The following is a 132,940-nucleotide window of genomic DNA, read 5'->3' on the forward strand; positions in this document are numbered from 1 at the left end:
TTTTATCTGGTGCTCTCCTCCTTTGGTTGCTCCCCAAATAACATTGGGTTGTTGCCCATTTAGCAGTGGAAGCAGCTGATAGTGATTGAATAATTTTGCAGTTGGATATGTAAGACAGCACTTGCTGTGTTGTTTCGTGCCCAATTGGATTAGTATGGCTCTTTACATAGCTGATTGACGCAAACTTGATTTTCTCTCTGAGCTTTTACTGTTCTCATTTTGAACAAACGCTCCTGTAAGAAAACAGGTTTTCTGGATTGTTCAGATGAAACGAAAGCACATCTGGGTTTGAGTTGGTTAGTTCCTTGACCCAAAACCAAACCAAGACAAAAAGAAACAAACAGAATAGACTTTGAGGACAGTTTCTCATCTAGAGTTGATTTTTTTTTTTATCATCATCATAGGGAATTGCTCCTTAAAAACCACTCAGCAACTTCATCAGCTGAATACGTGGTGTTGAGAGTCATCTTGGGTGCTTCGTTGAATTTTGGTATCTCATTTCTCCTCTGAAGCATTTGTCTTTTGCAGTAGCTGTGGTCATGCCTTTTTATAGCAAAAGTTTCTCTCAAAGCCTACCCACTTCAGCTTTGCAACAGATAAGGCATATCAGCTAATGAAATAAATAGTTCAAGCAGCTAATGTTCAGCATTGAGGTGCTCTCAGCCAGCTGAGTATTTGGGGAGTAGGAGGACTGGTGAGAGCAGGGTGGGGTACAGTGATTAGATGTAGGCGTTTGTACTGAGCATTGTGTGTGAGGTGCTGCACTTCAGTGTGTGGCCTGTTGACATGTAGAGTCCTTAAAAAAACAACAACAAAAAACAAACCCACAGAGCAATGTGTCATCTATCTACGGCACTTTGCACTGCCTTCTTTTTCTCCCTTGTCCTGTTATCAGAAACATCTTGTTCCAGAGTCAGTTTAAGACTCCTCCAATAGTTTTCTGGACCCATTGAGGACTTGAATTGCAATGACCAGCCATGCAAATTGACAGCAGGTAGGGAAGACCCACGTGGGCTACAGAAAGCTCAGGGCTTCTTGGCTCTTCTTGGGTGATGTTTTAAGACCAATCCGTCAAACACAAGTGGTACAGTAGTCGCAAGCAGAGTTAGCATCCCACCGATGTGTGCAATGGCTTTCCTGCTGGGGATCTGAAATGGGCACAGATTGTTATTTCCAGCACCAAGAGACAGCTCGGGACACACTATAGCATCCCTGTCACCCACCACGTCATTCCAGTGGCAATGTGGAAAGTATTTGCTTTTTACCGTTTTCTTGCTAGTATCTACACTTTCTTCGATTGCCACAAACCAAAACATTTGAAAGGCAGAAGCAAGACAAAGATGAAAGAGCATGTGTCTCAAACTCCATGCATTCAACTACCAAACAGGTGTTAGTTCATCACTGAAGACAACATGAAGGCATTTCTATAGCCAGTTCTCCCTCATCAGTGATGCGTTAAAAGTCATATTAGAATAACTCCCCAATTGCTTACACTATATGGCCATAAGAACAAGATAATAGTTATCAGTACCAGGGGATCAGTTCTCTCTAAGTGATTCTTCAGACCTGAAGCAAATGTCATCAGTATCAATAATTTGGATATGGGCAAATCTGTGTCTGCTTTCCACATGTGCCACCATTGACATTAATGCAAACAACTGCGATGGGAACACAAAGAGAAAGAGGTCTTAGCCCATAAAAATGGCATTTCTTTAACACAACGAGTACAAATCTCTGCTGCCTAAGTGGTTTGGGGGAAGATAATGGCATTATTTATGCTGCTGTGTGTACCTTTAACAGGAGCAGTCTTGGCTCATATGAGCAGGATTTGGGTCTCTTTTGTGAATTTGTGGGTTGTCGTGAGGCATTTCATATCAGAGACAGTCATGTTTACAAGCTTGTTTCCTGAAAATATACTGTTGTTTGGTGTCCAGTCTTAGAGCACCTATTAATGTTTGGCTCTTAATATTTTTTATGTTCTTTCATTTATAAATTTAGTCTGAGACACTCACATAAAAGCACATTGCATGGACAGGCTGCCTTGGTACTTACCTTTTCTTGCACTGGCCAATCAATGTAAATATTATGAGGCTACTGGACAAACTCAGAATGACTGGAATGAGGATAAATAGCTGCTTGTCCTCTTTTCTGGGCACTGCAAAGACAAATGACAGCAGGTAAGAAAACACTAGGTTGCAGAATGGGTCATATTACCTCTTACAAAGCTTGGGCTCAGATGCAAACTCGGCATGTCCTGGTTTGTTACCCTACATTAACCTATATTTATTTATCTATTTATTTATTTCAGACACATGCCAGGTGTATGTTACTAGATATCGTAACATACTTATTCAGGATGAGATATACCCTGCAAATACACGTAGCCGCTGCTATGTGCTTCTTTCCTTCCTTCTATATCTCACAGCAGAGCAGTGCACACAGGGACTGCCCTATAAAGCCTACAGGGTGCAAAGGAGCTGATCTGTGGTACCATGAGGATGTCTTGCAGAGAGCCTCTGAGTACCACGTGCCCTCTCTTGCAAAAAGATCGCTCCTCCATCTTAGCCGTGCAGAAATGTTAATATTTTGGGGCTTGCCAGCTAAGTGCACTGGAGGTGAAAATCCGTAGGAATGGCAGGGTGGTATAATAGGTTGAGGGTGTAACTAAACCAAGATTCCACTTCCAGTACTGGACACCGCAGATGCTCGTGGCAGCCATCAGCACTTGGTCCCAAACAGGCTTTATAAAAGATGTGAAAGAAACATTGGCTATTTCGAGTTCCATACCAGAGAAACACTCCTGTGTCCATTCACTCCAAAAGCCCTGGTCAGCACAGAAAATATTTGTTCTCCCTCTGACTCGAACACATGAAATGCGGCTTTGATTTGCTCTGGATATTGTTAAAGTGGTCTCCATTTGGGTTGATACAGACTGAGAAACAAAACAGAGAGAACAAATGTCAAGGAATTAATTACATGCCACCACCAGTAGCTCTCTGGCATGTCTGGATGTTTCTGAACATGCTTTCCAGGTTCTGCAAACCCTTGGATCATATTCTAGCAGTTTTGAGTGATTTCATAGTAGTTTTGAACCAGGTAATGCAATAAGATGATTATGGAGATGAATCTACTGAAAATACATACATTGGAGGGGGGTAGGGGAACATCATATTTGTTGCTATTTATGCCTGCTAATTTATGGAATCTTCCATTAAATTAGCTAAGAAGACTCGTTGTGATTAAAGACGAAAACATCCTTCTGATGTCCCCTATGATTAAGTAGTTCTTGCCATTTTTGCTATCAAAACTGTACATGGATAATGCAAAAGGAAAAAAGCACCATGAATAAAAGACATGTTGTATCATAAAAATCATAGAATCATTTTGATTGGAAGAGACCCTCAAGATCATCCAGTCATTCTGTGTCCCAGGCCAGTTCTTTGGACAGATTAGAATTACAGTGTCATTAGGCCAAGTTGTGCCACCCTATTCAGGAAGGCAATCCACAGGAGACCTGACAGCCTGCTGAGATGACAGGCAGGAGGCCTGAGAAAGTGATCCCTCACACTGGGATCTGATGCTGCTAAAGCAAATGCTGTGCAGTAGGAACATGTGCAACGGAGCAGCAGGTCAGTGTTTTCCAGCAGTGGTATCAGCTAAAGTCTCCACATGCTCTGTGCACAGGGTTGCTAACGTGCTCTCCACAACTCGGTGCAAACCTCAGTTTTACAGCATGCCTCCTGGCTGCTGGCCATCAGGCAGAGCACCCCCACCATACCCCCTCCCTGTGGCATGGTATGTGTTGTCCCTACCACCCAGGCAGCCTTGGTCTCCCCCTGATCTTCTGCCAGTTGAACCTCATACTCCAGACACTGGGGCGGCGTTTCACTGCCCGGTGGGCTCCATGCCATGTGAAGTTCCTCAGATGCAGACATGGAAACCATCAGCTGCTCCGGGGGTGAGGGCTTTGCTGGGCAAGGGAATAAAAAGAGAGAAGGTCAAGAGGTGCAATGAAACAACTCCTGGTGGGAAAGGCTTCAGTTAATCTGAACCTCTGCCCCTTTTCCCTGTTGGTGGGATTACTGAGCTCCCATTGAGCCTTCCAGGTGAGCAATGAGTGGTGTTGGTCACTTGCAAACACTGCTGGAAACTAAAGTCCTATGTGGCACACGCCACAGCCACTTCTCCAGGAGGACAATTTACCCGACCACATTACAGGTGCTCATTTACAAGAACACAGATTTGTTTCAGCCCCTTCATGCAAGACCTGAGCCTTGGGCGTGTGGTGGCTGCGTGGGTCCCCAGAGCCCTGCTGCTCTCCTGATGTTGTTACCTAGGTTATGAAGGCGAAGGGTGACGTACAACGGCCGTAGCAGTGTGGCTGTTGCTGAACCATTGACACAAATGATCAGGTCCTTGTATTCTGCCTGGCTCATATTTTGCAACATGCAGCCAACATTTACACCGTGATCCTGAATATAGTCATCACACTGCGCTGCACGGTCCAGCCCCTCGTACCTAGCGATGTATTAGGAAAACAGAAAGAAACGAAATAATAGGCAAAGCATTGGCAGTTAATACTTGGGTGAGGTTTGTTTGTTTGTTTTTTTCCAAGATTGGACCTGAGCCTTAAGTATTGCCATTATCCTGCCCACCCTTTGTTTTTCACAAGTGATCCAAAGCACAGTGTTATGAAGCCATCACTTGGACTCCTACTATTGGAAAAGTGTGGGGAGGAGACAAAAACAAATTAACATGCACAAATGGTTTCCCAGGTTGGTTTGTAGGTTGTGTCCACTTCTCCCCAGACCAAATGTACAAACACAACCCTGTCCTCTAAAACTACCTCCTGTCTTTGGGGCCACTACCCAAAGCTTAATCCCTGGCCCCATCCTGGAAATATTAAGTGGTTTTTCATATTGCAGTTTATGACTCCTGCTGGGTTAGTGCCCTTGAGGAAGAACTGAATCCAGCCTCTGTACTCTATGCCTAGTGTCCTTCACAGCACATTATGTTTTGGGGAAAAGACTTCATCTGGTAGTACTATAAAAATCAGCTCACAGGGATCAAAGGATGCCATGGCAGTGTTCCCACCTACTCTTGTTATACAATGGGACCCAGATCCAAACACCTGGTTTTGTTACAGGCAATTAAATAAGGATGGGTTTGGTGGGGTTTTATTTGTGGGGTGTTTTTGTTAGGGAAAAGACGTGAATTTCCATGTTTTCCTTCAAGTAGACCTTTGTAGCCAGTAAAATGATTTTAAATCAGTGTTTCTGCTTTGAAGACTATTTCCAAGAGCTACAAGGAAACTATTTTTAAAAAGCAGCTATGGTTTCCTACACATAGTCCCAAGACATGAAACTGAATGATTTCACAACTAGTCATCCTTACCATAATTTCATAGGAATTGAAGCACAAACACAGCATTTGTCCAAAACCACTGTCTAGCTTTGTTTTTCTTGCAGAACAGATTTGTTAGGCAGCAGTATAAAAGAAACAACCGAGAAACATGTATTATTACTGGCTTTTGGCAGTATGGTTGCTTGTATGAGATGTGCTAAGGCTATGGAAATATATTCAAAGAGTAAAACCATTAGTTAACAAGAAGCCCAGCTCTTTGTATAGGGCTCACTGAGCTTTGTAACCTCCTGCTGAATCCTGTCCTATAGAGATATACACACTGTGGTCAAGGGAAATGTGCGGCTAGAATGATCCATCTATGTTCAGGGAAGGGAAAGCACAATGCTTTGTGAAAGACAACATGCAGAAAGCACTCCATGGGGGATGAATAAAAGGGAAAGAAGGAAGGGAGAAGGCACTCCCTGTAGAAGGTCAGCACAAGCCTGATTTTAAGGAAGGAAGTAGGGATTTCCTTGCCAGAAGGCACATGTTGCTTGGAGCATTATTTCTGCTCATTCTGAGTGGATCGTGTAATAGCATTACCAGCCACAAAATCATATTCAACACAGCATTTTAGTATCCTGAGAGGTTCATTTGATTACTGCCTGGCTGATTTTCTATTTTGCTGAGACATACCAATAATATAGTCCATAATGTACGCCACGAGGAGTGAGATGACCTGGTTTCCAAGTGCACTTGAGGTACTTCCAGTCATGATAGATGCAGTGGAAATTCTGAACCTCTGATTCCAGTTTTCCTGTCAAATGAGAAGGAAACAACCACCATTTAGAAATGTAATGGTCAGGCCCAGCAGAAACATCATTTTACGTTTTTAAACAACTGTGTGCTGCAATTGAAGGACAAAAAAGGGAAGAAACAGCCAGTCACCATTACTAGATAGCTTTTCTGCCAAGTTTCATATGAAAGCCAGTTCACTGTACTTAGAGCAGAAAGATGCATAACTGACCTTGCCATTTAGCAGTGGAGCTCATGCAGCAACCCAGCCAAGTCAGGTTGCAGGCAGAGGGAAATGAACCCCAAGTATCCAGTAGCCAGAGCCACAGCCAGTGGAAGCCGAGAGATGCTCTGGTGTCTCACACCTCAACAGGCCCTGCATGGGCTCATGCATCCAGCAACCCTCAGGCAAGCAGCGGTTCATGCAATAGGCTCATGCAAAGAACAAAACTACACCAGGTACCGCAGGCTGCTCCTAACCTTGCAATGGGACCTGAAAGGTGGCAAAAATCCAGTCACTTCGCACCTCCATATCATTGGTACACTGTCCTTCAAGCAGTGTCTGTATCTTCACTTCAGCAGTCCTGCTGAGGTCAAATCCAACTCTGAATTTTAGCTTTTTGGTAAAAATAACCTGGTTGAAAGACATATTTTGTAAGTTCCTCTATTGTCACTACGTGTGCTGCAGAATTAGCTACCATTGCTCCTGCGCTGGCTGCAGGTAGGCTCAGTCATGTGCTTTAATGTTTCTTTAAATTTCTGCCATGCTTCTCCTGCCTAGGGCTTCTCCAGCACTCTTGTATCACCTGCTCTGCCCAGCCTCGCTGGTTTTGGGTCCCCCACCTTGCAGGCCACGAGCAATGACAAGATAGAGCAGACTATGATTCAAGGGATCCTCACTAGAGACACTGCAGGGGGGAGTCTAACAAGGATACTGCTGTAAATCCCCATAAAATACACTTGTTCTTGACATGAGATAATCAGACACAGAAGGAACAATGAGTCTTGTAACTGATGGTTCCTACGGAAAGCACAACCCTGCAATGACTGAGTAGCAGCCAGGCAGCATAGTACAGGCTCATTGCCTGCTGCTGGGCTTAGTCCTTTGCAGGACTTTTTGAGCACCCCTGCTGAAGGTTAGTTTTTCTTTCTTTGTTCGTTTGAGCTTTTTTCACCAGACTTACTCCCCCTTACTTTACAGAAGAGAAAAATCAGTTGGCAAGAGTTAAAATAAATGACAGGAGAGATAATGTGTCACATTAGCTCAAGCAGGACAGACATAACACGCCATAAAATGCTCGTGAGTGCTGCAGCGGGACCTGCCCTGGCCCAGCCCACAGTCAGGCTTTTTGTCAGCAGTCCCAAGGTGGAAGAGGCATGTTGAGCCAGGAGTTTCTAACAGACGTTGATGACTCTTGCTTCTGCTGGTGTCCCATGGGTTTTTTTCAGACTGAGTCTTCTTCATGACCTTATCTGGTGTCAAGGTTTTGGCAAAGTACCAGAGACTATATTTTTTTTCAACTTTTTAAATCTGCCTTATGTATAAGACACTTTTCTAAGTTGTGATTTAGGGAATTCTGATGTGTTTTTAGAAACTGTTGTGGGTTTTTTTGTGTGTGCGCGTTTGTTTTTTTTTTTTCCCTTTGTGGCTTTTAAATGCCAGGCAAATTGTCATACAAGAATCTACACAGCTGCATGGTTGGGAGTGTGCCATGCCTCACAACCGATGTTAGGTCAAAGAGCCCCTTTCCATGTCCTTACAATTGCAATCCATAGCTGAAACAAGGTGGGAGTTAGCACGCTTTTCCACCTCTGCAGGCTCCCATGGGATGGTTGGACCAAAACCCATTTGTGTAGTGGCTGAGTGCAGCCTGGCAGCCTTGGCTTTGCTGCCTCAGGCAGATGGAGTAGATGACCATCTCACAAAGGACATGGGGAAACCATTCACAGAAAGAGGCTGGTTCCACAGCACTGCTAACCCAATGTGACTGCTTCTTCTCTTTCTACCCGGTCTCTTGAGCTGGCAAGCTCTTTAGAAATTCTGCTTTAAGATTATTAAAAAAACAACAACAACAACAACAACAACAACAAAATCTCTCTTTCCTTCAGGACACCAATCTGTATTTTGTGTTGTTGAGGGACATCCTCAGCATATTTTCTCATGTGTCCCTCAGTATCTTGCGCCAACCATACAGTCTGAGGTTCTCCTCTCCCCTGCTCCATTTACCTTCCTAAGCCTGCAGCAGCTTTCATATTCTAAGTACTCCCAAAATATATTCCTACAACTCTTCCTGTACTTTACTCACCACTTTGCATCCCACTGAGTTTCTGTTCAAGCCCTGTAAAGGATTTCTAAAAAGTGTAGTGCCTTTTACAATGAGGAATGCTACTAGATAGTATTGGATTATTTTTGCCAGCAAACACCACACCCTTTCACAGAAATAGCCCCTTCTCTGACATTGCTGTTCTTATATTTCAAAACACATTCCCATCTAGCAAAAGTTTCAAAACCCTGGTACAGAGCAACTTTTCATGGAAAGCTGGAACTGCTTGACAACCACTTCTTGAAATCCAAACATAAACCTATGCAGGAACTAAAGGCAGAACAATAGCCCAGATTTACAAGGAATAAACTGTGCTTTGTCTTACCTTCCAGTCTCTGTCACCAGTGTTGCGGTATTCAAACTTGTATTTCACTGTGCATTCATTGAAGGTTTGTACATTGGGTGGAGGCTTCCACTCGATATCGAGAGAACCTAAGAGTCCAGGATCAGTGATCTGAAGGTCTTGTGGGGGAGCAACTAAATTGAAAAGAAAGCAGGGTGGGGAGGAGGGAAAGAGTGTCATTGTAAAGAAAAACAACAATAAAAAATCAGCGAATTTGCTGAGGGGACCAATGCAGTTGCTGGAGGTGAAGGGAAGCACAGCTGGTCCAGGTCCAGCCCTGGCTATTTAATAGCCTGTTCACAACCACCATGACCAAGTTCTACTCCTGCCCATCCCCCAAAAACCCGGTTTTGCTGATGCTCAGAGAAAGCACTCAAGAACCACTGAAAAGGCACAAAGAATGCCACATCTTTGCCACTATTTTTCAAGCTGTCTTAAGCAAAACTGCTGTCCTGGGATGACCTTTCAAGTCCTATATTTGCTTATATTTAACTTGTGATAGTTACTGAGTGTCATGACAAGTATCCTTGTGAACACTGTGTTCAGCACATACACCAGCACAGGCTGACAGCTCACGGCGTGCTGTCAGGGAAATTTATATTCCTTAACTCTAACAGACACAAACCACCCCTGTTTCTTTAAATATTCCTTTCAAGTATGTTAAAGAGTAATGAAAAACCAAGACAAAACCATACAGAAGCAGAAAAGCAAAGAGTTAAAAATCCTTCTTATTTTTGACATCTATCAGCTATACAAAAAAGTGCTTTTATAGTCAACCTGGGTTTTATTAGATTCGTGTAAGGTGCTGCCATATGTTAATAAATCAGCATATATTCTGGATGAATTCCATACTCAGATATGCTTCCTAAATGTCCAGCTCTGTATGGAGCTGTCATTCACATGACAAAAGCTGTCTAGGCTATTTAGTGTTATCAGCTCAAACAGAGTCAATTTTTGTAACATCTAAAGTAATTTTTCTCCACTGTCTAAAGGTGAGGTTATCCATTTGGGTTTCAACATATTCACAGCATGATACACTTATTTTTGTGGTGATTTGGAGCCCATCTCCTGGCAGTGTCAGTCCAGCATTGCCACCACTTCTCTGTTTAAGTCTGGCTTTCAGGTTCCTGGCTTCCCTGCCACCTTTTTCATGTCTTCATCAGGATTTACAACATTTATTCCTTTTTTTTTGAAAAAAAAAATCCATGGTGAAAGCAGATCCTGAGAATATCTTTCAGTGGAAGACACTGATATAAATCAAACTTCAATGTGCTTCTTGGAAAGCTTTCAGGGAACATCACTGGAGGATTAATTTCTTCTAAGGAAACACTCCCAAATGAAACATGCCACAGGCAGCAATCTTAAGATCCCACATTTCCCAGAGTGTAAAGCTCCACAGGAGATTTGCTGTTACATTAGATGGCAAAGTAGGATATCATGGCAATGTGTTCAGGGAGGTGCTGGTGCAGGGAACAATAGACTATAATAATTTGGAGAAAAAATAGATTTTACGTATTTTTCAGTGTAACAAGTAAAGTGCTCTCCTTCCCACCAGCTGTGAGCCCCATGAATGCAGTCGGGGTACAGAGGGTGGTGGTGGGCTCGCTCTAGCTCCAGGGGCAATGGGGCACAGCCCTGCATGTGCAATATCTGGTATTCAGCAGCCCCGTGTTCTTGCAGTAGGCAAGGGTGTAGTATCACTATGACAGGCACAGATTTCCCTGCACAGGGAGCTCGGTGTTTAAGCTGGGCTCTTGTGAGCATCAGAGGTGGGAGCCGGGGAGAAGTGAGGGCATCTCACCCAACTCCTGGGTCTTTGCAAACATACAAAGGCTCCAGCAAGCAGCTGCAGGAGGGACAGCAAGTTTGCGGGACTGGCACTTGAAGAACTGTAGATGCTAAAAAATGAATGAGTGGTTCATCCAGAACGACAATTTATAGCCACACTGAGGAAGGAGAGGGGAGAAGGTGAAGGGGTGTTTCTCCCACTGGTCAGTCCATGAGGGTCTGCGTGAGGAAGGGTTTCCACATCACCAGACATTGTGTCCTGGAGCTGACCACTGTTGTGGTGGCTGACGTGTAATTTCCTTAAGAGGCTGGCCCAGGAGATCTACTGGAAGGGCTGTAAGCTGGATTCTCCTGTGCTTGGGGAAATCCTCCTTACTAGCTTAATGCTGAGCCTCACAACTGTGCTAACAATGAAGTAAAAAGCTGCTAGCCTTTATCATGAACTTGGTGATAAGCTGTCAAGAGAAGACTAGATTCGTCAAAAACAATTAATAGCTAGAAACTATAACACTCTGAAATTTGTTTCCAAACAAAACTGTTTGTTTCCAAACAAAACTGCAATATTTTTTCAAAATGATTGCAACTGTAAGCAACAATTCTTGCAATATAAATTTTGACCAGATTTCAGAGGGAATGGAAAAGCTTTTTTTTTGGATGTTTCTTGTGTTCTTGGATTTGATTATTTTTTAAATGTCAGCACTGCCTCTTGCAGTTCCTAGTTTTCACAATATTGCATGACAAACCATACGGAACACAGGACTAGAAATATTCTATTTCATTATCCATTATCTTGAAGGAATGCTGCTCCTCAATGTGTTCTGGCGGGGTGCGGAAAGAAGAAGAAAGAAGAAAGAAAGAAGAAGAAGAAGAAGAAGAAGAAAAAAAAAGAAGAAAAGAAGAAGAAGAAAAGAAGAAGAAGAAAAGAAGAAGAAGAAGAAAAGAAGAAGAAGAAAAGAAGAAGAAGAAAAGAAGAAGAAAAGAAGAAGAAGAAAAGAAGAAGAAGAAAAGAATGAAGAAGAAAAAAAGAAAAAATAAGAAGAAAAAAATAAGAAAAGGCAAAAGAAAAGAGAAGTTAAAACAAAGCAAACGCAACAAACAAACACACACACACAAACTTCTCTACGTGATTTGCATGGCAATGAGTGGGGTAGTGATGTGCTGGCTGCAGCCCTCAGGTCCACTCACTCCTGCCGTGCACACTCACTCAAACATCACAGCTTTGATGACGAACCACCTGCTCACTCCCAGCTGCCTCCCTCTGCCTTGCCCCACATCCAGTGCCTCAGGCTGTGCAAGCAGCAGCAGGAGGCTTTGCACTTTTCAGCGTATTTTGCAGCTTGCCAGGTGCCCTCCATGTGTGCATCTCTCCATGCTGGACAGGCAATTTTGGTGTTTCGAGGAGCCCATTTTTAAAGCTGAAGCTGCTTTTTTTGGTGCAGAAGAGATGCGTTTGCTGGCAAATTACCATGATGCTGGCTGGCAGGACAGGGAGCCTCTCAGTGCCCTCCTGGCCATGTTTTCACCTCTCCACCAGGCACCAGCTGCAGCAGGGAGGGCCAGACCTGCTCGCTGTCCATCAGAAGGAAAGCTTCTGGGTGCAAAGTCCCAGCTACCAAAGGCCAAAATTGCTGGGGCTGGCAGGTGTGGTACAGCAAATAGGTGCTTGAGGTCTTGAAGCAAAGGGTGCTGGAGGTGCCATTGCCATGGACGATAGCTTGCAGAGCAATATTTTTTTAGAATAAAATATTATTCTCCAATTATGAATAAGCCTTGTATTTCTTATACCTTGCAAAGTTTGTCCATCTGGGACCATGCTCAAGAGTATTTATATATCCAAGTGGTATTTATATTTAATAACTCTATATCAAATAACATATTCACTATGCACCAAAGGCGCTTTCTGCTCCTTTTGCAGCTACTCAGAAAAATACCCACTAAACACACAATATATTCACACAATCGATTGCAGATTTATACTAATAAATCATCATCTCGCTGTAACACACAAGAAAAGCTCCAGCTGAAGGACTAACTTCATAAAGGGCCTGAGTAAATGTGAAGTACACGTTAAACAGCAACACGAGGAGCATGCTGAGCTTTACCTGAGGTGTGGTAGAAGGAGGAGGAGACCATGGAGCCCCACATCAGCATCATGGAGAGAGCATAAAGCCACCGGAGAGCCATTCAGAGGTAGGATGGCAGAGGAAGGACTTCAGAAGTTCTTGCTGGAAGGTGTGAGGTGTCAGAAAAGCTGTCCTGCAGCACGTGTGGAAGGAGGCTGGAGAAATAAAGCAGAATTGAAAAGCTTCAGCACATTGGTGAGGCCCTGGCATTCCCTCTGCAGGGTGAGCACTGACAACAATTGCCTTTTAACTTGTTTACCAAGTCTGATTAATCATTTCCCAGAGGACTTTTATTTGCAATTTTTGGGGATGGCAACATGTGAATGACTTTGGCTACATTTGAAATAGTTTCTGGCTAACTAAGCACATTCTCTGCAGGCACGTCAGCATGTTCTTCAGTCACTGAGCTGTCCGCCGTGCGTTTTCTGTGGAAAGAGTGATGCAGCTGAGAGACTGACCCGCCTGCTGTAGAAGGGCCTCAGACCAATGACATTTTCATTAAAAAGAAACTCAAACCAGAATGCCTGAGCCTTGCCTTATCCCATAAACAGGCACACCTTATAAAACTGTCCAACAGGAGCTGGACTTGATGATCCATGTGGATCCAACTCCGGACATTCGATGATTTTATGAACTGTCACCAGTGTTTTTGGCTTTCCTGTTTCAGGATTTGGTGAGTAACAAGAAAAAAAAAAGCAGAGAGATAATTTCCTTTCTAATTCACCCTCCAACAAAAAACCAAATGGCAGGAATGTTTGTGAGAAGTCTTCTTGGCTGTCATAATAATTTTTGAAGGGGATAAATTTCTCTTCCTGAGCAGGTCTGCTGGAGAGAAGATGGGGACTGGGAGGGAGAGAGGAACAGAGTTTCCAGGAGGAGCTTCTCCTTCCCTCATATTTCATACTGAAAGTGGATAGAAATTGCTGCCTATAGACACACCAGCCCAGCTTGCTTCTCTGTGGCAGAAAGCGCATGGATTATGGGTAAAAAAAATAAATAAAAAAAAATTAAACATACAGATATGGTATAGATAGAGTTAGATAGATATCATATAGATTAGAGATATAGATATCAATCTTTCTGAAGGGTAGAGGCCACTGCTTGAGCTTTGATTGTGTACGAACATGGTGACATTTACATGAACTTGCTTTACACTGTCCACGCAGCCTTGGCTACAAAATATGGACTCACAGGTCATATTCTGGCATGGCCACTTACTCCACAGCACCCACAGCTATGGTGTGACAGTACAAAATTGGGCGTCTGCTAAATGATAGAGGTTCAAGTCAGAGGGAACTTGTGAAAACTGAGGGTTGGGGCCAACAAAAACCCCATCATTTGAAGCAGAAGTGGCTCAGGGGAGCTGGAGGAGACAGGTTGAGCTGGGAAGGAGGTCAGGGAGTTTCAATTAACCAGAAATTCTAACTGACAACACACAGTGGCAATTAAAAATATATAGCAATTTTAACAGTTAATTTTCAATTTCAATTAATATCAAGTCCCCCCACGTCCACAGAGGAGTTCCAGACAGAAGAAATGGCTGGAATTACTTCTTGACATATCAAACAAGAAATAAAACTTGTGTTGGTGCAAACCTGTCTGTATGCATAAGTCTCTGCCTCAGAAAGGTCTCATAATTCAGTACAAGGTTGTGATGATGAGGAGAGATGACTTACAGAGCTGGGAAAGCAGCAGCTATAACTCACAGCTGGTGAGCAACAGCATCCAAGGACTGTGCATGAACGTTAGTGGGAGGAAGCTTTTTCCATTTCCAGTACAGTTAATTTTAGCATATTCACAAGATTTCGCAAGGCGAGTAAAAATAAACAAAGTCTCACACAGAGAGATTTGAAACCAGCAAAGTGCTCTTACCTGGATGTCTAAGTGCATGGGAGCCTGTCTGCCTCTGGAGTGATGAGCTTCTCAGCAGCCTCTGCTCAAAACTTTGCATTTTGTAGAAATTTGGAGGTTTTTCAAAGAGGCCAATCTGTTCTCTTCAGGGATCAGATGCCACAGCACAATGTTATGGCACTTGCCACACAATCAAAGGCTTTAGTAAGCCAGCACTAGAGCAGACCTCATTTCCAGGATTTATGAGGTGTTGGCATTAATTGTTCTTATATCTTTGTTCAAGTAGGTCAAAACATTGAAATGTTTAAATGATTCATTAAAATGAAAACCAAACGGCATCATCAGTTTAGGTTGCCTGCCAGAGGCTGCACAAGCCCCTGCAGCAGCACATGGGTGTCTCCAGCCCCACGTGGTGCCTCGACCCACACAGCTCTGGCCGGGGTCCCTGGAACAGTCCCAGTCTGACCCACCACAGCATCTCTCCCTGAGCTTGCTGGCTCCAGAGCCAATCCAGCTGCTCCTGCCTCTTGGAGCTCTGCAGGAAATATATAAAATTATCCATCCCCTCACTCCTCTCTTGTGGGCTAGGAGCATCAGCACACCTGGCCAACATGACCCTTGTGTAGCCTTGCCTGGTATCATTTACTTTGTCTCTCCTTCCCTGAAACACCCTGAGGGCTCCCTTGGCCCCAAGCCTGGAGCGCCCTTTGCAAGGAGCAGGTGCTCCAACCACACCTGGTTCATCCCAGGTAAGAGCTCTGGTACTGAACGCACCTCACTGAAAACACATCTCGCAATTCCTGGTGCTGTGTTACAGGATCATCCAGGGTCATAACCAGTAATACAGGGATGGGTCATCTCCATGTTGCCTTGTGTGAGTCGAGGGGAGTTGGTTGCAGCAAATCCTCTCCACGAGGGAGAACAAAGGCTGTTTTGGAATGAGTGGAGTCATGTTGTGTGTACCCCAACAAGCACTGGGTGTGGCTGAGGTTGGATCTTCCCATGGCCCAATTTAGGCATACTGAGAAACAGTTCAGACTTAATAAGAACGTTAGAAACTACACCAGGAACTGAAGGAATACATCTTGTTAAGATGAAGACTTCCCCAGAAGCACCTGTACAATACTTACTGTATTGCTGTTTGAACTGATGCCCGAATGAATGAGTCATTGCTTCCCAGTGGATCCAACGGGAGTGTTTTGGAGCAGCAGAGGCAGGATCAGACCATTTTCTGTCTGCCAGTTATTCTCTGCATTTCACTGGGTGCGTGCAGGTAGACATGCGCTCAGGTAGGGCAGAGCTGCATTGGCCATGCAGACCCAGGAGAGGCACCATCACTTCTCTGGTGATGCCATTCCCTTCGCATCAGAGCCATTTGGTTCTGGCACCATTAAGATGCTCTGAAGGTAGAAGCCAATGGAAAGAGCATGACCATCCTTGAGACATTTGAACTTTTTGAACTTTCAAGACATCTACAAGCAAAATTTCAGAACCTTTTTACCTTTTACTATGCCAAAGATAAAAAGTGATCCCATATGTCTGGTTGTAGTAACTGCCTCCCAGAACAGACACCAACTGCTATGTGCTGCATGAGACTACAGTTTTGAAAATAGACATGAGAGCAAGGAAGAGCACTCATACTATGAAGACCAGTTAGTCCTGTTGGGTTCCAAGTGGACCTCTGAAGTGGGGAACCAGGAGGACCGTGACCCACCACTCTCCTGATCTGCAGCCCCAGAAGGTCATGTGGGCTTTGGCTGTTGTTGGAGACCACTGAACAGGTGGACATCACCTTGCTTTTCATCTTTCCAAAGAAAAAAGCAGCAGAAATGCGTAGTACAAACCCTGTTAGCTGGAGTACCCTGTGAATTTTGGGGATGGCAGGTTATGGATGAGTTCTCCCTTCACTGTAGTTGCATAGTGCTGGCTGCTTCTTTCTTTCTTTCTGCAAAGAACAGAGGAAAAAAGTCCCTTGCTGCTGGTAAATGTATGGCCCTACTTTCAGAGTTATGCAAGATTAAGATTTAATGTTCATGTATTTTCATTGTGTAAGCTATTTAAGCAGAAAAGGTCACACTGGATAGATCATTTAAAACAGATGAGAAACATTTGCCAGTAGGGTGAATGCCAGTTCCCCAGTGCTAGAACTGGGTCAATTCCTGAGAAAAATTAGGCTGGGGAAAAAAAAAGAAAAACAAACCACCATAGTTGGGATTTGCAACAATGAGGCTCCACAATGCAGCCAGCAGCATGGAACAGCCAGGGAAGAGCAGAGAGTGCAACTCCATGACGAAAGACTCCTGCTTTTGATACACTCATCCAAGTTGTGCTAAATTGGTTCTATCAGGCAATCCGTTGCCTTCCTATATTGAAATATTGTGATCTGATAGTTCAGGGTAAAAGCTTTCAACTTTGCAAGTCAGCCCTGTGTTTAGAAGTAGCTTTCTATTCAATAAAATAAAAAAATAGAAGACTCCAGCTATGAACAGAACATTTCATATTGAACAGCATGTTTCATTTGATCCAAAGGGATGGTTTTGGAATTGCCCATGGTGCAAAAAATCAATCACTTGTAAAAGCCTCTGAACAGCTGCATATTTCGGGGAAGCCAGTGTCTTTTATACAATTTGCATTAAACAAGCTCTTTCCAAGACACCGGAATAAGACACTCAGCAATTTCAAACAAATCTGTGACTTCCAGCACAGTGTTACAAATTGCACCGAAAAGGGGATGTCACCATGTGGAGACATGCTAGGAAGAGAAACACGGAGTAGTGGCAATAGGCTGATTGTTGCAAGAAAAATCCCTTCTTTGCCTTGATAAATTAAGCACTTAAGGCTTACATGAGAGTTCAGGAAATGATGGAAGGAATCCAGACTCTCTAGGAATGTCCAGCGTCAATATTTATTATTGTGGTAAGTGGAAGCCTTGGTTTTCCCTATTCCTTTGCTGATGGCCACTACTGGAGACTAATCCTGGTTCATATGGCATCTCAAGGAAGGGACAGCAGCTGTTTGGATGTGCCTGTGTTCTGTAAGCCAACAAGACAGCAGCTGTGGAGCTGGCACCATTGAAATCTCTGTGTTCTGTAACCAATTCTGTTCCTAGAAAGGTTAATTCAGCTGAAAGCCAAACATCAAGCACTCACTCTACCTTTCAGCTTACTCCGCCACAGGTCCCCTGCTGAATGAGGCACTCCTTACTCATCCCAGTCTTCTCGTTTTCCTGTAATTGCCAATGAGATGCGTCTGTACGGAGAACGTCTCCTGCATTGGGCTTACACCCTGACTAAAGTGTTCACAACCTGCTGGCTCCTGTCTTCACATTGCAGTGAGTCATCTTCTTCTGCTCCCAGAGCAATTTCTTCCACAACCTACACGTGTCCTATGCCCCCATGTGAATTTGCTCTGACTCTCCCTCCAATGCAGTTGGCCTTGGGCTTTAGCAGAGTTCATAAGAATAATGTCAGTCTTCCTGTGGCACAGCAGCAGCTTTTAATGAACAGCTTGGTGACTGGGTTCTACCCTGGCACACTGGTGCAAATAAAATATTTGTAGAAAAATAATAGACAACAGGCTGAGGACTTAGACAGCACTGACCAACATGTGTAGCTGCATCTGGGAATCAGCCTATGGTGAAGATGGGCTCTGGGGGCTGGGGATGCACAGGGAGGTCCGTGGGGATGCTGGGACTGGCAAGCTGGAAGGGGATAGGAAGCACAGCCTGCAATGCCAGAGCGCAAATTCTGCTGCTAAATGCACCGTGACATTACAGGCAGAACCAAAGTGGAGACACAAACCTGGCAGAGTAACAGCTGCTAATAAACAGGCCACAAATACATCCAGACAGAAACGCAAAAGAAGCTGAAAATTATGATCTCTAGCACAGGACAGCTCTGACATAGCTCCCAGCAGGAGCTGGTGGAACAAAGAGCTGCCTTACGCATACGTGCAGACAGAGCTCTGCACTTGGCCAACCTGACTGGTCCCAGCACCATGAGCACTGGATGTAACCGGGTCCTGTGGCTTCGTCAGGCTCTGCTAGGGGATGCAGAGTTTACAAGGGAGATCTGTACACCCCTGGTCCCCAGGAAGGTGCCATTTCCCCTGTTCCCCCTGTCTGCAGGCTCAGACCTCTGCTGCCCAGAGGCTGTGAAAGCTGCTGGCCCCATGGTTGGAAGCCCAGGGCTGCTGCAAGAACATTTTCTGCTCCTCAGGCAAGCACAGACAGAAATAACACCTCACACCCATCAGACTGAGCTGGAAGCCTGTCTGGAGCAGAGAACCTGAAAACGTCCAAAGACAAATTGTTCCCATTCACACTGTCCTCCCCTGCTTGTCCCCCAGATCAGGCAGGAGACAACTGCAGCCTCCTGGGGACCAGGCTGTGACCATGTAGTTGCTCATTCAGAGTTACAAAACAACATCCATTTGCTTCCTCCCACCAAACCCATAAGCTCCCACAGGTGGATACACGGGTCCCCCAGCCAGATCAGAGGGTGTCTTAGAAAAGCCCAAAGTCTTCTCACCGTGTAGCTTTGAGCCCAGCTGCAAAAATTAGTTTACCTGGAATGGCAGAGGTTCTAAATCTTTGTGCAGCCCTGACTCTAACTCGAGCTGCAGTCACTGGAGTGAACAGAGCAAACCCCCAGGCCGGTTGCCGATGTGATGTGGAAAACTTGTGTGTGCAGCACCAGCCCCACACCGAGAACCTGGTGCATTGCCATAACAGCAGCTTTGTTACCAGAGAGACATGATGGATGGCAGCCAGGCTTTCAATAGCTACTTCAGTATTAAATACTAGGCAGGGTGGGAAAAAAATAAAAATCTTATCCATCCACATCCTTGCGGCTCTCCTGCTGGGATGGCTGAGCCCTGCTGGGGCCACCACGCTCAGCCTTTCATCTGTGACAAATGGCCAGTTGTCAGCCCAGTCTCCCTGTCACAGGTTGCTGCTGGCATCGCACCAGCATCCCACTCCCCACTGGCCACCTGCCCTGCCTCGTGCCAGTTTTTTTTCCAGCAGCATTTACCCCCAAAAGTAGATCAGTGTTCTAACTGTTGGTTTTAATCTTCCTAATTTAACATGCCAGGTTTCACAGGACAGTCATAATTACTTCCAATCTTGTTTTCAAGTTGCTCTGGAATTAAATAGACAAATAAAAAAAGAAGTCTAGAGCTTTGTTATGAAAGCAGAAACATTTTACATAAATTGCTCTCACAGTAAAACAGACCTGGTAGTGTGCAGAAAGAACACTGCAGACTGGCCCCAAGAGCACGGATGGGGAAGGAGATGCGCTGGGCACAGCAGCATGTCCGACATGCAGAGATCAGCCACCTCTGCCAGCACCAGCACTGACAGCTAAAGAGCCAGTGCTCCATCCCAGCTCTCAGACTGTCTTAAAACAAGAATAGCATCATGCATCATTTTTTAAAACTGAATTTTCCTCCTCAAGCTTCCAAGCCCTGGGGACAAGCAAAATAAGTTTCCCTTCTCCTTTAAACTCCATCCAGTGTCTTGTACTGGAGACTTTGCAGAGATGTTGGCAGAGATCCTTCTGGTACGATCACTGTGCAGTGGGAGTAATAAGTGTAAAAGACAAATATTCTGTACAGCTGAATGGCCCAACCAGGGCTGCCAGAGAATCTGGCAATTCCCGCTCCATTTTTGCCCCCCACCTTTGCCTCCAGTGGGTATGCAAAGCTGCAGCACTGCCCCAGGCAGGGGCTGTCAGGGGCTGTGCAGCCATCACCCCAGTCACTGCTGGGTCCCCAGAACACACACGGTGCAGGGATGTCCCGCAGGGAGCCCAGGACAGGCAAACAGCCTCGGGGGGCTGGCAGGGAGAAGTGGTCCTTCCCCCTAACAATGTGGTTGTTGAGTCTTGGAGGCATTTCACAGTCAGAGCCTGGTCCTGCTTCTGCTGCCATGAGCAGGATTTGGCAGCCAGATCCCAAGGGATGAGCATAGGATCAGCTGGCAAATGCAGGAGAAAGGGCAAGGTCCAGATCATTGTCACCAGCTGGTCCTTGAACCCTGAGCTGCTATGCCGAGAGATGCAAAAGTGAATTTGCCCTGGGGGTAGGTAGTTTTCCTGGAGCTCGGGGTGCCTGTGGAGGGGACAGCAGTGCTGGCCTGCTCCCCTGTGCCTTTTGCCTTGTGTACGGTGGCCAGAGATCACCAACACAAACAGCGGCTCAAGCCCTTACATTTCCTGTAAAGATCCTACTGGTGTTGAAATGTGCTTTATTAAATGTTTTATTAAAGGTACAAAGTTTGGCCTCGTGGTGAACAGAAAATTAAAAAAAGAAAAAAGACAAGCCAAAAATACTGAATGGATTTGTCCTTTTCAGATGTGAATCATTTTACACCTTCCCAAAAAAGCAAGGATTAACCCAGAATATCTGCCTGGCCAGGAACAGACAACCCCTCAATGATATCTGCTGACAGCTGTTATCCACAAGCCAAGGCTGATTTAGGACAAGCCTAAATACTGTTAATTATATTGAAAGCTATTTAAATCTTCCCATAAAAGGAAAAATATGAGAAGACACTTCAGTTAGGGAAAGGATTTCAGAACAGCCAAAATGTGATTTGCAAGGGATGGAACACATATTGGTTTAAGAAATGGTGATGTAAACACACACACAAAGTATAAATACTCCTGCCCGAAAATCTGCAATTCAAGCACCACCTTAAACTCTGAGCAGATGCAACCAAAGTTATTTTAAGAACACAAACATTAGTACCACTGAAAAAGAAAGAAGTGCTGGAAAACTTCCACATTTATATGGAAATGCTGGTAAGCATAAAACTTATTCTGCCTTACACCTGAACAGCTATGCTGAGTTTCAAGAAAACACAAAATAAAATTGTAATATAAAGCAGACAAATTCTCCCACCCCCATTTGACTAAATGCAACAGAGAGCGAGTTACTGAGATTCAACGCAGATCACATAGTTACAGCTTACCATAACACGTCAGGATTTTCCTTTCAGCCAGGTAATGTGCAAGACAAAAATATTTACTAGAGCTAAAAAAAAAGAAAACTGGAACAGGAAAATGGAAGGAAAACTCCTGCCTGTGTTCCTGTTTCTAGAGAGCAAGTTTCAAGCAGCTGCATCTAAACATCCAGCCTGAAAGTGTTTTGCGTATAGGATGCACATGAAGAAATAGGGAAGACAAGCTCTGCTCACTGCCCACGGCAGGCGCCTGGCTCAACATCCCCTCCCAGACAGCAAAGTAAGCACATTGCACACATGGGATATAGTAAACAGTCCCACATCAGCCTTTGAGGAATTTTCCTTCCACAAGATGCAATTTGATCAGAAAACCCTGATTAAAGTGAACTGTTTTGTGGAAATACACGGGTTCCAGCTAACTTTGGACAGCCTCCTGCTTGGTTGCCGGCCAAGTCACAGGGAGGTTGCTGGTAAGGCAGCGATGCCGGCATGGGGACAGCATCACAGGCAGATCCCCAGCAAATGGGCAGCAAGCGGCTCACTGTGGGCTCTGGTGTCTAAGGTCTGTGCTAGGGGCTCTGCCACGAGCAGACAGGAAAACCTTGAAAATCCAGACGGGTCTTGAAGGCTGCAGACCTCCCAGGTCCCATTACCTACAACACAGTGACTGCTGCAGCTCTGCATGTTCTGAACTAGTCTGCAGTATCCCAGCTGTGGGCTGGTGAGTCTCCACAGGCAGATGACAGCTGGACTGTTTCATTTGTGGGAAAAAGAAAAGAAAAATACTGTATTAAAGGAAAACACTTGAACCTTTTATCCAAAGGGAAATTTTGGTCTTTGCTTCCCCTGAGTCCTTCCAAACTGCATGAGGCTCCTTGTCATCAAAGAATAGCTTCACTCCATTGTTATTTCCCATGAAATACATTTTGAACAAATGACTGCTGCTTTCAGACAGGAATTCAGCAGACAGAAAAAGCTGTCCCAAGCAGTTATGGGCAGAAGTGACACTGGTGGGATGGAGCCAATTCACTGAGAGATCAGACCTCATGCCCTGAGAGAAGATGCGGGTAGTTCAACTAGAAATTACAGTCCGGGAGGAGGAACTGCTGGCAAGGATGCTTTCCAAGGAGGTGCACGTACAACTGGTTGGTCTTCCCAAGCAACAGCTGGGAATCTTGTTGTCAGCCACTGAAATCAGGAAGAGGTTAGCTTTCACCACTATAATTTGGCTTGTGGATGCTCTTACATAGGTTTGTTCTGCAACAGGAAATCTGATGAGGGAAAAAGTGTAGACAAGCCTCTTTTGGCAGTGTTGAAATCCCTGTGCCTCAGAGCACGTATGCTTTAGGTAATGGTGAAAGATAAGCAGAGGAAGAGTAATCCAGGGGAGACCAAGGAGCTGCTTTGCAGGTCTGCTCTCCGTGAAGCATTCCTGTGCAAGACGCCCTCCTCCAGCAGCTGCTGCAGGAGTTGGTCTGTTCAGGAGGGCAAGAACAGGACACACAGACCCTCTTGGCAAGGTGATCTGGCTAATCCAGCTCAGCTGTGCTTGGAAAGGCAGAGCCCTCCTTAGAGAACTGTCCCCTGACACCCTGGCAGTGGCAGAGGCTCATTCTGGCCAGAGATGTCCCTGGGATGTTTGGGACAGAAGTTTTTGCCCAAGATAATCAACAGTTTGTAACACTGATGAAGAAGTAGGTCCATGTGACCACACCTGAAGGCAACACAAAAGTGCAGCGGATTTTCAAAGCCTGAGCCCTGGGTGGGCCATTCCCAGACAAGTCTCCTCATGATTGTTTTCAAGAGGAGCTGTGTTGGGTTTGCCCTTTGGAGAAGCTCACAGAGCAGCAGTTGCACCAACCACAGCCTTTTACCTTGGGGTAAAAATCTAAGGCAACATGCCTTTGTCATTAATCAAAGATGAGTCAAGGCACTAGTGGAGAGCTATAAGACAATGATTTATTTGTTCAGTCCTCAAAAAGACACTACTGCAAAACCCTATGAGCAAGCAAACACCTGGGTTCCCACTCAGGAACTACTGAGCATGCAGAGCTCACAACACTCAACAAGCCACCTCTTCCAAAGATTCCTGCAACTTAAAGTCAAGTCTGTCCCAATGTCCATGATTTCTACAAATAACAGCCCTGTTCTCAGAATGGCTGGATGTAGATTTGGGTCCTCAAGCACAGTTGTCAGGTATCAGTCCCTGAACTTGCTGGTGTGTAATTCCAGGTTATAGGGATGCTGCAAGCCAAGGTTTTGGAAAGCGCTCCCCATTCCAGCTCTCAGCAGGAGACCAGAGCACAGCACCTCACCATGAGAAGCTGTTCTCACCCTGCCAGGGTTTTGCAACAAATTCACTGTTTACCCTCACTGAGGTAAATTATCACATTTGCTGTGATAAAGTTTATATCCAACATGCAAGATGAGGAAAAACAGGAGAGCGCGTGATTCTTAATTAAAACAATTCAGTTCTCCTATTGCATTTCTCAGGATAAGACACTGTTAGAGGCAGTGCAACCTCCCAAAATAAACCCCATCTGGCATAGCTTAATAGGAGATCAGTTACTGGTAGGAAAGAACTAGCATTTGCCACAGTTTCACCTTGCAGGCAGTACTCAACATGTTTAAAAACTGCTTGGGCATGTTGCATAGAAAAACATTGGCTAATACCTAACATGTTAAGTCTAACTTGAGAAACAGAGAACTCCTAAGGGTAGAGGCACTTCTGGGTGTGTAGGATTAAGCCCAAAGATCATCATGTTATTTCCTACTTGTTCCATTCTCTGACTTTCACTGGTGCTTTGCTCAATAATGTAGGGCAAGCCCTAACAACACAAAGTTTACTTAGTACATTTGAGTAATACTATAAAGATGTACATCAAGAAAAGAATATTTCAACAGGCTCTAAGAAACATGCTAATAAATCTTTCAATCAACATGTTAACTGCCACTTATAAGATGGATTTCAGCTGGCAGAGGAAGATTCAATAGAGGAAACAAAAATAATTATTTTAATAGAAATATCTCAGTAGTATGTCTGCTTTTGTAAGAGACATTCCTCAAACTTAGTGCAGCAATCCACACTCTTCTGAAAATGAGTTACATGTTCCTCAATTCCTCACAAGCTGACTGAATAGTGACATTACAACATGCTTTTAATCCAGTTATAACCCTGAATCTTGAAGAGCTGGCTTCTTCTGAAGCATCTCCCTGTCTTACACCAACTGCCTCTGCAAAAGGCCCCTGGGAACACGGGAACAGAGACACTCTCTGATGTTTCCTCAGTGAAGTCATACCTCCCACTTGGTCCCTCAGGACATGAAGTGCCTTGATCCATGTGCTGTCTCAGCCCAAACCATGATATGGCTCATTATAAACCAAACTATATTTAAATAAATAGGGTTTGAAGAAAACCTGTGTATTGTCAGAAACAGGATAAGCAGGACAACTATTGACATGGTCACTGCTCCAGGAGGTTGCCTTTAACAACACAGGCTGGGATTGCAGGTAGCAATGGGCAGAGGTTCTCTCCGTCTCTGCTGGGCCAAAAGCTGCTGGTTCAGCCTGGTGCCCACCACACCTTGGGCAGAGGGGCCACTGTGGGCAAGGGGAGAGCACTGGGGACACTGGAATGGTTGTGTGTGCACTGGTGGAGAGGAGAAGGGGATGGAGGGAGAAGAGAGAGGGCTGCCCAGCGCAACAGGGAGGTTGCTCCAGAGGAAGCAAACAAGCCACAGCTCCCAAGGGAAACTGCCTTGGCTTATCTTCCAGCCCACAGCATCTGTCCCTCCAGTTTGAGAATACCAAGTATAAAATGAATTTTCCCATACTTTCAGGTTTTCAGCTTGTGAATGTCTGGCACAAAAAACGTTCATCAGAATTCAGAAATTCCTCCCACTGGGAAGGACCACTCACCAGAATACAACTGTTTCCTTCCCACTGCGGGGAAGAACAAAAGGAAAAAAAAAAAAAGGCAAGCATATTTCTCCCCACCCTTAATCACTTTTGACAGCCTCATTTCAAATGCCATATTTTGGTTCAAAATTTGTCTCATACATTGTTTAAAAAATGTCTGGCTTGCAGCAGCACTTTTTGCGTGTACTTTTCATGGCACCACAACACATGAACTGTCCCCTCAAAACTGTGAGCTTAACAGTGTGATGAGGGGCAGGGCAAAAGTGCCTTTGGATTCCTTTGGTCCATCAAAATTACAGCATGCCTGGCAAATTAAACAGCAATAGAGATACATTTTCATATAAATCCAGCTGTTCATTTTGGAAACGTCAGAGCATAGTTACTTGCAAAGAAACATCTCACCCTCTGTTCTGCCAGCTGACAGGAGCACCTGTGTTGTCTCCATCCATGTCCCTAAAAAAAAAAGGTCACTGGATTTGGCACAAACCATCCTCCAACAGCTGTCTAAAGTCTGCTGGCTGGCCAGCTGTTCCCAAGGCCCTGTCCTTGGGAGCCCCTGAGCCAGTAAGCAGGGCACACACTCAGATCTCACAGAGCAGAGAGATGCTCACAGCTGATGCCTGCCAGCCAGAGCAGAACAGCTGGAATGGATCTCAGGAGATTGTCTAAGTCCAACCTCCTGGGCAGAGGTGGGTCAAACACACTAATAGTCAGGCAACTGGTTTTTAAATTGTAGCCCTAGAGCAAGCCCTAGACTTCGCTGAGGTCAGGATTGTAGAGGAGGCAGGTATGGAGCTCACCCAGTTTGGAGAGGAGGTGAAGGGATGCTGAGACTGTAGCGAAACTTGGCAACACTGCTGGAAGCTGATGGAGAACTGAAAATCTTCAGGTGGCCCTGACCCCTACCCAGATGCATTATTTAACTGCATGTCAGTTCCACTTCTTTTGCTTGTTTTTCATGTTTATAAGCTTGCAAGGGTAGCAGCTTCGGTGGCATCAAGCAAAGGCATTTTGTATAAACAAGATGACAAATTGACAAATGGCAGGATGCTGTGTACTCCAGGAGATCAGAGTGCAGAACAGTCCTCTACTACCGCAATAAAGGGGGTTCAATGTCCGTAGGCAGAACACGACCTGCGCTCGGGAGTGATCACAGGAGAATTCAAGCCACACCATTATCAAACAAATGTGGTCCATCAGAAAGTTAAAAATACCTGCATGTTTTTACCAATTTGATATTGGGTCCATCCAGACATGAATTTGTTGCTGCTTAAAACCCCAAACCATACAAAAACAACGAACAAAAACCCCAACAAAATAAATCTCGGTTTAAAAAAATTCCTAGATGAATTAAATTTAACCTTCCATGCATAAAGTTTTCTTGCTTTATGTAAAAGTCCAAGTGAGAAAAAACAGATGGAGAAAGCCTGCTTTCTTTATCTGTACCTGCAGGAACAGAACTGATAAGATCTGTTGGTTTTTATAGCTGCCTTCAAAGCACATTATGGCAACTCTGAGTTTGCTTTTAGTTAAAACAGAATTTCATGTTGTTTGTTGATATCTGAAAGGCCAAACAATTTAACTGTATGAAGTGAAGTTATCTCTCCATCTTGGGACACATAAATCCTGAAAGAATCAGGTACTTTTTCCTAACTACAACAAAGTTTGACATTTCAATTTATGCATCAAACAAATCTTAAATTTGCAATGAAAGAACTTCGAACAAAACATTAATGCAACTTATTGAAAACAGCACGTCTCAAAAGGAGCCTGCATGAAAATAATGGATCAACATGCAAGCATGGGACTACTCACAGAGGGGCAAGAATATTGGGTAATAAATAATGCTTGATTCAGTGTGGGAGGGTCCAAGAATAATAATTCTATCTACAACCTCTCCTGTTTTGCAATCCTTCGTTAGCAAAGACAGGAGGAAGGAAACTGATAATTCCCCCATCATTTCACCAGAAACAACATAATCACAATTTAACTGATATTCCTGGGAAACAGAATTTACGTTGCTTGAGCCAAAAATCACAAAGTTATCACGGTTGGCAGCAGTACCTCAAACTTACTGGAGAAAGCACAGACTGAACTTATCAGTTCAGTACACAGTGGAATGTGCAAGCTCAATACATCCCTCGATGATGAGTGGAGAATAGCTCCAACAAGCATTATCTGTGACTGAATTCAATACTACTGACCCATTTCTAAATGATTTCACTGAAGATTTTCAGAGGTAACCCTCTCTTCTTTTGCTAGAGTTTCTTAGGGACTGGAGAACACAAGCAGTGTGGGATGGTTTGTCTTATCAATTATTTTTTTGGTAGTTCATGCACTTGAAGCTTGCGCTCGGAAGTGTAGTGTTTGCTGGTGCTTTACTTTTCTTCTTCTTCTGATTATAGGAGAAAAAGAGATTCTGGAGATTGAAAACAAGTGGCTGAAATGAACAATTTCTGATCAACTCATGAATTCATACCTGTCTATCTGGAATGTCATATTCTTATTAACATAAATTAGCATTTACAATTAAGATATCAGTATTTCTCACTGAAGCTGCAGAAGGATTTTAAAAAACAGTAACCCTGGAGCAGAAAAATATCTGTAAATGCATTAAGAGAAAAAGCAACGAGCCTTTCTGTAATGCTGAAGAGCAGGAAATGTAGCTCTGACAGTTTCATCAAAGATAAAATAGCAATATGCCACTTAGCAAAAAAACTGACCACTGGCACTGGGGCCACCTCCTGTGAAAGGACGAGTGGAAGGGAGAAGATGGTCCCCTGGAAGGTTCACACCTTAAACTCATTGGAGCAACGAGCTCCAAGACCTTCGACAACCACCTTCAATAGACTTTCCTATATAGAGAGGAAAACGATGCCACGAGCAAGTAGGATGGAAAGATATCACAACAAAGATGCAAAAAGTGGTGGCCCCTGCAGTCCCTGTGCTGATATGAACTTTCTGTGTGCTAAGGTGGTAGCAACAATATACAGTCCCACAAGTGCATTCTTAGACACAAAATTAGTTTATCTTCCTCCTACAGACATAGTAGTAGAGGTGATTCTTTATCACAGATGTTGCAAGAGAACCAGGTCTGTAAGCAGAGGTGCCACAGGATCAGCTTAACACAGAACACATGGTTTTCCCTGGGTAACCAGCTGATCATTTCTCCAACTTGTGATTATTGATCTAGAGATCACAGAGACACACTGTATCTCTATGTATAAATGAAAAGCATCATGAGAATTATTTCATTCTGGTAATGAAATAATTATAATAAAGCCACAATTATAGTACTCCAAAGATAGATGTTTATTGAGTTGCTGAAAAATACAAGTGTTCCAGTAAGTTGGCCACATTTAAATGTTAGCTAAAAAGAGCCTACAGAAGTTTCACATACAGCCTAGTTGGTCCACTTCCCCACTATAATGAAAACGATGTTAAGATGATACCAAGTGAAACCTCCAACAATCACCTGTGAATTTCAGAAAAGTTAACATTGTATTCTTCTTATATTGCACTTACTAGTAGCTACGAGCTATTGTGCTGACCTATGCATCGTTCATTTCTGAATGATATGTGTTATAGCTGTGAAAATCAGATACTCATATTATAATCTGCTCTTTGGCTACATAATCAGAATATTATTAGCATGAGATTTCCATTATTAATGAGGCCTAACTAATTAAACCCACAAATAATTATATTCACATTTTGCAAATAGGTTTAATCTGCTGAAATCATTGCAACATTACTTCAAACTTTGAAAAAAATATTCTTGGAAGGGTTCTAACAGCCATTGGAATGATATTTGTAGCCAGAGTACCCGATGAATGTGCTTCAACACAGAACTAGAAACAGGAGAATTCTGTCAAACCATGGATGAGGACTCTCTTTTTTCAAAACTCCCACAGTTTCCACAAACTGAGAGTATCAGAACCGCAATGCTAGCCTGGGGCACTGCAGTTCTATCCATCACTGGTGTAGACATATCTTAATCCGAGAGGAAAGTTAAAAGGCAACAGTCATAACAATGAACCTTAAGCAATGCAAGATGTCTGACTAGGCTGTCAGCAGGACACTGAGGAGAGACTAGAAAAGCAAACACAGCACAAGAACATATATCGCAGGCACCTGACAGACTACGGAGGGAGATGCAGATTTCAAACTTGAACAGAAAATAAAATAGATCTATTTCACAGTAATTCACTGTCTTTAAGAAATAGATGCTGCATGAGCTCAGTGTGACAGTTGCCACAGTCAGCAAGGCGTATATGGACCTAAGAACTGCTGGCTGGGGGAAGCCCTGCAATAAAGATCTAATCAAACGTATTCAGTGCCATGAGTTCTCAAATCCACCTTTACCAAGGCAGGTGGTGTAAACCATCTATGTTCTGTTTATAGCTGGAGCCTGCGCTTTACAAAACTTGGAACACCTCATGACTCGGTGAAAATGTCCATGTCTGAGCCACGTTATCCACAGATGATACTCTAAAGAAACATGTTTGTTTGTGGTACTCCTATCAAACGTACCAAGCGCTACTAAAAAGCTTCATGAATTTTACATTTCTCTCCATATATGTCACGTGGAAACTGCAGATTTTTGTTTTCTGCTTACACCACTTTCCTTATTCAGCAGGGACCTGCCCCATGAAGAGGATCAGGGACAGACGGGAATCTCCCAGTTCATGGAGCCCAGCCTGGAACAGAGGCAGCATGTGGCACCACTCCCCTTGCAGACCTGAAAGGCCTTTTCATAACAAGAAAGTTTTCTTTATAGATGGAAACTGAACAACAGACTCCCAGAACATTTCAACCACAAACCCTCATCCATAACTGCAAAAAAACCCCCAAAGAGTCTCAACCATTTTGATGTCTTTGTCAAGGGCTGGTGTTCCCTTTCTTTGTAATGCTGTTCCTCAATTACTGCTTTACATTAATGTGTAGGAAACAAAGAGCAGTTGGGTGTGTGCAGGTGCAGAAAGAAAAGTCGCACAGGGAAAAACATCTCTCAAAAGAGACTATTTACTTTCAATCTTCAGTTTTAATAATTGTCCCTCTCTTTAAATAAATGGAAGGAAATTAAGGTAAAGTCAATTTCATCATATAAAATTCTATTTTAACCTAATTTGAATGACCTAACTTAACTACAGCTCCAAAACCTGGCAGTTCTGTTTCCCCCGTGCTGGATCTAGCAACCAGTGACTGCGAACCACCCAACGGTGACCTGGGCCATTGCCAGACCCAACCTAGGGAATGGGGTGAAGCAGATCCACTCTGACAGAAGGATTTTCCTTACTGGATTGACCTTATTTTCAGCAAGATTCAAAAACCTATGTATGTTGTTCCAAATATATATGCTACAAGATACTGGGTGTTTTTCACGTGGTGTAAGACAGGAAAGTGCGTACATGTATAAAGACCCTGCTACAAGTGAAGGCATCTTTATCTTCACGTATTCTCACCACTGAAGTCTCTGTTGGTCAAAACCCAAGTTCTAACATACTTTGTATGTAAAGGTATCCCATATTTCCCTGGAAGAAGAGCTAACATTTCTTTTGTTTGTCACTATAAAACAACGTGTTTCCTGACACGTAATGAGGCAGGTCACTTATCAAAATGGCAACACAGATGTTTGAAAGTACATACAACAAATTCTCATTCTTTACTACAAGTATATAAAAACTGAAGTGAAATCAAATTGAATAACTTGACTACATTAAAGTTATGAAATAGTTTGTATTTTATACACAGAGTATGTACACTGTTTTTGGAAGTGTGGGTTTTATCCATGCAAATTTAATACAAAAAAACTATTTACAAAAAAATAACAGTAGGAACATTTTTCAAAAGAAACATATGTTGGAAGCTCCAGCAATAATGGAAGTCCTGAAAAAAGACTTAATACAGTATTGTACAAGTAGACAATCTTCAGAAGTGCGGAAGATGCACTTTACAAGAACATGAAATGCAAAATGAATTAAAATGCACTATCAAAGATGTTGCAAGTATATACACAATTTAAACATCTATTTTTAAATGATCACTCTCCAACTGTGCCTCAGAACTACTTCTGTCACATCCTGCACACATTTACACATTGATCATTTGGTTACATTCCATTTTCTGAGTTTTATAATCACCAGTTACGAAATAAAATAACTGAATACCAACTGAATGATAACCGTAAAGCAATCACAGTTTTCTTGTTCTACACGTTACCTAGTAGCAAAAAGTATTCACATTATTCCCAACGTAATCCACCAAAACCCCCTTTTGCAACGCCTGTGTGTGTCCCCTCACAGGAATCCAAGCCTTGCAGTATCTGCTGGTGCAAGAGAGACCAGCAGCTGGGGATTCCCCCACTTGCACCAATGCTTACTTAACACATCAACTCCGTAAACACAACCCTATGACCGTTTGCATGGCAAGAGCACCATCTTGCACATGCTCCAGAAATCATTTAATACTGAACAACAGGAGTTCCCATGCCAGGAACAGCACCATCAAATCCTAAACAAACATAGCAATTCCAGAAAGATTTCACTGATTCACTCGTATTTAAAAATGAAACAAAACATGTCCTTGTGATTATTTCCCAAGAAACGCTATTTCACAATCAGCCTTCATAAAACTATTGTGAAAAGAAGTGTCGCATTTACCTTATTTCACACAATTTGAAAAAAGTGAGGAAATCCTCATTGGCTTTGTGTTGTAGTTCAGTTACAAAACTATTGAAGGAAATTCTTGTTTGACTGAAGTCATAAAATCATTTTGGTTGGAAAAGACATTTAAGGTCATCAAGTCCAACTGTAAATCTAACACTGCCAAAATGGAAAGTCTCCCAAAACTATAAAATTTGAGCTATTATTTTTCTTCTTCAATGTTTGCTAAGATACTAACATAGTCCTGGAAAGATCTTTTGGGTTTGTTTAAGATTAGGATTCTAAAATGGGCTTGAAAATAAACGAACAAACCAACCCAAAAAACAACAAACAAAACCACATTAAAAAGTCTTCCTTGAAAATGTAGTAGGCTATAAAATGATGGATGTCATTTTTATAAAAACTTGTATTCCTTCCATAGAAATTAAACAGGTAGCTTATAGCGTTTTTGCCTCCCAAGTTATAAGATAAAAAAACCAGTCAAAACCAATCAGGGAACAAATACTGCATATAACCACAATTTTAACATAATATGTTGTCAGAATTGTAATATGTGAAATACTTGAAGACATATAAAGCAAAGTGGCATTTTCTTAAGAAACACAGGAACCAGAACGGGTCCTGTGCAGCAGCAAGCCTAAACTAAAACTCAGTTAATCACATATGTTCTATTTTAACAGTCAAGATAAGCAGAAATTTTCTTCACAGGAAGAACTTTTAACCTTCATATTTAATTTACTAAAATGACCTGCGCTGTAGATTTCCCTATTAAAGATACAGTTCACCTTTCCCTCCATTTGTAAATGATTTACATATATCCCAGTGTGTTGCATATAGAACAAGAAATAGCATCACTCCTTTGGTTCACTCACATGAGAGGACAAGTGACACACTAACCTGTTAAAAGCCCTAGTGCAATTTTCAATCAGTGAAGTTCTGTAGCTCCTAGAACAATCTTCCTCTTCCATTCTTCACCAATGGAAGTTAAATATTGGTAAATATCTACTTATCTATTACTCTCAAGTAAACTTATACTTTCCTTAGCATTTTTACTTAGATTGCAAATATCTACTCAGAAGAATTCCACAGGCTGCGCAGAAGGAGGCAGCAGCATGGAGCAAGGCAGTGTTTCCTTCACCAGTTGCACCACACAGACCAGTGTCATCATCACAAAGCCAGAGGACAATGCCAATAGCATCAGTTAGTGCCAATGGCACCAGTTAGACAGTGCCAATGGTACCAGTTAGTAGCAATGGCACCAGCTTGGTGCCCTGCTCAGGGCTTGGAAAAGGCCAGGTTTGCTGCACAATCAACATCCACAGCACTGGGATAGAGCTACCCAAAATATAGAGTCTTTGGGAAAACAAAGATGCCCAATTTCTTGTTATTGTAACCTCAACGGAAAACTCTATGTACTTAAGGATCCACCTCCCTCAGCAGGAGTAGCTACAAAACATCTGTCTCTAGTAAATCTAGAGGCTTTTCACTGGGAAGTGATTCAACATGAAATCAACTTGGAGCACCCTCTCCTTGGACAACTATACTCTGCCTTTCCCATTTCTGCTTTTACTTTTAAATTCCAAAAAGTCACCTGTAAAGAGGAAATATTTCAGCTGGTTTGTGAGTGGGGGTGATGTTTTATTTATTTGCTTTTGTTTTTCAAGTAGAGGTCACTGTTTAATACAATGTACCTCTTGTAAAGAACACATACATTAGCCATCCTCAGTGAGGAGAGAAATTTGATTTACCACTACAGCATTATCTATGTGCAGAAAGTGCTAAACACTCCCATAAGTTGCTTTCGGTTGAATTATTAATGTGCTTTAGCTCTCCATTGGTATATAGACCCATTCAGAGACAAACCAACAGAGTGCAGTTGTGTTACACACAACAGGTACCTTTCCTATAGGCTTTCAAAAAGCAACAGAAGGAAGAAGTGCCAGACTTTCATCCTTCAATACTGAGGAGACACATGGGAATTCATTTTTAGTGAAAACAGTTGCTTTTTCATTTTTTGTTTGAATTTGGCTACAGATTTCTGTCAATATCTGCAGAAGACTGCTGCTGAACATTAAGATACCTGAAATAAAGTTTTTAGTGCAGTAAGTGATGCCAGTGCTCACCTGCAACTTTACTGAGGTGACATCCCTTCCCCCAGTATGAGACCTGTGCTTCAAAGTCATTTTTTCCTACCATCTTAATTCTGCATATCAGAAGATTCATATTAAATCAATGTGTAATATTTTACAGTTTCCTTTGACTTACCAGAGATCACTATTTTTAGTCAAGAATTTGACACTAAAGCTTTGTTAACATCAACCAAGTTTAAGTCAGCTTTGCTATCGTCTCCACCTCAGGTGTTCCATGAATGAAAAGGTCAAATCTTCACTGAAGTCAAGAGCAAAACTTGCATTGTCTTCAGTGAAGCTAGGATTTTACCCAGAAATTCTTCTGACTCATGTCACAGCTCTTTATTGTTTCAAAGGTATTCCTCCATATTTTACAACAGTTTTAGTTCTTGGTTCTTCTTTTGGAAGGCCTCCAGAGACATGGGTACAGAGTGTTTTCTGCATTCCCAGCAGTGCCCCAGCCAGCACACTGGATTAGCGTTATTATCTAACAGATGTGAAGTGTTTGTGAGATGCTGTGGGGGAAGTCGCCACACTTTAAAATAATTATTTTAATGTCACTGTTTTCAAGTTTCAGAGTATCTGGGACATTCTTAAGTGTATTAGGAAAACTTAACGCAGTTTCCTAAACTTTTAATGTTGACCTCATGTCCAAAGTAAAAACTGAGTGACTACAACAGGAATGGGGCAGGCCTCTGTTTTTAAGCATCATAACAGCTATACCAAATACTAAGTAATGACATTACATCCACAAAATAGGAAATGGATATCTCAAACATTCTAAATGTTGGGAGCAGGGTTCTGGAGTCACAGTAGTTCATCAATGCCCCTGGAGTCATTTCTTAAAAAATAAAGAGGAAGGAGGAAAGTGGCATGCAGTAATGAGCAATGTGAACTCACTGCATTTGAGAACAAAAATAACTAAGAAGATGCTGGGAATCAAATGGAAAGGGAAAAAGGGGAGAGAAGGCAAATTCTTGTTCAGGGAAGACAGCAACAATTCCCAGAGGGTGCTTTAAAATTAAATTGTTTTGCAGTTGCTCCTTAAAAAATAATCACAATGGGAATAGCCTTTTTTATTATTATTTGTAAAAGCAGCTAAAGAAAAATGAGAAACGATTAATCCAGACACAGTGGACCTTTCCTCAGATTGCTCCTAAGGATGACTGAAGGTCGTAGTCTTTGCAATGCTAGAAAGGAAGCCCTGGAAGAATCATGATTACCCTTTCCACTACCTTGACAAAGGTCAGAATAATGTCCAGTGAATAGCAAAGCAAGCCTCTTTCTAGCAAGTTTGTGGGAAGAACTCCAGAGTACTAAAGTTATTTTAGTAGTTTTCAACTTCAGAGACACAGTTTATAATGAGTACATTAATTTCATATCCAGTTCTCAAGTTACTTAGAAAAAAGCTACACTTAAAAATATCTGGTAAGCATCTGGCATGCTACATCATTGGAATTCTCTATGTTTACACTGTGATACAAGTTTATAAATTTAGCTATAGTAGGGAAAAAATAAAGATCAGAAAACATATTTAAACATGATATAGTGGTGTAGATCAGTTTAAGCCAAATAACTGGAAGTGACAATTTACAGTCAGCAATTCTGTGGCTAATATACTGAAATAGAACTTCACTGTTGTTGCCAAGCACTATATCAAGGAATTTAAAAACAATGACTTCTTTTTGAGTGGTTGCGTTTTTCAGACAAAAAGCATTTTGCTTAATGAATTATATTACTTTTTCATTTTAGTCTTAGCATGACTTCTCAGATACTGCATTTAATGAAAGATAGAGACTGAAGTTGTTAAAATAAGTATTCTGGGAATAATCTAAAAAACAATTAGAGATATTTGAAATACCATATTTCAAAGGTCAAAGCAATCCAGCTTCCTTTAACAAGCATTTATGTAACCCAAGATTTACATCTAGGACTCTGCGAATTAAGTTGTACAGCAGACTCGTTATGAGCTGTATTTTAAGAAACACTACATAATTAACAGTGGTTTTTAACTATTACACATGAATCAGCTTGTTTCAATAGAACTAAAAATCTTTTGGAAGAAACAAAAACCAAACTGTCATCAGAAAAAGGTTATTTTCGCTCTCAGCTACTGAATTTAACAACTATAGTAAATGAAGTAAGGCGTAAATAAAACCTTTCCCCCATTCTTTTATGAATTATATTACACATCAATTGGAAAGAACAGAATCAATTCTTATTACATGCTTGGCAAACATATTCCTCAATTGAAATTAAATTAGCCTGAAATTGAAAACCTGTGACAGCACTTTTTTTAATTGAGTTACCTACTTATGAAGAACAAACTAATGCAAACAGATTTATTACTAAAATAATTCAATGATTTGCAACTAGTTTGGAGAAGAGCTCAGCTGTGTATGGTTTCAGAATGTTCTCAAAACACAGAATTGCTGCTGAAGCAAACAAATACGAACTCAGAAGTTTCAAAAAACCCCAACAGTGAAAATCTTTCCTTTTTGACATTTATCCAGAAAAGGCTGACTCAGCACAGTGACATCTGTCCAAACCGATTTGTGTGCTATGACACACTTGTGGAAATTACACAACACATGCTGTAAACACTAAAAAGATAAACACTGATATTTCTTAACTAAGTCATGGATACACTTGTTCTAAAAATGTCATGAAATCGGGAGCAATGTTACACAATATCCTGAAAGTCACAGCGTAAACCTGAGATTTTGGCAGTTTTATCAAAATGTCCTAAATTACTCTGTATGTATCACTAGTCCTCATGTCTTACTCTGTATATCTGTTTGTCCCAAAAAAAGAAAAGTAGACAGATTTTGTCCAACAATACATTAAACCGAAAGTGATTAGGTATATCAAATTAAATATCATAAATAAGAAGTATTTACAGTATTTTCTAGTTATTAGACAACAAAATAACCAATTAAATTGTGCAAACTTAAAACACCCAACATCAAAAATGTGAAGTATTACTTAAATCTTCACATACCGATTTTACAAAAAACTATTAAAATATTTAAAAATTTCCATTTTATCTATTTTAAACAAAGAAATTTCAAAAATGTTTAAGACTATTAAGAGTTATCAATTACACAGGCACTTCACATGTAAACAATCTACAGTACAACTGAAAAAATATTTGGCACCAACCTAGAAGACTGGAAAAAACTCAATAAAATGTGTCCTTTTCCCATTGTATATTGTTTTGTGTAACCACCATACACTAAATACTGGCAATGTTAGAAGTGTGTAAGTTACAATGAGGAGTGCAAAAAATAAAGAATGCAAATATTAAGCTTTCTGAGAGGGTGGAAGTGGATTACAAGTGATCAGTCGCTCGCATTTTTACCATCATACCATAGTTATATTTTTGTCTTACCTTTAAATCAAATGATTGACTTGAAAGATTAAAGTGAGGGGGGCATGCTTTGTACTTGTAAAATAATTCAAACAACATTTACAATGTAGGAAAATAAATCCAGTATTTAACTGTAACACTGAGATGTTAAATGGCAGCTTTTAAATTAACTGGAAAGAGAATCTGATGCTACCACCATCTATTTGTGCACCCAATTAAAAAAAAAAAGGGATAATTATGTTCTTTTAACTGTCAGCTGACTCCAAGGTTTTCACATACAATTCCAAAGTAAGGCTCTCTACAGCACTTGGACAGATACTAGTTTTTGATGGCTTGGATGTTCCCATGTAGGAAGCTGAACTGCCTCAGAGCAACGCAAATCAGCAGATCGAATCCTAAGTTGTCCGGCTTCCAGGAAGTCATGTCACACGGAGGAAAGCTGAGATACTTTCAACGCCGGCAATTCAAGCAGTGCTTGAACAGTGAGGCCAACCTTCACCAGGCCCCGTTCTTCCAGAATGTGATGAGGCAAGCAAAGTCTCTCCTGCAAAACAAAGAGGTACATGTATTAAGCTTCATTCACTTTTCCTCAAAGTGGGTAACAAACACACTAGAAGGAACTCGGGTAGAAAATTACTTTGGCCTTAAATTTCACTTGCCATTCTCTACAGGAACAGAATAGTCACAAACTAACTATATCTAAGATCTGCATAAAGTGTTACACTATGATGACACCAGAAGATACATAAAAGACTGCTAATTTTATAAAGCCAAATACTTTGTTTCTTTTCATAAGCAGAACAAGACAAACAAGCTGACAGTGGAAAAACTTGGAAGTGCTGATAGACCGGGTCCCCAGTAACAAGCCATTCCCCAAGAAAGTCACCTTTCAGCTTCAAAATTCAGCACAAGCTGGACAATTTTCCCAACCACAACCTGGCATTACATCTAATTCAGGTTTCACATCTCTTAACTTCTGACAGAAGTCAGAAGCTGTGGCAGAGCAGTAACCCAGCCTTCTAAACCCACTAGCTAGTTTTCTTCTTCCACTAAAGACTTGAGGGAGTTTTTTGTCTCTTGTAATATACAGGAAATGATTTGATCTTTAGTTTTCTTCCCCTCATACAGGGAAGTAAGAGGATGAACTTGGGTAGAAGCACAAATAATAGGCTACAACTACAGTCATGCTAAAAAAGAGACAGCTAATCAATCACGCTACATAGTTCTGTAATTGCAGGATTTTTTCCTAGGTAGACCCTGAAATTCATGCCAAAGTGGGTTGCTAAACTCAAGACTTTCAAATATTACAACATCATCCTCTCTCACGCATTCTTTTGTCTAGATAATTTATTTTACAAGGAAGTCAGTATTATGCTTACTGTAAATAACTGACTACAAACCCATAAAATAGCTCCCTCAAGTTCAGGCAATATGCTAGAAATAGGACTTCTTTTCGTATCCTCATCTTCCCTGGTCAGTGTTATAATCACTATTGTTCCTTGAATTAAGCCCCCAAAATCCCAACTTCAGTATTTGCTGACATTTTCTACGGTTATTAATAATTAGTTAATAAAGTATACCTGTGGAACGCCCAATTTTTTACAAGCATCAAGGAAGTTTTCAACATTTCTTCGGCACTTTGCCATACTGAGTTTAGGCTGTAAAGACAGAATGTTAGATCTTCACCATACATTCGTGAAGGATTGTACATTTCTGATGCAAACTCAGCAACACTTGTTTTGCGTTCAAAACAAGTTCTATGAAGACTCAGTGTATGAAAACACCTCTTAAACTAAATTGCTGAGCCTTGTTTGATGCTTCCTGCAGAAAACTTGAAGTGAAGAATGTAGTCAATTAATATCGTAAACATGATTCATGACATTTTAGTATTAAACTCCAAATGTTTACTTTCATGTAAGATGCAACAGAAGTGAGATAAATGACTTACCACTGCTGGTGATGGTACATGAATGCTGGCAACAGAACGTGGCCTTATGTGATTGGCTAAATGGCAAAGAACTACTCCATCCATCAAGGCTGCTCCAATGTCGTCTGGCAAAATGACTTTTAACCTCGATTCAAGATTCTATTAAAAAGTCCATAAGTAAGTTAGTTTCAACATTAACTAATTTTTAATTTTAAATCCAGTGTATTTTAAAGCATTCCGTTTTAAAAGGAACATTTTGATACTAAAGTGAAGTCAATGGAGTCAGCACACACTTTACTGAATACAAATATCCTTTTCTCACATTGAGAAAGACATTCAGCCAACAACTACCTTGATACTTATCTCCCAAAGCCATGTAATGAACTCACTAATCATTTACAGGAAGGCACAGAATTTAAGGACAAATGTTAGGTTGAATACCTCATTAACTGTTACTCTGCAGAATTTGCAGGTTGAAATCATAGACAATTTAACAAGGAGAAGGAAGGAAAAAGAGGGGAACACAACCACTATGGGCATGGTTATTTCACTTGTGCAAATGGTTGAGGAAAGAGTACCCAAGAAGTACCCACACTTGGGTTGCACAACAGAAAAGGGAAGCGGGGGATGTTTCTTCCCACCCCGCAACAAACCCTCACTGCTCAGGAAGTGAACCAGACAAGGCAGAAACAGCCTTCACAGAAGTCACACCCCACATTAGCACCACCCTGGAGAGCACGGCTACTGTGACTTACAGTTAACTTCAACTGTCAAATATCTTGACAACAGAACTAAACAGAAAACAAGTTACTGGAAATCTGAAAGTTAGATCCCATTCAGTATTGTAGAACTTGCAGCAACCTTCTATTAATACACTCAAAAAGCATTTGGCTATCCAGGAGACTACGACCATCTTTCTTCAAGTCTCAAGACAAGGAACAGCAAACACAGCAAACAGCAGACTTATTGTCTCCCTACAAAACCTGAAACCTAAAAAATAATCATTTTTCATCGCACTTATTTTCCAGCTTAAAAAACCCCATTTAGTTCCTGGTTGGTATTTTGATTATAACAAAACCAGTGCCAGTGTAGCCTGTTACATTAGATTCCTTGGGAAGAAAGATCACTACAGGATGTCCGCATACAACTGTGATGATTTGCAGGCCTTTATTATAAAGGTTTAAATTGTGGTAGAGAGCAAACTAAATGCACTGCCCTCACACAGTAAATAATGGTACATACATTGCGAAGTTGTCTTATTTGTTCCCTTTCTTCCCTTAAATGCTCCATTTTCCTCCTCATTGTAAATCCAGGATCCACTGCACCATAGTCCTGGCGAGATGCACGGCTGAAAGCTATAAAACATTAGTTAAGTTAGTTTTCAGAATTCAGATTGAAAACCTGCAATGACTAAAAATCTACCACCAACGATTAAAAAAAAGGGAAAAAAGCTGTACAACTTTTCAGAACAAATACATGTAAGTATTTGGATGTAAAACATGCTGTCTATGAAATTTATCTTTCTGACAAAATACACAGATCATACTGCTTATGTGCAAATGGGTAACTAGAAAACATGGAGAAAGAATTTACTTCAATATTCAAATATCAGTTTGAGATATACACTCCATATGCACTTTTCCAAGCACATCTTGCAATCTAGCTCTAGAAGTATTGTTAGTGTATGAAGTCTTCCCAGAGGCTAAAACACGGGACAGAACTCCCTGATATAAATTACAATGAAAGACTTAACATATGTGCGTGCGTATATATATGTTAGGTGTGCATAAGCAGAAACAGTTATTGCTTATTAAAGAACTAATTAAAAATTATGTAACACCTGTTTTTATACATTATGAGAGTACGTAGTTTGTATACCAAAAAATGCACTTGCATGTTTCCAACAGTATCCATGGAAGCACCTTTTGGCTTGTAACCAGGAAACAAAATGCCATTCACTTTCCTAGAACTGAGTGAAAGGGGTGCTGCTATTTCACAGACGTGAGCTGGCTCCTAGGAAGCCAACTGCTGAGAAAAGATGAGCTGCGAAATCCTAACGAGCCTGCTGCCTCCTATCAAATCTGCACCTTCCTGCAGCCAGAAGTGTAGATAACTCAGAAGCCTCTAAATGGTCACAGCCAGGCACGTCCTGGTCCACACGACTAACCTGGCACCGAAGGGTCACACAACTGCTTACAAATCTCAAGCAACTCAAAAGTCCTGAAGAAGCCACTTGCAATGACCTGAGCCAGGCATACTCTGCTACTGCAGGCTAACAAGCTACTAATAGTATTGACAATCAAGCTTTGCTACCATAAACACTAAATGAAATTAAACTGGAGAGTTCAGATATTTCTTTCTCAATGAATTTGCACGAAGACTGTTCCCTTAAAACCAGAGAAGAGCAGTATTAACTGGAAGAGGGCATTTCCAAACTGCTTTACACTGTTGACACCCAGTATTCACATAAGACACCTACAAACAAAACACTAACTGCAAAAAAAAAAAAAAAAAACAAACAAAAAAAACACCAACCCCCAAAAAACCCTGTATTATTTCTACCTAGATTTTAGAGGATAAAGTCTGTTTTAGACAATAGAACTTCCTTACGATGGTACAGCAGAGTCTTGGCTAGGGTGCAATGAAGCATTAAGCCATAAAACTGTTGGCAAAGCTCTGCTCAAACCATCCTTTCATAGGACAAATTATAAAAATGATCTTCTCTGGAAACCCTCCTGCCACAGCCATCAGGTATCAAGAACAGTTGTACGCTGTTTCTCTGTTGCTTGACAGTGACTAAATATGCTAAAAATAAATTGGTGGGGGGGAAAAATTAATTAAAAAAAAAAATCACTGTGCAACTTGGGGAACTTTCAACTATTCATTTGGCAAAGCAGCTGTCTCTGTCTTTCCCAGTACTATGCTTGTGATAAGTACACTGAGTGGATTGTTGTACTGTGGCATCTCTTCATATTCATTCCAATTCATACATTTGCTAGCCTAACCATCTATTCCAGACCGGGAAATAAACATCTGCTCTATCATACTATGTTAGAGAACAGCAGCTTACCTGACCTTGGTTTGAGACCAAATGGACCATGAGTGTTACTATCTGTCCTTTCATAATCCTGTTAAAAGAGAGAAAGTCAATTTCCTTCCATTCATTAAAAGAAATAACTTTTGTTCCCATCAAGATAGATTTTTAAATTATTCTTGCCTAAGAAAAGGAAGTCTTTCTGCTGATCTGTATCAGACTTTCTTGAAGAGGACAGTACAAAATAAATTGAATTAAAGTAACCTCACTACATGCAGATAACATCATCTTACTGAGGAAGAAAAGCAGCACCAGATTAAATAAATCTACTCTAAGCCAGATCAGACTACTGCAAACCATTCTGTGAAAGGGTTTCCAAGCCAGCTCCCAATGCTTAGCATCAAAGTGTTTCTTAAGAAATGTTTGCTTCCAGTTATAAAGATCAGGTTTTTCTCATTTTACCATCTAAAAAGAGAGATGCACTCAGTAATTTGGTATGTACACGAGATATCCTTATTTTACCTCACTTCACTACATTTGGGAGATGTTCTCATTCTGCTCCCTCAAGTTCCTTATTGACATGAGGTGGAAATGTTAAAGAACCTCTGGTGTGCTTTATTCAGAGCTCAGTAGTGTGGTGCAGCCACAGCGAGACTACACAGCCATTCACTTCAAAAGGAAAACAACCAGTGACTGAAGCTGCCAGGCTGCTCCACAAAGGCAACAGCCAGAACTGTAAAGGATGAAATTGCCTAAGAACTGCCAGCACCTTTGGGTTACCTGTGATATATAAAATACTAAACCACAAGCTTTACTTAAAATGCTCTGGATGGCTAGTGCATAGGGGACGCCTACAAAATAGGACAAATTTGATTTTTGTTTTATTAGCTATTTTCATTAGGAAAGATAATGGAGAAAAAGCAATGCACCTTTCTACATACCAGGGACGAAGACGAAGTCTAGGAGAGACCAAGTAGTTGGAAAGGTAAAACAAGTTGTAATATGTCTCTAGTTTCTACCTATTTTTGAATTTTCATTATGATGAAACATTTCTAATTGCAGTTTCAAAGGAAACGAACAGCTTTATCTGCATGGAAAACCTGGTGACAAGCAACGTACACAAGGAAATGTCTGTTGAATGAAAAACAAAACCACAAACTTGTACCTCAGACGACACAGGAGACTGTGGGGAGACATTAGTATTATCACTGTCTTGCTAAAAAGAAATCAAAGAGATGAAATTATAAAAATGAAAATTATGATTTAACAAGAAACATGAAATTATGAAATACACAATACACGAGACATACAACATTTGTCAAGTACGCAACAAACTGGCAGCAACTAAATTTAAAAATATGTAAGTCTAGGAAACACTGTTCACTGTTTATGTTGAATATTACTTTTATATTACCTCTGCTTGATAGGTGAATTCACTTTCCCATTACCCAAGCAAGTAAATATCCTACTTTTCCTCAGCACACAATCTCGATGACTTTTTTCAAATAAAGTATAGCATGTGCTTCTCCTATGGTTTTGGAACATAAAGTCTGTGTGCATGTACTCTAGCCTTCTGTTCTGTGGCTTAGAGGTGTTCAAAAAAGACCCATGACAAAAATGTTTTCTTAAATATTTTACACAATTACTATTTCTCACCTCATCATTTTCATTTCCACTTGAACTCTTTCTGGAAGACTTGTACTGCAAAACACACACAATTATTACTTTAAAAAGGAAGTATGGTTTTCATTTGAACTAAATGGCTTGATATCACTCAGATGTTACTTATTACTGGTGATGCTGCTGAGGAAAAAAAACATGTTACAGAATCAAAGGAGCAAAAACAGAAAAGGAACATCTAGTTCTTAGGCTAGTCAAGATCTTCATTACGCTGATGAGCGAATAAGAGTATTTTAAAACAAAATACATTTATAACATGAACTCTGACTGCACACAACAGTTGATCCAAGTGAAAAGATCTTAAGAACTGCTACTCTGAAGCACTAATTGTCAAAAAAAAAAAAAAAGAGTAACCTGTGAAAGTTACTTTTACAATATGTTTTGTTATGTAACATAAAGATTGCTTACACTTTGAGAGATTGACATGACATTGTAAAAACAAAACAATATTTCCTTTACAACTTCAAAGCCTGATCACATCCTTTTATCTATTTAAGAACAGCGTTTTTTCCATGGGTCTGTCTGATGCACTGTGTGCTGCCTTCATCATTGTCCCACTTCTCGATTACCCTGGAAGTGTAGGAAATGAATTGATGGAAGAGATTTACAAAAGTGGTTATTTAAGAAAATCAACATATTTCACTTTCTGCAGAGCAAGTGTACAAAAAAAAAAATAGAAAAAACATGCAGTTAGAATTAAAATTAAAAAATTAAAATTTAAAAAAAGGCCATCACTACAAAACTCTAAGTGTGCTGTGCATAAATATGGCCAATCTGCCCATCTTTATGATATAACACGTAACACAGGCTAACTTGAGAGCCTAACTTGGGTACTGAAAGGATGGCTTTCCTTCAAACATCTGGCTTTTATGGATAGATAGGAGTTTTAGTTGAAGAATGTCTTAAAAAGGAAGAAAAACCTGACTCAGAACTATACTCTTTAATATTAATAAACATACAAACATAACCCTGTTATAGAAAGTTGCATTTATTAGTTACACATCAAAGATGCTTGTCTTCTTCAAAGTTATAACTGAGCACAGTTGGAATGGAAAATGCAACAGTTTTTGAGAGCTGAATTTCCAACATCTGAACAACACTGACACTGGTGACCTGCCTCTCTCTTGAAAACCGAAGTGCAGCACAAACACCGCCTCTGTTAGCTCTGCTACTGCCATTCTTTTCTGTGACTGAAAAAAGCATCAGTTGTTGGTTTGTGGGATACTCTTCTTGTTCGGATTTTTTTAGTGTTTCATTGTTGTTTTGAGGGGTTTTGTGGATTTTTTTTCAACTATGCACAGAGTACAAGTAGTTCTGGGGTCACATAGACATATATCCACACCTGCGTATTTATCTTATTGGATTTAGTTCCTGTATGTTTTCAGTACAAATGAATATATTACTTTGACAGCTGATAAAGCCTAATTTTCTGTGCCCTGCAGACCTCTGCTGCGTCCCATCTGCTTTGCAGTGAGCAGACACTGACATCTGGTGACCAATGGTACACACTACAGCAGCGAAGTAATGCAGAGAGAATTTCTCACTAAAATGCAAACTTACGTAGTGAGAATCAAAATGCATACATCATTTTTATAACCACACTGCACGAAGAAGGTTACATATCTTTTCCTTGCACTTAAAAAAAAAAAAAAAAAAACTTAAAAAAAAATCCCTCAAAATGGATGGGGAAGGGCCAATGACTGAAGGTTATTTTCTGGCTTTACTAGAAGACAACTGCAAATCACTTCCTTCTATTTAAAGGATAAACAAAATCTTTACTGTTGTTGTTCCTGGGGATTTTTTTGTTTGTTTTGGGGTTTTTTTGTTTGGTTGGTTTTTTGGTTTTTTTTTTTTTTTGGTCCTCATTTTCCTGCACTCTCACATTACCCTAAATACATACATACGCATTATTTAACTCAAGAGAGCCAAATAAAAAAAAAACAGGCTACATGCAAAATTAAAAGCGTTACAACCTTTGAGGTTTTCTTACTTTTACTTAGTTATATAGTTTCTTCTACTCTCATTAAAAGTTTCACCCACCCACCCACCCACAGTTCCCCCCATTACCTTGAAATACTCTTTTCTAATTTGTTTACTTCTCCTTCTTTCTTCATTCTGCCAAATCACTGGCTGTGTTTCTGGCCAATGCTGGTCATCCATTGAATCCTTCTGGTTTTCCAGTGGCTGTAGGGTTCAGAAATATTTTTTACATAAAAGGTAACTATACCTTGTATTTATTACCACAAGTTATTATGAACTACAATTATGAATTCAGACAATCTGAAGGGAGGGGAGCATTTCATAAGGCTAAAACTACATTTCCAACTATTTCTTCATATTAGAATAGGGGCCATTTAAAGTAATTGTAAATACCTGATGGATTAAAATATAAAATAATAAAAATTCTATCATATCGTGCAAGCTTCCCAGCAAGGTATGGGGAATGGAAAGCCTACATAATTCAAACCATTTAGATTTTTTTTAAAGAACATTATGTGAAGCAATAAAATTTATATGCAAAGAAATACTAAAACCATGTAAGTATAACTTACGTCTCATTAGTTTTAGCATCTTAAAGCTAGTACCATATGCTCTTAGAAGCCCTCCATTACATACAAGTCAAACTATATTGAAGCATAAGTTCTTCAAGGGTCTTATTTTTCCACCACAATTACATACATACAGTAACTATATGTGTAAGCCATGATAGGAATATATAAAAGTTTTCTGCCAGAAACACAAAACGAAAAAGCAAAAATAAACAAAAATCACTCCAATATGAAGCCACTATATTTACATTTGGATATTTACCTGCCAGCTGCATGGGGACACTGGGGAATTCACTTCATCTGTTGAGACACTAAAAACAAAGATGAGAAGCATTATGAAACTTACTACTTTTGTGTGTTCTATAACACCAAGTTACTTTAAAATATCAAAAAAGTGAAGACTATTAAAAAGCAGCTTCTCTGCAGCATTACAGTATTTTTTGGCTGTTTAAGAATGTCACAATGTGGCTAAAAAGTATGATCATTTGACGAAAATCTTAAATCATGTTTCACTCTCCTTTACCATATGCTGACAATAGGTCTTTCACGCTACAGTGCTTTATTCAGATGAAGCTTTTCCTTAAGCATGTTGATCTTGAGAGATTACTAATGCACCTTCATTGTTTTGTCTCTCAAAGCAACCAACAAAACATTTTGTTCAAATCTAATAAAACATCTATTTTTAAACTTTGGAAGAGTCACATGCTTCATGTACTGTTAGTTCTACACAGTAAAGTAGAAGCTTATACTAATAGGGAAGGTAAGAACATTTTAAATGGGACAGTGAAACACCAAGATCTCAAAAAATACCTTCTGGAATACAGACTGAGGTTACTGAAAGTTCTCAGGAAAATAAAAATGTTTAGATTTGATGTCACTTCAAATATTTCTTTCCAAATATTTCTGGGAAATTCACTCCTATCATCTTACCAGCAGCCATTTCATTCACATTGACAGCTGGTTTAGAAGCTGTGCAGTGTACCAAAAGAGAAACAGCTGGGGATTGAATGCGAAAAGGACATAACACCATGACCAATCATAATAAATCCTAAAGGGAAAGCAACTATGCACTTCTGCTACTCTGTATTCCTTTTTCCTCCTTTTTGCTTGCCTCAAAACAAGAATGCTAATTTTAAAGATGTTAGGCATAGAAAATTTGTCTGAATCATGTCCTGTACTTTGATAAGCCATACAGTTGAGAACTGCAGGAACCGCTGCAATAAAAAATTGAATTTTGCTGTTGATACATACGTATCTATGAATTATGACACATTCTACAATTACATTCTTCAGGGAATCACAGAATCACAGAATGTCAGGGATTGGAAGGGACCCTGAAAGATCATCCAGGGCAATCCCCTCGCCGGAGCAGGAACACCCAGATGAGGTTCCACAGGAAGGTGTCCAGGCGGGTTTGAATGTCTACAGAGAAGGAGACTCCACAACCCCCCTGGGCAGCCTGGGCCAGGCTCTGGCACCCTCACCAGGAAGAAGTTTCTTCTCAAATTTAAGTGGAACCTCTTGTGTTCCAGTTTGAACCCACTGCCCCTTGTTCTATCATTGGTTGCCACCGAGAAGAGCCTGGCTCCATCCTCCTGATACTCATCCTTTATATACGTGTAAACATTACTGAGGTCACCCCTCAGTCTCCTCTTCCCCAAGCTAAAGAGACCCAGCTCCCTCAGCCTTTCCTCATAGGGGAGATGCTCCACTCCCTTCAGCATCTTTGTTGCCCTGTGCTGGACTCTCTCCAGCAGTTCCCTTAAATTAAAAACGTTATGACAGAAGGTGGCAGTAGTGAGACAAAAATATTTAATTGAAATTCAATTAATAAAATACAAAGAGCTGTAATTCATTTATCAGTACCATTTTTCAGATTCCACTGGCTGCTTTGGTCTGCTCCTTGTGTTTACTGAAACTGAATGGTTAAGAAGCCTAGAAAGAAAAACAAACATATTTACTCAAGGGCCTTTATTTTATCTTAGAATTTGTTACTTTCACTGTGTAACATTTCCTGTAAATAAAAAGTTTTCAACATTAAGGTGACATTTTCCCTCAAATTAGAATATGTACATGTATACACACATGAAATGCGAGCCCTATCCTGCTTCCATTTCAATCAGCAACATTGTTTCCAGCTCTTGAAACATTTGAAGTTCTGAATTTTAAGTAAAACTTTATGATAATTCAAACCAAAATGAAGTCTCCTGTTACTTTTCTCCCTAAATACATACTATTTCAACTGATCTCACACCTGTGTACAGTTACACTGCTCTCAACACAAAAGGCCCCATCGTTCACTATAATTAGAAGACAGAAGGACAACCCAAAGCGGACAAGACACAATACACAGATTGAGCACAAGTCGTCAGTCAGCAGGAGCAGGTAAGAAACACTTCAAATGCAATGGAAACATGGGGAAAATGGAGAAACATGGGCTAAGAACTAAATGAAAAGTCTAATGCAGAAATGAACCAATCGAAATTCCATTTTTCTAAACGGTTAACTGTCAAAAAAGCTTAAAGTTATGTAGAGCTTCAGAAATGTTTTTCCATCTAGAACAAACGGACATCACACGTGCAGACACAGGAAGATGACATGAGCTACTCTGCATGTTTAAACTTTTAAAAATAACAAAAACATCAGTGAAACTTAAATGTTTTCAAGTAAGTGTCATGTTGAACAGTAACTATAATGATTAATTATGAATTATTGGAGGTAGTAATATTATACTTCAACACTGACTTCATGTGCAGAACTCTGATCAAAGTATATTTTTGCTGAATTATATATAGAACTAGAATGTTGTAAGAATCAAAGAATTTGAACACCAGCTATTCAGTGAAAGAAAGTAAATTGGTAGGCACCCTGTCACATTTCATCATCATTACATAGGGCAGTAAAACCACTAACTTCAAATGGCTGCTATTTTCTTTTTTCTCTGATTATTGTGACAGCTTTGAGCTCAGTAATCTCATTCACAGTTTAAATCTCTCACAGGATGAAGCTCAATTTGATGGGATTATGAGAATTTAAACCTGTCAACCAACATAGTCTGCAGCATCTGCTCCCTCTATTTTGTCTTCAGAAACTTTGAGGGTGCATTCCAGAATTAAATTATACTATAGCCTGAAAAAAGTGTTACAAAAAATATGCAGAGCATATTTTAATATTCAGGTTATCTTAAAGTAATTAATTTTTATATATAATTACCTTTTAAATTAACCTTACATCTTCAACTGAAAGAAATGGCAAATTCAGAGTGAATTTGTAGCAAGATGTGACCATTACAACAGAACAAGTTAAAAAAAAAATAGAAATTTGAGTCACCTAACAGCGTGATGCAACACTTGTACCAAAAGTGACACTATCAGTGTGAATTAACCATCGTATTGACACAGGCCGTTTCTCTTCTATATGGAAGGCAAAACTATTCAAGCTAATTCGGACACACAAATGCACATTTCACCTACCGTGTTCCTATAAAACACGTATATAATTGATGTTTCAGTTTATTATAAACTAAGTTTATTATAAACAAAGTACATTTTTATACTTTCTAACAGAAAACCAAACAATCATTTTTGATACTTCCTGTTTATAAACTGAAGACTATTGACAGGGAAGTAAAAGCAAGTTCAGTATCTGTCAGGGCAGCAGTTACTAGTGCAGTCAGAGAAATGCGAATTTCCTGTGGAATAAGGAACTTCAAAGTTTTTAGTTAAAGAAGATGGTGAATAAAATTAATATGAATTTACTAAACTGAAGACTAAGGAATTCATGGCAAAATAATTTGTTCAGGTGGAAAAGGAGGAAAAAAACCATCACACAACTGTAGTCATGTGAAGAACTTTCTTTGGGAAATACAATGCAAAACAGAATATGCAAAGTGAAAGTACAAGTAGCTTATATGCTCATATACAAAGTCATGCTCTTTTAAGCATGGTGTTAATGGTGCAAAGATTCCCGCAACCGTTTCCATTCATACTACAACTCATTAAATCCAAAACTTTTTTTATTAGACAGATCAATTATCAGGCCAATGACTTACTGATGATCATATTTAATTGCTAAATAAGAACTTGAATAAGACACTTGTGTTAGTACCGCAATTAATTACATACTTATGGCTTCTACTAACCTCACAAGTTACGTTGTTACAGAGGTAGCATACCAGCCATTACTTTGAAAGGGTTCTAAAACTCATACAAACTTTAAAATGTTAATTACTTAATGGTACATAGACAATGACACGTATTTATAGATATTAAATTCAAGAAACACTGTGACTCATTTTTCTAGTTTTATGTCATGCAAGCATAACATCTACTCCAAACTGCTGGCTAGATGGGTGAGAAAGGTCATGGCAAGACTGATTCTGATATTTGAAAATATTTTCTGAAGTTTGAAAATTTAAAGAGTGGAATCTCCTCTTAGTCACTGGGACACAAATTAAGTGAATGTTTGTAATGTTATTTTAAGGTTATCTGTCTTCAAGTTTAAACAAGCAAGCACTGTCTAGGATCTATAAAGTGTCTATAAATACACTAAAAAACTTTTATGATGAGACAAAAAAAAGATGGATTTTAAATTCATCCAGAAGCAGTCTACTATCTGCACATATGGCTCTGCTTTGTGATCCTAAGCTGTGCTCCAAGGGATTTAAGACAGTTTGTAAGAAGTCACCACTGTCAGGTAAGAACGCATACTTAACTGATGCAAACTGAAATGTGCTCATTTGATACTAATTAAGATTATTTAATCTAAGGGATCCTTCTTTCTTTTGAAACAGACCAGGAGGATCCAGAGTAACTCACAGAGTTTCAGTTGATAAAATAACAAAGTCTGAAATCACTCGATCCATGATCTACAAGTCTGAGCTTATCTACACAGCCCATTCCAGATTTCTTGTTACCTGTGAGGTTTGTGTATCTGCAAATGATTCCCTCATGGCTGTCAAAGGTAAAACATATTTTCACTGGTCATACTAACTTAAAAATCACTTCAAAACGAAGACCTCAAAAAACAAACAAGAGAAAGCATGCCAAAGGGACACGAAATTGTGCTTCTAGGTTTGGACTGATTTGAACGTTCTTTAGAGAGTTGCCTAATTAAGCATTTTCCTTAAACTGTATTTCTTCTTAAATAACAAAAACATTGCAATCTATTTTTGATAACAAGATATTTTAGGCTAAGTTAGTCAATCCCTTTATTCTGTTTTTGTTCAAGAAATGGTCAAAACAGTTTGTTTTGTCCACATTTTAATTCTGAAAATCTGAAGCTCTACAAACACTTTATACCTTGATGCACGTCCTGCGGCCCTTGTCCTCTGGAAGAGCTTTTCACTGAATGAAGTTCTATAGCTTAATGGCCTTCGTCTGTGTTCATATTTCATGTACACCAAAGCCAAAGACGGAAGTAGGAAGCAGGACAGGTTGAAGGGAGAGGACAGTGAAGTCATTAGCATAGCAAGCAAAAAGAAACAGACTGCATAATATTAAAAAGCCACACTGAACAAACAGAAATATAATTAGTAAGAACATATTTTGCTATGCTCACTCTTCTGAGGATTCTGTATACTCAGACTGAACCTGTTTTGCACAAATAAACACAGAAATATCTTCACTAAACTTGGAAATATTCTTCTTGCTGTTTATGGCAAGAAATCATAAATGCACAAAATAATAGATTCAAAAGCAGGGATAAACTTTATAACAGAGCTGACAGTGCCCCCATGTGATTAAAGACACATAAGCAAGCTTTAAAATATAAAAGCTAGCAACTAAAAAGACTGCATATATCTGAAGAATTAAAGAGCAAAGCAGAGCCGTTAGCAAGATCACTGTGTTAAGACAGAACAGATATGAGTCAAATTTAAGCTGTGGTACTTCAGAATCACAGAATGTCAGGGATTGGAAGGGACCTTGAAAGCTCATCCAGTCCAATCCCCCTGCCGGAGCAGGAGCACCCAGATGAGGTTACACAGGAAGGTGTCCAGGCGGGTCTGAATGTCTGCAGAGAAGGAGACTCCACAACCTCCCTGGGCAGCCTGGTCCAGTGTCTGTCACGCTCACTGAGAAAAAGTTTCTTCTCAAATTTAAGTGGAACCTCTTGTGTTCCAGTTTGAATCCATTACCCCTTGTCCTATCATTGGTTGTCACTGAGAAGAGCCTGGCTCCATCCTCCTGACACTCACCCTTTATATATCTGTAAACATTAATGAGGTCACCCCTCAGTCTCCTCCAAGCTAAAGAGACCCAGCTCCCTCAGCCTTTCCTCATAGGGGAGATGTTCCACTCCCTTCATCATCTTTGTTGCCCTGCGCTGGACTCTCTCCAGCAGTTCCCTGTCCTTCTGGAACTGAGGGGACCAGAACTGGACACAATATTCCAGATGTGGTCTCACCAGGGCAGGGTAGAGGGGAAGGAGAACCTCTCTTGACCTATTAACCACCGCCCTTCTAATACACCCCAGGATGCCCCTCTTTCCATGATCTATGAAGTCTCCTCTTCCACTTGAGCATACCCATCAGTTCCCTGTTTAACCACGCAGTGATTTCCCCTAGCAATTGCCTGAAAAGGCCAAAGTTTACCTTGCTGAAATCCAGGGTTGCAATTCCTGAAAAGGACATAGCCATCCATGACCACATTCCAGTCATGTGTGCTGTCCCATCATGTCTCTGTAATTGCCACTAGGTCATAATCTCCTGCCCTAACACAGGTTTCTAACTCCTCCTGCTTATTCCCCATGCTGCACGCTTTGGTGTACAGGCATTTCAGAGAGCGAGCTGAGCGCACTGATTTCACCCCAGGGGTATGGGAGACCTCCCAGCCTTCATGAACTCTAGAGTGATGCCCTACTGGTGCAAGCCCAGCTACATCCCCATCCCCCTTCAAGTCTAGTTTGAAGCTCTCCAAATGACCCCTGCTAATTCCTGTCCCAGCATCCTTTTACCCCTGTGAGATAAACCTTTCCCACGTATCACTGTTCAGACTGGTGTCTTGTAAAATCAGCCGTTATCAGAGAACCCAAAGCCCTGCCTGTAGCACCAGTCCTGTAGCCAATTGTTTACAGACTGAATTTTTCTATTCCCTCCCATATCACCACCCAAAACTGGAAAGAGGGAAGAGAAAAATCACTTGAGCCCCAGACTCTTTCACCATTCATCCCAAGGCCTTGAAATCTCTTTTCTTTCCCATCAGACTGTGGGATGCAGTTTCCTCCCTATCTGTTTGGAAGATCAGCACTGTGTAGTAGTCCGTGGGTGCACCAGGTTGGGGAGCGTCCTGGTGATGTCCCTGATCCAGGCTCCAGGTAGACTGTACACTTCCCTACGATGAGGGTCAACTCTGCACACTGGGCCCTCCGTCCCTCTCAGAAGGGAATTGCCTACTACAATCACCCTTTTTTCTTTCTTATCTGATGCAGTCTTGAGGCGTGGGGTCAACTGCCTCTTTCTATGTGACCTCATAGGTGGGCCTTGCACCACATCCTCATCTACCTCCTCTTCAAGATCCAGGGCCTCAAACCTATTACGGAGGGGCATCTGGGGAAGCAAAGCAGGTAGGGAGGGGGGTTGCCCACAGCCCCGAACTGGAACTAGCTTCCAACCCTCGTCATCGTTTCTGTCCACTACCTTTGCCTGACAGCGACAGGGCAGGGGCTGTCTCAGGTCTTCTCCCTCTGCCCGACAGGGCAAGGGGTTCATCACCTTCTGGGGGGTATCCCCCTGGAGCCTCTCTGAGTGGCACGCCAGGGAGTTACTCCACCAGAAGAGGAGTGGCTTGGTATTTCAAATAATTAGATTACTGGGAAATATTAAAACTAATCAAGTAAAGCTCACATGCAATATAATTAGCCATCATATAAAAACCTAATAAAAGAAAGCCACACTTTTCTCATATTAATGTATTCATAAAGAGAGAATAACTTAGCATTCTTAGTCTTTTTTGCAATACTTTCAGTAATAGGAATGTATTAGCATTAAGACTTCATTCTTGTTTTTCCCTTTCCAATGTGACAAACCAATTCGTAAATACACTGCATGGAGTTACAAATAAAACCTATTTTATCTTTCCCCACACACACACTACTGGTCTTATATTTAATTAATACAAAATACTGGTGAACATTTCAAGCTCTGAAATTCACAGTATCAGGATATCAATCTCTCTGCTTCGTAAACGAACCAGAGAGAACACTGTTCCTACCCAAGTCTGTCCACATCCCATGCAACTCCAGGTATTCCTTCCTGATCTTCATTTTACGGAGTTGTTAACTTGTTCTGTTACATTCCTTTAATTCGCTGCTTGTTCTATGGCACCTTTTCAAGAAATGTTGTGATGCTCCATATGAATTGGAGAAAGTCTGGCAGTTCACCAGGACAAACTTCCACTCTTCAATTTATTTAATTTTGTATGTATTTATAATACGTGCTCTGTCATTTGACAGAAAAACATTTGAATAAATTTCCCTTTTAGCCCATAGGAAACATGTATCTCACGTCAGACTGAAAGGAGGAAGTATCACCTAAATTACCCCATATTTGAATAAAAATAACGAGCCACAAGCTGTATGGAGGACCCGTAATTCATACAAACTAATATAAAGTCATTTTAACATGTTACAAATCTACTTACGTGAGCATTAGCTATGCCTGCTTAAGTATACTTGCTTTGGAAAAAAAAAGTTAACATACATCAAACCAGGAAATCAAGGTACTTTCACACTCATCTCTTTCTCTCCATAGGAGGCATATCAATGCTTCTCTAGACAGCAATTTTATGAAAAGAAAACATAGGGCAGGTATTTTGAAAGTCTCTGTCACTTTAACTGTTGAACATCTGGACAAAGCTGTTCTCAAAATAAGGTGTCAAGAGCTTTTGGGTATAAGGCAGGTTAAAGAATAAATTGTAACGCAAATTTTCTTAACTAATATTGTAGTACCTGTGCTTCTGTTCTTGCTGCAGTAACTGAGCTGCTATTTTTCTCAAGTCAGTCACTTCTTTGAGCTCATCGTCATCTTCAGTCAGAAGCTGTTCTTTTTCAGGTCTGAAAAAAGAAACATTAATTACTTGCCGGACTTCAATAAAGTAAGAAACAGAAAGGGCTACATTATTGGAAAATAACTAACAAGAGCTTCCTATAAGCTTATTTTCTGTCCAAGAAGGAACACTATGTGTTCAATAAGAGAATTCTCTCCTCCACATGCAAGGAGCTTAAAACAAAACCACTCTCACCCCCCACTGTCAGCAAAACCTTCCCCCAGAAGACCAATAAGATTTACCTTTTTTCATCTCCCCAGTCCTCATTCTGTTCTATTTTTTTTGATTTCTCAGGATGCTTTACCCGTTCCTTACACAGAATGAAAAATAAAATCAGTCTTGAATTCAAAATAACCTAAGTCTGCTGAGCAGTTTTTCTTTTGTCAAGCTATACTACCTTGATAAAAGACAGCAATGTTCCAATCTGCACATCTCCTTGCTCAGGAACAGCTCCCTCTTCTGCATTTGGATCAATGTAATCGTACACCTCCTGGTCTAGTGAGGATTGATAAAGAATGGAAAATACGATATTAAACACTTCTCTCAACCAATTATTATTCTTGAGAGACAGAAGTACTTGTAAAAATGTCAGATAAAGATAAAACAAGGAAATCATGTCTCCTTGAGCTAGAAATAATCTTGTGTCTTCCTTTTTGGCCTGGTCTATTTGTGATCATTACACTGTTTTCTGAAATGATGAAAACACCCCAACATATAATCATATAGTTTTGTACAATTTTCTTACTAGATTTACCTAAGCGAAAGTATTTCTGTTACCTAAAATGACACATGCACAACAGACAGTACCTTTCTGTGGATCGAGTTTACTTCCCGTCACATGATTGTCATTCCTTAGTGTCTGTTCCCTTGTTGATTCTGACACCTGGGAGTGAAGGCTGATTGTATCATCATCAGACGGCTGCAAAGACAGTCACATTTAATACAGAACTTACATATAAATTACATTGTTGTATGGTTTGCTAAGAACTCACAAATCATACAGCAACTGACCCTATCATGAGGGATGGAGCCCCAGGACAGAAGATAACATCAAGTCAGGTGGTGTTTTTTTTTTGACCCTGCAGGGGTGGGCCAGGAAAGGGGGTTTAAAAGAATCATAGTTTAGGAAGCGACAGACAACAATTCAGTATACAATATAATACTGAAATACAGTATTTTGTTCAAAGAGGTCCAGTCCAGCCCCTGGCAGTGGACTACGCAAACTCTACTTAGGTACTTTCTTATCTAAAGCCTCCAACTACTTTGACCTTTGGTAAACCACTAAAAAAATCACAGCTTTACAGCTAATAATTTGGAATTTTCTTAAAAAAAACCACACACAACTAGTAATACTCCTTGTTCTATGGATTTCCCACTAACAATCACTCTCCTTTTGCAATAATTCTCTGAGTTTCAAAAATCTTCTGTCAACACTATTCATCTTTGACACCACTGTTATTAACTACAATTCCTTAATCTAGATTTCTACAAATACACAGAGAACTTGTAGAGATTTTTGTTCGTTACTTTAAACCTAGCAGATCACCCCGAAGTTTACTAATATTTGAACAACAATGAGGATTACTAACGTATACAACAATCAAGTTTAGTCCAAATAAACTTTCATTTTCTTCAGTACACTCATTTCGTTAATATCAAAAGAAAACTTGAAATAATTTTTGCCCTTTGTGTAGAAAATGGTTATGCACTTCACACATTGAAAGATCCAAACAATTTCTTACATCAGAATTCAGCTTTAAAATGTATGAAATTTGCACTGGAATGAACCTTAAGCAGAAAAATCAATAAGCAAATAATTTGTGTCTGATACTGGCAGTCTAATGGTTTACACTCAACTGTACAGATATTCAAAGAAAATTAAATGCAACATGGTTGAGTATTTCTCAAATGATACAAAATACAAAAGAAAAAAATTCTAAAAAAACCCCCAGAAACTACACAAATTCAACAGTGAAAAAATACTCACTTCTGTTGTCGATAACCTTTTATCCCCATTATCGCTTCCAATGCCAGAGTCTGGTCCATGATTTTTGTTGGGATAAAAGTCTTCAATGCTACATTAAGAAAAACGACACTCAAAAAACACATAGAAATGAGAGAAATGGTAGTTGCCCTTTTCTAAAAGGAAATAAACATCCTTATAAAAGTATGTTCTCTGTACATATCTACAGGTGCCAATATAGAATTTTTGCACAACGCCCCATGTGCAGAGAACAAATTCTTAATCTCCTACAAAAGTTGTTCAAGAAAAAGAAAAACCACAAAGTAGAAACAATCAATTGCAGTACTCTCTGTATCTATGCAATTTTAGAATTGTTTTATTTCATTCAAAAATATTGTTTTCAGGAAAGAAGGCTTCCTCTGAAAACTCACATTTTCTTGAATTGCATTGGGAGACATGGTTTCCTACTAGTAGCAGATATATATTCCCTAATAGACTGTTGTGTTGTAACAGTTTAACTCTGCCTGAATATCTAGGAAATATTTCCTCCAAATTTATGCCTTCTGAAGACACAAAATTGGCAGCAACAGCAGGATGTGTTTTCCATCTGTGCACTGGAGCTTGGTTTACATCAGGAGATTATCTGGAAAGTTTAACTAAACAAGGTCTCGCTACTAGAAATATGATGCACAGTGGTGATACATATTGCAAAGGAACGAGTTTGTGGGTTTTAGTTGTAGGCCTTAAGTTCAGCAGAAGCTTTAGGGAGCAGCTGTGGCCCATAGTTTTAAGGAGCATTTAAATGTGATCTCCAGACACTGTGGACTAACTCCCTGTGGCACACCTGCCCGAGACCAAGACCACAGACTGAATGTGATGGTTCAGATGGTTCCGTGTAAGCTTCATTCCTAACTTTCATCTTTCCTTCAGCCTTGAGCACAGAAAGGCACAAGTTGCATATAGCGTTTCAAGAAAATAAGCAATGGTTTCCAGTGGCAAGCCAACTATCGACAGAAAATACAAAAGCTTTCCCATTTAATTACTCAAGAGGTACACAGTACAGAAGTTCAACAAAATATTCTGCACTTTTTGACCTCAAGTAATCTAAATTAAAAAACCATGGTATTTCACTGATGTTTAAGTTAGTTTCCCTTAATATATATGTGGGAGGCAGACTTTCCATTCAACAGACTAACTCTATATTCAGGACATTTACTGGAACTTCTTGTTTATTGTTTCGATACATCTGTTTGGGAAATAAATAGCTGAGTTTTCCAACAAATACATTTTAAATGTGTCTTTGTTCTGATTCCCAAATGTTTAGCAAGTACAATGAAAATTTTTCATAGCAACTCAGATGAGCCAATTTAGCTTCCAGTAACACAAGCTCAGGAAATAAATACTATGATTCACAAAGTATTGAAATTACAGCTGTTATCTGTAATACAGAGATCGCTTCATAATAAATGCTAAAGTAAAATAAAACAAAAAAGAAAACAGTATTCACCTGTCTGTGAGTGGCTGGGAGGGGATTCGTTTACCTAATGATGGAAGATCCAAAGAATCTGGTTTTTTATCCATCCTGAGGCACGCCTGAATGCTGAGGAATTTAAATATATGCACTTTACCCTTTAAACATATCTGTTGGGAAACAAATGAACAACAACAACAAAAATCTTAATTACATAGCACGTATCTTAAAAATGCACTTACAGCAAATACTTTCTACACTGAGTTTGTATTCACAATTTCCTACTAAGAGAAATACAGCTTAAAAAATGAAAACCTGATCACTGTAACTTAGAATAGCTTGCTCTTTCTTAAGATCCTAATGCAAATTACAGAACTTGAATGCTTTAATACTAACCTGTGCTGGTGGTATCTGCATTGGATTGTTATCCAAAACTATAACTTGTAAGTGACGTAACTTTCTGTAACAAATTGGAATTTCTGTAATTTTATTACAAGAAAAATCCAGCTTTACCAAGGGAAGGTCTCCTAATTCTGTATTGGGGGAAACAAACAAACAAAAAGAATCAGGTATCTTCTTCACACTTCACCTAATTTACCTACATCAAAGAAATGAAGACTAGCAGCTTACCATCTGGTAACATATGGAGATTATTTCTTCTTATATTTAATTCTCTAAGTGACTGCAATTTTCCTATCTGCTGGGGAAGAACCTGAAGTTCATTGCAGCTAATATCCTAAGAAAGATAAAATGAATGAATGAACATCCTCAATGAAATTGAAGAAAACTGCTATCAAAACTAATATAAAGCATATAACAACAACAAAATCCCATCTCTTGGCTTTTTTCCCCACAAGGGGAAGAAGTACTGAAACAGATCTCTGTTACTTCAGTATTTACTGATTCATGTTGCAGAAACTCAATTAAAAAGTTAAACCAATGAATGACAAAAAACTGATTTTGAGATTAAAACTGTAAGCTCGGAATTAGAATTCCTGGTGCAGTTCCCATATCAGTTAAAAAAAGTTTTGCGCTACTGCTGGCAAATAATTTGCATTCTTCTCTTATAAAAATTTCTTCTTCCTTTAAATAATGTACAAAAAAGCCATAGTCAGCTCACCAGCTTTCTGGATCCATGCACTAGAGGGTGACACAGCTGCACCGAGTGAACACAGACTACAGCTGCTTCTGCCACCAATTTAACACTTATTTATGTAGTCCAGACTGAGGCAACAATGATATAAGATCCCTTCTAATATTTTTTATTTCTGACTCAAAAGTGACTTGAAAGACTAGTTTTCTGAGCTAGGTAACAATGATAGGTATCTGTCTATCTGATGAAAAACTGGAAGGTGATTTTAAGGGTAAGCTGAGGCCTCAACCAGAGGAATCCAAGCTCCTCCTCCCCTCTACACTTCTAGAGCTTCAGCACCGATCAGCAACTTTTGTCCACAACAATGTCTACACAGAGCTGAACATCTCAAAGTACAGACTGCTTGGGATCTACTGTTGTGTATCTATTGCAAGTTCTTCTCTATCAACATAAAATTTAAGATGTGATGCCCTTCCGAAAAGTGTCTTTCTGACACGTGGCTTACTTGCCGACTTTTTTTTTTTAAGGTATATCTATTAGCTCGGTTCATAACATGTATAATACAGGTACTGGACTGAAGCTCGCTATTATGTCCTTAGTCTTTGTCATCAGGCACACATTCTAGGTTTGACAATTGTGAAAATTAAGCCAAAAACTGCAATTCCAAAAAACATTCACTTCCTGTGACCAATAGCAGTGATCCCACCCTAAAATCCTATGACATGGAAGTGAGCATAAAGAATTTCTCACCAAGGAGTAGAGGACACTAAAGTCTCACAAACATTCAGAATATCTCATATTACTTGTAAATTAAAAAAGAATGTGGATTTATATCTCAGAAATTAGGTCATGGTAAAAGAAACCTCCAGGGTATACACAGCTACTCTGGAAACAGGGTAAGGATTGCTTGCAAGGACCAAAGAAATCAGACATACCAAAAAAAAAAAAGCAGACCTGGCTAAGTGCCAGGTCAGTGAATAATTGTGCATAGTTCTCCAACACACAGGAGCTTAACACAGAGTAATGATCAGAAAAGGTCAGAATATTAAGAAATACGAAGAAAGTAATGGATGACAAAGCACAAAACTTTAGCATGCCAGAGGATCAAATAATGTTGGACAGACACATGAACTGTCAATATCACACATCATTCCATTCACCTTAATCAAAATAAAGGAATAGCAGAAATGGCAGGGGGAACAAACACACACCACAAGCACAGAAAAACACAACAATGGTTGAATGACATAACTTTTGCAGGAGTATAGAGTAAATAGCAATGAACTCTTCAGCTGGAAAGAAGATTCCTGATAACATATAGTAAAAATAATTAGAATTATGATTACTGTAAGCAAGGTAAACAGAAAAACTTCACCATTTCAACAACATCTAAATGAGGGACCCAATCTGAAAAGCAACTTTATTTATGAACCCCCATAAGCTTTGGTTAACCCAACATATTGATTTGTGTTTAACCCCATTTTTGAAGTTCTACAATATATTACACCTGTAATTTGAGATCAAACCCTAAAAAAAGCAGTAACTGAACTTGCATTTTGTAGTTCTATATTAAAAAAAAATAATTTGTATTTTTCTTATACTGTAAATAGTTTAAGTCTGCTTAGCAAAATGGTTCAAAATTATACTTACCAATTCCATTAGATCTCTCAACTTTCCAATTTCTTCTGGAATGGAGACCAGCTTATTATTACTGACAACCAGAACTTTAAGTGGAAGATCGAACAGGTATTTTGGCAACGTTGATAAAAGATTGCGACTTGAAAGAAATAAAAATGAAGCAAGGTTAGGTTATAATCCTCTTTTGAAGCCTGACAGGGAGTCTGAGATGCACATTGTACAACTTTTTCCTATTCCAGAAGATATTTTCCACCTATTACAATTTCGTCTGAATTTAAGCTACGATCTCCATCCTGCATTTCTTACCAGATAAAGCTGCCTCTCAGATATGTGAATTTTAGGTGCCCATCTCACTTGATTAAATATGTACTACAACTGAATCTGACACTAAAATGTACAGAGAAATCTGTTAAAAGAAATAATATGTTTCAGGTTTGTTCTTATTGTGCTTTCTTGTTACGTTCAGAAAGACAATCTGATCTGACAGTGAAGCAATACAAAGTTGATGTTCCCAGTAAACCCAAACTTTACACAAGGCCATGGCTTCTCATGTCAGATGGTCATGTCCCTCCTAAGCCATCACAAAAAGCCCTTAACATCTATTTATTACTTTGCTGAGCAACAGTCTGGAAGGTAAGTTTTAATTAATATTGATTTCTTTTGTGTATACCATTTTCCAACTGCACGCACATATGTCTGCTTTGTACAAAAAGAAATATACTGTTACTGACAAATTGATTTTTACTGTTTAATTGATATGTATCAGAGCATATTTTAAAAAAAGCTTTTAACATTATCTTTCTCCATGACTACAATTCATAGGGCTGCAAAACCAACAAAAAATTATGTTCTTGCAACATTTTAGCTTCAAAGCAGTACTGCAATTTTGACACCACAAAATGAAAGTAAGCTTTTATCAGTATCTTTATAAAAGTCTTTATTCTGTTAACTCTAAGTGAATAATACAAATACGTTTTGGATGTAGCTATGCAGTGTGTTTCTTTTTGCATTGTATTTCAGGCAGATATGACAGGTCTTTTTGGTTGGAGAGCATGACAGAAAAAAACAAAACATGCAAGTAAACTTTTAAAATTTATTATAAAAATGTGGCAATGTAATAGTCGTTCTCTGCAGCACTTAAGTTTCCGCCTTTTTAAAAAAAAAAAAAAAAGAAAAAGCTGCCTACTGCACTATGAATTGCACAATACGCTTCTTCAGTTGTCTAAAGCCAAAATTAGAATTTGAGATCATGTGGTTTTTCTTCTGTAACAAAATATTGAAACTAGTAAGCCTGCTCTTCAACTCCTGGAGTCCACATGTTCTTGTGTTGTAAAAAGTCCTCAGACATTAGGACAAAAAAGAAGACAAAGTACCGTAAGGCAAATGATTATTAGAAGAGTCAATTCTAGAAATTACATGCGATACCCAGTTAGAACTACGTGTTACTTTGTTTCTCTATAAAGAACTATATTCAGCGCCTCAGTTATCAAAAGAGAAACGGGCCATTGATGCTTTGTGAAGAAAGTTAGAGCAAGTTCTTTTTCATAAAACACTGCAGTTTTATCATATCATTAATCCTCTCTAGAATTGCCACAGAACAGACTACTGTTAAATTATTCCTATAAGTACCAATATTTGCAGATATCAAGACATAGTGGGGATTTTGGTTGTTTTTTGTTTAGTTTGCTTTAGGGTTTGTTGTGTTTGGGAGGTGGTTTTTATTTGTCTGTGGTTTATTGTTTGTTATGTGTTTGTTTTTTACTTTTCCAAGGATCAGTGCAAAGAGTTTTTTCAAAATAAATTCTAAAACCAATTTTGTGTGTTAAGCAGCTCTTAGCTGAGAAGACTACTTCGGAATTGATGTAGTCAATATAAGAAGGAAGAAATATTTTGGAAAACAGTTTCAGCTCTTTATGGGAGAGCTCTTCTAGATTCCCTCTCCTTCCAGGGCTCAGATTTATCTTCTGAGAAAATCCAAACACATGTTTTCCACGTTTAAGAACAGCAAGAGATGTAAATGATGTGCAAAATTAGTAGGGTCTTCTGGCCAGAGTAATCTACCCTCTTGAGAGCAGCAAATTTTTACATATGTATTTTAACAATATTGCCTGTCTGCATAACATTAAAAACTAAGAAAACTTTGTAAACTCTCCTAATTTTCAGCTACCACAGTTTACTGACTGAAATTTTGTAGTGCAGTCAATTCCTTTCCACAAAGGAAGCAGTAAGTTCTGTCACTAAAACATTAAGGGTAACGCAAACAAAAGAATCATCATCCATCTGGGCAAAAATGAGCGCACAATGGCACTCAATGATCTGATGAAGTAGAATGGCACCTCTCCAATGAGGTAAGCTATGTAAAGACCAAAATATAACAAGCATTACTCACCTAATGTTAAGGTAGGTAAGCATTTGCAGGTTTTTAATAGATTCTGGAATGGATTTGATGCAGTTGTGATACAAATTTAATGTTTCCAGTGGTGCAAACAGCCAGACATCAGGAGGAATTTCTGTAAATCTGTTCTTTGAAAGATCTAGAAGGAAAAAAAGGTCCTCTTAGTCAAAAAGTTCCCTGCAGTGAGGGATAAAAGTAGCCAGTTATTCTTGTCATGCTCTTCAAAATTAAGGTGTTGCAAGAACTGTAAAATAATTTGGTTTTACCAGATGCTACTGCATATAATTAATACAAAAAAACCCCCATACACTTATAATACTAAAAGATTGTTTGATATGCAATTATAACAGAAAATAGAAAAGTGACAGGAATTAAAAAATATATTACCACTACATAAGAACATTTAAAATGCAACTGAATATCAATTAGGGTTGTCCCTCATCTATCAGTCTTTGCTCTGTGCAACGGTTGGGTTTTTCCCTCCAATTTTAGGCACAGCACTAAGTCAAGGTATAAACCCAGTAAACATCATTTTCCTGATTCACAGCTACATTATAATTTAATTTCATTGTACAAAATATCCACAATGCTAAAGCGAAGTTTGCAAATAAAAAAATCCTCCTTTTTTTTTGCTGAAGAACTACAAGTCTCATCTAAAAAATATTCTTTATTACAAGCACAGTAACTGAGACATTCACATCTATAACTTAGGTAAAAAGATAATCAAGTTGCAAAAACCAATGCCAAATGCATTTTGTTATAAAATTAAGGATGTTATTTTGCCTAGCCTAAGAGCAGAAAGAGGAGATATCTTTGACAGGGGAAACATAATACATGAACTAGAGTTATTTTGACAATGCACAACCGCATTATGCAAATCTGCATGCAGAAGATATGAAAAAAACACACTACAAAAATGCATACCATCCCTGACTATATGAAATCTTTAAAAAGGACAAGAAAACACAAGTGAGATGTGACCCAAGAATCCCGGCAATTATCAGTTAACTACCGAAATCTGTGTCATAAACAGGCCACAAAAGTATCTTGGAAGAAAAATATTTACTTGAGGACAACTGTCTGCTTTTCTGAAAGTAACTCTGGTTCTCAACACGAGATATTTCAAAAGGATGTGGCTTCTCAGAAATGCTGAACAAACTCTTGTAACAAAGAACGAGTACAGATCCCTTGCTATTTCAGGCTTTAGTTCTCATGTTTTAACACTTGCATGAAATAACTGTGTTTCTGCCTGGCTCCTACCATATTGAAACATATAGTTTGTTCTACACTAGAACCCTGAAGTCCTATTAAAATAGGAAGCAATACCCATTATTTGTCAATAATAAAGTAAAATAAAAATAAAAAAGGTAAATAAAGAGTCGGAAGACAGTATGACTTCTCTTCCAAGCAATATTCCATTGATTCATTATAATACAGTATCAGAATAGCCCGAGGGGTTCAGATCTTTGTAAAGAGAAAGGCTCAAGTGTATATAGTTTTCCACAACATCCATATATGTACTTACAGCTTTTCAAGAACAAGTAATGCTATTTTTATCCAAACTGAAAAATTACTTCTACTCCAGAAACATTTTCGCAACAAGCAAAACTTTTATGAGTTATGCAATTTAGTTACCTTTTGAAGACTAATAACCCAATGTATGACTGAGAAAATATTGTAAGAAAAAAGGAGGAAGCCTCCGGAATAGAGTGACCCTCTATAAACAAACAGACTTCATCTCTATCAAAACAGAAGCACATTGCTGGCACTTAAAAGGATAAGGGTTTTGTAAGGGTTAACAGATTGAAGCAGCAAGGAAAACTGCTAAATGCAGAACCGCAGATGATTTCAGATGACAACTCCTCTAGAAGTGAGAGTATAAGAATTCTTTGCTTAACCAGCTTAGACTGGAAAACTCTAAATTGGGGGCGTTAAGCGAAGACTAAATAGAAGACACTATCCATGACTGCTCATGAATCACAGAGTATTTCAATTCACTGTCTCTGCAGAAACAATAAAAGTGAGAAAAACACCATTACTAAGGTTAAGTTTAAAAGAGGAACTACAAAAACACAAAGAAGTTGTTTGCAGCTTCATTTATTTTTAGCAGAAAGAGTAAAGTCTACTGACTGCAAGATAATTACAATACAATATACTGGAAGTTCAAAAGGAAAGAATTTTAGGAAATCAGTCAGAGTTTAGAGGGGAAGCTTTTAGAAGTAAGAAGGTATCTTGTATAAATTTAGGCCATGATCAAAAGGAAAAACAAAAAGCTCAAGCTGTTGGGTTACAGTGCACAGTAAGGTAGCCAAATAGTATTAACATCATGCTTGCTTTGTTTTTGCACTTTTCCCTAAGCATTCATCACTGCTTGCTATCAGAGACTTGTTGCTAGAACAGACTGGTTTTTTATTTGATCCAGCACTACCATTTTTATATTCACACTTTGCACGCACTACATTTGAATTCAAAATACGAGACTTGGTTGGGAAATTTACACTTGAACCTCATTTAGATATTACCAGATTTTTCATTAAAAATATGCCGATCCACAAGATTGGTGTCAGGTTTTTGTTTCCTCAAAAGTGTTTCAAAATTGTATTCAGAAACTAGATTGAAAATAAAACAACCACCCATCCCTCTGCAAAACCCAGATCTGCTCTCCTAACTCATAATACTGACAGATTTTCCTAGCCAGTTTTTCTAGTAATGCTTCAGCTGAGTCTAATCCAAAAAACATCTAAGCACAACAGTAACTCTAGAATTAGCCCTACAGAAGTCAATGAATGTATAAAATTAACAGTGTTCAGACCTGATATTAAAGATAAACTTCTAGCAGATCTACACAAATCTGAGATCAACACTTAAAACATGGGTAAAAATTACTATTCTGTCAGACACAAGCTGATTCTGGAAAAAAAAGAAAAACAAACACACACAAAACAAACCAAAACAACCCACAAAAATGTAGCATCTAACAGCGCAGAAACACCTGCATATGGTGATTCCAGGACGAGACATTTTCCATGGCCGCAAAACACTCGGTCACCTTACAATTCAAATCCTGCGATTGTTAAAATTTATATTGCACAACAACGGCATTTTAAAAAAACAACCCTCAGTTGAATTATATTTCACACAGTGACTATTAATTCACTTGGCCAGGCCAATAGTACTCTAGAAATACAGGCAGGCAAACGTTCTGACTCAGTGTAGTGCTCAAAAAAACACCTTATGACTATGTGTCCTACCAACTATTCTGTTACACAACCATCCTGTCTTTTTCTCCCATCTCAAACAGAAAGCTGAGCCTCCTTCCTTGGCGGGGGGAGGAGGGGGTCATATAAAGAGAAGATTATCAGATATGCACTCCATCTGATGAAGTTCCAAGAGTGATATCAGCAACACTGACAAGACTAAGGCTTTACTAGTGCGTCACCTTCTCTCACATGTAAGGACATTAGACTTCAAACACCTTTAACTTCACAATCAACCATGGTAAATGATAAATGATGGGCCTTGTTTGTACCACAGTATTCAAGGAACACAAGACAGAATAGAAAATTTAGAAAAAAAAAAAGTTCCATTGCACAAAGATATTCCAGATGCTGAAATGTCAAAATAATTAAAATGAATAAGCCAGCAAATGTATGCATTTCCCTGTCTCCCCAAGGAAGAGTAAGGAAAGTTAAATCCAAGCTTCCAAGCATTAAGATTAACCATAAACCAAAGGTGCATGCATAAAATATAGTGAAATTAGTCATTAAAAAAAAAACATGCCGCCACAACAGTAAGAAGAAAACAAATCAACATGCAAGTCAGACAATAATAAAGTCTAATATCTTAAGGTCCTACAAGCACGAGTTGCCTACCATCTTTCAGGAATAAAGATTCCAGTATAGGATACAAAGAAAAGTATGAATCCAAAGCTAAGAACAGGTCAGCTTGGCCACAGCAGTCTGACACTTCACCTACACCATACCCACCAGGGACCCCTGGCACACTGGAGTCAGCTTCCAGAGATCCGCAATGTTATCACAGAGCTTTAATACATGTAGTAGAGGGTATTTCTCACCTACAGCAGATGAACAATCACCAAGGCCCCGGAATTAGTCATAGAAACTCAAAGCTAAAGCAAAAAAGATCCTCCAAATCTCTCAGTTGGAGTGCTGTTATCATTCATGACTGTGGCTCACAAGTAACTCCTCTGCTGCTGCAATGTTCATTAGCTCCCATCCTATTTTACGTTGTATCAGCACAGTTTGCATGGCCATACCATGAAAAAGTGCTACTTTTGTTCTCAGGAGAATGTTCCAAGCCTGTACATCCCCCATTCAGGTACATTTATAATGCCAGAAAAAACTGATTTTTCACATTATCATTAGTCTTGCCATCCTCTTTACTGGGAACAATTAAATGCAGATGCTCAGAAACTTTATTAAAAAGAAATATTGATAAGTTAACACTAAACTTGAGTTATCTGAAAACATCATCCTTCATTTTATTCATTTTATTACTCAGTATCAAGTTTCTAAAGATCCTAAAGAGCTGCTAACAACTTAAACCCACTTGTATTACATTTTATTCCTTCCTTGTTTTAGCAATCCTTCTTTGAGAATTAAAAAGGTAACAAAAGCCATGGAAATAGTACAATAGCACACAGTCTTTTATTAGCAAATTGAAGCTGCCAGTTTCTGTTGTGAGATTTCAGTAATGAATATCTACATAATATAAGAATACGGTTGGTCTTCAATGTAATCACTAAGAACATTGTTGTTTTCTATCATGTTTTAATCTTCAGAAGAGTCACGTAAGTACTGTATCAATGACATGATCATTCTATGACAGTGGAAAATGGATTCATGAGTCAGCAGGTATTCAAAGGTGAATTTACTGATCTTAAGCTGAAGTCTATTAGCCAAATATAAAAGTGACAAATTATATATGTAAAAAAAAAAAATAGAAAACAGTATGTTTCAAAGTCCACTAAGGCTTGAGGTTCCTTGCCCAGTCTGTTGAGAAATTAAAAACGGAAACAAGAGATCTCGCTTTTGTTACTAATCACAGAATTGCCACTTTGTAGGAACAAGCCAATTTCATTGTTTGTGTAACCATGTTTTCTCCAGTCAGAAAAATGAGATTAACTGAGGTTTTCAGAAAACACATTTCACAGAGAGGGTAAAATATCACTGGAGGTGCTCAAAATTCAACTGAACAAGGCCCTGAGCAACCTGCTCTAACTGGACCTGTTCTGATGACCTACAAAGATCTCTTTCAACCTATGTAATTACAGGATATAAAATTGTAGTTTGTTTGTATTACAGGCATATAATCACCTTGGCATTGTCTGGGTATTTCAAATAGTAGCTCGTTACAATGGTAAAGAGGAAAATTAAAGATACATTGAAAAAGGCAAGTGTGCTTAAATATGTATCTGCTTCTTATAAAGGGTCTTAAATCTGCCAGCCATGAATTTTGATGGCAGCATTAATGAAACACAAATCTTCATTTGGAACTTTCACTTTCACATACTTGTCTAGCTTTAATGTATTATATTTAATTAGTAACTTATAACCGAGATTCATCCAGCCATATTATTCAACTCTTGATTTTTTGAAAATGGCAACTCAAGATAAAACTAACACCAGAGGCAATGTAGGCCCACTGATGAACAAGATGGGTGCCCTGGTGACAGAAGATACAGAGAAGGCAGAGGTACTGAATGCCTTCTTTGTCTCTGTCTACTCTGCTGGAGGCTGTCCTGAGGAGCCCCGTAGCACTGAGGCCCCAGAGGAAGGCAGGACAATGGAGGAGTTTGCCTCAGCTGATGAGGACTGGGCTAGGGAGCAGTTAGGCAATCTAGACGTCCATAAATCCATGGGTCTGGATGGGATGCACCTGCGAGTGCTGAGGGAGCTGGCTGAGGTCACTGCCAGACCACTCTCCATCATCTTTGCCAACTCTTGGGAAACGGGAGAGGTGCATAAAGAACCGGTTTCCTTGCCACCAATGTGACCAATGTTTAATAGCTAGAGATGAAAAAAACCTTCAAGAAAAATGAATTAACTTCGGCCAGCTTAACAGCTTCCAGTGCATGTTTAATCATTTATTCAGTCTAACGCATGCAATGCCTCCTTATATGTTACTAAACTGAAACACAAGGTACTGGACTGTGTTAATGTGAGTGACCATGTTTCTCATAGCAACACACCGTAAAATATTTTGGCTGCTCCATATCAGAGAGAAGCTAACCACCTTTTCATGTTGCTTCTCACTTTCATACTCCTCTGCTTGTGTTTCTTCTTTGAGGTGTTTAAAAAAGATAAAAAGAAAGCAGAACACTCCCAAGGACTGTAGGTGGCTACAAGCAACTTTTACTTTTCTTAACTGACAGAGCACAGAATAGCTTCTATTTTTGTGAAACAGATATTACAAAGACATATTACAAAGTGGTGTTTGAGCTCTAAATCCAACAACTGAAGAACTAGGAAATACCTGCTTTATGGTTATCTATGTCAGTCATTTAGTTATGTACGCCACCTGTGCAGTTAAAGTGACAAATGAAGAAATCACACCTGACCACATAATTAAAGTTTCTCATGAGGCACAGAGGGAAGATTGTACAGGCAATCAGAAACTGTATTTTACATATTCTGAGATCTTGGTTTTTCAAACTAAACAGCACTACTACAGAAAAAATCCTTAAAAAAAAATACATATATTCTTATTACTTTGGGGACATAAACAAAAAAAGTATCCCACCAGATTAAACCACAGTTCTTCCATGTGAAATACATGTTTCTGTAACTGGAACAGACTAACAGTTTTCTCTTACAGACTTTTACTATGGGGTAGGAAGGACTGAGATCCAGCACATGACTTTGAAATCAAGGTAGGCTTGAGGAACCCACTATTCCAACCCATCCTCCCTGAACCTATTCTCCCAGTCTACACTGGACACATCTACATTGAACACATCTAGTTTGGCAGTTTGGTTCAAGCAATTCCTGTTTTTCATGTAAGTCGTCTCCACTCACCAAGTGTTCATTCCGGTACATGGGGTTTCTCCTGAAAGTTGTGCTCAAAAACTAAACCAGAAGCTCTGATCTAAAGGTTGGAACAACTGGAGGGCATGTTGGTGCTGACCTACTGAACACCAACGCAAGGATGAAACCAACAGATGAATTCAGGGAAGTCCTCACCATGTTACCACGTGAGATGGATCCAGATGTTTCCAAAACAAGACATCGCGCTGCTCCAACTCTTGAACTGATATGTTCAGTTATTTTAGCACAGTATGATTAAAATGAAAACTAAATATCACTAAGAGGAAGGAATAATTTACTCCTCAAATTGGCATATGAAGGGTTGAATTGGCACACCAATGGGCTATATGGTCAAAAGGACTTTACATATGTCAAGGATTATCTTTCCTCTCTACTTCATGAAGTGCCTTGTCACCCCAAATCTTTTGTAGTTTGAAATTATAAGCAGCAAATCCCACAGGAAGCTGTTTTGTTTCCCTAAACAACACAGTACTTTAGCATTTAATCTAGACTAAAATTCTTAGACACAGTTTTTTACCAGAAAGAGTGAAACATGTTTTACCTGACCAGTCAGCAAGACTTATTAACCTTGTGTATTATAGTACACAGCATCTTTCATTGATGTTGGCTATTATTTATTGGTTTAATTATATCAATGTCTTTGTTTTTCAAATTTTAAAATTCGAAGTTTCAGTTTCAAATTATTTTAAGTCTTACACAGAAAAGTAATACAAGGGAAGGTAATCATCATTTGGAAATGAAGACAAGTCCAGGTTTGTTGAGGTTTACCTTAAACGCACACAGAACTCACAAGTTAAGTTCTTATGTTAGTCTCTGTATGCTCATATACAGACATTCGAGGCCTCTGCCCTGAAGAGCTTACAATCTAAACAGACACGACGAAGAGATGAAAGGCTACAACCAAACAACTGTAGCCAGTGTTTAGCATATGACTCACCTTTTGTGCAGATAAAGCTGCTCAACACTGGCTAAACTAAGCAGAAACATTTTTAAAATAAGCTAGACTGGTGGAAGACAAAGAACACTGGAAAACAAGGTGAGTGAAGTCAGAGTGAAGCACAAAAAACCCTTAAGAAAATTCATAAACTAACAGTCCATGAACACAGAATAAATGGGGTCTAGCAACAACTACAGCATGTTCTCTTGAGACACAATGGCCACTGCTGTAGCAGCTTCAGCATCTGTTCTTATTTGCTGGTGCCTCCTGCTGACTCTGTCCTACTCATGCCAGACCTCATGGCAGCATTTAAGAATGGCTGTAGCCACTCTTATTAGCTTAAAAAATAAGTATGTAATAGCACCCATTACTGCATGTAATGATTTGAAGTGAACACTTCCATAAACCTTTTAGTTCTAGGTAAGTCCTTAATGTATCAAGTACTTGTCCACTACATACTGGTTCCACCTACTGAACCAATGGTAAAGTGACAAATTGAAGTAGATGTTTGTTTTAATACACAGATGGTCAGGGATTTGCTCATTGTGTGGTTACATCTGCTGGTCAGCAGCCCATGAACAGCCCTGAGATGCAGGGCTCCTTCAAGCCTTGGAACTACAAAAAATTTTTATTAGGAAATCATACACTGACACTTGGGAACACATTAGTGATAATCACATCTGCCAAGGAACAAATTTTAGTTCTGTAACACAGAATAAGACTTTTTTCTTCCTCCTGCCTGAAGTGCTATGCCTTCTCCAGATCTATCAGACATGGCAGCAGATTCTTCTAGCAAGCAGCAAACAATCCCAGGTCAGTTGGAAGAACAATGAAAATCAGACTGTTGGACAGACACAGAAAAGCAGCAAATTCAGAAGTGCCTCCACACTGTTACGTAGACCTTTTACCACAAAAAAAGATCTCATGAGGATCTTCACATTTTCTGTGGAATTCTAGCCTTCAGTCCTGATTCAGTTACCTTTTGCTAGGAAAATGTTTCAGCATTAAATGCCAGCCTTACGAGTAAAATGAACATATACTTTTGCATCAGCTCTGACAAAGCTTCACAAGTCAAATGAGAAGATACTTTTCAAAAACAAACAAAAAATCTGAAAAAGTAAAGGCTAGTCCATTTCTCTTCTTGCACAAGGTTTAACAATACAATTCATGATCTAAATACACTTGCTCCCTCTTCAAATAATACATAACAAACCAGAAATACGTATAACAGACAGTTCTTTAGATCAATCAAAAGCAGGAATATCCCATAGGTTAAATCTTTTTTTATATTTCAAGGCACAAAAATAGTCAACATGATCGCAGATTTAGTTTTGATGAAGAACACAGAAAATAAAAGATGTACACACTGCACATTTCTTGTACATTTCTGATAAGCCTATAACATGGATTTTTTTAAGAATAAGATACTAATGGTATTCTCCCTAATGCAATCCTTTTATGCAGGTGAACTAATAATGAATTGTTTTAACTTTAGCTCACTGAACTAAGAATTTTCCTATCTTGTCTATATTACCAAGTATGTTTAACAAGCATCCTTACCACTGGCCTTCAGCAAGGAAGACTCAGACAACACACACAGCTCATTTCCCTTCTCCCAAACACTGGACAGGGGGAGAAACCACCGTGGGGAATTTCCACAATTACTTGCTTATAAACTGTGTCACTTCCACATCTTGCATCTGATTTATTTCTGAGCATAAACACTACCCTCTCCCATCCAAAACATAAAATCTCAGTTTCTCTTTCCATCCAAATCTGAGGACATCACTACTGAGTACCATGTTTTTCAACAATTGCTTGCTAGAACACAGTCTAGATTTAGGATATACATCATATATAATTGTTATTTTCTTAAACTGCAAATTGGATTTGGTGTTGCTATTTAGTTACTTGTCATCACTTCAATCACCATTGGTACAATCAGACAGAAAAATATAATGGTTTGGAAGCGTATATTGTAAAGGCAGAAGATTACTATAAATATTCTTACACAATTCACACTCAATATTAAGCTGTAGGTTTGGTTTTAATTCATAATCACATGAATGACTATATACCTTAGAAATGCCAGAAATATGATATTAAAAAAAAAGTTGCATGGTAATACTAAGCAATAGTATGGTAAACAACAAGCACATCTCCCCCCATCCCCTCCCCTCAGCAGAAACAGTCAGGAATCACAATGTGGGAACTCTGCCTATGATGCCAAGATTGTCATCGGCCATGACAGGAGGGCTCATCCTAAAGTCATATTGAGAATACACTGGTGTTACTCCTCAGCTATATAAGAAGGTAGCACGTGGTGAGAAAGCAGAAATTGCAAAGTTCATATATTTACAGGCAATCATTCACCTACTTATTATTGTTCAAAGGTTACCTCAAACTAAAAACTGAGAGTCAAGTTTGTTGTGACATAGTCATAAACAAGTACACCTGATGGCACCACTATATTTACCTAGAGCAAATAAATTGTTTCTTGAGCAGTCAGTCTAGTAACTTCCATATTTATTAAGCTGGTGTTGTTATAAGAAGTGCTCACAAAAAGGGGGGACATTGCTAAAGGCACAGGTTGACTTAGTTCAGCATGGCAATATAGCACAGCAACCTATCTTTAACAAAACAAAACTGAAAACACACATCTCTTCAGCTAAGCAGACAGTGATTACATTGATGTGATATACCCAATTACTTAACTGCCAGGGGGTCTAATGTTGTTCACACAGTGAAGCAGCAAAATTAGAATGTTAATAAAATGATGGGGATATTCAATATACCTCAATACACCTCTTGATATCTCATGAACTAGAATTGTTTTTTCAAAAGTTCATTTAACAGCAGCACAAGATCTGTTTTAACAGCCAGAAGACAAATTCAGGAAAATAACAGAAAAGGGGGTTTTGGCCAAAGAGTTGCAATGACAATTCATGGTTAAAAAGATATGACAAATATAAGGTCAGAGCTAAACATTCAGATATTGTCACTAGGCTTTTAGCTCAGCAATAATTTTTGTCACATAATTTAAGATGCCAAAAATGTGCTACAATATTTGCAAATTATGTACTGGCAAGTGATTACATAAGTTAGATGTAAAACATGGCCAGATCTCAAACAAAAAAAATCCCAGGGTATTTTTGATACATCAACAGCAGTTGTGCTTTAACATATGCGTATCTGAACCTCACTGAGAATTGTAATGGTTTTCTTTCTGTTGCTGATTTTATTGACAGAATACTGTGGATTTACAGTGGAACTGTAGATCCTACAGTGATACGGCTTGTGGAAAGAAATAATTTACATCCAGACTTGTTAAGTGGTTGGGTTTTCTTAAATGTTTGTTTCAAGTACAACAGAACCGAATTTCAGAGGGTCACTGAGTGGGAACATAAAGTGAAACACAATAAAGATTTTTGACCCAATCCCCCATCTTCCATGCCTTAGTCTAAATCTGTCACTTTAAAATATACCCATGAATACAGTTAAACAGCAGTAACTGCTACAAAAATGCCAATAAGCAAGTGACCATTGCCTCTGAGGCAGCTGCAGATCCTCCATCAAGCTCTATGCCACACTGATACTAGATAAAGCATCTCCATGATTCACCAGGAGAATACCATTTACCCACTTATCATTAAAATTCTACAGATTACGTCAAAATAAAGACTACAAATCTTTTGTTTACAAGCGTATTTTGAAAGACATCTAAAATTTGTATTTCACAGGATTAATTTGTAAATCAGTGCCACTTAAATCAAGATGGTTACAAGACAGTACTTGCATAGACCTCCATCTACCATGTAAGTCAGTTTTTTTTAGAGCAGCAAGCAATATGTCTATTTTTATCAGAGACTGCCCTTAAACATTTTCACACAATCTTTTGTGATGAAAATTCAATCCTGATGGTAGTGACTGGGCTCTACTACGTCCTAAAAGATTAAGACAAGATCACTGCACACAGTTTTTACTCACATATGTTGACATTCAAAATAAAAACAATGAGAAAAATTAAATCCAAAATGCAATTAGTAATAATTAGAAAACACAAAACATGGATCTTTGATGCACCTGCTTCAGGATGCAGAAAAAGTCTTTTTAATAATATATTGCCTAAATACAATGCTTCTTTTTTAATGCTTTAGCTACTGAATATTTATATGCAGAAGTGACCTACTATATTGCTGAATAAATTTTTATGCTACTACAAGGGAAAAGAGTTATTCTTTCACGGAACCTATTTTTATTTTAATCTTGTGCTTCCATTATGAAATAACTAACACATTTTTGCCTGTCCCTGTTCTGCATTGCACATAAGGATGCATCACATGTGTCAAGGAAAAAAGCTAATAATCCACAAATCATTAGCAGGCTTCATACTGGATACAGAAATTGGATTTTAAAATCAGTCCTTCACAAATTCTATATCCTACACAACCTCACACATCACAGAAGAATGATTACATTGGTATTATTGAACCCTCTGCACAAATGCAGCCCATAACAAAGAGCAACAGAATGAGTATTTGATAGACCAGGAGTACAGGATTGTCAGAGATGGATAAGGTACCACAATGGGCAGTCTCATATCCAAAACAATAAACCAACTATTCATAATCCACAGGGAAAGCCCCAAAATGAACAAACAAAAAAACCCCATAGAATTAATTCACTCAATATTCTGGAAAGCCACTACTACTTGTGAACAAAAGATGCTAGACCTCTCATTAATATTTTGTTCTAACACATTACTCCAAATGATCCATTTTCAGCAACTACTCCAGCAGCAAATGAATACAGAAGTACATCAGAGATAAACCAGAATATAACAAATGTCAAACGCAGTTTTGTTTTCTAGGAACTGTAAAGAAAAATGTCTCCAAGTTTGTTTCACTAAAAGACTGGGTAAATCCAGGCTCACAATCATGGTATCTAAGCATTTCCCAACACGGTGAATACATTAATCTCAGACATGCACACTGCACACACATCCCTTGCACCCGCACTTGTAACCATCCTCCTGCTGCACTGGGAAGAAGGACCGATCAGAACACCCCAGGTAATAAAGCTTCACTGCAAAGGATTTGACAGCCTTGAAGGTACAAACCAAACACAGCATGGAGCTCTTATTCCTCAGAGAGCAAATACATAGCTTCCCTCATCTTGCACACCCTATTCCAGGCACTGTGTGCACACACACAAATTACAGAATCATAAAATTGCAAGTCCTCATCCTTATGACACGTATAGACAGACACAGAACGCAACACCTAACTCCCTGGGAATGCCGCCCTCCCACCCTTGCACGCACACAGAAAGCACAACCTTTCCCTCGCTGCACACACACAGACTGGAACCTCTGTCCTCGCTGCACGCAGGGAGCCCCGCTCTCCCCGCAGCACACACGGCGCCCCTCCCCACGGCAGACACACACACACAGAGCACAATAACCCTCCCGCTGCACACACTCACATGCACACACGGCCGAGGGTTCAATCGGGGCCCCTCGCCCCGCACAGCCCTGCCTGGGCACACACAGCGGCAGCTCCCTGCGCAGCCGCACGTTGCTGGGGTACCCTCGCCTCCCACCTCCTCGGGCACACCGCAGGAGCACCCCTACCTTTGCACACACAGAAGAAATCAGGTACCCCCCATGCACAGCCTGCCAGCACAGACCCGCAGAGCAGGAACGCTCCCCGCGGAAGCACACACAGCAAAAGTAACCCCCCCAAGGCACGCAGAGGGGGAGCACTCCCCACTGCACACCCCAGATCCTCCAGCACCCCGTCCCACTGCATGAAGGGGGAGCCCCCTCATTGTCCCGTCCGCCCCCCAACAAAAAAAAAAACAAACCGTAGAGCCTTCTCACTACTCCCCATCGCCCTCACGCAGCGAGTGGCCCTGCTCCTCCCCACTGCCACCACAGTAGCCCCCACACGCACCCCAAGAGCCCCACGGCCTCCACTGTGGGGGCTCCTTAGTGCTTCTCCCCACTGCCACCACACCAGCCCCTCGCTACATATTCCCCATTGCCACCGCAGCATGTGTCCCTCACTGCTCCCCCCAAGTGTCACCACAGCAGAGCCCCCCGCTGCATCCTCCCCATTGTCCCCACTGGGACAATCTCGAGTCCCCAGTGCCACCCCAACAGGCTGTTCCCACACTATCCCCACCAACTGACGCCACAGCCCGCACCCCCCTACAGCCCCCCGGGTCACCGCAGGAGATCCCTTCACTGCATCCCCACCGCAGCAGGGCCCTCGCACCGCCCCACTACCAACACAGGGCCCCTTCCCCACTGCTCGCCACCAACTGCCACCGCAACGGGGACACCCCCCCACAACCCTCCCAGCCGGGACCCCATCCGCCCCGCACTAACCCCGCAGCCGGGCGCCCTCAGCAGAAGGCCCTGTCACCCCTCACAGTCAGAGCCCCTCTACCTGCTTGCGTGGTGTCGCTGAGGTCGTAGCCGCTGCCGGGGAAGTCGCGCAGCTTCCTCCCGCTGAGGCAGAGGATGCCCGAGCTGCCCGCCTCCTCCAGGGCCCGGTCCAGGCTGCGCACCGTGTGTGGCTGCGGCAGAGTGGCCGCGCCCCAGTGCGGCCCGGCCGAGAAGGAGAGAGTGAGATGAGCGGGGATCCCGGGGATCCCCAGCCCCCCCGCGCCGTTGCCGTTGCTGCCGCCGTTGCCGCTGCCACCGCCCCCCTGCCCGGCCGCCATCTTCGCGCGGCGCAGACCAGCCCCACAATAACAACAACCGGGGCCGCCACTGCGCAGGCGCCACCAAACCCGCAGGGGGTGGAGGGGGGCCGAGAGAGTAAGGGGGGGCCCGCTGGCGGAGGGGGCGTGGCTCCTGCGCGCCCCTCGGCCGCTCTCACCAATCCACGGCGGTGTGGAGCGAAGGGGGCGTGGTTCCGCTGCTCCCCAGTGGCCTTCCCCACCAATGGGGTGTGGTTCCCCGAGGGGATGCTCGCCAGTGAGGGGCGGGGCAGGTTGTGGCACGCGTGCCGCGCGTGGGCGCTCCGTGGGGTGCGCGCCGCCGCCGGCGGGAGCGGTCGCGGTGCGCACCCGGGAGGTACCGGCATGGCGAGCAGGGCCTGCCGGGGAGCCTGGCAGCGGGGTGCCGCTTGCAGCCGGGCTGGGAGCGGGCGGGGGTCAGTGTGTTCCGGGAGAACGCAGCTGCTGGAGGGCGATGCAGGACACCCGCAAAACAGAGACGACGTTTATTTGTCACAGAAAACCACAGCGCCGGTGAAACGGCATCACTTCCCGGGAGCAGGGCAGCCTCGCCTGCCGGAGGCATGGCAAATAGGCTATTTTCACTCTAAGTCAGCCGGTGGGCAGCGTTCAGGTTTACTGTTGTATCTATGGCAACGTAGATGATCGATTGTTTCACGGGTTAAAAAGTCGCCTAAACCAGATGCACCAGAGCATCACCTCTGTTGAAAGCTAGTAACGAGTGCCTGTTAATAACTGCAGATCCTCATTAGTGGCACAAAAACAACAACAACAACAAACAAACAACCCCCCAAACAAAAAAAGCAAAATCCCCCAGAAGAAACAAACGGACTGAACCAGGAATCTCCTATAGCAGAACAAAGGGAATAGGAGTAAGGTTGTCACCCTAAAATGGGCTAAGAAACATTCACAAAAGCCTCAAAGACGCTAATGCGCTTGACTCAAAATGCGAAAGCAGAGTGGTGAAGCACAAATTAGAAGGTGGCTGCAATGTCCAAGGCCCTGTTATATTAATGAAATGCTACACAATTTCTGGAATACTGTATGGATGAATAATTAGCTCTATTACTATGTAATCTGTACTTGTTAGGTGCTGCATATTTATCTGTCAAAAGAGACTCTGGAGCCATAATTAGGAAATGCTAAGGAAAGACTCGTAGACCCACATTTTAATGCAATTGCTGCGGGTTTGATAAGCAAAATCTGCTTTTATTCTTTGATCCTCTTGAAGGCCTTTAAATGGGCAATTTTCTTTTGCATGCATGTATCATGACTAATTTGAGGATCTAAGGGAAATTCCTTCTATAAGCAGTACAGAAGAGACTAGCCTTCAGTCAGCAATATGTCAGTGAGAGACAGCTGAGCCATTATTAGTCAAAAGAGGAACAGCTCTGTAATATTCTGTGGGTGATATCTGGACGAAATTCAATAGAACCAAATTAGTCAGGATCAGTAAGAAGGTACTGAAGAGTGAAGGGTTTAATCCTTTGGTGCAGTATTGTATGGACTTTGGGCTCACTGTGTCATTGCAAATAGATTGGCTTTCCAACAAAAGAGGCCTATGTGCAAAATGCATGTGTAGTGGGGGAAGGGCTCCCATTGTCACCTGCAAATATTGTGGCTGTCTGCTTCATTTAACCTTAGCTGTGGAAACTTTTGTGGGCTGTGGGATTAAAGCTTACAGATGAATATCTACCAATCAGCCTGTCTGGGACAGAGCCTCTGCTCTTGCCCTGAAAAAGCTAATTGTTCCCTGGATTCACAGCAGGAAAATCAGACAAACCTGCATAAACACTGCTGACTACTGCCCTGGGCCGGGTTTCCAGCCAGAGAGGGTGGAGATTGAATAAACTCACAGACTGATGTTGGGCCAAGTGTGTACAATGATTTTGCCTGCAGATGTGGAACTGGAGGTACAGTGGCTCTGCAGCTGGCAGGAGTGAAGCAGAGCAGCAGCCAGGACCAGCTCGGGTAACTAAATATTATTAAATGTTAGAAATAGTTGCTCTGAGTTTACAAAGCAGGCACCTTGGCACACGGCCAGCTCTGAGATGCAGCTTTGCTGCCCTCCCTGTAAACCACATCCCACAGCCACTTGCTATTTAGAGCCAAACTGATCTCTGTGATGTTAGACAGAGAAAGCGGCTCAGCTTGCTTTGTAAGAAATAGGTCTGACAAATTATCAGAGAACTCAAAACACTATTTAGTCACGCTGGAGTTCTCACGTATGAGCGGCCTTTTTATCTTTACAAACTACTCACTCTGTCTGTAAGTGTTCCTACTGAGAAGCAAACCAAGCACTCCTAGTCTTCTCAGGCACATGCTCACATCTTCAGATGCATTAAAATGTCCAATGCAATAGGCTAGAAGCAATGTCTGAGACATTTTCTAACAGCTAACCAAAAATCCTTGATTTGCAAAGTGCCTTAAACAAATTGCTGCTTCTTGAGGCAAAAAAAGCTTGGGAATTGATTGCACATTTCTGTGTTATAGCTACATGCAGATTTACCTGTGGAGGTCATTTATCACCTCAAATAGCTGCACAATCAGAACAGATGTCTGGAATGCTAAAGGCTAATTTATTTTATTTATATTGTATTTCACAGCCTTTCAACAATTCTTTTTCCCCATGCCCCCCACTGCCATTTCTTTTTCATCTTACAAGCAAAACCAGAGTCACTAGTCTAGTAGCAGAAGCCTTCCAAAACCAACGTTCTTTTCATAATAAGTAGTAAGTCGTAGCTGTGCCATCCCTCAGTTTCTAGTATAAAACAGAGATGATAACATTTTCTTATTTATTAAAGCAGTTAAGATAAGTACAGGAAGAGGCGGAAACATTCCGATGTAATAAGACTGTGCAAGGCAAACGTATTTTCCTGCTGACACACCGCAGACAGAGTCTATGTTTCAGGAGTCTGAAAGCCACTGAAAATCTCCCACTTCCATGAAGAGTTTCCACTTCGAAAATCTTTGTGGTTACCCACATCCGCTGTAGATGAGATAAGAACTCATAAAGATATGACATCAACAAACTTCAAGAGGTAGCATTAATGTCTAGAGGAATGAGATCTAGATAAGGCTTTGATCTATCTAACTTTCAACAGGAATTGAAAGACGTGGTTACTCACAAGCCTTGCAATGACATAGTCCTTGGCATGGTTAGCCCAAGTGATGCAAGGTACAATAGCTGTGTGTCCATCCTGCTGTTCTGCCTGTGCTGCTTCCACACCTCTTCCGACCGCTGCTCAGCAGCATCTCTTGCAGCTCCATATTTCCCCAGAGCACTGCCTTCTGGAGAGAGCCAGACAGGTTCATCTGTACTGGAAATGTCAGTATAAAATTGATTACGAGAGTAGGGAACGCAAGAGTGGAGTCCCTTATCTCTCCTGAGTACACTGCAGGCTGTGTCCCAGGTCAGATCAGTGCATGTGATAAGAACATCAAAGCTCAGTAACAAAGCCCAGATGCTGCCTGGGGTGTCATGCAGTGAAATGCTTCCTCAACACCTCCACCCGACTTGCAGACTTCTGCCAGGCAAGGCAAGCTCTGGACATCTGAGGCCAAGCAACAGGGATTGCCAAAAGCAGAGACACCCCTGAAGCATTCAGAGTCTCGAGTTCAATACTTGAGCTGAATACAAAGTAGATCTTTGTCAGTCTAGATTGCCATTTGCTGTGGGATGTCAGCACTGACCTTTTTTGTGTCCTTTAGAGACTTTCTTGCTTTAAGCAATTAAACACCAGAGCTTTCATAATGTTCTTACTATGCTTCTTTATGAGTAGCCTCAGTACTCCTACATATGTGAAGTACTGAGATAACACATTCACTGTTATTTCAGCACTCAAATGATCCTTGTGCCTTCCCCTTGATTACTCTTCAATTCCTTCTCACTAATTTTGCCTATCAGTGCATGCTCTATTCCCAATTGATACTGCTTTTCTTCTTCAAGAAGACCTGCAAGTATCCACAGCCTCACACACGGAGTTAAAATAACCAGATTCAAGATTCATACTAAAATGACATCTTGTGGCCCACTTTGAAAGCAAAGCAAGCAAACAATACGTTTCTAGTTAGGTCAAAAGGCAAATGCCACACTGTCCATGCTAAAACATAGTGATTTATCTGAATCACCATTTTGAAAGAGCTAGAAATAGCTCAAAATGCTCCAAGATCTGATGCTTGGGCAGAAAAGAACCAAGTAGGATTCCGTCTAGTTGCTTTGGTGAGCAGTGTCTGTTCTTAAAAGTATTTTTGTACAGATGACAATAAGGCAGCAGATCCATTAATGAGAAGATTCCTGGTACCTATTTCATTGGGAGCATCTGATTAATCGTACAACTGGCAATGTTTCATTGAGCACCAGAAAACACATTTCTGATGGCAGTGGGGAAGGTGTCCTCTATTCTGGAAGATGTAATTTCAAGTACCACTTATTCCAGTTACATGCACTGGAAAGACCTCCTCATGGTGCTGCAGAGGCCTTTATCCTTAACAGGTCATCCTAGTGTGATTCTAACAGGATTTTCCCTTCTATGCTATTTTGAATACCTCGTTTGCCAGGCAGTCTCATACTTGCCTTGCTTGTTTCTTGGTAAAATTAAAGATGCAACCCTTTCAATGAAGTCTTAGTTTAATATTGAGAGACCCTGAGAAGCACCATGAGCTAAAACTACTCCTTCAGCACAATCACAAGCACAGAAGCGTGGTGTATCTGTGTATCTCAGTTCACTGGGATGTAGCTAGGCTGATATGGATTGTGCTGAAGCTACCAGCCCTCCTGTCATCCTGCACATCTGTGTGTTGAGTCTAAGCTCATGCCATTGCAATTATCTTTTATCAACTATGTCATGCATTTCACAAACCAGATCTCTGATACATAAAAGATGGTCTAAGATAAGGAGTAACTGTTATCACCTTGTCCTAGATAACTGCACACAGGATGATCAATTGCATTTGGCTTCAATACAAATGTCAAATCATCCTGCAGACCTCAAGATCTAAAGGTGCATTTTTATGGGATGACTTTAAGGAAGTTCTGCATAGTCCAGAGATATGACTAGGTGTGTAAGAAGCAAATAATGGAATTTGTCATTAACTGTTAACAAGAAGTGGTTGATCTGTCAGTGAACAGTTATTTTCACTGAGCAGAATGCATTGATATATGCACCTCAGCCACTTTATTGCATCCAGACAGAAGTTCTGTATAAAAACTGAAGCATTATTATAATTGTAGCTCACATTCCGGGAATGGGTAATGCAGAGAAATATCGGCATAATCTGGACTTTTCTCAAAAAGCCTAAACCGTTTTGTTCTCTTCCATCTTCTCAAGAAGATGATTTACAAGTAGTAATATATGGTTAAAAGGCCATGTTCAGCATCTAACAATAAAACATAAGCTCTTTGGTGGTGGCACACCAATTTCGGAGCAAGTTAACAAAGCTGTACTGCTGCCGGTGTTCCTCATTAAGAACTAAGAACAACGCTCTGTAATTCTCACCAACTATAAGACCTAAACACCCCCCCTTGTGGGCAAAATACAAAACACTACAAAAGTGATCTGACTTTTGGCCCATTGAAATAAGCAATTGTTTATGCTTTGAGCAATTCTGATACAGAATGGAATACTTCCATACACATAGATACAAATGTATGCATTCAGATGCTAAACATTTTCCTTGACACATATTCGTACAGCCACTCAGGCTTAATTCCCAAGAAAAAACATTTATTTGCAACTGTATCATGTAGTTTTGGGTCCACTCCACTGAAAGTGAACAGTCATATTCTTTGCTATCTTGTATTAAATAACTGTGATATGAGGTATCCCTGGGAACAACAGAGAAAGTGGTCAGCACTAGTTTTAAGACACATATTTCTATATCATGGGATAAGATTTATTACAGCAACGAATCATCACAAGTTATCTAACATGCAGAAAATTCACTAAATCTACTAAGAGACTGAGAAAACATTTCAGATAATACAAGTGTCTGAATGCTGGCATGTGTTCCCTTCTCCCACTGACTTCTATTTTTATTTGCTTTTAGCTAAAAGTCTTCTAGGGTTCCTTGGGGTTTGATCACATGACAAGAAGAGCACCTGATAAATTGCAAGGCTCAGTGCCGCCAAATAACACTTGTTTATGAAAAAGTTCATCATGTATGTGCCCTCCTGGGAAGGGATATCTGGCACTTTTTGCAGAGGATCCCCAGTTTCGTTTGAGAGCTCAGCTTGATAGCTCATTGCCACAGTATATTTAGCCAATGCACACCAGTTCTAGTGAAATTAAATATATATATATATTTTTTAATAATCATACTTTAACCTTTATGAAGTCACATTACTGACATTCCTTTCTTAGGATGCAGGGTCAAGTCTGTCTTCCTGACACCTGCAGCCCTCTCCGGTACAGGAGAATTGTGCTTTAGAGGAGATTTTGGCTCTTGAGGCCTTTTCACCACCTCCAGAATGTGTCACCTACATTGTTAGTGTGAGAAATTACTCACAACTGACTTAATGGTAGTGCTTAGACATACTAAGTAAATGGGACACTTGCCAAGGCATTAAGAGGTCACAGACTGGCAGTTGTGTGATGAGAGTGCATATCAGCTTGTACTGCCCAGATGCAGAAGTATGGTTTGTAAAGGTTTTATCACTGTTGTCAAAGCTATGCTCCTAGAGAAAAACTGATAATCAAATCTGGTGAAGTGGAATTTGCTGCAAAAGCTGTGTGGTAGCTCAATAAAGAACACTGTCATTTGAAAATACCTGCTATTTTGGAAGATCATATTTCAAACTCTGTCTTTGTCTTGTCTCAAATGTTTGTTTCACTGAACATGATCACATGGAAACACTATTGGAAATCTCTCATCTGTTTCAGATTTTCTGAAGATACAAACACACATGATTTTGCAGAAAGCTACAAAACCTTTCAATACACTGTCCTCACAGCAGGACCAACTCCAGCTTCTTTCCAGTGCGAAAACCTGGGTCATTCAAGACCCTACTGTGCCCAAAGAGGACTCCAGAATCTCCTTTAGGGTCCGGGCCAGTGCTGCTTCACAGCCAGCTCCAGGACACCTCCCAGAGCCCTTCTCCAAGACCCTCATCAGGTGCTAGGAAATGACACTGCTATGGGCCTCCTTTCTCTGTCCATTGCTGAAGGCCCGGCTTACATGGACACTTCCAGGCTTTTACCAGCAGTCACAGCTTCCCTAGCTACTCCAACTAAATTGCTGGGAAATGTTCAAGATTCCATTTGAAGAAAAGCTCTTGGACTAGGGATGCATTAGACCCAGGGCTCCCCAAAGAGCAGCGGCACCTCCAGAAAACCTTGCACATCACAGAAAATTGCAAGTGGGTTATCATGACCTTAGTTCCTAATATTTTACATTAAAGAGTTTTAATGATCATCTTTAGTGTCAATGCAAAAGACAGCTGAGATTATTTGTTGCTCTCTACACCATATTCAGTTCTTTTCTTTCATGAGAGAACAATTACATAGACCAACACTTTCAGAAGCACTTGATCTTGTTAGGAGCTCTACACATACCAAGAGGCAATCTGTGCACTGCTTCGTTTGTGTGTAGAACTTTCTCTCCCATTTGAAGTGTAAGCTGGGAAAAATAAACTGTCTTGAAAACACAAGGAACTGTCTTGAAAACACAGAACATGCAGACTTTGTTCTGAGTTTTATGTGGCCTCTATTAATATTATATATATGGTTTGGAAAATTATTTCAGAGCATTTATTATATATAAATTTTAGAGGAAAATATGCTATTCACCTAATGCACAGTAGCCCTTTGGAAAGGGAGTGATTCTCCCAATTCTTTTACATTTTGTTTGGGTTCGTTTTGTTTGTTTTGTTTTCATCTGGCTTTAAAATCAGAGGAAGATGGTTTAGCTCACATATTGTACTCAGACTGCACCAGTACCATAACTAATGTGAAAAAGACTGAAAGATCCCCTGAAGAATCTGTGTTCTGAGTGGTTGGGGTGGTGCAGAAAGACAAATCCCAAATTAATGCTTGTTTCTGAAGAAGCTCACAAATAAAAAAGAAGTCCATGACTGAATGCAAGCCAAGGGTACCTCCTGTTTTACTTACCCTGTTTGTCTAGTCTTCGGAATGAGGCAGTTATTTCTTCTTTTACATGGCTCAGAACTGACTGATGGGTTTTTAAGCTATATCTGCTCCTGGCATAGACCCCAGGGGAGAAGGATTCAGGAGGAGAAGAGGAAAGGCTAGCAGGGAGGCTGGGAAATGGTGCTGAGAGGAGAGCTAGAGGGGAAGTGCTGATGAAAAGGATGCCCCGAACAAGTGGGGAGGCTGCGAGGGTCACTCCTGGGGTGTGGAGGGGCAGAGAGCCAAGGCTGGGCTGGGCGGAGGGCGCCCCGGGGCGCAGCGGGCAGAGCCGGCTGCATAGCGGGGGGCGGAGGGGATGCTTGCGGAGCAAGCCTGGGGGATGCTTGCGGGGAACCGGGTGGTCATCTTGCAGGGAGAGGGGGCGTCCGGGCACAGAGGGCAGGGTGCTCGGGGGTGGGTGCCGGGGCCGGGCTGGCCGGGCTGGGTGCCGGGGCGGGGTGCCGGCGGCGGCTGCCGGCACATTCCGGGCAGGCGCACTGGGCGGCATTGCGAGCGCGGAGCCCATGGAGGTGGCGGGGCCGCAGCCGGGGCCGGGCCCCGCGACGGGGCCGCAGCCGGGAGCCGAGGAGATTGACATGTCCCTGGGTAGGTCCGGCGGGGTGAGGGTCCCTGCCCGGGCGGCAGGGTCGGGCCGCGGGCGTTCAGAGGGACCCGACCCAGCCCGGGACTCCGTGCGCCTCTTTGGCCGGTCCGGCACGGGGCTGATCCCGGCCCGGGGCTCCGTGCGCCCGGCGGGGCCCGGGGGTTTGTTTTGTGCTTGTGTGTGTCGCGGCGCTGTGGGTAGGGGCAGGCAGAGGAGCGTGGTGTGGCCCGGCAGTGTTCCTGCCCCGGGTGTGTCTGCACCTGATTGCGGTCGAACGGGACCGGGAAGGAAAAGGTGAAGAAATAGCCGGGGGCGGGGAGGGAGGACGGATCACGGGGTGCTTTGCTGGCAGCACCCCGTAACTTCAAGGGGGAGAATGTCAAGTGCCGCGGGTTGGGAGAGGCTTACGTAAATGAGCCTCTATTGAAATAAAGATATGAGACGTATCCTCGGGTATGCAGCCTATTTATAGCAGCCTGCTCGTGATGCTCGCCATTCCTCTGGCACTGGATATGTGAACTGTGCATAAACAACTGTCCTTTTATTAGCTCTGAAGGCCTGGACTCTGACGGTTGGATGATAGATCTTGGTGGATCTGCTGTGGAAGGAAAGTCCACCAGCACCTTTTATTATTGGGTCAGCTTCCTAACGGAAATCTTGTGTCATTTCTTTCCAGCAATGAGACACTTGTCAAGAATAGAAGATTTCCCACTGCAAACTCAAATTGATCCCTTGGCTGATGCGCCCTTATTTTAATGGTGCTGTGGGGATTTACAGCAATAGTGGGTCTTGAATGTTTGATTTAGCTTTTTCCCATGGTGTTGCACATCCTTTTTGCTGACAAGCAGTACTCCCTTTGCTTTTGCTCTCCCGTAGTTCGTCCCTCAGTCAGACCTCCTGTGTTTCACCTCTATATTCAGTCCAGAATACACCTTACTCAGGGTGGAAGAGAGAACTGGAGAAAAAGAGCCCTGGTGAAAAACTGAAACTTCTGCCATCAGGTGCTTGTTTCTGTGCTTCGAGATAAATTGTGTCTTACTCAATTTAGCAGTCACAGGAAACTGCAAGAGGTACTCTAAAGCCATCCTGATAGATCTAACTCTGTCTTGAGAACATAGGAGTACCTTAAACGACCTCTCAGAATTCCTTCCATCCTTACATAGTACTCCATTACATTGCTCTGTTGATGCCATCATACCTATAGGTGCAGAAGACAGGATAACAACTCAAACCTAAACAAAAAAAGACACTGGAAGGTGACAGACTGGGAACCTGAGCATTCATCTCCTCTGTGTTCCCAGCGAGCTCTTCCTCACACTGTAGATAGCCCACCCTTGGATGCTTACATCCACCTCCCCACAAGCAGGGATGCTGTCAATATGCTTCAAAGCAGCCTGTGCCCCAAATAGCATATGTCCCAAAGGCACACTTAGCTGAGAACATTAGTGTATTCGTACCAAGAACAGCCCCTCCCAGCGTGCTCCCTTCCTGGCAGACTTGATAGAGAAATCACAAAAGCAGTCACGCAGCCTATTCTTAGATCTGCTCTCACTTGTTTTCCCTGGGCTTTGTATTAATTTGGATACAGGAATTTCTTGATAGAAAATGACAAGTCACAGCGCTGGAGGTATGATGTGCTGTTCGCGATAATCACCCATTGAAGGCTAATGGCACTTTGATGCTTCCACTCCAGTGGTTTATTAAGGAGTAGCCACTGCTGGAGAAAAGGCCTGATTTGGACACTTCTTTTCTTGCTAATTTGTTGAATTTAAAACATTCTGCTTGGAGCTTAACACGTGTGACTTTATTACTTGCTAAATATTTTCTGGAAGGTTTGAGGTTAAAAGAAGAAGCTGTAGGAAAATATAAATTAATGAGAAGATGGTCCTTTGCCTTTCCTCTTAATCGGAACAGTTTGAATTAAGAAGACACCCCTGATGTCAGACCAACTCCTTGAGAACTTTGAGCTGTTTCTTGATAGAGCTCCGCATCTAAAAATGGTTTGTACTTGGTGCAGATACCTCAACTTCCAGTGCCATCTTTTAAAGAGTAAAAACACTTGTTCAGGATGGGCATGAGCTTTCAAAACCCTGACAGGTATAGTCTGGATACTGCAGGTAGATCATCACCTTCCTTTGTGTCCTTTGTGCTCTCTGTCATGAAACACAGCACTTCAGTGCTGCTCAGGGGGTGTGTGGCTGGGAAGGACCTGGGTGTTTGACTGGATCTGAACTGGTGAAGCACAGTGGCAAAACTTCCTTAGGAGAAATTTGTGTTGTCTTTTCATTGCTACTAAGATCGTTTTAAACCGAAAGTGTCTAAATCACAGGGAAAATAATTGGTTGTTTCATGCAGGCTCTGCACCTTGGGAGCTGCATTTGCATGGTGTTTTGCGAAGAAGGCGAGAAACATCTTGTAGGTCATGAAAGAACTCAGTACAGTACATTTTCAGAGCTGCCTAATAAGTTTGAGTGAGAGGAGTCCTGGGACACTGGCAGGACATCTCAGGTCCATTTTGCTGCATTTAGGCTGTTTTATAACCCTTTTGTGGTGGGGTGGCGATGAGGGCTCAGAGGTGCGATGCAGCTGTGCCTGGTCCCAGCATTTGTACTGCAGCAGCACAGAATCTGGCTGGTTGCTCTCCTTGTCTGCAGAGGGCTGTGCAGGGGTCCCAAAACATCCTAATGCTGCTGGCTGTGAGCAAGCATGGAAATCAAGTCGATGTGTTCAACGTGAAGCATGAGAGCTGTTTCCCTTGATGTTGTGCAGACCAGTCTATACAGGAGAACCCGTTTTGCAGGGGATATCAGGGATCCCTTGTGCAGTCCTCTTGTATTTGGGATATTCTCCCTTTCTGCTTCACCAGAGAACAGCAGAAGTGAAGAAGTTCTTGCTGTGTGGTTGATATATCCTTATCCAGCTGTTTCTAGGTTGGCTATCTTGAGTAATTAAGCAGGAGCATCTACCCCAGATAGTCAGAAGGACAAGAGTCAGGTCCTGAAGACTGTGAAACTTTAAATACAAAGTAGTGCTGATAATTGTTGTGCACGTTAAATCTCTGCATACTGTTCCTCAAGCCATAGACTTTTATGGCTTCAAGCTTTATCACATACCACTGAGGGCTAGAAACTTGCTGTGTTTTTTTTAAAGCACTGAGGAAAGACATGCAGGTAGCTGACTCCAGGGGATGGGAACTGAAAGGAAACCATTCTACAGCCTCCTGGTGGACCGTGAGTGTTTGCAGGACCATATTGTCCCCTTTGTTGTCAATCGCCCTGTACAAGTGAGATCCTTTCCACACAGCCCTGGCATCATGGCATTTGCTGCACCAAGCTTCCATTCTCTCCTTTGCAAATTTAGGAGCGAGGGGGACATTCATCTCACTTGTGTTTGCATGACATTTGAACAGAGTTTGTGTTGTTTATACATCAGGGACACGTCTTATGCAGGGTGTAGTGCCCCCATCCCGTGTATGGCAGGGGGAGCCTTTGGAGAGGCCATCACAGTGTGGGTGCACCCATGGTGCCCATTCTCCCCGCTTTGACCATCTCTCCCGCAGCCTCCCAAGTCACAGCTTCTCAAAAAAATATGTTTTCTGCCCAGTGCCAAGCTCCTGGTGCCTCTGCAAAAACATGTTCCCTTAAGCTTGTGAGTAATCTGCAGGATCGGATCCCTTGGTGGGACACGGGTCTGAAATCTCTGTCCTGCACATAGTGGATACATGCTGGATGGTAGCACATTCTTAAATAATTTGCTGCACTCTAATCTCCAGCCTGCAGGAGCTGAGTAAATCAATCCTATATTTTCTGAGCTAAGCTTAATCTTTTATTGTACAGCCAGTGTAGCTCACAGAATCACAAGCTCCATTTTTACTGTTGACAGTGGGAATAACTGTTGGCAGAAAGTGTGTGTTTTATGGGTTTCTCCTTTGCCATTTCGATCTAGATGACATTATAAAACGCCACAGGAAAGAGCAAACAGATGCCAGCGCCACAGGGGACAACCAAAGGCAGCAGGCCAAGAACAGAAATTCAGCGTACAGGTACGGGCGGCCCCGTTTCCGCGCCTGGATGCAGAGGAATTTGCAAGGTAGGTGAGCGCCTTGGAATGATGGAGGCCTGCCAAGCTAGAAAACACAATTTCGTAACAAAATACAGCTTTTAAGTCTTTCTCCTATCTAGTTCCTCTGTGCGTATGGATGTACTCGGGCTCTGAATAGCTTTTCTCTCTGCAACAATGGAATATCAGGGCCCTTTCAGAGCATAAATTCATGCATTTCTCTCCCTTCTACCCTCTCATGAATTACTAATTCAAAGTGACTAAATATCTATTCTCTATTCCCTTTTGGCTTTGCATATTTTAATTATGCCTCTTCCTAATACTCCTTTTTTTCCCAGAACACACTTAAATTACCCCTTCAGTAACTGTCTTTGATAGCTCAGTTATTGGAGCTAATTTGTTACTTTTGCCAACCATGCTATTTTTGTCATGAGTTTTTTTATAATACGATGTGATCACACACTAATCTATGTTTGGTTCCACTAGCTTTTATCTACAGAACCAAAGTGATCTGCTGCCTGAAATGCCATCTCTATCAAAATCTTACTTTTTTTTTTTAATTACCGCTAAATCACTTCGTTGAAGACTTTGGTGACATTTTGCAGCAATGTCTTTCCTTAGGGTGCTGTCAGCACATCAGGACAGTGGGATTGCTGGGAGCAGTCCTGCTTGTCTCCAATCTGCTTCCCACTCTCATGTTCTTGGTCTCCACCACATATTGCCTTACCAAGAATCATTCCGGTTCAAAACAGAATGATGATAATTGCCCTTTCCAAATTGTTTTTTCTGTCAAAAACACAGGCTTTGATATTCTTCCACACTCGAGAGACTACTGCGTGCAGAGTCAAATAAATCCAACAAAATATTTTTATTAGCTATTCCTTAGAAATGAAAACTTTTCTGTTCATTTATATATTTCTTTCCGCTAGTCTTAGTATTTAATAGGTTTTGAGTCTGAATTCAGCCCTGCCAAGGGCAGAGACCCACCATGTTGTGGGAGCTAATTTCAGTAGCAATTTTGGGAAGCTCAGCATAACTGGGAATTTAGCCCATAATTCTCTGGGAACTCATTTCACTTTGGTCCCTGCTGAAACACAGTCCCTTCTGGGCTGAGACGTGATAACCGTTATCAAAATGACAATCAAAACAGCCCAGCGCTGTAATGACAGAGCATGGAGAAGGGTATTACACTGATTAAGCCAGCAAGAGAATTTGTGCAAGTGAAATGCTGTTATCCCTCCTGGAATATGGCTTAAACCATCTCCCCAGTCGGGGAAAGATGATTTTTAATGGTAAGAAATTTGAATTTCAAATCTCCTTGGAAAAAGAGTCTGTCAGACATCAGGGCTTCTCCCCAGACTGGATTTACCGGGCAGAGGTGCCTCTTGGCCAACCCAGGTGTGCTGAGCACCAGGCTCTGAGCAGGTACCCCAACATCGTGGGGGTCTTCCCCAGCTGCTGGTGCTCTGGGGTTTTATTCAGATGTTCTTTCATTAATGAACACCTGCCAGACTTTTTGCAGAGATGGAGCCTCCTATGTGTTACACTTCAGGATACACATGACAGAGCGAGGACTTGGTTCCCAGCTGGCGTGCACGGGGTACCCCTTGGAGCCAATGGCTCCGTTGTTAGTTGTTTGCACTGGCTGCGACATGCCTGAGTGCACTCCCGAGCAGAGGCTCTCTAATATGAACTGACTGACCGGGGCATGAATTTCTGGTCTGGGCTGCCTTTTGCGTCAGTCCCTCACATCGCCCCGCTGAAATACCCAGGGAAGGCAGCTGAGCTCCGTCTGTCCTGCTGCAGAGGAGGTGTCCTCTCCAGAGTGCAGGAGAGCTGTCTTGTGGGGCTCAGTGGCCCATGGGCAAACAGACAAGGGAGAGGGACAGGCCCAGGGTGGTTGTTGTAGGGAATAAGAAAGAGAAAAACAAACTGTGGGGACAGAACCAGGAGGGAGAAAAGGGGCATTAAACACAGAGAGACCACATCTGGTTAAAAAGACACAGATGGCCAAAATTCAAGTGTTTGTTGGGAAAAGAACATTTAAACACCTGCACTTCTCCTGTGGTGAGAGAGCATGGTTTGCAAAGAAAATTACTGGCCCCACGGAGCCTGTGAACAGCATTGTGTTTTAGTGAGCGTTCCCAACCAGGACCGTGGGCCACAGGGAGTGAAACACCCCAATGTGCTGTTTGGGAGGTGCTTCCCATGGGCATGCCCTCCTGCCCTTCTTGTTTTAGGGCCAGAGCAGCTCAAATCATCTTCACCTGTATCCCAGTGTAACCAGCCCATGCTGGCATCGATGGGTGTCACACCGTGTGGCTGGAGCCTTCATTAATCACTGCAGTGGTGGCCCCTGACAGCAATGTCACCGCTGCCTCAGAACACTTCATTTCTAATTGCTCCAAGTCATTATAAATTGCTGTGATGTAGGAATCAATGGTATAGGATCAATACATGTGTCTAACTGCTCTGTGGTTTGTATCGGTGAGGTTCTGCTGTATGGTGCAGGGGTTTAACTGTGCTCTTGGTGCCCTCTCCCATGTACTGCTTTATCCCTGATTTATCCACCCCTCTGACTATGTGTGCACATTTCACTGGTATAGCAACTCGGAGAATGTCTGCTTCATTAGGACTACAGAAGTTTATCATGTGAAGTAATTAGGTTTTAATGCACTGTGCCTCCATCTGAGGGAGCGCTCTCCTCGTGCTCGACACTTTGGCAGACTTCAAAATCATAAACAGCCTTAGGGAAAAACGTAAATGCAAGATGGGCTGTGAGTGTATATGTACTGTGCAGGTACATAAACCAGCAGAAGGTACCCCCTTCAATATATGCAGTAAATAAGGATATGTCAAGGTAAATATATATATATATATATATATATATATACACACACATAGAAATTACAGTTCAGTCTTCACTTATCAAGTGCTATAATGTGAGCACTCAGAGCTATTTCAGGCTGCTGTGGGGTTGACTTCTGGATGCTCATGTAACTTGTGTACCTATATCAAAAGGATTTTCTGTTTCACAGCTCATAGCAATGTGAGCCCTGACAACAGATTGACAGGTTTCCTGATGCGAGTGTTCCTGCCTTTATTAGGAATCGGAATTATGGAATTCTTTTCTATATTCTTTCAAATCAAATGATGTGTTTGTCACTCCTGCATATAATAAGAATGTTAGTGAAACATTGGAGAGATAAATTATTTAATATTTTGCAAAATCAATTTACTTTTCTGGAATAAATTAACGCAATTCTTGCATCATTGTTTATATAGAGACTCCTGTAGCATATTAAGTTAAACTTGTAATCTATTTGCAAAATTGTAATCATAAATCAAGTTTTGAAGGATGCTAAAATAAGAGTTTATTTTCATAGGACCTAACCGTTTTAGAAGAGGGTTTGGACAACAACAATACAATCGGAGGCAATTCAGGAATACTGTGCCCGGTCCCAGGAGAAGAGCAGCTGCTGCATTAAATGGAGTGAGCCCTTTAAATCGCCAGGCATCAGCTCAAGAGGTAGGGGATAAGGAAGGTACAGCTGTTCCCAAATGTCATGTAGAAATCAGCTGGATTTTATGATCCTGGATCACCCCAAAGAGCAATCTACATTAAAAATTTACAGACATCTTTTATATGCCTGTGCACAGCATTTGTATGCATAGGTGAGTACAGACACATGCATATAAAATAGCAATTTTCCAGTTGGTTTTATAAGCTTATGACTTGGCATATTTTTACTGAATCGATTCCTATGGGTTTTACAAAAAAAGATTTTTATTTAAATGTGTTCTTAAAAGATGTAAAAGTATTTCCATAAAAACAAATTCCATGTCATCTCATGGAGGAGTTATGTTGAGATTCACCGTTATTTGTCCTTCACCCAATGCATTTTCCAAGGTTCAGTGAGGTCAAAGAATAGACTGTTGTTGACTTCAGGTGACTCTGGTTCAGAGACATACTCTTCACTAGTAAGTGGGGATCTCCCCAGAGACACAGATTCCCAGTGCTATGACAGCCATGGGTCAGATTGCCCACATTCTTCTGTATAAAATGCATTTTTTTTATTCATGGCTTTCACTTTTTCAAGTTTAAATGTTTAGACCACGTCTTTGCTCGAAAACACTTAAAAAAAAATAAATGTTTCATTTCATTTTTAAGCTATTTTTAAGACTCAGGAGATGGGATGGAAGGTACATGTTCATCACTAAAGTGATTCTTACAGCTTTGTTCTGAGTACCACTGATATTAAAGTGACTTGGTGTAGAAGGTGGAAATCAAGCAGGTAGATAGTCCTTTGTAAGAGGGAGTTGTTTTTTGCTACACTGATGGAAATCCACTCAATTAGGAGGTCACATATGCCCAGTAAGCTTTTAAAAAAACAGCAAAGTGGTGAACATGATGGCACATTCAATGGCTATGTCTGGGGGGTATAAATAAGAGAGCCCTAAACTGAGCAGGCATGTGCATGGAGAGTGGTTATTCCTGAAAATAAAGACTACAGTGACTCAGATATTGAGAGTGGCTGGGTATTAACAGAAAGTAATAAGCAGTTGCTAGGAGGCATAATTCTACAGTAGCTTCCATTTTACAGAAATAAACCAAGTGGGGAGAATGTGGAAACACATCTCAGTTAGTGGATAGTAACAGTGATGGTGGTTGTCCCGCAGAAATAAATGGGATGGAGTCTGTGGCAGTTTGTGTAGGTAACTGCAGGAGGACCTGCACTGCTGAGCTGTCTTCTGACGTGCTTCATGCTTCAGGGCTTGAACCAGGCAACTTGTGTGTCCAAACAAGAAACAGTCAATGGCTGAAAAGAAACATGAACAAAACTATAATGCTTGGTTTGTGAGAGGTTTGCTCTCTGTAGACTAATTTTTTGGGGAATTTCTGCACCATTAGAATGAAACGTTCTTCCTGATACTCATGCTTTCATGCTCAGGAGCTGAAGCACACACACTGATGGTTGACAACAGTGTATACTGAATCCAAATGTTGAGACTACAGCAACACTGCTTGATAGAAATATTCCTGTTGTAGATACAGGAGGCTATGGAAGAGACCAGGTTTTAATAGATTTAGCAAGGAACCACTTTCCCATCAAGAAAATATCAAAGAAGAAAATAAAAAAAAAAGCACTTTCAGCGCAGAGTTCTTTTGTTGCAAGACTGCAAAAGGAAAACTGGTTGGGAATGAGAATACAGGGAATGCAGAGCAACAGTGCAGGGCTGAGCCCGCTTTGAAGCAATTGCAAGTGGCACTGGACACATCCGAGAGCAGTGAGGGAACTGCTGCGGTGTCAGCATCACCCCCTGCACCTTGGAGCAGGCTGGGTTTTCCCCTAGACAGAGCCAAAGAAAATGCCAGATAAATGCACTGGCTTTTCAGACAGCGGCAGTCAGCGGAGGGAAGGACGGTTGGTCGTGTGCCGTTGCTCACACTCACTCCTTTGTTGTGCGAGGTTGCAGCACGAGTGGCAGCTGCTGAGCTCTTACTGCTCTTTCAGGGCAACAAGAACAACGATGCTTTCGCCAAAAGCAGCAGCAACGGGCAGCCGGAGGGACGGCGATGGCCACCCCCAGGCCCCAAGAGATTCAGAGCGGCTGCTGCCAGCACCAGTGCCCCAGTGAAAAGGTAAAATATTTTGTATTTTGGGCTTTTTTGGTTTTGTGTTTTTGACTCCCTGTGCAGCTCCTGGGGCTCTGCTCTTGGTCTGCACCAGCTGGGAAGGGCTACAGCCGTGTGCTAATGCAACGTGAGAAAAATACCCCTGGGTATGTTAGGAAAATACCTGGAAATAAAACAACCTTATGCTGATAGTTAATAATTCAGGTATTAGATGTCATTTTATTTTAGAAAGCATGGAAAATGTGACCTTTGTGTTTTTATTAAACATTTTCCTTGGTCACTTTGGTGAAAACTTTTGATGGGTGAAATAGCATTTATTTTCATGAAGACAGGAAATACAGATTCCAGCCATAAGGGATAGGCAGGGAGAGGGAGTCTGTCCTGGTGAGGGGCTGCAGGAGCAGATGCTGCACCGCGGGAGCTGTGGCAAAGGTTGCCAGGCACTGGGGACAGTCCCGGTTCTGGCTCATTGTGAGGAAGGAAGGAAGCTCTCTTGCAGTCCTGTTGTTCTCAGCTCTGAGTGGAGCAGGGACTGAATGACCTCCAGAGGTCTCTGCTGACCAGACTTTTTTCTATGATTTTCTTCCACGATTTTTTTTTTTTTTTAAATGATCAGAGTTGAGAACAAACAGAACCTGTTATTTCATTTGAGCAGAAAAATTAGTTCCTCGGAAAGTCTTCGCTGACAGAAAACCTGTTGGGCCGAACGAGTGAACTGTGTGGTAACACACAGCCTCATTTGCTTCTCATCCTGCTTTTTAATACCACACTGGATTACATATTTTAGCATAAAACTTTAGGAGAGACCTGCGACGATATTCGACCATGTCCTTTTCTCTCTTTTCCTATACCAGCAGGCCTTTCCTGCTAAAGAGGGGACCAGCGTTCCAGCAGAAGCAGGCGCAGCAGCGGTTCTCCAAAGCCAACTTTCAGAGAGGGGTCAGTATTGAGACATTTTTTCTGTAACCTGCTGATGGTGACAAGCCTTCCGTTCTACCAGCTTTTGCCCAGTTGGGTCTTTGCTTCCAAAAGTAACTGGGGGAGATGGATGATTTTTACAATTAATATGTTCTGAGGAAAGTACAGGCAACTTGTAATGTAGCTTAATATTCTGGCAGCTGGAAAATAAAGCCTGAAGAGGTGATAAAAGTGAACCTTACAGCTTATACAGCAGCACAAGCAGGGCAGAGTAGAGCCACCCCATACACATCCTGTGCCAGCAGGAAACCCAAGATTAGCAGATTCCTTGACAACATGCAATGAAAGGGCTATTCAGATACACCAAATGAAATAGTGGAAAAGGAGTCATGGTTTCTGAGAGCTAATTCTTGAAGTATTTTTTTTTTTTAATATATTTCACAGCAGATGGATGCTAATAGAGAAGGGAAACCACCAAGGAGGAGAAGGTAATTGGTGAACAAAGGCACGCTGCAAACACGACGTGCTCTTTCATGCTCGAATCGAAGCTGGATACATCTCCCTGTCTCGGCAGGTGGCAAGTGAAGCCCAGCCCTGGAGCAGTTCTGACGGTTTCTGTGGCTAATCCCCAGGCGGGCCAGACTGGCACGTAAGTAAATGAGATGATTTGTTAGGATGCAAGCCCTACAAAAGCCGTTGCCAATCCCTTTAGCATTATTGCAGCTTCACTTCTTCTATAATGAGTGCACAATGAATGGTTCAGACCAAAAATGGTTAGCAAATGATGTCTCGTTCCCTTCCCGGCATATCTGAAAGGAAGTGGTAATTACCATACAGCTCGTTCATTATCTAGAGTGAGGAGAAATGAAAGTGCTGGCAGCATGTGGGAGGTGGCAGGCTGGTTGTGCTCACTGTGGGGTGTCACAGGGAAGAACCCATGCACCCTAAAGGGACGTGTGATGCTCAGTGTGTAAGGGGAACGTGGGGGCTGGAAGGGGATGGCTTCACCTCTGGGCTGAGCTGGTGCAGCTGTAGGACCCGGCACCCAGCTAAGGGCAGAAAGGAGGGTGAGTGAGGGCACTTGGCATCTGCTGCACACAGAGAGCACCCCAGGATAGACTTGATGTGACACAGTCCCCAGTGCTGGAACTCTGCCCACACAGCAGCTCTCCTGGCACCCTTTACACAGAATCACAGAATGGTTGGGGTTGGAAGGCACCTCTGGAGATCATCCAGTCCAACCCACCTGCTAAAGCAGGTTCACCAGAGCAGATCACACAGGAATGTGTCCAGGCAGGTTCTAAATGTCTCCAGAGAAGGAGAGTCCACAGCCTCTCTGGGCAGCCTGTTCGAAGGCTCTGGCACCCTCAGAGTAAAGAAGTTTCTCTTCATATTCAGATGGAACCTCCTGTGTTTCTGTATGTGCCTGTTGCCCTTCATCCCGTTCTTGGGCATCTCTGAAGAGAGTCTGATCCCATCCTCTTGACACTCACTCTTGAGATATTTATAAACAATTATAAGGTCTCCTCTCAGCCTTCCCCAGGCTGAACAGACCCAGCTCTCTCAGCCTTTCCACATATGAAAGATGCTTCAGACCCTTCATCATCTTTGTAGCCCTCTGCTGGACTCTCTCCAGTAATTCCTTGTCCTTCTTAAACTGGGGAGCCCAGAACTGGACACAGTACTCCAGATGTGGCCTCACCAGGGCAAAGTAGAGGGGGAGGATAACCTCCCTTGACCTGCTGGGTCACACTTTTCTTAATGCACCTCAGGTACCATTTGCCTTCCTGTCCACAAGGGCACATTGCTGGCTCATGATCAGCCTGTTGTCCACCAGGACTCCCAGGTCCTTCTCTGCAATGCTGTTTTCCAGCAGGTCAACCCCTAAACTGTACTGGTGCCTGGGGTTATTCCTCCCCAGGTGCGGGACCCTGCACTTGCCTTTGTTGAATTTTGTCAGGTTCTTCTCTGCCCAGTCATCCAGCCTATCCAGTCTGTTCAGACTGACCCAGGCTGCTGTGAGATACACTATGGGACATACAGGGCATGCGGGTATCTCCTTTACTCCTTGCTGGCTTGCAGACGATAGGAAGTGAGCTGCCTTAGCATCCTCAGTGACTGCAGATCTGTGCTTTTCCCAGGCCCAGATCCAAGCGCCCGTTCCTGCGACGCCAGAGGCCCCCGCCGCACACAGCCAAGCCCCAGCCCAAAGGAGTGCCGCTGAGATTCAACTTCCGCGCAATGGCCAACCAGGTAGAGGATCATCGACGGGACAGGCAACACCTTGCACCCTGCAGCAGCCCTGCCACTAAGCTGTTAACATCACGCTCAGGTTTTTGGGGCTGCGAGTTGGGTTTATCTCGCATAACCCGGGAGAAAAGTCCTGTAGCCGTGCTGACTGGGCTGCTCACAAAACTGGAGGCGCCTGAGAAGACTGTTCAGCAACTACAAAGTCAGCCCAATTTTCCCCAGTCTGTTGGCACCTCTTGGCCTGTCCATGTGCTTGCCCAGAGCAGGGACATGCTGCTTGTCAGCAGTCCTGGCCAGGGCGGACTGTTTCACTGTCAGTGCTCCCCACTCCTCAGAGACACATGGCACTTCTGGGCTTTGCTCTCTCTTTGCTTTGGTGACCTCGGTGCCACATTTTACACTGAAGTATGGTGCAAGAGCCCTGGGGCAGGTCAGAAATCCTGCTCCACCTTCTTCATTGCCAGCATTTCTTGTCTGGATGGTTTGGTTTTACTTGATGCCTTGTGCTCAAATGCCATCTGCTTGCTCCTGTTCTTGCCAAGGACGCCCGGTGTCTTGGGGCTGGGCGCTGCTTGGAGGTTTTCCAGCCGCACACAGTCTGTCAAGCTCCTTGTCTCCATGTGCTGAGTGGTTTAATTCACTAACTGGCTGCAAAGCACCGTCCTGACTGATGGGCTCTAATCAATACCCCGCTACAGTTTGGCTGTGCTTTGCCATGAGACATGGGACTGACTCACTCTCCGTTTCCCCTGCAGACCAGCCTGACGCTGGATGAGAGGTTCTCTGGTCTGAGGAATAAGAGGCGCTTTACAGCAGCCAGGAGCACCGGCCGGAGGGTCACCATGCCTTAGCACCACGTGCTCATTACAGGGACTGCCCAAAACAGTCCAGGCCCCATAATGGGCAGCTCAATAAAACTCAATGTATTTCCTCTGAGATAGCTAATTTGGCAATGTGCCGTCTCCTTCCTTACACGCAGAATGAATGAGTGATTTCGGGCAGAGATGAGACAGGAGTTGAGTAGGGGCCAGAGCACAGGGCAGGTGTGACATGAGCAGGGTGGTGGAGGAGGGTGAGCTGAGATGGATTTGCTGGGAGCGCTGTGCCGAGGAGCTGTGGGGCTGGCACCAGCCCTGCTCCCCTGCCAGGGCACCCTGTGCTGTCTGGGGTGACTCCCAAGAGGGAGGGGGGACCAGCTCCAAGCCATACCTGTGGAGCCTTTCCTGTGTTGTGCCATGGGTGGGACAGTGTTGAGGACACTGTGTCTGCCCACATGGGATGCAGAGCAGGGAGCAGAGCATCTGCAGGGCTGAGGGATGTGTCCCAGCAGTGGCACTGGTGGAGATGCTCCAGCTGCTTGTGTTCCCCAGCATCCACCTAGTTGCCCAATTTGTTGTGCGTGCAGGGATGCCTGCACAGAGGTTTGCAGTGTAAGACCCCTTCATCCTGAAAACGTTCTCGCTCTGCCCCGACAGTCAGGCCTGAGCACCTTGTATTTCTATTTGGTTTGCTGTGCTGTTCTGACTGCTGCTGCTGGCCTGGTTGTGGGACAGGGTGAGACGTGCCGTGCCACCGGAGTGACTGTCCTCGGTGCGGAGCACAAACAGGCAGCGCCAGCCCAAATCAGGTTTTCCAGTGCTGCAGTAGTTCTGCATTAGGGATTTCGTAGTTGCAGCTCCACCTGTGCTCAAAGCACTGGTATAATCAAACTAGGAGCTGCAGAAGGGAGGCCAGGATCTGCAGCAGTCTGATAAACATTGGCTGAGATGTTAATGAGCTGGGTCTAGACATTTATTAACAAAGTCCTGCACCAACCGTGAGTCAGTGATCCATTCTCCACCCACTACTGCAACCCGGCACCGAACACACTGAACACAGCCTGTTTCTGAGCTCTAAGCTACAGTTATTAAAGTAAATATTTGATAGGCTGCTTTACATTGTACACGAAGTGTCTTTAACAAGAGACTGGACTTGGTATTGGTTTTATAGGAATGTGTGAGATGTTGTTAGTTGATGAAGCAGTGATGTACGAGTTCAATGCACTGAATAAAAAACTAACTTGTCAAATGTCATCTCCGTTTATTTCCCTTCCTTTGACAGCCTTTTGGGGGGATGTTCGGTCTCTCAGCATGGCGCTGTGGGACACAGCACCCGAGGCCACATGGGGGAGGCCATGGTCCCCATCAGTGCACATCCGTGGGCAGAGGGGGACAGGCCTGGCCACACAGCAGTTTGCTGCTCCAAAGCTGACTCCAAAGCACAGCCAGAGCAGTGACAGGTTTTCAATAAGTATTTTGTAAAATCTTTACTGTGATCTCTTGCCTGTAGTGTTATTGGCAAAATTATCAGAGCAGACCTGACTCCAACTATATGCAAAGTGAAACAAATGCAAATTGACTTCCAGGTTAATGAACTCAGGAGAAGGTATCATCCCTTCATTCTGGATGTCATGGAAGATAAACAAGAAGTGCTGTCACAAATGCCAATATCCCTGATTTCAGCTGCACCTTCACTATAAATATTGACAAAAGATGGTAGACTCGCTAAGAAAACCTGGTCACCCCTTAAACTAAAGGGATGGAGTCTTTCAGTCCTGAAAGAACAGCTGACTGTGCAGCATCCCCGTGGTGTTCAAAGCGCACCCTTATACTATTCTCCAAATACAAGTTTTTCAGCAGTCTGCACCTTATATTTTTTTAAGTATTCTTTAAAATAAAATTGAGGGTTTATTAATAAAAACTGCACTTGTTTTCTAGCTTGATTGCCCCCCAGGGTCATGGGACTGCATGCACAGTAAAAGACAAAACAAGCTTTGCACAAAAGGGCACTGAATTTATACGTAGCAAAAAGGTATAACCATTGTACTAAAAACATATTGGGAGAGGGCACAGAGTCAGTTCACTCCAACAGGCATAAAATACCCCCTTCTGCCACAGTACTAAACCCACAGAATAATCATCTCTAAAATTATCCCTGCTGTCATGCACAGGGAGAGCTGCTGCGCAGAGCCCAGCAGCTTTTTGGGCAGGGTGTTTCTGTGACGCAGCTCAGTGTCTTTAACCATCGCTTGGGAGATTTGTTTGTCCAGTTGTGTTGTCTCTTATGGTTCCTGTGGCAGGGTCTGGTGCCACACACATCCCCTACCCAGACGATGGCAGCAGGTGGCTGTTGGCTGACACATTGCTGGGACAGCTGCTCTCGGGCTGGGGCCACCAGGAAGGGGCAGCTATTGCAACCTGGAAAACAGTTTTACTCTTATTTCATTCGGGCCAGCCAAAGTGATCTCCAGAATAACACCTCTGATGGTATCCAAGAGGTTTAAAAATGTAGGAGCAACTGCACAGGATGAGTCCCCATAGTGCATCCCAGGGGAGAGGGGACACCAGCACCTGTGTGTCACCCCAGTCAGTCATTACACTGAACTCACAATGCGGATGATTTCTTTCTTCAGTCACTTCAGTCATTGTGTTTAACAGCATTTGGTGGGGTTCTCTTCCACTGTTGCTTTTTGCTGTTCGTTTTCTGTCTGCCTGTACCTCCAAAGGCCAGCATTACAAGTGAATATTCATTCCCTTACACTCTTTGCAAGTTATAGACCCGTGCTGTGTACTCCCTTGCTTGCTTCCTTTATAGAAGAGCCTTGCTGTATCTACTTTTCCACTGCCTGGAAGCTGATCCATCCCTCTGGTCACCTTTGTACCTTTTCTAGCTTTGCTACATCTACTAGAGACAGCAGAGATGATATTTGAGATGGATTTATAGGGAAGCTCTGCTTTGTTTTCTGTTCCTCTCCTAGTAATTCCTAACATTCCAGTTGCTTTTTAACTCAGAATAGCCTCTTGGCGTAGGAAATGGTTAGGCACATTTATATTGGTTTAATGAAACATTAATGAACGTTTTCTGCAGAAACCAGTCTGGAAGGCCACGTGTCATTGGTAGAGAGGGCACCTGGAAAGGCTGGCTGTGAGAGGATGTGCCCAAGGGTCCAACTTTCCCATCTAAGCACTAGCACTGATGTTTGGTATTTTCTTAGCTGTGCATAGGATGTCTGGTTTGATGCTAAAAGTGATCTTTAATGAGCTTAACAGATAGGGGGTAGCAGGCCAGCTTTCCCTGCAAATTTCCCCGTTTGTCAGTTCTTGCCAATTTTAGTGTCGTATGACCAGGAGGAGATGTGCATCAGATTACTCCCCAGGATTTTGGGGCATACATATTGCCAAGCTGGCACAAGGCAGCGTCCCAAAGTGGTGCCCCAGGACAGCATGTCAGTGCGGGCCTCAAGAATAAAAACATGTGGTTTGGGACAGACCTGTTGGTCAAATTCATCCTGGTAACAAAGCAGCAGCCAAGGCATCACAACCAGGGACCAACAGTTTCTCCTGCTTTGCATGGCAGTCCTTGTGCTGGGATTTGTCAGATTGGCTGCAAAATAAAATCACCGCCCAGACTCGAAGGTGCAGGGGGATGTGTTGGAGGAGATGGAACCTACTGTCAGCAGCAGGAGTTGTTCATTTTTAGGGGTCCTTGGAGGAGGGATTCAGATAGATAGAAACTACAGGCAAAATGTTTAAATGGAAACCTGAGATCCAAACAGCATCTCAGGCACTGCGGTTCCCTTGCGGGCTGGAATAAACTGAGCTACAAGCAGAGCATTTGCCATGCAGCAGCTCAGTAGCAAAGACAGTCACAACAAGCTGAGAAAAGACACTCAGATCCCTAGGCTGAAATGTGAGGGGTGCCCCAAACTGGACCCCAGACAGCAAAACAACCTGGAGGAGGGAAACAGTCTGTGGAAGGTCAAACGGTACTTTATCAACTAACTTATTTCTGAACAAATCAGCATGCTACCTGAGCACAGCACTAAGTGAGAAAGGGATATAGGCAAGTGCTACAAACCTGAAGGATTTACCACAGTTTCATGCGGATCAGAAAAACTAACAGCATCCCCCAGACCGCACTGGGCAACCCCAGCCCCTCCAGTTGAGGTGTTGAAAAGGGCAGAATGCCCTGTTTTCATGGTTAGCCTTACTCCAAACCAGTGTTAGCTTTGTCAGGAACCCACACTCCATGATAGGTGCAGAAACTTGGCTCCATTTAGCACCCTGGAAAAAGGATAGCCTCTTCCAGAATCTGACTAACAGGCCTTTAACTTCCATTAGCAATACAGAGAGTTATTTTTCCCCATCGCAGGTTTCATTCACTGAAGTTTGATTCCCACTGTTCATCTGGATCAACTCTGACCGTTTTTATAGGCAACATAACATAAAGTGCTAAAATGAGGAAGCAAGAGGAATAGAAAAATCAGATTTGGGCTTTATCCACTCAAGATCAGAGGTTTAGGATTTAGCATTAAGCCATGTCCTGAAGCAGATCTTTCCTACCCATGTCAGGATGGTTGCCAGCTCTCACGATTTTACTGGAAGTCCTGTGATGTTCAATGGTGCAGTTAAAACCCCAGTTCCTGAAGGCAGGTCAGAAGGTGAAAATCTTGGCTTGCCTATATTAAAAAGTCAATTTGCAATGCTCTGGATGTGCGGGAAAAGCTGTGACCCAAGAGTAACTTAAAAGCTCGGGCATCAAATGCCAAAAACACAAGGAACTTCTTAATTTTTTTTAAAGTGTCATGTTTCCAAGTCAACCTCATGATACTTGGAGCTTAACTCGTGACTCTGAAATGCTCAGAACACACTGCTGGGCCAGAAGTAATCCACAGTCACATCTCATTGTGAATGAGAATCTCTGGGCCACTGCCAGCATTTGGAGACCTTTGTCCCCGCATCCTCCGTTGCGGCAGCACTTTGTTGCTCTGCAGCAACAGCCCCAGCTGGTTGCAGAAGCTTGTATGCCTGAGAAACATAAAATTTGCTCTTTCCATAGGTCAAGACTGGAGAAGAGGATGTTCTCTAAAACACACCGGGCTGTTACTATTGACCCTCATCTTGCCAGACTCCATGTGGAAGATGACAGGGTTTAGGCTCCCTGTGCCGTCAGATAAGCAAGGGCACTGTCACTCCCTGGCCACCCGTCCCTGGAGACCGAGGATGTCCCTGACCCTGGCTGTGGATGTGGGATGTGTACTATGGAGTGAAGATGGGGTGTGGTGATAGGACGCCCAAGGAGAACCCAGGCTGGGGTGAGAAGTGAAGCCAAGTGCTGAGAAGGGAGGGAGGCTGCTTAATTCTGCCTTTGAGTTTGTTTGCAGCCGGTAATGTCTTCCCCAGCTGCTCCAGGAATAGAGCTTTTTGTCATTCTTGACAGAGCATTCATAAACCTCGTAGAACCTGCCGTGCTATTAGCAATGCCACGAACAGGTGAAGCACTGACATATTTTGTCCTCCCAGTGACTGTCACTGGTGAAATAAAGGGCTACCAGAGCCATGGGCTTTGGCAACCCACAAGCACCTACGGGACCTGGGGCAGGCAAGCTCTCCCTCTGCCATGGTGCATCCAGCACCCCCTGCTCTGAAGACCCTTTGTAGATTTCATTTTCCAGCCTAAATGAGTTTGTGGCCATCTCTACCTGTTCTTGAGTCAGCCTTATCCTCTGCTGAAATGGCTTTCCTGTCCCTGCTGTCCTGTGTCTCCCCAGGAGTGTACGTAGGCAGAAGTCCCTTCCCAGCCTGAATTTTTATGAGCACCTGCTGTTGCCTTTTTCAGCACAGTTCTCCCAGCCCTATTAAGAGCTCTTCTCAAAGCCCACAAATGGAAAATTTCCAGTCCTAAAATCCTCTTCTCAAATGCTCCATAGCTGAATAAGCTGTCTTACCTATGAGATATGAGGAAGGCTACTGCTGTACCTGGACAGCCCTTCAGTTTTTGAATTTTTCAGAGCTTCATGCAAAACCCATCGCCGTTGATGCTCTGGCAGAGCACCAAGAGCTTCATTCACTGAATGGTGCTCCTGCCACCATGTGTGGACCTCACACCTCTGCTGTGTTACATCACAGGGTGCAGCTCTGCTGGGGGAGCACAACCACATCATATCACCAGTCAAGACAGCAGTATTTAATACCAGCCATTTCTGCATCACACTAAGTCATTGCCAAGGAGGTATGTGCAGGACCTCCTGGGTTTCACACCTCCTCTGGGCCTGAACAGAGCACACTTCCTAAATTCAGATTTTCCCCCTGCCCTATGCCCAGCACAATGATTCATCTGTGCATTTGCTTAAAGGATTTCACTGTCAACCAATCCAAGGTTTCTTTGTTGACCACAGTTAATTTTGGTATGCAGAAAATGCCTGAGTAAAGACAGAAATCTAGCTGCAGTTTCAGTATATGTGAGCTGTCTGCTATATATTAACAATAGACTAAACAGCTCTTGTCAGTTGAGTCCCAGATTCCATCACTACAGTTTTGCAGCTATAACACTTCGGAGATACGGAAAATAACTTGTGAAAAACCTCACCTGAGGAAGGAATGAGCTGAAACGTCCTTGGAGGTCTGGATCTTCTCTAGTAACTATGAGTATGCAGGAGCCTGTGGGTTTCTGAGGCCCGCATGGATTCCAGCTAGGGAAGAAAATATGGTTTGACAATCAACAAACTTGGGCTACAAGCATGGCTGAGGGTTTTCTCCCTGTAGGAAAGACTGGGGTCAAATATCTTTATTTGCATATTAGTGGTGATGGAAGTTCCTCATGTGCAATGAAAAGAGAATGCAGTCCAAACAGCTAGAGACTAGAACAAGATGGATTTTTCTTTTTTTTTTTTTCTTTACACAAGCTTCTAAATTGTCCAGAACTCGCTCCTTTTTCTGAGAAACTTCTGTCATCTGCAAAAAAATTGATTAATTCCACCTCAATACAAGAATGGTGCAGATTCATCTGGGATCTCAGTTCCCGGAGACAAAAAAAACCCCCAGCCCTTTAAGAGTTCACCAGTTCTACACAAGGGGAAAAACATATGTCTGCTCCCCTTGCTGATAGTGATGAAAAGGGGAAGAACCATCAGGAAAGTGCTCTGCTTGGACCTCAGCATCAAACAGCTGAGAAGTGTTGGGGAACATAGAGAGACTGCAAGAAGAAGCGAAAAAGAGACAAAGCCCTGTGGGAACTGCCAAGATCTCTTTTTCTCAGGGGGGACTGGCACAAATCTCACCTCTTTTGCACATCTGTGGTCCCTGATCACCTTCTCCAAGGCTAGGAAACCCTGGCAGTGGGAAGGAAGCTGGTGAGACGGAGGCATTTTGCACCTTTCTACTGCCATGAAATGCTGGAGGGTGCATCTGAGTGTTGGCCAAGTGCCAAAGACACTCTTGTTCCCAGGGTCTCCTCGAGCAGGGGATCCCCAGCACTGTCCAGGTGTTTGGATGACCAGCACCCTGATTGCTGCAGCTCATGGCTTCAGTCCCTGCTAAGAAATCCCAGTGGTGAAAAAAACCCAGCATTTTGGGTTGTTCTATTTCTACAGCAATCCAGACACACACCATCAGACCCTGGTATGGCTATGCCTGATCTGATCCTGGAGTTGTCCTGGATTTACTGGTAGGCATGCAGAGCCTCATTGGGTGCAATGGATCTAACATTGCACGCAGAAGCGCTTTGATTCATGCTGTTAAATGTGCCTGATCACAAATCTATGATGCAAATGAACACCACAGCATTTCTGGAAGGAAAAGGGACTTCTGTGTACTGCATACAAGATGTTCTGGTGATGTATTTATATCAGCTCCAGCAGTGTTCATTAAAATAGATAGTAATTGCAGCACTTTTAAAGCAGGGCGATTAACAGAATGTAGCCGCAAATAGAATGTGAAAATGTAGCAATTTCCACTCAGCACCTAGCTTTAATGTAAGATTTTATCTTCTAATTAGAACCTCTGATAACATCTTCCTATGTGTGGTTGTCTTTGCCTGAAAATAGGCTAGGTGGTACAGATCATATATATTTAGAGAAGCAGATTTTTATATCCATTTCAAATTACAAGCTGGTTCTCTGCTGAGATGTTCTTTTACTAGGCCCAGACAGGAAGAAAATACTCAAAATGTCACGCACTGCGGGCTAACTGGTATACTGGTGGGGTAGGCTGGATTTCTCCAGGTAGCCATGCAGAGCCTAGGCAGGGCCGGGGCAGAGTTTTTGCTCTAATCTGAGCTGTCATGACACACTCTGTGTTAGAAACAAGCTCTGCACAGACAGTGGTGCACACACGCAGCTGCTGCCAGCACTTCACCTCCTTTAATTAGCTCTCTACCTCCTCCTTTGCTCTCACTCCATGCCCTGTATGCTGTGAGGACCTTGAGACCTCTTTAGCTGCTGTGCAGCAGCTCCTTGCTCCTGAGTAGAGCTCAGTCCCAGCTCTGGCACAGTGCTCGCAGCATCCTGGTAAAGGCAGAACCAAGTTCATGGCATAAAAGAGTCCACGGCTGCTGCCCACCATGGTCTTGTCAGGGCCATGCTCACCAGCCCAACCCCTGCCACAAAGGATTTCACTGTGCTGGAGCCATCAGAGCTCCATTCCATCCTGAATCAACGTGCAGAAAACCCTTGAAGAAGTCTCCAGTCCAGCACTCACTCCATCTATCCAGAAATCTTTTGTGTATTTGCCTGGTTGTTGGTTTATACCTGGGTAATTTCCTTCTCATCTGAGCTGCTGAGGACCTTGGCTATCTCAGGGCCACGGGCAGACCCTCTGTTATCTCAGCTGCTGGCATCCTGCTTTGCTCAGCCACACACAGCAGCAGCCTCCAGCCACCACAGAAAGCTGGAGGGAGGTGGAGCTGAGAAAGAGCCTAGAGCTGCTAAAAACCAGCTCACAGTCATTCATGATTCCCAAAGATGTTTCCATCAGAGACAGCTGGCTGGCTGGACTGTAGGGCTGTGGAAGGTTATTGCATGCCAGACCTACACCACTTGATATCCTGTGATAAAATGCCAACAAAACAGTGTTTTTCCTTGAATTGTTTTCTTTGAATGCCCTCATGTGGGTCTCTAGGAGCAGCTAGAAAGCAGCCATCATCCACAGATAAAATCCTGACAGATGACAGTTAGAACCAAGAAAGAGAATTCTGGATTTCATTCAAATATTAAAACTGATCATTTTGGTGGCAAAGATGGACAAATTATGTTTTCAGTTGTTCAGGTGAATCTGCCTCTGGTTCTTGAGGAGAACCAGAAATGTTTTCATGAAAACGCTGTGTTTCATCAAGAAGCCATCACTGCTGGGAATAAGGGAGGTAAACATTTTTATGGGAGTTATTTATTACATACCAGTGTCCTGACAAGATAGGAGACATTTAGTCTTTTTATTTCAGGTTCTTTTGTATACATTAAATCAAATCTCAGAACCATTCAACAATTTATGGGCTCCTCTGCCCATCGTATCAGTCTCTGCAGGTGCCACTATGACAGGTCTCCCTTCTAACAGTTGCTATTGTCTGTACCCCTTTGTCCTCTCCTTCCTGATAGCTGCTGGCAACTGTAAGATGTAACTCTGGATGCGGTGAAGGAAAATCTTCGAAAGGTTTTCCAAAAATAGTCAGCAAATTATAGGAGTTAATGTGACCTGCAAGTCAGGGTCAGATGGGCTGAGAGAGGCCCTGCTCAGAGGTGCTGCATCATTTTGCAGCAGCAGTGAATTTCATCCTGCCCGAGTTTGGGTGAACATCTTGCAATGTGCAAAAATGATCAATGATTCCACCCACAGCTACATGACCCTTGCATTTTGCACAATTCAGACCCAAACATGCACTGCTGAGTGCCGGTTGGCCCTTTGGGCAAGCTCCTGCATTGCCAAACTGCAGTGAGGGGCTCCCCTGGAGTGGGGGCAGGATGGGGGGGCACCACTGAGGGTTGGCTGTGGGGCCAAGGAATATAGCTCGTCTGTTTCTATGGGTGACACATGACATTCACAGTCCCACAGTCACCTGTCCCTGTGCCTGCTTCTCCCCAGGGTTGTGTGGTACCTTCTACTGGTGGATGAGCAGAACATCCAACTCTTTTGTCTAAAGACAGGTTAAGAGACATGCGAGGGGGGTCCCATCTTTCCCCCTACTAGCAGCGGATCTGCGAAGGACTATGCAGCTCTGCAGAGGAGAAGGCAAGAAGGGATGTGAAGAACATATTTTGGGTCAGGCACTCTACTCTTAAACTGGATTTGGTCTGCATTCCTTTAAGCTCTGCAAAAACCTGGGTGGCTCTCTGCTTTTCTAACAGCACTTGTACTTTTTAAAGATATTAAAATAGGTCTAACCATAAGCACAGATGTACAGACAATAAGAGCTTTGCATGTGTCAGAGTTTCAGGACTAGATCCAATTTTTGTGGCATTTTAAGCCATATTCAAACAAAAACATTTCTGAATACCAACTGGTCAATTCTCTTTGGTTCAGTCTTGCTGAGTCAAATTAATCATGTTTACTAAGCTATAGAAATGCTTGATAAGTTATTTCTCCCCACTCCTCCCTTTTTTTTTTTTAAACTCAGCATTCCCAGAAATTGCCGGTTGCTTTTTAAAACAACTGACAAAGTAAAACCCACACAATGCAAGAGAACTAAAAGATAGTTCCACATGCTGTTTTGCTCAATTTGCTAAATCGCATTAGCGCTGTCAATAAATTTCTACTCCCTACCCTAGAAAGTTACAACATCTCAGCCTTCTGTGTTGTTTGCTTGCATTTTTTTGTAAGAGGGAGACCATCTAGAAACAGATTGTGCACAACGCTGCCCTTCACCAGACTTCATGCCGTCTTTGCACTGAATGGTTTAACAAGTGTGTGTTAAATGTTATCATAAGAGCTGAATTGTAAAGTGGTGAAATCATCAGAAAGTGCAATAGACCTGAGAGGCACAGCACAGTTCATGTCCATTAGGACAGGCTCAGTCACAAATATTCTCTTGATATTTTCCAGCAAACACAGAGGCAGAAAGCTGAAAGCAAAAGGTATTTTTCATCATTAGCTCCTGTCCCTTTTGTCGCATGTTTGCTGTTCCTCCTGGGCGATAAAGAGCTCAAACTCTGCATAAGAATTAAAGCAAATGGGATGAAAAGATTTTTCAGGCTTTAAAAAGCTGAATACCCATTAAGGCCAAAGGTCCTCTCTGCTTCTGCAGAGGTCCAGGGCCATGGGGACAGCAGGAGGAGTGCACTGAGTGCTGCAGAGGGCTTGGGTGACCAGTCTTGCCCCAGACTTCTCCTACTCTTCCCAGAGCCACTGTCAGCAGCCAGCTTTGCTCCTGCATTGCACCTTCCTCAGAAGTAAAATCCACTGTGCAGGAAGGGCAAATAACAGCCGTGTGTGCTGCCAAAGGTTTTGTCATCTCTTTTCAGATGATTTTCTATCTTCTGCTGCCACTGTGTTCTGTATTGGCAAGTGCAGTGCATTCATTCATGTCATCCCGATAAACATGTCAGCAGATTTGAGAAAGCGAATTTGTTTCTGCTCTGCCAAAGCCAACCGATGCATGCCTGTGTTTTCCTTTCAACACAGAAGTGTGGTTTACTGGGATTTACCAACAGTTACTGAGCAGGATTTCAGTCCCCATTCATGTTCTGTCTATTTTTGGATCTAGAATTTAATGGTAACATTCGATCAGCTTCAAATGTTGGGCTGATTTTAGCTAAGAACTTTCTGATGTTATCTATTAGAAGCAGATGATTTATTTCTCATGACTACACCCCAGTCAATACGTGTTTTGCAGTACTTATATCATAAAATCTACTGCGTATCAAAGTCTTTTCAGATCTACAGCATGTGTCTAACAGTCTACACAAAACTGCCTTTGTATCTATATCTTATCTTTTACAGCTAATCCAGAATAAAAACTGCAGGTGTCTGTATTGCAGTGGTTACAAATTGGGAGCCCTTCTCCTCCCCACTGCCAGCACAAACTGCTTGCACAAGCCAGAACTGTCACCACTGCAGTGACAGAAAGAGATGGTCTCTCCCCAGACACATCCTGGAAGTGATCGTGTAACAGCCTTAGTCCTCCTGCCTCCAGCCCAAATCAGATCAGAATCACACACTCCCAATACAATACCCAGACAAAGACATCTTCTGCTTTGTTCTGTAATCAGATGTACCCAAGGGACTAATTAGGCATGGTTTAGACACTAATTGCTTGGCAGCCCTGTTTGCCTTCAGATACCTTGTTACAACAGTTGCATGAGTGCATTTGTTTCATCTAATCGATGGAAGGAAGTCGGGCAGCAGCCTGGTCTGCCAAGGGTGGTTTCAGTCCCTGTAGCACCCAGGTAGAAAATAATGCACAATCTGCAGGGCTCTATGTTGCCTCGACTCTGATGCAAAGCACCTCTCCTGGCTTGCAAACTGCACCTGGGACTCATGGAGCTACAGTTTATGGCGTGGGAACTGCTAGGCACAGCTCAGTCCTTTGCCACGTGAAGATGACATGTAATCAGTCGGGTGGTGCTCAGAGGCACCCTCAGCATCAAACGATCTGCAGACACATGAATGGTTTGGCTTGAAAGAAGGTAACGTGGCATGAATGATAAGTAAAATCTTCATGAGCAGAGATGCACAATATTAAACGCATCACTAGTGTGGAAGATTTGTTTAAAGACAGTAAGTCTTCCCCTAAACAGAAAGACTGGAAAGGTTGAAATGTCAAATTCCTGTGGGAGAGAAACTCTAACTTTCCTAACTCTGCCTGTTATCTCTGTGCGAACTGCAGCGCAGCCTCTTACCACCAGGCAAAGCTCCGGTTTCCCAACACACATGGATCCTCATGTTTGAGGTTTCGGGAGGCAGAGCCCCTTGGGCTTGCTGCTCTGCCTCGTGACCAACACAGAATAAAGCAGGCTCAGTGTAGCTCTCCAGACAGCACATTCTTTCTGAAGTCCATGTCCTGAAGAAGCTCACTAAGGACAACCTCACAAGAAACTAATCTCTTGGGATTAGACACTGTGCTCCCTTCCCCCATGCCACGGGTTTCTGGACAAGACCAAATAAATACCATTGCTTTAATTCCAGACCAGCAGCTCCTCCAGGGAGGCAGCTCCATCTGTGTACAGCCTCTTGTAGATTTTGGCTGTGCCATGTGCATCTCTGTTAAATGTATGAGTTTAGATGCTCTGTTAACTACATTTACCATTTTTCTGCTGCTGCAAACTACAGAATAATTTTTAGCTGTATATTCTACAGAAGCTGAGTAGGAGAGGGCTAATCTCCTGTGACAAATGCTCCTAACCAGGGAAGTATGCCAACATCCTCATGAATTCTCTGATGTAATAGTTTGAGGGACTTCTGTGATCAGAATGGAGTTGCTCAGAATATTTCCTCAGAGAAATTAGTGTGTCTCACAGCAACACCTCCCACCACTAGTGTCCTGAGCTCACTGACCTCCTGCTCCTCCAAGATCTGCATCTGCCATCCAGCAACACTCACAGTTAAGTGGGGGAGCAGGTACACCAGGTCAGGCCTCGGAAACAAAGAGCTGGATCTGAATGGTTTTAAAGACTTCAGGAGAATAAACAAAAAAGCCCAGAGGCTAGATGTTAGGCTGAATTGGGGGCCAGTTGAAGATGATTTACAATAACCACTACCAGTTTACAAATAAATAATAATTCTTAGTGGATTTTTCTTATTTCTTGGCTAAACACTGAATAATTTGACCTAGTTCAAATACCGATCCAGAAAATAACTTTGTTCTATTGAGTAAACACAAACATGTTTTGCTGGGAGGCCATGACTGAATTATCCTGTTACTTTCCTTACAAAACCCTTTTCCCCAGTCTTGGCTGGCATTTGTTCTTAAAAAGGAAGCCAAAGTAATTGCTTCAAACAATAGACTTGCTAAACATCATCTTTGCATAGGAGTTTGAGACTCAGATTTTGTTGCTGAACTTTCTTGCCAAGACAAGGTTATGGTTCTTTGAAAAAACTGCCACTTCCAGGTATTTGTTTTGCTTTTTTTTTCCACTTGTGAATATGAAATCCTTCCATTTATCTGCCCAGGAAAATACAGGCTTCTACTTAGTTGTTAAAAATCTCTTTTCCATGGGTACAGGTAATTTTTAATTCTGCTGCCAGGAAAGATGATCATTAGCTGTAAAGCACTGCTCAATCCAAGTTTTGCTGAAGAGGGAAGTTCCGACAGGAGACCAGAGGCCACACAGATGGGGCAGCAGGACCCGTGACGTCTGAACTGCCTTTTGTAGCAACTCCCAGCCCCCTGTCCGCAGCTCTAAAGGAGTCACCAGCCAGCACTGGCATTTCTTCTCTCTTGGCTGCTGACAAGCCTGACCCTGTTGTCCGAGATAACACCCCCACACGTTGCTGTAAGCTTGTGTCACCCTACCAAATACATAAAAATAGCTTCACTTGGGGATTAAAGCCCTGATTGCTGTGGGCGAAGCCTTGCTCAGGAGCACATAAGATCAGGCTTCCTCCCGTGGGTGGGAAGGTGGTGACAGGGAGACCCGGGTCTCATGGGCAGAGCTGCAAAGACCCAGCCAGCTGAGCTGGCACCTGAGCTCTCAGAGCAGTATAACCAGCCAAGATTATACAAACACAGCTTTGCTCTGGAATTAGTTTTAGGTATTTCAAAGGCCAAGACAGATCTCCAGCAGATATTCCTCATGTTTTACCTGTTTTTATACATATGAGATTTCTCAGAGAACAAAATAGTCTCATGAAAGAGTTGCTAAAGAAATCCTTCAGCCATAACATCCCAAAACTGCAGGAAATGCTGGAATGGTAAATAATAAATATTTTCGTAAAAGCAGGCTATATGTTGTACTATCTCCATTATTGTCTGCAGCTGGCAGGCCTCATCTACAAGAAGTACTCTTAAATCGTACTCTTCTTTAATACTTTGTTGTTTGATAAGTACAGTCAAAGATCTGTGAACAGAGGCAACTCTATGCACATACCTCTTCCCTGCTGCACACAGGCAGAAAACTTCAGCTCTGCTCCACGACATGCTGCTGCTCTGCCGCAAAAGAGCTGTACAAGCATACCTACAGCTACATCACTGACCTGGAAAGGAGCAGAGATCTGGGGGAAGAACTAGAAAAAGAGAGTGGCTGGTAGCCTGTTCTGCTTTATAATGAGGTGCTGGAGACACAGGTTTCGTAAACTGAAAGCCACAGGCGCTGCTTTAATAACAACCAGCTCTTCGTAGCTACTTTGTGCTGTAGTTGGTTGCAATAAGTAACTGAGTGGGAAGCTCAGCTGAGAACTGTCATTAAGCTCTGGAGTTTTAGTCCCACCTGGACCCAGAGCTAACTGAAAAGCTGGTGCAGACTGAAAGACCTACTGATGAACAGTGTTGATGGAAGGACTCTGTCCTGTGCTTCACATGGAGGACATGGTGAGCAGGTCAGAAATGCTCCTGCAGGCCTCTGTGTTGCTTTGGCTTTCATGCAAAGCAGCTCTCCTGGCTTGCAAATGGCATCCAGGAGAGGTTCAGCTCTAAAAAGAAGATAAAAGAGCTGCTTTCAAAGAGGAAATGTGCAAATTAAAGGTGTAACTGGATTAGGCTGTGAGTATAGCTTTCCTTGAGATTTTTTATGTCCCATGTGCTTAGTCTTGATCATACTCATTACTACAAGTACAGCCCAGGATTGTTTAAACTTGGAGCCAGGATGGTGGAACAAGAGCCTTTGGGCCACAGGGTGTTGTGGCTGCTGTGAGCAGGTTGGTTGGGAGGTGTCAGGAAAGTGACTGTGGCTTTGGGCTTTCTTCTGAATCACACATGCTATTTCAGGATGAACACAGGACAACAAAAATACACAAAGAAGTGACACTTCTGCTTTTATATTTTTTTGATTATTTTTAACACATTCTTGCCTGATGTGTTGTCCTGTCTCTTAATGTCTCTACCTTGTTGTAACTGGAAGATCCACAAAGACCCTCTGAGCACTGTTGATTCTGCCTGACACTGTCATCCAGAAAATGTATGAGATAATGCTCTGATTTGCAGGTGCACAACATGCCAGGGCTAGCCACAGAGCAGACACCTGCCCCTTTGTCCTCCAGAGCAGCTGCTGGATACCCTCATGGGCATCTCTGCAGACCAGGACCATGGAGAAGCAGCTGATCTGCTTTGGAGTCTGTCCTTAGAGCTGCTTTAAGCAACAAAGGGAAGATAACCAGTGTCTTTGACCCATCCTGAGTAGGGTGGACTCCCATTTCAGGAGCTGCAGGTGCTTATGGGCACATGTCCTTTATTCATCCATTGCAAATGTGAATGCTCGAACACATATTGCAGCTTCTTGAGATACTGCAGTTCTGCTGAGTTATAGCAAGTAATTGTGTGTGCTCTTAGCCCTCAGCAAATGCAAGTTAAAACTTATTATGGTGCTTTGCCTGGCTGCTGATCCTTGAACGTACACGGCTTGCTACTGAACCATTTCAGGCCCGCATTGCCAGGATCAGCACTTTGGTTTCTGTTTGTTTAGGAGCCTGTTGGGAGGTCAGTGAGTACCGCAGTGTATTCACCTCCTCCCAGGGTAAACTCCTTACCCGCTGTTCTAAATAAAGTGACATTTGGATTGAGAAGCTCATTTCTTTTTGTGGGGAAGCAGTTTGCACAGTAAACAAAGAGGGGAGAGAATAGATTCAGACTTCATTTATGTGAAGACATGGAAACTATAGATTACTGTTCTGCTGTCTCGTTGCTTGAAATGACAGACTTCAAGGGTTTTTTACATAACATTCAAATGTTGTCTCTTGAGTCTGTATTTAGATACTTGTTCGAGTTTTAAAAGTAACAAATACCCAGAAACTCCTACTGAGGTCACACAGGATGTTTCTGGGGTGAAGAGAGGACTGAGATGCTCAGTCTTCTTTTGTAAACAGACTGACTATAGAACAATATTCTAACTTCTGGCTTGTTAATTTTTGTAGCTATAGTCTGGAAGCAGCTTCCTCTTCTGAGCTGACCTTGGAAAATGCGTTGGGAGTATCTTCTGCTTTCCGTATCAGGAAATGTTATTTGCATCATAGACTCCTTTTTCCTTTTCAAGAACAAAAAACCAACCAAATCATGTAGCAAAAACCTGCGAACTAAGAACTTTATTTCATATTTTAAAACTAAAATAGAAGTTTTAAAATCTGAACCTTCTTTTCCACAGTGCAGATATTGTAGTGTTTCTGTGTTTAGCTGTCATAATTTGGTTAGTATAAGTCTGCATAATGCAGAACAGTGATACTGTCTCTGTGCCTTTGCCATTGCACATACCAAGACTGTTAAGTGTTAAAATACTTCATTTTCACAGGATTAGTCCCTCAGTGCTCTGGGAAGGGATCAATCCAAGCAGTGGAGACAAGCTGGCTTGCATGCCTGACACTTGGACCCTGAGCTGCCACATTGGACCACTTGCAATGGTGAGTCCTGGGAGGAGAAGCTGATGCTATTGAGGAAGAGCAGTGACAGGAGGGTCTTGCTGAGCCTGAGGCTCAGCGTAATGGGTCTCAGGGATGCTCATGGCTGTGACAGACAGCTGAATATACTCTGAGCCACATCCAGACCAGTGAGATGAGCCACCTTCAGGAAGAGGAGCACATGGGATCAAGGCTGACACTGCCTAGCACTGACCTGACGGCTCTGCTGGTGGACGGCCCCAAGTGGGGAGGAGGAATAAGCCACCAAGAGCTCCCCATGCCACATTCCAGCCCAAAGTTCCATGGGCTCCTGTGCCCTTCTATGGGTGCCAGGTTAAAGTGAGGTCAGGTGCCCTGACCATCTTGTCATGATACCACAAAGGCCATGGCGATGCCTGAGCTGATCCCAAGACCAGCCAGATGGCAGACCGCTGTTTTGTTTTCTCTCTAGCACCGTCATCCCACATGCTTCTTCAGAAGGTCTCATAGCTACTGCATCAAGTCAATGTACAGCCCAGTTTCAAAGAACTGGATTCAACAAAGGAGAATTGCATTAGCAAGAGCTGAGATAACCACCAAGTGTTCATCTCAGCCAATTAATTCCTGACCTGTGCTGTATCTTTGTCAAAATAGTCCAGATCCAGCAAAGAATGTTACCACAAACTAGTATGTTTTAGCAAACAGATTTTCCACAGAATGTGTGTCAGAAAAGAAGCTCAGAGCTGCATAGCAAAAGCACAGTTCAACATTACTGGGGATGCTGCATCATTTTGTGATAGGATGTGAATAACTTTTCTTCTGCTTTAAGAATTTCACCCCAGAATTGCCATGTCACTATCCCATAGTTTTGTGCTCTAGGTGTTAGGAACTGTTAATTTGAAGAAAAATTCAGCTAACACAACCATCTTGGAAAGGTTGCTGGAATGAGCACTCTCTCTCGTCTTGTATGACTTGTTGCAACCCCAAATGGAGTCCAGAGATACTCCAAATATTCTGGGATGTTGCAATGAACACAAGGAGTTGTTCCTACTTTCAGACTTGGCACATTTTATCTAGATGCAGTTACTACCTGCACAGGCTCATACCATCAGCCTGACTGAGATGACCTGGCTCCTGAGAAGTCTTTGCTCACAGTATTTAGAGAAAAAATCTGTCATCAGTGCTGCAGAATCGAGATCAGCCCAGAAGTCCTCCCTTGCTCTTTGAGGTATGTGAAGAAAAATCTCATTAATGTTAATAATAATAAATTATGCAAGTCTTATTGCTATTAAAAGGAGGATGCTGAATTGGCAAGAATTCTCTGAGTCAAATAGACGGCACCACTCACACCTGGGAATGCTACAAATGGATGCATTCCAAGCAAAAGGAAAGGATACAGGATTACATGCCTTGAAAGACATTAATGTGGGCTGTACGTCCTCACTGAGCAGCTCCTGCATCCAGCCTGCTGCAGAATGTTTTGTAAAAAGGCCAACAGCCACTCTCTCTGTTGTTATTAATGTGATGAAAAAATTTGACTTCTTTCTGAATTGTCTTAATTAGTACCTAGCTTCGTTAGTAGCTATTTGCATCTTGATTTCAATTTTTGCTTTTTAGGTCAATTTAAAAAGTGCTTGTACTTGAAAATGCATCCTCATGCAGGCAGACTGTGATCAAGTCACTCTTCTTTCTTCTCCTGGATAAACAGACTCCTTAGTTCCATGTTCTCATGCTGAAGGTATGTTTCTAGATTGCAAGTAATTTTTGTGGTTCTCCCTTGAATCTCTTCCAAGCATTGAGCATCCTGGAATATATTTATATCAGAATGGGATGTGCTGGATTTTGTTTGCCTGCTTCTCCCCTTCTACTCCCTCAGTTTCATGGAACAAACTTTTGCTTCATATGCACAAGTGGCGATCTTGAATGGATCTCAAGTTCAAATTACCATGAATTAATGAGGAAAGCTTTTTGAGCATGATCTGAGTCACTTGTATGCCTAGCAGGGAGCCATTTCTTTTTCTGAGGAGTTTCTACTGAAAAAGGGAAAAGCATTTAAAAGCAAGACCTGAGGGTGACAATGAGGTTTCAGACTGCACCAGGGCAAGGTCTGGGTTTGCAGAAGTCTAGACAGTGGCCGCCACATCGTGCGAGGGTGGCTGGAAAGCACCGTGCCCTCAAACCAGAGCAAGACACCAGTAGTCAACAATTTGACTTTTTTTCTTGTTGTTGTTGTTTTGTCCCATTACCCAAGGAAGTATTTGGGAACAAAGAAATTCACCCAGGTCTAATACATCGCCTGCCTTGTGTACTATTTGTCAGCTCTTCTGTAATTTGCCCACTTTACTAGTAACCTGTTCTCAATTACACACATGATGGAATGGGTCAGGCAGCCACAAAACACCAGTGATGGGGTAAAGCTCAACTGCTCCTGTCTCAGCCCGTGGGGACTGATGACAACAGGCAGGGAGTGACTGCTCCGAACTGAATGAAGATGATGACTTGGTGTCCTCTGTTACTTCATTCCTTGATTTTTAGAGTTAGGAATGCTGATTGAGTACTTTGTTGGTCTCCTTGTAGTGCTTTTTGCATTGCTGTCTAGTACAGGCAGATGGAGAGGGCAACATGGAGAGGAGCCAGTTCTGGTCATTTCCAGGAGCCCATGTTCTTGAGGAGAGTGAAACTAGTCGAGAGGCTGAGTCAAGTTTTCAGGAGAAGGACTCCACTGAGGAAAAAATAAAAATCTTAGCTACTTGACAGCATATTTTAAACCTTTTCAGCTCATTAGTGAGAAGATGACTACACTGGCATATGCAGGATTAGTTAATACTGAGCTTCCATCACTTTTCATTTTACTTTTTAGCAAAAATCCATAGAAATCACTTGCAGTGGTAGTATGGTATCTTTCTGCAGTAATTCTCCATTTTTGAGGATATTTCTGCTTGGTTTTAGGATAAATTCCAGTATGATAACATTTCTTCCTTTGCACTCTCGAGGTCATGGAAATGGAACTTCAGGCATTCAGCAGCCCAATTTCAACCCTCACCAGGCCTGTTCATGGAGTAAATGAGAAGAGGAGATTTTTCTCCAGGCAAAGTCTGTGTGGAGGCAGGAAACCGGGAGTGTGCAGCTGTGGACAGAGCTGTCAGTGACTGCGAATTCAAAGCTCACATTTATCTTGCTGCAGAACGGAGACACACAGCAATGATTTTTTTCTCCACTTACAAATGTCGAGATGAGATACGCCCATGAAAGCTTAATGCTCAAACCTGACCCTGAATTTGTGAATAAAAAGTAATGTCCAGTAGGATTTACAGCAGCATAGCAGAACTAGAAAGGTAGTGAGCCTGTTTGCGGTGCATGCGGGCAATTGTCAGCAGTCTCTTGTAGAGAAAAGTTTGCAAAGATATTAAAGTCCTTCTGCAAGGCAACAAACAGCTTGGTTACAAAATGTGGTAAGAATGGGAAAAACTGGAACACTTTTGTTATATTAAGCTAAACTGAGACAGAAAATTTGTATTGCTAAGAGCGCTTCTCATAATGCATCTTTTTTTTCCAAAGGCATAACACAGTTTGTTCTCAGCCTATCAGTCACAGAAACGTCCTTGATGCTTTCTAGTTGTTTCCAGTGATACAGGTGGATTAGCAGCCAGTGCAGGCTGTATTGTCTTTATCTCCTGGAGCACGGCGTCTTCCTTGGTGAGAAATACTCTTTACAGTCCACTGTGTTCCAGCAACCAAGACTTCTGACATCTCCATAAAAAAAAATAGCTGGCTGATATTGTGATATATAGTGGAAATGTTTCTTTGGTGTAAACCGGTGCTGCTTCATTGCCTCAAGTAAAGTTTTTCTCTTTTACAGCAGATGAATGCTTGTACTTTCCTACTACAAAGAGCCTTCAGACCCAATTACATGGCTAAATTTTGCACAACCAGCACTGAATCTCATATTAAAAATAATAATAATAAAAAAGTAGTAGATGGGTGAGCTGCTAGAAAAATGTGACACTTGGAGAAAATCCAGTTGATTTGGTAACAGTGTAAGACTGTCTAAATTTGTGGTAGGTCTCTGGCTACACAGAACTACTCTGAATATTGCACAATGAATCTAGGAAGTTTGTGACTTTCGTTCAATTCAAATCTTTCCTACAGTGTAAATTGATGGTGTATGAGCAATTGGCCTGACCTAATGCTGCAAAACATTCACTCGAGATGATATGTTCAACTAAGTGCGTCACCTTGTCTTGTCCCATTTGTGCAAACATCAATGCACGCAGGGCTTTGCTAGCGTTACAGCTCACGGTGGCTGCTGCTCTGACAAATCAGGGCACTTGTGAGACAGAAGGGGAGATGGTTATTAGATGTCTTCCAGTATAAATGGGGTCAGACTGCTCCACGTTTGCTCCATGCCTGGCTGCTCTCTTCTCTCCCAGAAACCTCTTACCCAGAGACAGGCCAGTCCAAGCAAACAGGAGCTCACAAACAACTCACCATCTCAAGTATGCACAGGCTTTTCACTGAACAGTTACCGACAACAAATACATCAATTAAAAAGTAGATGTTCATTTGTGGATAACTCACAGGCAGAGAAAAGCTGGCCTTACGTGGCCTGGTAATTTGTTTGCAATGAATAATTCAACCAGTCAAAGTGCATTTGCTAATAAAAGAGAACGGGAAAGGAGATGTACTAGCGGCAGCAATGTGTTGTCAAGCCAAGATGAAAATGAAAGCAAGAAGTAGGGCACTTTGCTGCCTTCCCTCTCTCTCTTGCATTAATACCCAAAAAAGTTTAGACTCTTTGAAAGCCTAAAAGCTTTGCACTCTGGCAGGAAACACCAGAAATAAAAGAGGGGGCATTGTGTCATACTGTTCCTTCCTTGGGATTCTGGAGCGTGCACAAACACATCATTTCTGTTATTGCACATTTCCACTGAGGTGGTGCCCACAGGCTATGGTGTGGCTGGCTCAGCTGCATGAGGGGCTGAGCAGCATCTCCTCACGAAGCCACTGAGGCTCAGGGTGACCGGTGACCATGGTGGCTGTGACACCTAGCAACCAGTGAGAGTTGCCCTCTCTGCAGCTGTCAAGTTTCAGCCCAGCAGCAGGATTATGCAAACACTATCTGATTTCAAACACGCTTCAGAGAAATTTAGGAGCAGCTGGTGATTAAGAGGATGGAATTATCACAGCAGGTTTCTTACTGGCCTGCGTGACGTTATCAGCTGGACGCAGCCAGGGCCAGCGTTAGCATCAGGGATGCTGCATGTTTTCGAGCCAGTGCTGGTCAAGGTGCTGACTCCATTTGGAAATTAATATTAGCAAAACTGGCTGGGCATCTGCAGGGCAGCATGCCTGGCCTGCAATGAAAGCGATGTGGAGAGCTGGCAGTTTCACAGAAAAGCTTCCAGGCTTTTCTTTTCCCTCTTCTAAACTTTCACTTGAGCTGTAGTATTTAGGATAATCAGACAATTTTGGGAACATTTCAGGTAAGTCAGAAGGGGCATTTCGTGTGTGTGTTACAACTCAGTTTCAAGACATGCAAGGAATAACCTTTGTGTACTCAATGTGCTGCACTGTCACCTTCTTTGTGACAGCGTGCTTCCACTGTCATAGCTAATGGTGCTGAGAGAGGTGGCAGCCAGGCTACAGGGAATATTAGGACTATGTAGCTGAAGGACGCCGCTATTTTCATGACACTTTGGACCATATGCATTGAGAAGGAGTATTTTGCTACACACACCTCTGCAATGGTGTGTGTGATATGGGGCAGACCTTGATGTGGGGCTGGAGTTCAGGCAGAGCTCTCTCTGTAGCTGATAGCTGGGTGATTTTCCCTACCTGAGCCTCAGTCTTCTTATTTGTTCTTTGGGCACAAGGGGTATTAACCTTATTGGTAAAGTGTTTGAGATCCACTCAGGAAACCCCCTTGATAAGAGGAGAGGTTGTTATTAAAGCATTTTAAATTCCTCCATGACTGTTTTCAAACCCTGCTTTGCAACATAGTGGAAAAAATGTTTATCAATGTCTCTTTCTTCTCCTGACTGCTTTGCTGCAGCCCCAGGTCCTTGCTTTAATACTTTCCCTCTTGTGCTCCAGTCTCCTCCTGTAACCCATCACCGCAGTTCACTGTTAACCTAGATATCCCATTGGCCACCTAACCATATGGATGTCTCAATTCTTCCTAGATGATCCTTGCTTCAGGGGCTGTTAGAACAAAATATCACTTGGGAAAAGGCCTTTTCTCCTCCAGTTCTCATCCTGATACCTGGCAATGACTGGAGCAATTCTGCTTGCCTTGCCCAAGGCAGAAACTTCTTTGCTGTGCTTCTTACTGCCCCATTCCCAAATGCTGCAGCCCCTCTCACAGCTGATGATGTGTTTCAGCACACAGTCTCAGCTGGGTGGTAACATCAACTGCTGACTGTTTTGGGCAGAGGATGGATATACATCTGTCCAATGAGTAATGCACTGTGTGTACAGTGGGTTGCATTAGTTCTTTATTTTATGAGGGCTGGCAGTGTTTGCTGACTTCCTCTTCTGCGGAGATGAGAGTGGAAGCATCGTGCCTCCTCACCAGAGCCAGCCTCTGACATCGCTGCTCTTTGTTATTCACACACCAGAGACCAAGACTAACAATGGTTATTATATATGTTATTCAAGAGAAGAAGACAGAAACCGCATTAAACAGAGTGCAGTGAAACAGTTCAACAAAGGGCAGCTTTCCTCAAATGTGTCTTAAACATTTTAGTGCACTGCTGGGATGCCTTAAATGCTTTTGAATTTATCATACATATGTATTTCTTAAGGGAACCAGTCTTTTCCCTTGCAGGGCACAGGGAATGAAAGCACTTAAGAGCAAGAAAAGGAGGCCAGTTCATTTGGTGACCAAACACAGGTTGCTATTGTGAGAGCCACTTTTGAAATAGAATCAGTCAGAGGCAAGGAAAGGGACATCAGCCTTGCATGCTACATGAAGCTGTCAGTTTAACTGCCTCCAGAAGATGGACGGCAGCTGATGGCTCATGCCTCGCCACAGTGAGTGTCTCACCAGCCCCATTTAAGGTCATCCCTGACCTCATTGTACAGGGCATGTGCCCAGCCTGGAGGACTGGGCTGCTCAGCTCCCTCCACCCGTAGCAACCCCTTTCCCCAGCTTCCTTTGTGCACTGTTGGTGCTCCTTGCAGACAGATGGGGGTCAAGGTGATCGGCCAGAGGAAGATTTCAAACCTTGTTACATTGCACTTGTTCTCAGTTGGGATTTACATACCTGGCACACTCATTACTTGGCCTCTGCTTTCTCTTTCACCATTAAAATTAAGGGACCTTTGAGGGTGATAGCAAAGAAGAGAGCATTCAGCATTTATTATACTAGCTACAGAAGAAAGCTATGGTAGAACAGCATATTCCCTCCAGACCTGCAAAACATCATGTCCCTGTTTGACTTTGAGACAGCCCAGTGAATCAGACTCTTCCCAAAGCATCAAAACTTATTGCCCCAAACTTGAGGTTCAGGAGAAGCTGCAGGCCTGAGCAATTTACCTGACCTAAGCCTGAGGACAAGGCTGCCGGGAAGAGGCTGATTTGCACCAGGAATTGGCAGCAGCAGTGCAGCACCCTGACACCCAGCAATCCGACATCCAGCGCTTCCCCATGTCTGCATGTCAGAGCCTGATGGCACAAGCTCGCTTGTGGTGACATGGGCTGTGGAGCTAATGTCCCATGGGTAAGCTCGTCACAGCTACGCACCAGAACTGTCTGCAGGACAAGTACATGGTGTTCCCCTGCTCCCGACACCACCTCTACTCTGCTATTTCCTTCAATTAACCCCATGGCAATTTCCCAGCTGGAAGTAGCTCCCTCACACCCAGTCTCGCCAAGGGTTAGCACCGTGTTCAGGACTGTTAGCACCTAATGCTGTTCCTGCTTTCTCCTCTGAACTTTCTCAGCTTTGTAACTGATCAGTTCTGAAAAGGATGCATTTTGCAGAGATGCCCTCCTTCTTGCTAGCTCCCTCCCTACATCCACAAGCCACCCTGAGGTCTGGCTGCACAGGCTGCAGAGAGGCAGAGGACGGTTTGATGGAGCTGCATGGCACTTGAGTGCTTACGAGCTGGGTGGAAAAAATGTTGAGCAGCGGGAAGCAATGATCTTTCAATAACCACTGAAGAGTGTATAGTCAGACATTTAAGAGCTGCCCTGGCAGATAAACAAAGAAACTCTGGGTGAACTAATCCAAAAACAACAAAAGAAGTTTTCCTTTGCCCCTCCTGGGTTAGAGCATTGCCTTTCCATAACATCAGCCTGTCTTGCTGTCTCTTTCTCACACTCACCCCATGCACTCCAGACCAAAAAGTGCTCAGAAAGGAAAATGGCTCCACTGGGGCAACATTAATTTGCAGTTTTTTCAGTAGCACAATGCAAGAGGAGAAAGAAACGGGGGAAAAGCAATGAGATGGCACAGTGCATGGGGTAGGTCAGCCTGTGAAAGAAGTTGAGGAGCAGAAGCAGCAGTGCTGTGCCACCAGCACGTCCCTGGCAGCACTGCACTGCCTGTAACACTGCCTGTGCTGCCTACAGGCAGCTCTTATGTCAACAGATCTGCCCTGAAGGGCAGGAGGGAGCAGCAGCGGTGGTGGAACTACAAGAGGGATGATCTCTTCTTCCTCCTCACCTCAAATGTCTCTGGTCTGTGGAGGGCAGATTTGCAGCATGAAGTGGAAACGGCTGCTCAGGGAATGCGGGAAGGAAAGGCATGTAGAGAACACTTGCTCAGTTGAACTTAGTTCAGTTACTCAGTTGAGCTTAGTTTATCAACACGTAATCATAACATGTCACAAATGACACAGGGAATTGCTTCATGAACAGCTTGGCTTACACTCCCATCCCAGACTGGATTGGGTTTGGTCTCCTAAATATACATATTTGGCAAGGAAGGAGAGTTCACCTCCTGTCATCCTTTCACAGAGGCATGAAAATGATCCGATTTGCTTTTAGGATTTAAAAGTGGTTTTCGAAGTGAGTCCCAGGAGGGCTGTGATGACTACATCCCCAAGCATGGTTCCATACCTGGACCCCGAGCCTGCATCCTTGGGCCAGGGGCTATCACCACATCCTTCCTATTGCACTTAATGGACATTTCCAGGCAAACTCTGCCTCACTTGGAAAGTTCCTGCCTGCCTGGAGGTTATTATTTGCAACAGTGCTGGTTGCTGCAGAATGCTGGATGTGAAAAGCAATGCCCTAGGGAACATCTTTCCTCCGGTCCAGGCAGCTGCTTTCTGTGCCAGGCTACACCCAGACATTGCCACATCTCCTAGACACTGAAGAAGCAACTGCTAAGACTGTACAGAAATGCCCCTTACTCCTCCATTTAGATGTCTTAGCAACAGCTCATAGAGCATCAACATTTGTGGGGCATTTCTGGCTCCCTTGCACATATCCCTGCATCCCTCTGCTCCCACTTCAGCAGGTCATCTACAGCTTGTTGCCTGTAGCAGGCAGGATACAGGGGCACAATAAGGATTTCAGGTCATCCCTCACTTGCCCAATGAAGAATAAGAAAAAAGTATATATTTGTTGTTTAAACAGACAAAATTCACCAGATTTGCAAGATCAGGGAAATTCTGGATTTTCCTAAAAATCTTTTAATGTCTGGTCAAATGAACACTGTTGTGTTGGAGCAAATATCACAAATACGAAGATTTACAGAAAATAGACTGACATTTTTAGCATCATTTGTAAGTACATTTCTGATTTTTGAAAAATGCTGAACACTTTAATGTTTAAAAAAATATTTATGAAAAAATAATTATCCTGTAATATTTTGAATCGCTGTGGAAGATGAGTTTCTGGTTTCAAGAGCTTTGGAAGAGACAAATTCCTTTGCTCTTTACAGCTGCAGCTGGAGCAGGATTTCTCCTTCAGGGCAGCCAGCAGCACAGCTGAGCTCCACAGCCTGGACGGCACGGAGCTGTGTGCCACAACAGCAGATCCACAACCAATTAGTAATTATTTCTGCATTAGTCTACGATGGCTAGTGTAATATTTTTATCATATATTTCCGCACTTTTGCAAACAGCATAGCAAACATCATATAAGTTAGAGGGAGGTGAACAGTGTGTTTCCATGCAAACTTATCTTCTGTTAGAGAAAGGATAGTGTTGTCCAGTGTTTCTGCATGTTTATCTGCTCCTGTGCCTTCCCCAGCTTCTTTTGAGGTCGTTATTTCTGCACATTATCTCCTTGAGCCATTTGTCACAGGGAAGGACGCTGCGTTTCCCTGCAGGGTGAGACCAGGCGTGCGTGCATGCTCCTGTGAACCCCTTCCCCAGATGCATCAGCTGCTCATTGCAGTCCTCAGGGCACATATCTTACAAAATACTACAAAAATAGCACACCAGTCAAATAACACGCTGCTCTTTCTTCAGAAGTACTCAAGACCTGGATTGGTTTGGGAGGAAAAGATCCTCCTGTGAACCATCTCCCTTCCCAAAAACTGCTCCTTTGAATGATTTCCCGAAATGTCCACAGGGTTCCAAGAAAAGCTCCAGAACTCCGAATTAGAAAGGCTTTGCTCTGCAATCAAGACCGCAAACGTTGCCATTTAGCAGCCTTCTGAAAAATGGTATTTCAGTGTCTCTTTGCACAATAGCAGGAATACGAAGAAATCTCACAAGCACAGCTGGTCTAAATAACTATGCGTATGAAATATAAACAGACTTCTTGGGCCTGGTACATACATCCTGCTGCTCTGGATGATTTCTAAACACAGAACACAGTGAGCATCAATTGACAACTCATAAACTATTGAAAAGGGATGCTGGGCTATTTCTGTGTCCTGAAAGTGTGCACTGTCTGGAGAAAAAGGGAAGGAATAGTTTTAGTTTGGAGCTTAGCTTTAATGAAAAGGTTTAAACAGCTAAGTACATTTAAAAATACCTTAGCCTGTAGTTTCTTTTCTTTTTCCAGAATGCCTGTTAAATAGCAACTTAACCATGTACTAATGCAAACATACAAATAGCCCAAGTCCACAAATGCTCAGTGAATTCTTTCTTAAGAGGGAGAAAAAGGAGACAATCTATAGCTCTCAATTTGGAAGTCAGTTTTGTCTCTGCCGTCTTTTCACTGCCCACAGACCCACTTTCCCGTGCACTGGCTGTCGATGGCTGCAGAGCCAGCACAACTGCTGTGGTGTGGAGAGCCGGGGGCCTCAGGTTGTGCGTGCTCCAGGCCTTGGACTTCTGTGTGACCCATATGCATAACCCAAAAAAATTAGAGCATTGCACCCAGGGGATCAGTCCTGAGCCATTTCTGACAGGAGTTAATATATGACATGAGATCTGCTGAAGGACAGAGGATAACAGGCTCATTTGTCAGCCTGTCTAAAGCAGTTGTCTTGTGGATATATTTCAGCCGTGTCAAATATTTTGCAAGCTGTTGTCTCATGCAACTGTACTAGATTTTGCAGACAGCACCATGGTGGCTTCAATCTGGGTAAAGGGGCCACATTATGCTTCATCACTGTCCCGCTGCAAGTCTGGCACTGCTGCACATGTTGAAATCCCGAGAAGGGACTCTGTACCTTGTTTTGATGACACTGTTGACACCAAAGCCAAAAACTGTTTGTGGGCAGTTATGGAGATGAGCTAAGTGGTGAGTTTGTTTTATTTCTTTCTTTATTTGAACAGAGAGGGAAATATATGTATTATAACCATATATATTAAATAACATTTTCTGTGATTTACTACTCTCCTCCAAAAATGGTTATTTACCAATTCAGGTGGTCATTATTTGATTCTTTCAGAAACATGACAGCAGGTAGAGACATGTTCAGTATATATAAAAACTATAATTTTGATTTATGTAATATGCTCAACAATTCAAAGAATTTTGTCCATGTGAGTAAAAGTAGTACTACTGAAATCACTAAATCTACTAATACATTGGAAACCATGACTGGGAAATTAGCTATCTTTTTTAAGAAATAGAAGAGGCTGTGGAAGTCTCTGATACTGGAGAAATCCTTATAGTGGTGAAGTTCTGGTAACAACATCATCTGCTTCCAGATACCAGGATCAGCAAGAGCAAGGAGAATATTGGAACAGCATATAATGATAATTTTCAATGTAAAGATTCAAAAAGACAGTGTAGCAGAAAAATATACATTTCCTTGAGACATGGCAAAAAAGCACTGTGAATATTCCTTGTGTGACTGCACTGTGCCAAGTACACGGAGTGGGTTCCTGCCTTCAACGTGGAGGGTCATGGGGCACAAGCCAGGGCATCTTCGTGATCAAACTGTCAGGAGGAGTTTTCTCCATTCTAACTGAGAGTTCAATGACTTTTTTGCAGCTTTTTAACTCTCACCAGAATATTCCTGCCAACAAACTTGTTTATTTGGACATTTGTGGAAGGTGAATCATAACAAAAGAATCACAGACACAGCTGAAACAGGCTGCCACATGGTCCTCATTCTGGCAGATCATTTTAGGAAAACGCCACTGATTTACTGCCATTGATATCCAAAATCCTATGGAGAAATCAGGCCTTCTCAGATACACGTGTTTGATTTTTCTGGCTATGCTGGGTAACAGGGGGGTTATTATTTAAATGGAAACAGTAAGTGCAGTGCAAACAAAAGAAGAAAAAAAGGGAGAGAACATCATGACTGCTGTGATATCTTCAGCCTCAGCAGCCTGAAAGTCATGTGAAATTTCTGCAGAACATCAGGCCAAGCAGTGCTGTTTGACCTCCAGCTTTCTCTGTAGTGCTGTGGGAGATGTTTTGGGGGTTAAAGAGGAGATGGCAGCGCTCACTGGCTCTCATCCCCCAGCCCATGGTGGCCCCTGCTTTGCTGCAGGGATGATGCTGGCTGCTGGCAACACTCTGAGTAAGGACTGTGCAGGTTCTTGGTAGAGTGACCCATGTCCAAAGAGCATCACAGCATCAGTCTGCAAACCCCTTGAGCATGATGTCTTCATCTACCATCTGGCAGCACCAGAGCGTAACACAGTAAAGACTGCAAGGAGCTCATTTGCTTTGACACTGGGTAGTAGGCAGGGCATTGCTTACCTATATTTCTGACCCAAAAGCCAAACTACAGTATCAGGAAGATCCACCTTAAACAGTGCAGAGCACATCATTATTTAGCTGATACATGCATGTTATTTTGGGGATCAGACACCTTGTTTATGATAGGAACCATGGCCACTGCATGGTGCCTTCTTCAGAGCTAAGGAAGGGACATGGCAGGAAAAGATTTTCAAACTGCACAATGGGAAGCTGGATGGCAGCACTCGGATTGTGGACCAGATTTGTGCATGTGATGGATTTTGGGGGCCAGTTCCCCAGCACCAGGGCAGGAAGGTGGGAGCTCCCCACCGTGGGGAGCCAGCCCATGGGTTGCTCTCCCAGGATCACTCTGCACCACAGGGGAAAGAGGCAGAAGCTGCTGCAGGTCATTTATCTGTTCTGCCACTTTGGTGTCATGAACAGGAATTTGTCCTCCTACTGAAGCTGGAAGATAATCTCTTCAAGAACGTTGGGCATTTAGCATGCCATAACTTAAAATCTTATCAGGATCAAAACACCTATGATATACAAAACCATTACAAAGGATTTTTTAAGGACTTGACTTCCTGTATCCACTTCTTTAGTGGATACAGTCCAAGATAGAGTCCAAACTGGAGACTATCACAGTAGCTGAGGGACACTAACGCTGGCACCGCTTTTCTAATGCACCTAAGCTTTGCTGTGGGGCTAGATGCTGTCTCCAAAAAAAGACCCACCGTCACTGTTGCCAGTGCAGGGTGGGACAGGATCTTTCCTGAGTGCTCCCCACAAGGGTCCTTGGTGTGCACAGCTGGCAGAAGTGATGGCTCTGAGAAGGGAAACAGAAAAAGCCTGTTGTGCTGGGATCTGCCA

General features: G+C 42.3%; 3 protein-coding genes across 10 annotated transcripts; 1 reads left to right on the forward strand and 2 right to left on the reverse strand.

Annotated features, from left to right (window-relative positions):
• Positions 1-837: 837 nt before the first annotated feature.
• IL13RA2 (interleukin 13 receptor subunit alpha 2) lies at positions 838-21,792 on the reverse strand. 4 transcript variants are annotated; one of them, XM_071813538.1, is made up of 11 exons: positions 21,541-21,792; positions 17,722-17,793; positions 12,696-12,871; positions 8,788-8,939; positions 6,619-6,772; positions 6,040-6,160; positions 4,334-4,518; positions 3,813-3,970; positions 2,788-2,932; positions 2,053-2,155; positions 838-1,148 (listed from the first exon to the last, which is right to left on the reverse strand). In XM_071813538.1, the coding sequence occupies exons 3-11, from the start codon at positions 12,775-12,777 to the stop codon at positions 1,106-1,108; spliced, it is 1,143 nt and encodes a 380-aa protein (XP_071669639.1). In that variant the 5' UTR covers positions 12,778-12,871; positions 17,722-17,793; positions 21,541-21,792; the 3' UTR covers positions 838-1,105. The 4 variants fall into 4 exon arrangements, with proteins under 4 accessions (XP_071669639.1, XP_071669640.1, XP_065702604.1 ...); XM_071813539.1 differs by lacking the exon at positions 21,541-21,792 and adding an exon at positions 19,134-19,269; XM_065846532.2 differs by lacking the exon at positions 17,722-17,793.
• Positions 21,793-31,168: 9,376 nt separating this feature from the next.
• LRCH2 (leucine rich repeats and calponin homology domain containing 2) lies at positions 31,169-79,176 on the reverse strand. 4 transcript variants are annotated; one of them, XM_065846098.2, is made up of 22 exons: positions 78,864-79,176; positions 64,402-64,546; positions 62,025-62,151; positions 59,912-60,017; positions 59,678-59,814; positions 59,318-59,451; positions 57,835-57,922; positions 56,655-56,766; positions 56,245-56,342; positions 56,090-56,157; positions 55,750-55,854; positions 52,104-52,181; positions 48,670-48,738; positions 47,066-47,114; positions 46,322-46,438; positions 44,231-44,275; positions 43,740-43,790; positions 42,611-42,668; positions 40,783-40,895; positions 39,562-39,699; positions 39,194-39,271; positions 31,169-38,157 (listed from the first exon to the last, which is right to left on the reverse strand). In XM_065846098.2, the coding sequence occupies exons 1-22, from the start codon at positions 79,138-79,140 to the stop codon at positions 38,038-38,040; spliced, it is 2,313 nt and encodes a 770-aa protein (XP_065702170.1). In that variant the 5' UTR covers positions 79,141-79,176; the 3' UTR covers positions 31,169-38,037. The 4 variants fall into 4 exon arrangements, with proteins under 4 accessions (XP_065702170.1, XP_065702172.1, XP_065702171.1 ...); XM_065846100.2 differs by lacking the exon at positions 52,104-52,181; XM_065846099.2 differs by lacking the exon at positions 43,740-43,790.
• An 8,585-nt stretch (positions 79,177-87,761) lies between these two features.
• Positions 87,762-102,825, forward strand: LOC136106535 (UAP56-interacting factor-like). Of its 2 annotated transcripts, none has more exons than XM_065846886.2 (9): positions 87,762-87,890; positions 91,834-91,977; positions 95,334-95,476; positions 97,464-97,591; positions 98,440-98,524; positions 98,948-98,991; positions 99,078-99,152; positions 100,645-100,756; positions 101,509-102,825. In XM_065846886.2, the coding sequence occupies exons 1-9, from the start codon at positions 87,809-87,811 to the stop codon at positions 101,602-101,604; spliced, it is 909 nt and encodes a 302-aa protein (XP_065702958.1). In that variant the 5' UTR covers positions 87,762-87,808; the 3' UTR covers positions 101,605-102,825. The 2 variants fall into 2 exon arrangements, with proteins under 2 accessions (XP_065702958.1, XP_065702959.1); XM_065846887.2 differs by having other exon boundaries at positions 98,951-98,991.
• Positions 102,826-132,940: the final 30,115 nt, after the last annotated feature.

The sequence above is a fragment of the Patagioenas fasciata genome, chromosome 11, assembly GCF_037038585.1.
Source record: "Patagioenas fasciata isolate bPatFas1 chromosome 11, bPatFas1.hap1, whole genome shotgun sequence".
Taxonomy (NCBI): domain Eukaryota; kingdom Metazoa; phylum Chordata; class Aves; order Columbiformes; family Columbidae; genus Patagioenas; species Patagioenas fasciata.

Coding starts and splice junctions, on each gene's coding strand:
- LOC136106535 (XM_065846886.2), top strand. CDS start 87,809: ATGGAGGTGGCGGGGCCGCAGCCGGGGCCGGGCCCCGCGACGGGGCCG. Junction 97,592..98,439: donor ACCAGTGCCCCAGTGAAAAG/GTAAAATATTTT, acceptor TTCCTATACCAG/CAGGCCTTTCCTGCTAAAGA. Junction 100,757..101,508: donor TCCGCGCAATGGCCAACCAG/GTAGAGGATCAT, acceptor TTTCCCCTGCAG/ACCAGCCTGACGCTGGATGA.
- LRCH2 (XM_065846098.2), bottom strand. CDS start 79,140: ATGGCGGCCGGGCAGGGGGGCGGTGGCAGCGGCAACGGCGGCAGCAAC. Junction 56,767..57,834: donor AAAGGTTATCGACAACAGAA/GTGAGTATTTTT, acceptor CTGTCTTTGCAG/CCGTCTGATGATGATACAAT. Junction 52,182..55,749: donor CAGCAAGAACAGAAGCACAG/GTACTACAATAT, acceptor ATATGAACACAG/ACGAAGGCCATTAAGCTATA.
- IL13RA2 (XM_065846532.2), bottom strand. CDS start 12,777: ATGGCTCTCCGGTGGCTTTATGCTCTCTCCATGATGCTGATGTGGGGC. Junction 6,773..8,787: donor CTGGTGACAGAGACTGGAAG/GTAAGACAAAGC, acceptor TCTTTCAACCAG/GTTATTTTTACCAAAAAGCT. Junction 1,149..2,052: donor ATTGGCCAGTGCAAGAAAAG/GTAAGTACCAAG, acceptor TGCCCATTTCAG/ATCCCCAGCAGGAAAGCCAT.